Consider the following 144,179-nt stretch of genomic DNA (forward strand, 5'->3'; position numbering starts at 1 on the left):
AAAATGAACAAAGCTAGAGACATCACATATCCAACTTCAAACTATACTACAAGGTTACAGTAACCAAAACAGCATACTACTGGTACAAAAACAGACACATGGACCATTAGAACAGAATAGAGAGCCCAGAAATAATGTCATACACCTATAATTATTTGATCTTTGACAAAGCCAACCCCAAAACAAGCAATGGAGAAAGAACTTCCTATTCAATAAATGGTGCTGGGATAACTGGCTAGCCATATGCAGAATACTGAAACTGAACCACTTCCTTATACCATATCCAAAAATTAACTCAAGATGTATTAAAGACTTAAATGTAAAACTGTAAAAACCCTGGAAGATAACCTAGGATATATCATTCTGCACATAGGCCCTGGCAAAGATTTCATGATAAAGATGCCAAAAGCAATTGCAACACAAACAAAAATTGACAAATAGGACCTAATTAAACTAAAGAGCTTCTGCACAGCAGAAGAAATTATCAACAAAGCAAATGGACAACATATAAAATGGGAAAAAAATACTTGCAAACTATGCATCTAACAAAGGTCTAATATCCAGAATCTGTAAAGAACTTAAATTTACAAGCAAAAAATAAACAGCATCATTAAAAAGTAAGCAAAGGACATGAACACTTTTCAAAAGAAGACATACCCATGGCCAACAAGCATATGAAAAATTGCTCACCATCATTAATTATTAGAGAAATGCATATCAAAACTTCAATGAGATACCATCCCATATCAGTCAGAATTGCTATTATTAAAAAGTAAAAAATAACAGATGCTGGTAAGGTTTCAAAGAAAAGGGAACACTTGTATACTGCTGGTGGGAATGTAAATTAGTTCAGCCATTGTAGAAAGCAGTGTGGCAATTTCTCAAAGAACTTAAAACAGAATTACCATTTGACCCAGCAGTCTCATTATAGAGTATATACCCAAAGGGATACAAATTGTTCTACCATAAAGACACATGCACTGATATGTTTATTGCAGCAACTATTCACAATAGAAAAGACATGGACTCAACCTAAATGCCCATGAATGGTACACTGCATAAAGAAAATGTGGTATGTATTTGTATATATACCACATATATAAATGTGATATATATATATATATGTAAATGGAATACTACACAGCCATAAAAAAGAACAAGATCATGTACTTCGCAGCAACATGGATGGATCTGGAGGCCATTATTCTAAGCAAACTGAAGCAGGAACAGAAAACAAAATACTGCATATTCTCACTTATAAGTGAGAGCTAAACGCTGAGTGTGTATGGACACATAGAAAGGACAACAGACACTGGGGCCTACTTGTGGCTGGAGGGTGGGAGGAGGGTGAGGATCAAAAAACTACCTATCAGATACTATGTTTATTACCTGGGTGACAAAATAATCTGTCCACCAAACCCCTGTGACACACAATTTATCTATATAACAAACCTGCACATGTTACTCCTGAACCCAAAATAAAAGTTTTTTAAAAACCATGCTGGTGTCTGTGTACGTGCAAATATATGGGCAAATTGCAAATAATTCATGTTTTCGCTTTAAAAAGTAATATATGAAGTTGGTATAGACTCTTAGTTATTTGTATAAAATATAGTAAATAATTCAAAGAAACAAAACTTTATTTAAAACTTTTAAAAATAAACAAATATGAATAGAAACTCACAACATATATATGCATATGCATAGGAATATAAATATGATCTACTTCCCAGCAATTCCACTTTGACTCTACCCCCATAGAAAGAAAACACCAGGATGTAGAGAATGTTTATTGTTAATTGCCTTTAGTGACAAAAAGTCGAAAAAAAGTGAATTTTCATGAATAGGGAATCGAATGTATAAATTATGGTGTATCCATAACATAGAAATAATATTTAGCCACTGAAAAATGAGTTAAATCTATACCTGTTGACTCTGAAACAGTTGGGCAAAGTTTAAAGTGGGAAAAACAAAATACAGACAACAATGGAAGTCCTATATTTGCGTTTACATGTGTGAATATTATGTATGTTTGTATTTCCATCTAGATAGTATTAAAGAGTCTGGACAAATAAGGAAGGATTTATACTACATTGTTAACAGGGTTTACTTTAAGATGGGTGATCCTGTGTTGAGTGTCAAGGAAGATGTTCAGTGGAAAGAGGAACCAAGGGGGGAAAAGGATAAGAAAACAAGAATATCAGCTCTTGGAGGGAAATAGCATTTATAGAATTTTATCTATATATTTGTGCAAAGCTGTAGGGGGAAAATTCATTACTTTACAGATGGGTGATGCTAGATAAAGTGTCTCCTCATATCATGGGTATGAACCAAAAACTACTTCTGCTACTGTATAGCTGAGGCTTTTTTTTCCCTCAATTGTGAACCCATCATGAATATGCTTTTTTTTTTAAGAAGAGAAACTAACTTTAGCAAGTCATAAGGATTCCTAAGATATGGCTACCAGCCATGAAAATCCCGGAGTAGAAAGAAAAGCAACCCTAAGCCAGACTCATCAACACACCAGAGTTGAAGGCCAGGGTAAGGAATGTAGGTGTCCCGGTGCCTGGCACCAGTTCCACCATTTGAGGTGGCTTTGGACTGGCATAAGAAGCCTCAAAGTTAGCCGAGGGCTAGGCAGGATGGAGGCAGGGAGAGAAGGCGGGCTGACCTGCGCTCCAGTCCCTATGCAAACCTGGAAGGTGAGCAGGGAGAAGAACCCCTGATGCCACCCCGGGCCCGGCTCTGACCTGCAGGCTGATAGGTGGGCAGTCATTGTGAGACTTTAAGCAGAGTGACAAGGTTTGATTTATAAAACTTCAGCCTGAAATATTCGCCTTTTTTCCACCCTCAACCTCTTCCCATCCTAATTCATTCTTCAGGCTTCTTCATGGATGAGATTTTCTTCCATCTGTACGATACCCCTCATTGTTTAGGATAGGTGGCCTCCCTCTTCTCTCCTCACTCAGGGCTTAGTACCTTTGGTCATCATAATACCGCCCATTTTGTATAGTTAATTGCTTCTTGTTTCTCTTTCTCCATACTGTAAGTGCTTGTTCACCCCCAGCCCCAGTGCCCAGCACAGTACCTGCTTCAAAATATCAACTTGCTGTACTAATGGAGGATAAATGGATTAATGTTTACTTTTTAGCTATTTCATATTTATTTTATATTTAGCTCTTATTACATATTTAGATTTTATTCGATTAGCTTTCTTTTTCTCCCCTAACCACTGAGTAAAGTTCCTTTTGAAAACTTCAGTCTGGCTCCAATGGACAGGGAGAAAAAAGAAAAGATAACTTTAAACAGCTTGGAAGGAAAATTAAAGATAGAGAAGGTTCACCCCGCCCCCCACCCTCCGCATCCCCTTCCCTCTCCCTTTTCCTCCCTCTCTCTGTCAGCTCTTTGAGATGGTGGAAGCCTCAAGGAGAGATCCAAGGTGGAGGAGGCATTCCCTTCCACAAAGAAGACCTCCTGTGCAGCCGCTCTAAATAAAGGGACGCTGTTCTCTTCAAGGCATCTCTAGAGTTTTCTATGCAGTGTTTACGGGTGCCTAGGAGAACCTGGCAAAGCAATGTGCGGTTCCTATATACGCTAAAATCCCAGGATCCGAAAAAATACAGAGTGAAACAGCAGATTGTCCTCCCCGGCGTGGGATCCAATTTTTGCCCGGCGTAAGTGTGTAGTAAATTTCCCAGCCTGAAAGCACTTCCCGAGAGATGCTTTGAGCGCTCGCGGTATCAGTGCGTAAACGCCGCTCCCCGGCTGGCGCGGGTGTGCGCCAACTCCAACCTGCGCGCAAGTCTGCTGGTGCGCGCTCCAGTCCCACAGCTCCGAGTCCCCGCAGTGAAAGGAGGGGGCGGTGCACCGGGGTAGATGGGCCCCTGATGACTCCCGGGGTTCAGTTTTCCGCAGAACTCTGCCTGCAGCAGTCTGGCGGGAACGCGCTGCGGAGCTCATCCCATCTTGGCTTCTCCAAAAGGGTTCATACGGACTGGCGAGTCTTTCCCCTGCCTCCTCCAAGTGTCTGGCACCAGTTCTACCGTTTGAAATGGTCTTGGACTGGGATACGAGGCCTCAAAGTCAGAAGAGGGCAGGGCAGGATGGAGGTGGGGAGAGAAGGCTGGCTGACCTGTCCTCCAGCCCCTATGCAAACCTGGAAGGGGAACAGGGAGAGGGACCACCGATGCCACCCCGGGCCTGGCTCTGACCTGCAGGCTTGGCAGGCGCGGAGGCGGAGGCTGCCAGGTCCCCGGGAGGCAAACGCAGCGCCGCAGTGATTGCTGGCGGAGAGCCCAGAGCCGCGCGTCTGAGCGACAAGCTGCCTATGAGTGTGGCTCCTGCGCTCACCAAGATTCGCAGGGAGCTCAGCCCTGTCCCCAGTGATTGAGCAGAGGCTCATCCAGAGGGGTCAGGTGGAGGGCTCAAATGGAGCTTCTCCTGGAACGAGGGGCCAAGTCACCAGGGTGGCTGAGGAAAGTGTCCTCAAAGCTTAGAGTCTGTCACTTCCCAGGTGAATCAGCTAGCCAGGTAATGGAGCTAGATATTTTGTGAGGGTGTTTCCTAAACACAGCCTCAGGAAAGTTGTTTTCGGGACACCTGGACCAGGGAGTCGTCGCCTCTGGCTTCTCGGTAGCTGGAGAGCGGCCCGGAGCGCGGCGCTGGCACATCGCCCCCACACATGCCCGTTTCCCATTGCCACAGGCAGGCCGCCTCTGCAGAGCTGTCGCAGGGCTCTGGGCTTCATTCCCTGGAAGTTGATTGTCCTCCACTCCAGCTATTTCCCAAATCCTTCCTTCCTCCCAGCACCCCTAGTGCAACCACGATTCCGGTTGCGGACCGCATCTGTGTCAGTTACTTCCAAGCCACCTACTGCCCCCTCGCGGAGTGCGTGGGGCTCCCGGCTCGCAGACTCCCATGGCAAGTAGCAAGCAGCAAAAGGCGTGGTAGCTGCGGCGGTGGAATGAGACAGTTGTCAACAGCTGGCGCAGCTGCCGCGCTGCGCACCGGGACTGGCGAGTACACAGCCCAGGTACTGCCCCTTCCCAGTGACGTCTCTGCAGGGGGTTATAAAAGCCTCGTGCGCAGCTAACTCTCGAGCTAAGCAACCCGAACCCAGAGGTGCCCGCGAAACTGCAGGCGGCGGCGGCGGCGGCAGTGGCAGCAAAAGCGAAGGAAAAATCTCCAGCTGGATACGGAGCTCCAGAATCCTGGCCATAGGCTCAGAACTTTTACAGGTCGCGCTGCAATGGGCCTCCACTTCGCTCCTAAGTCCTCACGCAGCACAGGGCTTTGCCTTTCCCTGCGGAGGAAGGGGAAATAAGAGTTGCAGGCAGCAGCAGGTGCATAAAGGCGGGGGATCTCTTGCTTCCTAGAACTGTGACCAGTGGAATTTCTTACCCTTTTTCAGTTTAACGCGAGAGATGCTGTCTCCAGACTTCTGAACTCAAATGTCTCCTGAAGCTTGAAAGTGGAGGAATTCAGAGCCACCGCGGGCAGGCAGGCAGTGCATCCAGAAGCGTTTATATTCTGAGCGCCAGTTCAGCTTTCAAAAAGAGTGCTGCCCAGAAAGAGCCTTCCACCCTCCTGTCTGGCTTTAGAAGGACCCTGAGCCCCAGGCGCCAGCCACAGGACTCTGCTGCAGAGGGGGGTTGTGTACAGATAGTAGGGCTTTACCGCCTAGCTTCGAAATGGATAACGTCCTCCCGGTGGACTCAGACCTCTCCCCAAACATCTCCACTAACACCTCGGAACCCAATCAGTTCGTGCAACCAGCCTGGCAAATTGTCCTTTGGGCAGCTGCCTACACGGTCATTGTGGTGACCTCTGTGGTGGGCAACGTGGTAGTGATGTGGATCATCTTAGCCCACAAAAGAATGAGGACAGTGACCAACTATTTCCTGGTGAACCTGGCCTTCGCGGAGGCCTCCATGGCTGCATTCAATACAGTGGTGAACTTCACCTATGCTGTCCACAACGAATGGTACTACGGCCTGTTCTACTGCAAGTTCCACAACTTCTTCCCCATCGCTGCTGTCTTTGCCAGTATCTACTCCATGACGGCTGTGGCCTTTGATAGGTGAGATTAGCCTTTGTGAAAAGGCGAGAAAGTACTCATAGAGGACCATGGCATTGCTATGAGGTTTGGGGCTGGATGGGGTATGGGTCAAGGGGAAGATTTGTCACCCATGCTCTGAAGGTTTTTTTACTGATCAACTGAGTCATTTGTTGATGGGGAACTTCATCTTATCTATTTCAACTTTTTTCTCCTCTTTTTTACCCATCACTATCTCTCTTCCTTTCAACACACATCCCCCTTTTCTTCATTTAACTCCCCTTTCTTCAACTCTTCTCCACTCATCTTCCTGACACTTTCAACTTCTGCTTTGCTCCTTTCCATATATTCCTTCTCCCCTTTACCCTTTCAGGCTGCAAACAATACCTAGGGTTTGGTCAAAGGACTAGACCCTGGATGGGGCTTTGTAAATTCCTCCAGGCCTGTTTTTCTGTCAGACAGCCTCTTGTTGCCTTCCTGTTTTAAGTACACCTAGAGGATTCTGGGACTTTCTGCTCCCACTGCAACTCTTCAGTTTGTTGTTGTAGTTGTTGTTGTTGTTTGGTTGGTTCGTTGGTTTTTGTTTGTTTGTTTGTTTGTTTTGGATGTGAAAGAGCATTTCATCAGTATCATAAGGTACTCAGAATTCTAATGCAGTTTACTCTGTAATGCTAGGAATTCTCATTCAGGAATGAGAGACAGTTATGCTATCCTTAAGAAACTCCACGGATAGGGATCCAGGAAGCTTACCCAAGAGGTGTTCTAAATGTCTCCTGCAATGTAAAATGTATGTATTTAGCCTGTCTCTATCCACAGAGAAACATGCTTAGCAAAGGCATTTGAGAGCTCTTCCGTTCCTGCAACCAACAGGTTAGGGTTCCCAAAGCTGATTGAAAGTGAAAAGGTTGGCATTTCAAACACTGGGGCTGGTATTCTGGAATGAATGGCTCTTCAGGTAGCATGATGGAAAATTGATTATTGGAGCACAGCTCTATTGGTATTGTCTCCTTTGTGAGTATCCTAGGTCTCCAATGTGTATGTCTATGTGTGCACAGGTGTTAAATGTTTACCTGGGATGTGAAAGTATGCTTAAAACACCTACCACTGTGATTTTAAAATGGATTATTTTGATGTCCTTCCTGAGATAACTAAACGTGAGAAACCCAAAGAAGGAGCTAGGAGAAAACTTCAAAAAAAATTCCAAACTACTAACCCTCTTTGCATAAAGATTGTTTATAACTTGCAATTTATTAGAAGTCTTTTTTAGCTCCTGTAGTCAATGAACACTTTTAAAATCGGAGAAATCTTCATTTCCATCCTTTGCAGTGGTGTCCAAATACTGATTTGTTAGTTCCATGTACATCTCTCTATATGCAGCTCCTATGTGCTTACTATGTTTGATGTAAAACAAATTGTGGAAAATCAGTTTGTATTTTAAATGTAGATGGTAAACCAATTACTCAAAGTGGGAGTGAAATGAATTATTTTGCAAATTTATCTTTTGTACTACACTGGTTTTCAGATATTCAGTTTGCTGAAAGTGAGGTACACCTGTAAATCTTTCTGCATTGACATGCTCCTTTAATCTCATAACAGCTTCCTTAAACTTAAAAAAGTCAATAGCATGATATATAAGTGAATATCAGGGTAGTGAAACCTGATGCCATTTCAGCCTTACAAACACTCTCTTGATGCCCTCTAAATTAGAAGGGAAGTTTTTTGGGGGGTTTTGTTTGTTTGCTTTTTCTGCACTGGGGCTTTGCACAAGCTCTAGGAAGACCTGTCAGTCAGTGTGAGCTGGAGCATTCAGTAGCTGATGGAGCACCAGCAGACAGCTCTCTCTTTTGGCTTACACAGAAACATGTTCTGCAGCCCTGATCTTTCCTCTGGAACTTAGAAGATTAGGGGTGGGGATAAGAATCAGAGTCCACACAGTGGATTGAGCAGGGAGCCAGATTTCAGCTCCGTTGTTGTTTTTCTCTAGGTAAACCATCGCAGAGCCCTGACCCTCTGTGATACCTGCTCAGTGAGACCAAAAGGTCTCGGGTGCCAGAGCTTTAGGAAATGACAGCAACAGGGAATGTCACCAGGTTTCCAACATGCGGATACAGCCCAGGGAGGTTATCAATGGCATGCCTAAGATTAGAGTTCAACGTAGCATTAGGGATGAGACTTCAGGTCTCTGTCTCCATGTCTGCCAAGTGCTCCTTCTGTTTTTTCTTGCTCAGCCTGGTGAGCACACTATAAACTCACCCCCTCAGGCCTTCCAATGAATGTATTTCCTGCATGTGTGGTCATCCCTTCTCTCCCAAGAATGTATTGGAAAGAAAGGAGGCTTTAAGTCCTCTCCCTGTAAGTTATCTCCCTTTTCTCCAGCATGGAAATGCAGACTTAGAGGAAATATTAAATCAGCTGTTTGTATATTCCTTGAATTTTTAACAGACAACCTTTGAATCAAGTCTTTAAAAATAACAGCAATGTGGTTTTCCTGATTGTAAAATTAAACCTGTTCACTGCAGAAGACTTGGGAAATATGAAGAGCACAAAAATCCAATCCCCCTTACCTAACCGACCAGAAGCAACAGCTGCTAACATTTGAATTTCTCTTTTATGACTATTACACTACATAATTGAGGTTAGATTCTATATAATTTTGTAGCCTACATTTTTCCATTGGTATTAATGAAAGACATTAATAACACCTTCCTGTGTTATTCAAAAGTTTTCAGAAACATAATCTTAATGGCTTCATACTATTCTATTCTGTGAATATGCTATTATTATTTACGTAGTCATTTCTCTACTATTGTGTATTTAGGTGATTTCTAGATTTTTGCTATTATAATTAATAATCTAAGGAATATTTATATATGATAATTTTGTTTTGCCTTCTTGATTATTTTCTTAGGATAGATCCCAATAAGTAGAGTTACTACATCAAATAAAATGAATTTTTAAAAAGCTATATCTTCTCATTTTAAAGGATTTTTAAAGGAATTGCTGAGTCAAACTATCTTGGTAAACTTTGTCAAATTTCCTATTAGAACCAAGATATATGCAGAGAAAAAACTTCAGCTGCAGATTGCAGTACTAATTTAAATGTTTCCTGTAGTCTTTCTACAGGAAAGGTGGGGTGGGGTCAGGGAAGGAAAAAAAGGGAGCGGGGGAAAGGAAGGGAAGATAGGAGAGGGAGGGGAGAGGGAAGAAAAGTGGGAGGTGGGAAGGGGATAGGAGAGGAGGGGAGGGAAGAAATATCTCCATTAGAAAGAATTTTATTTTTTGAAGGCAGTGGTTACCTAGAATTTAAAAATGTTTTAGAGACAAATATAGCTAAATAAGATCAGGTTTACCTCTATCTAAACTCCAACAAATACCAGGGATTTTAGCTATTGAAACTCTATAATTTCTCTGACTTAGAATTTAAAAATTCTTTACAACTATAAAACTAAAATGTATGTACGATGTTTCATGAAATTTGAAGATGGGGGACACAGAGAGGTGATGACTCCCCCCTCAACACCCCCGTTCCCCTAACCCCCATTTTCAGGAGTTGGTGACAATTACTGGTTCTATTATGATGCTCTGGCAAGTACTGTGGAGCAGAATCTAAGAAAGGAGTAGAGGAAGGGAGGCAATCTCCAAGCCCTGCAGGGAGCTGGGGAATGGGCAACAGATAACCTGATTTGAAACCACGCACATAGCAACAGGAGCAACAGGGAGGTCCAGACAAGCACTGGCCTGGTATCACTGCTTCTCTACCTGGTAGGGGCAAGCATAATTTCAGCAAACTGAAAGGTAACAGTTGCTCACTCAGACTCCAAATAAAGATGGTCTCTCTGAGACCAAAAAATATAGTTGCCCAGAGAGAGTAATGGTTGAAGGCAAAAGAGGAATTGAGGTTTCTGAGGGAGCTGATAATGTAAAAGAGGAACCTAGAACAAAAACATGAATAAATCACAAAAACTTTGTCCACTGAACTCGTGTCTACACACTCTTTCCCAGCCATACTCAGCTACCAATTTAAATATCCTGCTTTCCAGGTCTCTATTAGACCTGCACTCTGTCCTTGAACTTTACCTTGTTGGTTGAACTGCAATCTCATTGTTTATCTCAGAGCAGTCTTTCCTCACCCCACCTGGAGGGGGAATTAAATTCCAGGATCCTTTGCACTAATTTGGATGGCCCTGGAAACCCATTACCATGCACTGCTGTGATGCTGTGAATGGCCATTCACTAGAAGCTCATTGGCCACAACTGGCCCTGTCTTTTCCAATGTCAGCATTGATGTGGATCAAAATGGAGTTTGTTAATTCTCAGATGGGTCATTTAGATTTCAGGGCCTTTCTTCAAGAGGTTCAATGCCCACCTCCTCTCTGGAGCTGCTCCGTTGCACTCACCACACTCTCTCCCTACTCCTGGGAGCCTGCAGTGTCCTGAATAGTCAAGGGTGTTACTTTTAAAAAACTGGAAGAAATCATAGTTTGAATTGGAGGCAAATAAGAATAATTCTCGACATAAAAGCACATAGTACAAGCACAAAACACTGTTACTATTATTGTTGCTGAATTAGAATGAGGATCATGAGACAGAAACACCATCACACTTAGATAAAGATATTCAGTCTATCAAGTGTTGATGCCATCAAGGTAAGGTGATGTTTCCTAACTCACAACCTTGTTTCTTCCCTCAAAGGGCTATATATGAAGGCAAATAAGACTGATTTAGAGGTAACTAAAATATAAGTTATTAAGTAAAATGTTTCATATGGGTTGTACAGATATATTCTATAGGAGACAAGAAGAGGGACATCCTGCCCAGCAGTGATGAATGATCAAGGAAGACCTCAAGATAGGGCAATTGAGTTGGGCCTTGAAGATTAAATAAGATTTTTAGAGAAGATGATAAAAAAAAAACAAGAAATGACCTTTCAGGTAGAAGAAGCTGTATGACAGAAGCATGGAAGTCAAGTGTTGCAAAGTGCCTCAGGTCAACGACAGACTGATTCAACTGAAGTGAATTCACAGGTGAATCAGGGAATGAATTGAGGAGTTGCCCGGAAGAAAATGAGAATACTCTATGTTGAATTTGACGTGAAAATATAATGATTAGTTAGACTGCCCGACAAGAAACTTGAGAAGTGAGGCTAGAGAATGACAAGCCAGGGATCAAAGAGACAGTATCAGCACAGAATGGTAAGAGGAAATAAAATTAGATGGCAATGAAGGAAATGGCCTCTTTCCTCATCCATCCATCCATCAAACCACTATTGAGCACTTACTGTGTGCCATATTCTGAGGCAGTAAGACATTGCCTTTGCCATTGTGTTCTCAGTCTTTGGATATTAACAAGGTCATGAACAGCATATAACCCAATGCAATCAATGCCATGCAGAGGGAGCAGAGTCAAAGCAAAGAACTACCCTTGGGGATATGGGAAAGACTTCCTGGTAAAAGGAGAAGGAGAAGGAGAGGGAGGGCAATAGAGGAGAGAGGAGGGAGGGGAGAGAAAAGAGAAGGAGGAGACAGAATGAAAGAGAATGAAGAGAAAGAAGAGGAGGAAAACGACAAAGAGGAAGAGGTGCAGCAAGGCACAGTGAAATGAATGTGGAGTTTTGTTTTTTAATTAGCTTCAAGAGCACTGGATTGAGAATACTCATAATAATTTATTAATATCCATCATTTGGAAACTAGAAAGGAAGTTTTGTGTTAATAAAATTGATAATGATATCTTTTATTTATGTTCCCTCCAGTCCATTGTCTCATTTAATCTTCATGATGCCAATGAGGATTCTGTTTCAACCTAGAAGAGCGATTAGAAACAATTTCTTTTAGCATTGTCCTCCCACTCTCCACCCCCTCACAGCTTGAAGACCCATGCAATTTGCTTTTATGTGCCTTAGACATCTGCCTACATGCTCCTGCACTTGGTGGCTTTTGGATGATACCTCATTTAAGGAAAACTGTCATTGGAGGCAGAAAAGCAATGTAAGAGTCCTATCACACAAGAGAAAATATGAGAGGCCTTTTTGACAATTTTCCACCCAAATAAAAGTTCAACTGCACAACTTTCCAAGCAGGGCCATTGTAAGAGTACCAAACTCTGCTTAAATATTCTACTCTATTTTTCCCATTTGCTAAATTCAATAAATTATTAAATCATCACAAAATTCTTCCTTTTCTTGAAATGAAATTTGCCTCTTTGGTTTTAGACTATTCCTACTTGTCTCAGGCCTCTTCCATGTAGCAGGCTTTCCAGTAAGTATAAGGATAAGGTATTAAGCTTCCATTTATCTTGAAGCATCCCCAGCTCTGGTTAACTGTCCCTGATTCCTCCAACTTTACATCATCGTCATTAGTCTCTATTGGTTATTTCCATTTGTTAACGGCCCTCTTAAAAGGAGATGACCAGAACGGAGTTACCTTACTACCATCACTCTGTCTAGCATCACCTAGACACCTAGGACTGGCATCCTCCCTAGTGACCTTGCTGTCGTCTTTGACTTAGCTCAGTGCTTATACTAAGATGCTGTCCTTGACCTGCAAGTCTAGCTGAGGTGTCCTTATATTTCCACAGCGTTTATCCCATGGTGTTGCAACTGTCTGTACCTTGTCTATCTCTCCCACACCTCCCTGCTTACTAGATTGCAAACTCCATGAAAACAGGGATCCCTTATTTTGTTTCCTGTTCCCAGCACCTATCCAAGTGCCTGGCACAGAGTAGGTACTCATTAAAATGTGTGCATCATGAGCAAACTGACCATGCTTCTCTTCTGCTCACATCAGCCAAAATCTGAAAACCAGACCCGATGCCTCAAGCAGACCGTACAGCACACTTACGATGCTATGCCTTGATGCAAAATAAAAACTTGGCCAAATTTCTGCCTACCATAAAGGTTTGTTACAAAACAGAATGCTTTTGATTCAGAACCCCCGTTCTATAATAACCATGGCTTCTAACTCACACTTACTTCTTCCACACTCCAGTTGACTGAGCCCCACAGGATACCTGACCCACACCTTGCCACCCTCAACAGGTATTGTGCCCCAGGAAAAGACTTCCGATTGGAGGAGGTGCTTATCATTTCCATCTTACCTGCTGTCTACCCAGGCATACCAGAAACTCAGAGAGATGAAAATGATAAGCACCTCCTCCATCTTATGGACACTTCTCTGGCCTAACTGCTGTAAACCCCCTGGATTTTTCTCTAACATCCCCCACTAGCAGCAGGTGCACTCTCCCCTCTACTTGTCCTTGCTGAGGTGAAACCAGGAGAAACCTACCCTCCACCCAGCCCTCCAACTTCTGCATCCACAGTAGTTATCTGATTGCTCACACCATATTAAAATACGATAGACACAGGAAAATTCCAGCATGAAGTGGTGCATGTGAAGTCCCATGTATGTGAGACTGACTGGGGAACTGGCTTACATTGCCCCAAACTTCTCTTTTGCCACCTTGAGAGACTTCAATTCCACCTCAGTGGAAGGGGAAATATGAAGCTCTCTGGATGAGGAGCACCAAAGATGAAGAGGTGCTTTATGATGACCTGGAGACATACTAATCGGCATGAGTTTTAATGCTACATATGAACTGCTCAAGGAAATTTGTCTAAGCAGCCCTGGGCCTGATCCCCTGCCCTTCTCTTGTATAGTTCTTAATCTACTTTCCAGTTCAGCTTTATCACTATGTTTAATATTTGAGATTCCCCGTTGAGTGCCTTTCATGTCTTTTGTATGAGCGCACCCTTTAATAAACTTACTCCTAGCCTTTGGCAGTAGAATGGTTAGGAAAGAGCCCAGGTGATGGGTTCCAGTGCTGGTTCTACCACTTACTAGCTATGTGTACATATGCAAGGTATTTAACCTATCTGGGCCCCCAGTTTCCTCAACTGATAAAATGGATATAATGAAACTTACCTTGTAGAAGGTAAGAAGAGAGGGAAAGATTTGAAAAGCCTGACATCCACTAAATACCACTAAAATACCAATTAATAGTAATTAATATTATGCTTTCTAGTAAACTCTGACACACAATCATATCCATTATACGTGTCCATTCTTGTCTCAGCCTCCTCCTGGATTCCTTCTACATCAAGTACAATAGCTACAGGGTAAAACATTTATGTTCTTCCCCCTAAAGATGGTAGTTTAAAACTGTCCTGACTGGGTCAGCAAATCTCTTGCTAAATGCTTTTCAACATTCTTTCCATCTTTGGAAATGTACACACAGTCTACCAGTAGTCCATCATTTGGATATTGTATATCATGGTCCAGAAAACCCAAATGTTTTCTTTTACACCATCCCCTAAGCATTCATTTCCAATCCTTTATGTCGCAAAGTCACCACCCTTATATGGAGTGAGCATCATTGTTTAATATCTGAATGAGAATGTGTTCATTGCTAAAAGCTCTTATAGCTGCATGAGTTTTAATTGATATTCAATTTGTTGAAGTTACAGTGCTTTTTAGCCTTTGAACATATTTTATAAACCATGGAAGTTTTCTTATAAATCTAGTTTGTGTGCATTAAAGTATGAAACATTCATTTGCCTTTGTTCTTTGACTAAAGCTCAATAAATCTTTAAACATGAGATAGAATACTTCCAACTAAATATTTGAATACCATTTTCAAACTTAATGAAATCAATCTTACATATTTTTATTAGTCACAATTTTTATAAGCTTAACAAATCAAATAATCTTTAAAAATGTAAACAGTATTTCTAAACTTGATTAATTAAATTCCTCTAAGCATTTCAAACTATACTCACAAATTTGATACATCTGGCTTTGTTAAAATCTTCAAATCCCTAACAGGAAGACTTACAAATAGAAGAAACAAAATCTTTCTCAGGACTTACTTAGTTCTTGTAAGACTAATAAATCAAAACTTCTAAATTTAGCATACAAATTCTCTTAAAGCATTTCAACCTCCTGAGAATTAAACTGATAAATTCAGGTTCTCCTGAGCATCCAAACATTGACTACAAAATTAATTCATTAAATCCTCCTAGGTGTTACAATTAAAATTGCAAATCTTGTAAGTCAAATTCTCTAATATATCAGATTATCATTTCCAACATCTTAAAAGCAAATCACATACAAAGCACTGTATATTGATCACAAAACTCACTACTACACATGCGCTACTTACATAGAAGTACCATTTCTTTATTGCCTACTTTTTTAAAATGCTGTCTTAGAGTTACAAAGTCATACAAACAAAAGTGGCAGAATCATCTTCTCTGTAAGAGGCAGCCGAGGTTCTGGAATCAGGGGTTGAGTTGGAGACCCAAATCTGGCTATGCCTCACAGGGGTCTTGCCCAGAGCTGCATCCCAATACCTGAGCCCCTCTCACGGTGGAGCTCTGCCTGCCTGGTGCCTACAGAGTCCACTCATGCTTTTCCACTGGAATCAAGTTTTGTAGTTCCAGTGTAAATCCTTGACTGATTTGCATAGATGGAATCACACACAGCCTCACCCCACCCCTAGTTTGCATCCTTTATCTACCTGATTAAAGTTAACTACATTCTACATTTTACCTTTTTATTGACATGAAAAAAATGACCAAAAAGAAAAAAGAATCACCACAAGACCTGGTCCTTAAGTTGCCTTTTTGAGATTCTGAGGTCATGAAAAATATGTGCCAGATTTTTTCTGGATGTATCCTATTTACCCACATAAATCATCAAAAATATTGTAGTATGTGTTGGGTTTAACAAAGCCAGGCTCTCAGTATGGTTCCAACCTGTACTCTTATAAAGAAGGTCTACAGAGCAGCTTTCTTTCCTCTTGGCATGAGGTCGTCAGTGGCAGGGACCTTCTTCCTGGAGCCTGAAAACCACCTAGTATCCTTGAATCCTCCAATTGGATGATTAGAGATTCCTTCTTTAAATTAACTGGGTTTCCCCTTGAGGCCAGAGCCTTATGGCTTTTTCATAGCCCTAGGAGTGCTGGGTTTCTTCACCTTCCCTTCCACTTTATTGCCATTATTTCAGATAATAAAAAATAATCTGCAATGATACTCTGCCTTTACAGCTCAGCCCAGTGCCCTTAGCCACAGATGGACTGATGAGCAGCCACCTTCACAAATCACACAGCTGCCTGAGCTCATGAGGGGAGAGTGCTGAGCAGTCATGCTAGCAACACCTCTGTTCTCTCTATCATAGAATATAATTGAGACACTAATTTTTAAAAACCTCATGTGCACATTGAGTGGCATGTGAGGAGATTAGGAGCATAAGCTTAAATACCCACTTTGTATGATTTATTAATTTTATTTTACTGTGGAGAAACATCCACTTGAATAGTTAATATGTTTTCATAAAAGAATTTGTCTGACTCTGAAAATGTTTAAACAAAAGAAAACCCTACAAACAACTGAGATACTCTTCTAAATAGTCCCAGGGAGCCAAGGGGAAATTTCAAATGCCTTTAGAATTCGTGATGGGAACCAAAATGAATGCAGCCCTGAGCTTGAAATACAACGAGTTAGCTCAACAACTTAGCTGGGCTCTTCAAACATGAGCTAGGAAGATAAAAGAGAAAACTTCATTGGAATTTTCGTGATTTAACAAATTTCATTTTTTAAATTTGTTCCTGAAGTTCTTTTCTCTTCCCAGCTGGAATGATGAGGGGGTCTGGAAGTTAATGTGTTAAAGATTCAGCTAGATTACCTGCCAAATCAAAGCCATCATAGGTTTTCAATGATCCAATTAGGACACTGTGATCCTAAGACTTTAGGCAGAATGCAAAGAAGGCGCGGACACTATTTCCTTCGTTTTTGTTGGTTTCCCTCCAGTAATGCTATAACCAGCTAGAGTCTGCATTGAGGCACTCCCCAATCCTGCTTCACAAATGCATGAACCCAAATTACTGCTCCATTCCCTTCACAGCCAATCCAATTTACTAAGTTGAGTTGAACCAAGAGAAGAGCAGCTAATTAAAATCACACTAAGGTAGGAACAATATGGACGTCTTTCTACCTCCAAGGTCCCATTTGTATCTTAAAATGGGAATGTGTTCATTCTAGTTACCTACTCCTTGAACAGGAAAGATTGTAGAGGATTAAAACTAACTTAGACCTCGGAACTGTGCCAATATGGAATGTAAGAGGTGCCGGAGTTTAGGTAATACAGAAGTATCCAGAATTTGGCTTTCAAAAAATAGTCCCAGGTATCCACCAAGGGGTCTGCTGGAGGATACTGGGGTGGGGATCTGTCACCACGAGCTGTCAAACTGCTGTTGAAAGATCTTTTCCTGTCACAGGCAGAATTATCTCTGCCCTGAGGTGCTAGTGCACTCTACATTTGTTTGCGTATTTGCTTCTGTCTTCTTCAGACTTCTTATAAGTCACTAATTGTCTTGATAAATATGTAACATCTTTACAACCTGGAAGGATGTTAAGAAGGGACTTGGAATATATTCCGAGTGGAATATATTCTCAGCCAGTCCAGTGGGTTGGGGTTAAGGGCAGCAGGGCAGTGCTACTGAGATGGCCAAAGCAGATTCTTCACCTCTCCTGCATCTTCATCAATGAATTTGTGCTGTTTACAAATCCTGGGGCGAGGGCCAGTTTTCCAAGAGCTGGGCTTTCTGCCAGGGTCTGTCTGGACCCACATGTCATCTGGAAGCTTTCATCCTTTTTCCTTTGTCTGCATCTTTCCTTTCTTTTTTTCTCTGTACACCTGGATAAAAATTCCTTGCTTCATTTCCTCCCAATCCTTCCTCAGCATTTTGAAAATAGCACAGCTTCAATAAATGTCCATGACTGAAAAATGGAGATGAAACAGATGAAAACAAAAACTGCTGTATATAAAACAGTTGATGAGTACAGCAATAGAAAAAAATGCAAATTACTAACATTCTGATTAAGCAGATGAGCCCAGAAGGATCCCGAAAAGATTCTTGAGGCTGTTCATTTAGGTAAGAACTTAAGCCACCTTTTTTTTTTTTTAAGAAAAATAACTTACTATTGAATATTACCTGCACAACTCCAATGTTTTTCTGATCACATTTTAGTTTAAATTTAGTTTAATATAGTTAAATTATAAATAAATCATAAAATATTACATACTTATTAAAGAGAATTAGCAACTTACAAAAAAATAGTTTGAAGAAAGATAAATGTAAAATCAATGCTCATCTCACTGCCCAAGCACCACTATTGTCAGTTCTTAGGAATTATTTCATGCCAAGACTTTCTTTCTTTCTTTCTTTTTTTTTTTTTTTTTTTTGAGACAGAGTCTTGCTCTGTTGCCCAGATTGGAGTAAAATGGCATGATCTCAGCTCACTGCAACCTCCACCTCCCAGGTTCAAGCATTTCTCCTGCCTCAGCCTCCTGAGTAGCTGGGATTACAGGCGCGAGCCACCAAACCCAGCTAATTTTTGTATTTTTAGTAGAGACGGAGTTTCACAATGTTAGCCAGGATGATGTTGATCTCTTGACCTCGTGATCCACCTGCCTCAGCCTCCCAAAGTGCTGGGATTACAGGCGTGAGCCACTGTGCCCGGCCCAAGACTTTCTTTCTATGCATAGAATCTTCATAATTATAGTCCTATAGCATATACAATTTTATTTTCGTTTTACATAATAAAGTAAGTATATTTTATGTAATAAACTTTATAAGATCATGCCAAGTGGTTACAAAGTATCGTAATTTAAATAAACCCTCATGCTTAAACGCTGGGGGGTGTTTTGAGATTTTGCTACAACATATAATTTGTCATCAATATGTTTTAGCAAAACTAGCACACATGGATGATTATTAGGATATATTCTTAGAAGAAAAGTTGTTTGTTCAGAGTGTTAGCCATCTTAAGCCTTTTGCTTCATTCTGTTAAGCCACTCTTCAGAAAACTTTAGTAATTTGCAGTGTGAAACAGAATATATAGATCCAACATATTGGAGTGTTCCTTTATCCATATTCCTAACAATTTTACAAAAATCTTTTCCAATTTAAAAGATTAAAATGTTAGTTATGTTTGCACTTCTTACTAGTGAGTATATTCTAATATATTTGTTATTCCTTTGTATTTGTGAATTAATAGAGTTTTAAATTTAAATCTTAATTTTTAAATTCCATATTGAATTGCAGAAACTAAATGTTAGGCTATATTAAAGGCTATAACCTTTTGATGGTCATGTGATGTAAAAATTTTTTATATTTCAGGTTAAAATGTTCATTTCTTTTTCGGTGATTATTTTATATTATTTTGTGTTGTTATGTCTATCTGCCTTTTCTTTTGTGCTTTCTCCCTTTGTTATTATGCTTAAAAAGATCTTCCTCAACTCAAAAGTAGGCAAATATGCATAAATAATTTCATTTACTGTACTTTTATAATTTAGTTGTTGTTTAATATTCCACTCCAATAATTTAATGTAATTAGTTACCTCTTTTTTAAATGCCATGTAAGTTTATCCTATTGTTCAAACACCATTTATTGATTGATCATTTCCCTACAGATTAGAAATATTACTTTGTCCTACCATGAATTTTATTTATATTTAGGCTTTCTCTGCTCTATCTACTTTGTTGACTATTTCTTTAATCGTATCAACATGCATATATGCTTCCTGATAAATTCTGGATTCATAATCTAAAACACCCTTATGGATAAGTCCTGTTGAAATTTTTACTGGAAATACAATAGATGCATTAAATTTAGAAATTAGCTTTGGAAAGAATTATTAGCATATCAAGTTTTTTTCAGTGTATGAACATGATGCATAGTCTATGTAGTCGAGCTTTTAATATCCTTTCTTTATAGTTTTTTACATTTTTCTTCTATAGATCCCACACATTTTTTAAAAAGTTTTATTATATATTGCATAATACATAATGTAGAACCTAATATATATCATATTACCACATATGTTGTATATAAATTATATATATAAATTTAACATTTTTGGTTGCTAACAAAAATACAATATTTCCCCTTGGTTTTTTTTCTAATGGATTATTATTGGTGTACTAGAAGGCTATTGATTTTTTAATACTTATTTTGAAAGCAGCTATCTTAATAAGCCCTGTAATTCAGTTGAAGTTCTAATGATTTTTCTGTTTTTTTTTCTCAGGTTTTCCTCAGATAATGGCATAGTCTATAAATCATTATCACCTTTAATCTTACATCTAGTGTCTGTGTCCTTTACTTTTTTTATTAGATCTTTTAGAACAAGTTAATTAAAATTCATGATCATAAGCACCTTTTTTTAACCTGTGATGGTAATGTTTCTCTTAATATAATTGTTAAATATGTTGCCCATTGGCTTAAGACAGACATTTTAAAATTACATCATTTAATTTCTAGTTTACTAAGAGATTTAATCAAATCTAGATACTTAATTTGCCAATTGTGTTTTTGGCATCTATTAATACATTTTTTCCTATTGCCTACTTTGCTAATCTTCAACTGTTCTAGAACTCCTAGAATAAACAATACCTGATCTTGTGCTTTGTCCTTTTAGCACACTACTAGATTTACTTGCTAACATTTCATTTACGTTTTTGCATCCTTGCTATAAAATACAACTCACATAAGCTTTAACTTTTTAATGCTGTCTTTTCAAGTTTAGGTTTAGGGCCATGAATAAGTGAAATAAGTATTTTCTAAAATTCTGTTGGCTGAAATAAGCGAACTTCAGTGAGAAGCTTTTCTTCCAACCAATTTCCTAAATAATATCAATTCCTTATTTTTCTCTGTTTACTCATCACGCAGTAGCACAGGACTTTTGCTGAGCCTTTCAGGTGAAGCAAAAGAATAAAAGAAATAACACAATACATTATTGACACAGAAAACTAATGGGAATGGAGTCTTCACAGTAGTTTGAGGATTTTACCACCTCAGCTTAAGGGCTCTGCCAGAAAATGATATAAACTCAGAGAAAGAAACCCAGCTGTGTACTCCTTTCTGGGGTGATCAAGGCAAAACCCAGCTTCAGACAGAGCAGGGGAGGGACTACTGCAGCGGTTCTCAGTGAGCAGAACTTCAGTGCTCCATCTTTTTCCTGCCGTAGTACACGGTTTTCCCAGGAGACACATCCTTATGGGCACAGATTTTGACAAATCCCAGGGAAACATAACAGATAAGCAAAGTATAGCAATGCAGATTTTTCACTTGGCTGTGCATTTTGTAAGACATTTGACAAGACTGTGATTAATATAGCTGTTGATTTAAGGATCTCAATAATTAACTTTTTTAGAGAAAAAACATAGATAAATGTTGCAATGTTTAAAAATTAAACTTTTCTTTTAAAACACTAAGTTTCATTTTTTCCAGGCTCTCTCTTCCCATAAACTATACAAGTAAGACAAGCAAGTAGATACTATTGAAGAAGAAATAGAAATAAATCTTACTTTGTGCCTCCAATGTGTTCTTATTGCATATAAGTTATTGGCTTCTAACGTTATTTTTAATACAAGTCAGGTTTGGCACATTTTCTTTTTATCACGACTTTGCTTTGTTGTTATCTTCTACTGACATTGAACACGCTCACGCTTGTAAATGTAGATCTAAATATTTATAGAGCTCCTACATCATATATACCTGAGCTTCAGGGATACAATAGCAAGAATCAGACATGATTTCTGCCCTCCAGGAGCTTACAGTCAATTGGGAGAAATAAGTATTAATAAGACATTAATCCAATGATTATTCACATCATTGTATAATTATAAACTGTCTTAAGAGCTAGTAAAGAACATTAATGCTATGAGAGTACAGAAATACGTCGCTTAACAAAGGGGATACGTTCTGAGAAATGTGTCATTGGGTGATTTTGTCATTGTGCAAACATCAAGAACAATATGTAAGAACTTACACAAATCTAGATGGTATAGCCTACGATACACTTAGGCTATATACGGAATACCCTGTTACTCCTTGACTACAAACCTGTACAGCATGTAATTGTACTAAATACTGTAGGCAATTTGGAACACAATGTTAAGTTTTTGTCTATCCAAACATACCATCCCATAGAAAAGGTAACGTGTTGTGCTACGACATCACTAGGCAATAACAATCTTTCAGCTCCATTATAAACTCATGGAACCACCATCATATACTTAGTCTGTTATTGACTGAAACATTGTTTTGTGGCGCATGGCTGTATATGAAAATTCACACTGTCAGTATGGTTCAGGGCTGAAATCTAAAGGAAGAGCGGGAGTTCAGGGTGAGAGTGTCAGGGGTGGGCATTGTGGCAGATGCTATAGATTGACCACATACAAGCCATTTACCATTGCCTCCCCTTTGCCGTCCCCTACTAGTGATGCTGTCCACATCCCAGGCTTCCTTGCAGGGAGCACAGGCCATGAGACAAATTTTGGGGCAATGGGAGTACAGGAGAAGTCCCTAGGTTGAGCGTCTCTTCCTGAATAAAAAGGCAACAGCCACAAGGAGAAATGCTTTTTCACTCTTAGCTTTCCCCCTTCTTGCTGTCTGAAACACAGGCGAGAGGCCTGGAGAAGAACACCAGGTTTCATCTATGAGAACAAGCCCTGTCTAATCCTTAGCCCAAGCTAAGGATTGTGGATCAGAAAGTTAGAAAGTACCTGGAATTCCCTTGAGTACATCACTGATCCACAGACCAGCTCTAAACTGACTAGCTCTGGGCTTCTTGTTAAGAAAAGCAATGAAACCTCTAGTTCTTTGAGTGCTTGATAAACAGATGTTCTGTTATTTGTAACCAAATACAGTCTCAGCTAATTAAGAGGAGTGAGATCAGGTTGGGAGGAAAGAATTGTAAACAAGTTAACTGCATTTATGAAAACCCTGGGCAGGAGGAAGCATGACTCCTTGGAGGATCAAATACTTTTTATTTATACTTTCCATCTCTTACATTAAAAATTTATCCATGAATAAAATTAAAACAAAAAGGGAAGAAACATAAAATCACAACTTATAAGCACTATGGTAATTCATTACCACACCAACTATTAATGGAGCCTCAGTAACAGAAACTCACTGCAGGCTGGAGTTCAACTAGATAGTCTGAGCATTATTGGAATTTGACACTATTAATTCATCGTTTATTTCATACTCAGAAAAGCAAATGAATGAGAGTGACATGACCATAGGGATAATGTTTAATCCACTATGGTTTTTAAAAATAATTCTAATATCTCACTTTATATGGGGAAAGATAAATTAATTTTAACATCAGACAGTTAAGAACCCATGGTCTGGAGTATGTTTTCTTTGTCATTTTTTTTTTCCCTTAATGAACTTGCTCAGATTATGTTCTCTTTTTTTCTTTTTGAATTATTTTCTAGATGTTTTTAAAGGAAATTTTGGAAAGAAGCTTTTCAAAATGACCACTCAATTTTTAAATTCATATTTGTTTTTGAGGCTAATAAAATTAAGAGGAGTGGGAGAATGTTGAAGAGTGGGGAAGAAACAATTGGTAGTGATTCCAAATAGGAAGTTATTATGATATTGAGGCAAAATATTATTCAAAACATAGGACTGGGGAAACAAGATTCCAGAGATTTGGGGGTGGAATTGGATGATTTAGTAGGCCATTAGATGTTTGCAAGGGAGTAAAGAGTTAGAAATGAGAATGTGAGAGAAGTTAAAGCTTCTCCCAGTTTACCAACTTGGCAGACTGCTGGACAGATGGTTAAATCAGGAACATGGAGCAGGTTGTAAAACAGCATCTACATATTCACTGTAAAATGTCTACAATATCCACTGTAGAAATTCAACAGTAATTTATTGAGCCTCTGCTGTATCAGTTATATATTGCCACAATAACGTTGTGTAACAAACAACCACATGACCTCAGCGGTATACAGTGAACTATTATTTAGTTCATTAGTTTGGAGCATTCAGTGAATTTGGGCTGTGCTTGTCTGAATCTTCTCTGGGCTCACTCACATGCCTGGGGCCAACCAGCTGCCAACTGATATTATCTGGGTCCTGGAGGGATGACTGGGGCCACTCGGCTCTGCTCCACATGCAATTCATGCTTCCACAGGCTAGCTAAGGTATGCTGTCATGGTTATCCTATCACAGCAGGATAATTTTGGATTTGAAAAGTGCAAAAGGCACACAGACACATGCAAACACCTTCTCAAGTCTATGCTTGTGTCATATCTAATACCTCCCACTGGCCAAAGCAAGTGCTACAACCAGACCAGATTTAATGTAGGGGAGCTATATTCTACCTCTTCAGCGACAAGAACTGCAAACACTCATAGAAAAGGGCAAGTATACAGAGAGGGATAAATAGTTGGGACCATTAATGTAATTAATACACACATCAACTGTATGCCAGTATTGTTCTAGATTCTAAGGATACAGCAAAGAACAATAAAAGCCCTTATTCTCCATTTAGAGTGACAGACACCAAGTAATAAACTATAAAATATGTAATTTTGAGTACTGACAAGGGTAAGAGGATAGAGAGTCATGGAAAGTAGAAGGAAGCTATTTAAAAGAGGGAGATTACAGAAGGCTTTTCTGAAGAGATGATACTTGAACAAAGACCTGGAACCTGCCATGTGATGATCTTAGTAAAGGACTTTCCAGGTAGAAGGGACAGCTAGAATAAAAGACGCCAAAGCAGGAATGATATTGGCAATAAAGCCTGAGTGGTTGGACTGGAGTGAGTCAGGGTAGAGGCTAGGGAAGAAGGTCATATAGACCACAATTATTAGTCAGGGCAGGCTATAATATGCTGGAGTAACTGGCAAACCCCAAATCTCAATGGCTTTATCATGCAGCTTATTCATCACTCAGTCTAAGTCTACTCTACTGTAGGCACAATTTCTGTCCTGAGAACGTCCCTGAAAACATTACTTGGTTGCAGGTTGTTTCTGTCATGTGGCTCAGCCATCTCATCCTGAGTCCTTGGCTGCTACATTAAAGGAGGAAAGAACTGAGAATTGCACAGGAGGTTTAACCTGTCCCAGTCCAGAAGCAATACACATTACTTCTCTTCATAGTCCATTACCAAGAGCTAGTCACAAGGCCAGGCCAACTTCAAGGGCTCTGGAAAATGTGGGCAAGCCTATGAATATTTAGTGAGCATTAAAAGTCTCTGCCACCACAAGATAAGCTTAGATTTCATTCTATGCATGATAAGAAGCAATTTGAGGATTATTAGCAGGGAAGGGACATGATCTTATCTACAGTTTTAAAAGATCATTTGGCTGATGTGTGGCAAATGGACAGTAAGGGGCCAAAAGTGGAAGCAGGAAGACCAGTTAGGAGTTCTCCTGTGGTGACCCCAGGAAAGAGATTATGGTAGCTAAAACCAGGGTCTGGTGGTAGACATGGTGAGAAGTGATCAGATTTGGGAGACATTTTGAAAGTAAAGTCAAAGGATTTGCTGATGGAATATATGTGAAATAGAAGAGAAAAAAGCAGTCAAGAATGACTCCTAGGTTTGATGCTGAGCAACTGGGAGAATGCTGATTTCATTTACAGAGATGGGAAAGACTGGAAAAGAAATAGGTTCAAGAACAGAAATGAGGAGTCATTTTGGTCCCAGGAAGTTTGAGATAGGCAGTAGATAGACAAGTAGAGATACTGCATGAATAAGCAGTTGATTTTTAAACCTGGAGTTCAGGGGAGCAATAATGTCTGGGATACAGATGTGAGACTTCTTGACATATAACTAAAACCATAGGACTGTATACAATCACCCAGGAGAAAGAGGGAGATAGAGACATTTTCCCTGCCTGAGCCCTGGCGAACTCTAAATTTAGAAAATCAGGATGATGAGATGGAACTAGCAAATATGACCAACAAGGAATAATAGCCAATGAGTTAAGAGAACTAATAGGTCAGGTATTCTAGAAGTTAAATAAGAAAGCATTTCAGGAAGAAGGAAGTACCTACGTGTCATAAACTGCTGAGAAGTTAAGTAAAATGAGGACCAAGACTGGACCACTAGATTTGACAAGACGAGATCATTACTCACTCAAGAGTGGCTTCATTAAAGTGGTGAGCTAACAGAAGAATGTGAGGGGAGAATTGGAGTTATAAGTGGGAGAAAAGAGAAAGTATATTAGGTAGAAAGGTCATTGATTTAAGGGAGTTTTTTGTTGTTGTTGTTGTTGTTGTTTTTAATGGGGAAAGGTATTGTAGCATGTTTGACTAGAAATAAGAATGGGGAAATTGTCAGGTGCAGTGGCTCACACCTGTAATCCCAGCACTTTGGGAAGCTGAGGCAGGCAGATCACCTGAGGTCAGGAGTTTGAGACCAGCCTGGCCAACATGGTGAAACCCTGTCTCTACTAAAAATACAAAAATTAGCCAGGTGTGGTGGCGGGTGCCTGCAATCCCAGCTACTTGGGAGGCTGAGACAGGAGGATCTCTTGAATCCAGGAGGCGGAGGTTGCAGTGAGCCGAGATGACACCACTGCACTCCAGCCTGGGCAACAAAAAGCGAACATCTGTCTCAAAAAAAAAAAATGAGAAATTGAAAGAAATGTATGATGCTAGTGAGGAATGAATGAATGCAGGAGCAAAGGTTTTAAGTGAGCATATAAGTCCAGGTTGTCCTTCAAAGTGAAGTAGATCTTCTGGATCTAGAGGGAAGGTGGACATATGGGTAAAGGTGAAAATAGACTGGTAGATTTTGTGATAAAACGACAGCTCATTTTTATTGCTTCTGTTTTCCCAAAGAAATAAAAAATAAGGTCATAGATGAAGGTGAGGAAGGAGGTGTTAGAGGTTGAGAGGAGAGGAAAAGTGAAATCGTCATGTTGTGGAGCTGGAGGGTGAGGTGACTAGAGAAATATTTGGGGATTATCAAGCAATGTTGAAGCGTCCCTTGAGATTTGTGAATTAATGGGAGAATTTAGAAATCAGTCAACATAATGTACGGCTTCCTATCATGTAGGCATAGAGCAGGCAGAGAATTATTAGCATAGGGGTTTTGTGAGAGGAGTAAAGTGGAGTCAAGGGCATATGTGAGGAGTGACTGTAGGGTGGTGGGTGGAATCTAAGTGAGGTAAACAGAGAAGCAAGGACATGGGTGGGAGATAGAAGATAAAAGTGGTGCAATCAATGGGCTAGAGATCCTGATGAGTATTAAGAATTGTTGGACTTCAACTGAAAAGTGCATGAACTGGAAAGATAGGAGGCAATGCTCAGACAGTGAGAGGCTTAAAATAGACAGTTTGAAAATGATGTAGTTATTGTTGATAACAAAGTCCAGATAATGATTTAACATGAAAGTGGAAGGCTAGAGGCAAGTGGAGAAAACTATATTGGAAGTGAGGACAACAAAAAACTGAGTCAGGGAGCTGAATTAATCATGTATGTGGATACTATCGTCACCAGACGTGAAGACAGGAACAGTGGTGGGGATGAAGACAATGAGCCAGGGGTGAAAAGGTCCAACGAACGAGAGGGAATGAACAATAAATGAGTCAAGAAATGGCTTCAACATGGTGCAGCAGGCAGATGGTGTAGTCATGTGCTTCAGAGGGGGTGGGGTCTGAAAGAGAAAGAGGGAGTAAAAGTCCGGAAGTGGTGGTGGGGGGCAGCAAGTACTCGTGGTCCCGGCTCTGTGGTGGGTGGACTGTGGAGGAGGAACAGCCACCATCTGAGATGACTGCAGTGTTGGAAGTGGTTTCCTGGAACAGCCAAGTTTGAAGTAGTGAAAAGGTGAAGGAAACCTTTGAAGAAGAGGATGAGGATTTTGCTGAAGACAGTGTTCCTTGGGGGTCAGGGAGGGCAGGAGACTACATCAGTGTAGGAAAATGTTTGGAGCCATATTGGAGATAAAAGCCTAGTCACCGTTAACTGGAGAAGCCCAGGCCTCTGATGGTGGTCAGGGAAGTAAGGAATGATGAGATTGGTCCTGGAGGTCATTAAGAGGAAGGCCCATAATCTTCCTAATTAGAGTTTCCTACTTGACATTAGACACTGGGACATCTTGTGATAAGGCAGGTGGTGCAGGGAGGACAAGGTAGAGGCCTTGCTGCGACTACTTGGGGCTCCATCAGAGTCCCCAAAGTCCTGCTGTGGAACAGCAGTCTAGATGAAGAGTCTCAGAGGGCTAGCGGCCTCCCCCAGAAATCTTCTGGGAAAGTTCATTTGGGGAGTGGAATGCCACCAGAACTATAGAATCTATTATGAGGGAATTGCTTGATGAGCTCAGCAAGGATAGGTTCAGAGGAGTTTTAAAGGAGATTGAAGTTTTAAAGGAGATTGAAGGGAGTGAAACACAATGCATAGTGTTGGCCTGGAGAAGACTCGCCAACCGAGAGAGGCACCTGGAATCTGAGATGCCCATAGCTGACTTAATGCTGTACTTTAAAAAAAAAAAAAAAAAAAAAGTATAATGTCTCCTTTACTATAATGAAAAAAATTTATAGATATTACAATCTACCTATATATGCAATTTCAAGGAAAAAAATCAATATAATGTCCTAACTGTATTATAAAAGAGAATGAGAAGAAAGCAGTTTATAATAAAATACTCTGCTTTTCAATATGGAAATTGAACATCAGACACACAACGTTAGGCTAGAGAATTAATCTGCTAGGCTTACACTGTTATTTAAAATAAAAAGAATGTAATAGCAATGGATGGCAGATACAAGAGTGGGGTTTCTTTTTCCTGTTTTCTTTTTTTTTGGACAGCTCAAATACAGTGAGCCATGCTACAGTCAGTAATGTGATTTCTGAAATGAGGATTAATTATCGGTAATAAAAGAAAAAATCTTCTTTGATGTGTATGGTAGTTAGCTTCTGAGAAAATCCAGGATATCTGTTTTCAAAGTTCAAAATGTATGTTTTCTATGACAGGCAGAATAATGCCTTCCCAAGGATGTCTACATTGTAATTCCTAGAATGTGTGACTATGTCACTTTACACAGCACAGAGGACTTTACAGATGTGATTAAGCTAAGGATATTGAGATAGGGAAGTTTCCCTGGGCATTCTGGGTGGGCTCAATGTAATCACAAGCAGCCTTGCAGTGAAAGTAGGAGCAGGAAGATCAAAGTCAGCAGGAGGGTCAAAGTCAGAGAGAGATTTGAAGATGCTATGCTGCTGGCTTTGAAAACGGAGGAAAAGGCCATGAGCAAAGAAATAAAGGCAGCCTCTAGAATCTGAAAAAAGAAAGGTCAAAGTTATTCTCCTAGAGTCTCTGAAAGGACATCTTTATTTTAAGCCAGCAAAACTCATTTTGGATTTCTGAACCCCAGAACTGTGTGAAGAAATTTGTGTTGTTTTGAGCAGCAATAGGAACTATTCACTTTATTTATATTAAAATCAGAGATAAGTTCTAGGTTTGGGTAATTATAAGATTTTTCAACTGCATGAATATCTGGAGGGACATTCAAAAATCATTTGGGGCATGGGACAATATTTCCTTGTGCAGGACCAATACCACTCACTGCAGGACATCTAGCATTCCTGGTTCCCACAACAAAATGCCAGCAGCTCCCCTGAGTCATTGTGACAAAACACACTTCCCACAAATATCCAATTTGCAAAAGGAAGTACTCACCATCTAGAAGCAAAGGGATTTGAGGGAATTCATATCTGAGGACTTTTGTGAGCTAGAAACAGTGTCAAAGATACTTTCATTAGCCTTTAGTTACTTGGAACTCAGTAGCCTCAAAAGAGACATTATTTCAGAGTAAAAATCAATAAACTACTGGGATTCTGATCAATCTATAAAGACTCCTGAATTGATTTCTTAAAAGCCTGTGCTCAGCCCCTCATCATCCTCTGCCCCTGAAATTGGGCCTGAGAACAGAATCTCTCTTTGGTAATAGAAGTCATCAAAATCCATAGCTATCTAGTTTCCTAGGGAGATATCTTTAATGAAATCCCCGACTATTATACAAATTCTCACCAGGGAGAATTAATACAATTGAAATGGAAATAGAAGTGATTCTCCTTTCGCTCTCCATTGCTATGGATTAAGAAGAGAGGAAAAAAAGAAACTTCTTTTACATCACACCTCTTCCTCTGTCAGCAACCATTTGTTATTACAATAGTCCCCCCTTATCCACGGTTTCAGTTTCTGCAGTTTCAGTTACCCATGGTCAACCAGGGTTTGAAAATATTAAATGGAAAATTTTACAAATAAACAATTCATGAGTTTTACTTTGTGCACCATTTTGAGTAGCCTGATGAAATTTCACACTGTCCCACTCCAGCCCACCCAGGATGTAAATCATCACTTTGTCCCAGTGTATCTACTGTCTATGCTACCTACTGTTAGTCACTTAATAGCCCTGTTGGTTATCAGATCAAAAAACATAATTTAGTCTATATATATAGGGTTCAGTACTATCCATGGTTTCAGGCATCTGCTGGGGGTCTTGGAACGCAACCCCTGCAGGTAAGAGGAGACTACTCTATCTGCAAAGCTGTTGTATACTTAGCAACTGCTTTCAGTAGAAAATAATAGAAAACAATACAGAATAGTCATCGGTGTTGCAGTGGATGTCATAACAATGATACTACTTGAGGGTTCAGTGGGGGATTTGGGGTATCATATCAAGAGAAAGGACCACAGAATTCGGAGATGGTAATGTGCAGATTGGGAGCCAAGTCAGGAATGTCCCTAGGTTTGGGAGTGAGGCAGGAGAGTGTGAGAGGAGTGAAGCAAAGAGAATGATTGTTTTGTTCCTGAGCTGCAGTGTTGTAATTAGCCCTCACCAGGGAGACTGGTGTTTAGCACATCAGGCTGTCTGTCCTCTGGGAAGGCCAAGTGGCTCAGAAAAAATGGAGCAGAGTAAGACACCTCATTACAGAACTGTTCTTTGCATAAGAACAGGAAGATCTCATTTCTGCCTTTCTCTTGACTTAAGAATATAGCTTGATCATTACCAAGTCAAAGGATGTTTTTCTGATGAGAGAAAAGTATGATGAATATTCTTTCAAGTTAAGAGTAGATAATTGTTGTGTAATTAGACAAAACTTCAATTTAGGATTGGTTGAAGGCTCACCCCTGCAGGAAGGTTAGGGAAGGAGCTGTTTCCTCCTTTTTCCCCAGCTTCATTGTAGAGATGGCAGCTGCTAAATTCCTCCAGTCGTTTCCATTCTTCCTTCATTTTTGATGTTTCTTCTTTAGTTTAACAAGACTTATTTGTCAAGTAGATCAAAAACCAACTTCCTTGATGGAAAATGACCCCTAATTATTATTCGTGATTTGATAAATAACCCCAAAAGTCATTAATACAATTGGCAGTGATGAGGTATAGTATAGTTACAGTAAAGCAGGCTCAAAAAAATCACTTATTTATAAACAAATATTTCATGACTGGAACTTCCAGATTAATCTGGCATTCAGGCTTTATTCTTGCAATGTAATACTCAGCAAAGTAGAAAAAATTATGGAAACCTACGACCACATTTGGTACTAAGGTTAACAGCTGAATTTATGCCAGTGAATGGGGGCAATTTTTACTGGATTGCAAGAAGTTTACCAAGCCTATCCATCTCCTGACCCCTTACCTGGAGTTGTACCTCCTCCAGGATTAAAGATGGAGGACTCATTTGCCAGCACTGTTATGGGTTGAATCATGTCCACTCCTCACTCCCCACCCCAAGATTCATAAGTTGAAGTTCTAATCCCCAGTGTCTTAGAATGTGGCCTTATTTGCTGATAGGATTTTTAGAAGTAATAAGTTAAAATGAGATCATTAGGGTAGGCACCAATTCAGTATGACCAGTATCCTGATTTAAAAAAAAAAAGGAAGTTTGGACACATAGAAGAAAGGCAATATGAAGAGATATGGGGAGAAGGTGGCCATCTGCAAGCCAAGGAAAAAGATCTGAACAAATCCTTCCCTGTATAACCCTCTGAAGGAACCAACCCTGCCAATTTCTGGATCTTGGACTTCTAGCCTCCAAAACTATAAATAAATTTCTATTTTTCAAAAAAATGCAAGTACTTTCTGCTGTTAATAGGGGGAAGCAAGTATTGCAGATTCTGGGGCAAGTCACAATTTTCTGATGTGACCAGAAGAATGTATTCGTTCCATTCTCTTTCCCACTTAAGAGCCTCTTGTCCTGGGGAGCTACAACTTCTAGGGTACCACAGAGCAAGGAGGAGACAGGGAGGGGACACATCTGAGATACCTGAGATGTGTGTTCACGCCCCTTAGGGAAGACGTGGAAGGGGGCTGCCTAGACGGGGGACAGCCCCGAAAGAAAAGTGTCTAAGGAACTTTTTTTTCTCATATTCCTTCTCAGATTAAAGAATTATGTGACTATTCTTTCTTACAGAGAAACAGGCATTTGGAAAAAGAGTAATTTCCACCTCAGTTCAGCAAAAGTACACAAAATTAACACTTTCTAGGTTCAAAAACTTGGGCTGGGGCTGTTCAGGGTGCCTTCCAGATTTAGATGCTAGAAAGGATTCTGCTAGTTATCAGATGTTCAATGGCCCCTGTTTGTCAAACCCAGGTTTGGCTGGTTCTCCATTCAAGAAAACAGTGGGGTTTATAAGGAAGATTCTATAGCACAAGATGAGGAGAGCATTCTTCTGATGAATTAGAAAAGGCATTCTTTTCAATAATCTAGCACAAGAAAGAGAAAACAATCAAAATATCTGCATGTATTAGTCCATTTTCATACTGCTATGAAAAAATACTGAATTCCACCCATGGTCCCTCTCATGTCCTCACATTTCCAAACCAATCATGCCTTCCCAATATTCCCCCAAAGTCTTCGCCCACTTCAACATTAGCTCAGAAAACCACAGTCCAAAGTCTCATCTGAGACAAGGCAAGTCCCTTCTGCCTATGAGCCTGTAAAATCAAAAGCAAGTTAGTTACTTCCTAGATACAACAGGGTAAAGGCATTGGGTAAATAAACCCATTCCAAGTGGGAGAAATTGGCCAAAACAAAAGGGCTACAGGCCACATGCAAGTCCAAAATCCAGCAGGGCAGTCAAATCTTAAAGTCCATGTCTCACATCCAGGTCACGCTGATGCAAGAGGAGGGCTCCCATGGTCTTGGGCAGCTCTGCTCCTGTGGCTTTGCAGGGTACAGCCCCCCTCCTGGCTGCTTTCAGGGGCTGGCATTGTCTGTGGCTTTTCCAGGCACATGGTGCAAGTGGTCAGTGGATCTACTCTGGGGTCTGAAGGATGGTGGCCCTCTTCTGACAGCTCCACTAGGCAGTGCCCCAGTGGGAACTCTGTGTAGGGGATCACCCCCACATTTCCCTCTGCACTGCCCTAGTAGAGGTTCTCTATGAGGGCTCACCCCTGCAGCACACCTTGGCCTGGACATCCAGGCATTTTCATACATCCTCTGAAATCTAGGCAGAGGTTCCCAAATATCAATTCTTGACTTTTGTGCACCCACAGACCCAATACCATGTGTAAGCTGCCAAGGCATGGGGCTTGCACCCTCTGAAGCAACAGCCCGAGTTATACATTGGCCCCTTTTAGCCACAGCTGGAACACAGGGCACCACCTCCAGAGACTGCACAAAGCAGCAAGCCCCTGGCCCAGCCCATGAAACCATTTTTTCCTCCTAGGTTTCCTGGCTTGTGATGGGAGGGGCTGCAGTGAAGACTTCTGACATGCCCTGGAGACATTTTCCCCATTGTCCAGGAGATTAACATTTGGCTCCTCATTACTTATGCAAATTTCTGCAGCTGGCTTGAATTTCTCCTCATAAAATGGGGTTTTCTTTTCTATTGCATCATCAGGCTGCAAATTTTCTGAATTTTTATGGTCTGCTTCTCTTTTAAACGTAAGTTCCAATTCCAAACCATATCTTTGTGAATACATAAAACTGAATCCTTTGAACAGTACCCAATTCACCTCTTGAACACTTTGCTGCTTAGAAATTTCTTCTGCCAGATGCTCTAAATCATCTCTCTCAAGTTCAAAGTTCCACAAGTCTCTAGGGCAGGGGCAAAATGCTGCCAGTCTCTTTGCTAAAACATAATAAGAGCCACTTTTGCTCCAGTTCCCAGCAAGTTCCTCATCTCCATCTGAGACCACCTCAGCCTGGACTTTATTGTCCATATCACCATCAGCATTTTGGGGTCAAAGCCATTCAACAAGTCTCTAGGAAGTTCCAAACTTTCCCACATCTTCCTGTCTTTTGAGCCCTCCAAACTGTTCCAACCTTTACCTGTTACCCAGTTCCAAAGTGGCTTCCACACTTTCAGGTATCTTTACAGCAGCACCCCACTCTACCAGTACCAATTTACTGTATTAGTCTGTTCTCATGCTGCTAATAAAGACATATTCAGGATTGGGTAATTTATAAAGGAAAGAGGTTTAATTGACTCACAGTTCCACATGGCTGGGGAGGCCTCACAATCTTGGCTGAAGACAAATGAGTAGCAAAGTCTTACATGGCAATAGGCAAGAGAGCTTAGGTAGGGGAATTCCTCTTTATAAAACCATCAGATCTCCTGAGACTTATTCACTATCACAAGAACAGCATGGGAAAGACCCACCCCCATGATTCAATTACCTCCCAACAGGTCCCTCCCATGACACATGGCAATTATGAAAGCTACAATTCAAAATGGGATTTGGGTGGGGACACAACCAAACCATATCACTGCATTAGGTTCTCTGAATATACAAGAAAATGTTTCCTCTCTCAAATGGAAAAGTCAGATGATAAGAAAATCAAAAGGGTCTGGCTAAGAGAAAGGAAAAAACAAAAGAAATCTAAAAATGCAATTTTGGAAATAAAATTGCATTGAAGGTAGTAACAGAAACAGAAAACCCAAATTTGTCATGTAGAAGAAAAATTCAAGCTCTAGAACAGAGAAGAAAGGGGAAGAAAAAATGAAAACTAGAGAGAAAAATCATTAGTTATGAAAAAGACAAGCCAGAAATCCAACTCCACATACTACTTATTCTTGAAAAAGAAGCCAGCATAAGTTGAATAGCTATCATAAAATTACAATAGAATAAAACTTTCCTGAGCAGAATCTACTTTCCAGAATCAATATAAAATGGGCTCACATATTCAAAGTAACATCAATGGAAAAAAATCTATACCCATTAATATTCCTTTCACTTTATGGTAAAATTTTGAATTCCAGGTTTAAATTGTAAAATGTCTTCATCTATCCCAGCAAGAAAAATAAAAGATAACTAAAAGGAAACAAAAATTATTCTGATCTCAGTCTTCTGATAGATGGCAATAAATGTCAGACAGTAATTGAGCAAAATCCATATAGAATTTTTAGCAGAAAATATTATGACCTTATATACTTAGCCACATTGTTACTCACTGTTATTCCTGCATGAAAGATATTCTCAGATATGCAAGGTTTTGAGAGTAGAACCATCACATCCTTTTCTTAGATTAAAAACTAAACCAATACAAAGACATACTATAACTAGTGAATAAATGAATCAAAATTGAGGACTCAAAGGAGGAAGAAATGATACAAAAGAAGTGATTATGAGAATTGTAATCTATCAAACATGATTTCCACTCAGTTGTTATATGTAATTAAATTGAAACCAAAAAATGAAATTTAAGAAAATAAGCCTTGAAAGAGATTTATATTTTATTAAAAACAACAATACTTTTCAGAAAGTATTAGATAAAGATTTAATTAGGGTTGGGAAGGTAGAAATAAGTATTTGCCTTAAGAAATAAAGCGATTGTAAATTAGGTTATTCTGATTTGATAATTAGAGAAATGTAGATTAAAGTGTATTTTACCTAATTTTTTTTCTATTTTTTTCTGATTACAAAGGGAAGATGTGTTTATTTTGGAAAATAGAAAATCAAGTAGGGGAAAAGGTCTCTGGTAATTACCACACCCAGAAATAATCATTGCTACTATATTCACATTTCGTCATTGGAACTAGGCTGCCGTACTTAAACAATTTTGTAATCTGCTTTTTACATGTAACTAAATAGGTTCTTAACCAAAATGATTTTTAATTACTGATAGCAAATCAGCCCATTTGTATCAGTTTTCCATTGCTACTGTAACAAATTACCATAAATTTAATGGCTTGAAACAACCCAAATGTATTATCTTACAGTTGGGGAGAAGTCTGCCACAGATCTCAGTGAGCTGAGATCAAGGCGTTGGCAGAGCTGTGTTCTTTCCTGACACTGTAGGGGTGAATGTTTCTTTGCCTTTTCTAGCTTCTAGAGGCCAAAGGCATTCCTTGGCTCACTGCCCCCTTCCTCCATCTTCAAAGCCAGTAACACAGCATCTTTGTGACCATTCAGCTGCTACCATGCCTCTCTAGGACCACAGCTAAGAAAGATTCTCTGCCTTTTAAGGCCCCACCTGATTAGATTGGGCAGACCTAATTAACCAGGATGATCCCCTTATCTCGAGGCCCTTAACTTAATCACATCTGCAAAGTCCTTTGTGCCATGCCAGGTAACATAATCACAGACTCCTGGGATTAGAGTTTAAACTTTTGGGAGTGGAGGGGCACTATTCTGCCTATCCCATTGTTATATGGTCATAGCTCATTTAACCAATTCTCCTATGTTTGACATTTGTTTCAAGATTTTTAAAATAATAAACAACAAATATTCTTCTATATAGTCTGTGAAAACTGAGTATTTCCACAGGGCAAACTTCTAAAATTGGAATTTCAAGTCAAAGATTATTTTTTTAAATACCAAAACTCTTGACATGTTGGTGAATTTACTTCTTGAAAGTTCTGAACTCATCTTTCTCCAGTGGTGTATGAAAATGCCCAATTTTGCTTCTTGGCAACTGGGGACCATGTATCTGCTTCAATTTTTTTTTATATATTTGACAATTTGATGAGTCAACAATGGTATCATTTTTCTATTTGAATTTATTGGCTTATTTCTTAAATTGGTTTGTAAGAGTTGTCGCTGTGTTAAGAATATTAACTCTTTACTATAAGATACAAATATACTTCAGGTTTGTTATTTTTTCTTAATTTTTCTGAGATCTTTTTGACATTCAGAGTTCTGCATAATATACCAAGCATTTATTTGTTCACTACTGATTTTTATTTTAAAAAGTTCTCTGTCACCCCAAGATATTTGCCTCTATTTCTTTGTAGTTTTTGTATGAGTGAGATAATGAAATTTTTTTCCAAATAGTTTACCAATTGTGCCGGAAGAATATCTTGGCAAATGTTTCTCTTTTCCATAAATTTATAACGTCATGATACTTTATATTAAATTCTTGTATGTAGTAGGGTTTGTTTCTGGGCATTTTATTACAGTTATTTGATCCATCTTTCAATCCTCGTGTTGATACCACAATGTTTTAATTATTAGGACTTTATTCTGATATCTGACAAGGCAAGCAGGTACCTTCTGTCACCCTCCTATATACACCATGCTACTCTCTGTTTCTGATCTATTGGGCCCATTGGCCAGTTTATTTTCCTAGGTGAACTTTAGAATCATTAAGTCATGGTCCAAGAAGAATTTCACTGTGATTTTATTGGAATTGCATTAAAATATAAAAACATTGGGGGATAATTAATTTCCTTTCAATTATAAGCCTTCCATTTTTAAGTTTTCCATTTTACCTCTGACAAGCACTGAATGTATTTCTCATACAAATGTCCTGCACATTTTAGTTTCATTGTTCCTGTCATTTATCTTTTTGTTGTTAAGTTTATCTTTTTGTTTATCATCATATGTAGTCTTATTTATTGCTATTGTGAGCATATTTTTTAAAAATCCAGTGTTTGCTATCTATTTAGTAACTAACTGCCTCTTGGTATTAGCTCAATTCAAACTACCATAAGCCAAAAGCACATTTTATTATAAGAACACTAAGGCATCTATAACTCAAATGCAGCACAGCAGCTGCATCTCAGAATGACCTAGAACTAGACTTTCCTATCTTTGCGCTTCTCTGTATGTCTGCTCCATCCTTCTCTCTTCCAACAAACAGTTTTCCTCAGATAACCTGAACCAAATAAAAGAGGATGTAACCTCTAATAGCATCCAAGTTTTACATTTTGCAACCCCAGCCGCCCACAATCTCTAGCCCACTCACTTGCTGTGCTCTCATTCTCTCACTCTTGCTCTCTTTGAAAATATCTTGAGACTATTGGCCAGATTGATTGCTATCTCTGGAGGAGTCAGTGAGAGCCCCAAGGCCAAAGACCATTAAAGGTGTGTGGGAGTGGGGTTTGGGGAGTGGTAAGAGAGAAGGAGCACTGATTGATTGGTCAACGACTAAGTTTTCATCACTATCCTCTGGAATGTTCAAGTCGGTTGATTATATTATTTTATTGAATTTCTTAAAGCAGCCTTAATATTAAGACACATTAAAATATGTTTAATATTTAAATAGTGAACCTTCCAAATATAATGGGAATGCTTTTACAATTTCATCATTCTATGTTTGTTGATTTGTGATACTTTTCATCCTGTAAAGAAAAGATTTGCCCTAGTTTCTGAGATTTTATCAAGAATGGATGTTGAATTTTACTGAATCAATTTCTAGTCTCTCTCCAAATGGCCACATGTTTTTCTCCCCTAACCTAATGATGTGACATTTTATTATTAATGAATGTTTTAATATTAAATCATTTTTGTTTTAATAGAGCAATGTGCCTATATGATTGCATGTTTTGGATTGTTCTAGAGTCTCATTCCTCTCTAATCACAGTGAGCGGAAAAGTATCCCTTTAGGAAATGTACATTTGCATGACTTTTTAAATAAGGTTAAGGACTTAAAGGATATTTGTGTGCTTCTTTAACAGATGTTAGTTGTTTGAATCAGCCCATTAAAATATGGGAGTTTTCTTGTTAAAAAGTCATTTCAAAAGGCTTGGCAAGAGTTTGCTATACAACGGAGGGACAGAGAAACATGAGCTGGGAAGTAGGCTCTGACAGAAGGTGGGCTGTCTTCCTGCCTCCACTCTTGGGTATTTGTCATATCAGAAGCAGAGGACAAAAAGAGTAGGGACCTGAAGCTAAAGGATTTGCCATGATGAGTACCAACGTTAGCCTGGGCACACCATATTTTATGAGAACTCACTTTTGGGGCAGAGAAGTCAGAGGCCCCTCCCAGACTACTCCAGTGGCCCAATGCTCTGACCTGAAGAATGGAAGATGGGGCCGGGCACGGTGGCTCACGCCTGTAATCCCAGCACTTTGGGAGGCTGAGGCAGGGGGATCATAAGGTCAGGAGATCGAGACCATCCTGCCTAACACAGTGAAACCCCATCTCTACTAAAAATACAAAAAATTAGCTGGGCGTGGTGGCGGCACCTGTAGTCCCAGCTACTCAGGAGGCTGAGGCAGGAGAATGGTGTGAACCCAGGAGGCGAGCTTGCAGTGAGCCTAGATCGCGCCACTGCACTCCAGCCTGGGTGACAGAGCAAGACTCTGTCTCAAAAAATAAAATAAAATAAAATAAAAAAGAATGGAAGATGGGACACCAGCCCCAAGTGGGTATCGTCCCTTGAGTATCCTTAATTTAAGGAGGTTGTAGTGAGCAGATAGATCCTCCTTCCTCTCATTCTTTCAGGATCTTTCGTTCAAAAAGGGATTAAGGCCAGAAGTGGGAGTTGTGACCAGTTATGCTGAGGTATTTTATCTTAGTGGTTTTCATTATAGGAATCTAATCCAAACCCTCGTCTAGCTTCTGACAAGCCCTTTGGGAAGATAGTAAGACTAACATGGGTGCTCAGGTGGTTGATCCAATGCTCCTGCTCATGCTGGGTCCCATGCATCCACACTTCCACACATCCTCTACAATATAGGATGAATCATAAAATTCAGGAGAAGGATTGGGACAAGTTCAGTGTCACATGGTCATGGATCCAACTTCATGCCTTGACTTTGCTCTATCTATGGCTTCTTATAACTAATTATTTTCATAAAGTGTTAATGGAACTTGGGACTGAGCATTGTTAGCACCATCTGCAGAGGCCAAGTTAAGGCTTGAGCTGGACCAATCAGCAGTGGGCATGGTGAGACAGAAGCCCAAATGACAGAGCCTTCTAGGAGCCCTCGGAGCCAGAGCAACTACAGTCATAAAAAATTAATTCTGCTTCATGAAATCAATTCAGTGGTTTTACCCATTTTTCTTTGTACAGGAATAGTTTATATATCACATAATTTATTTTTTTAAGTTTACCTTTCAAACTGCCTGAGCCCAAAGTCATTCAACAGATTATTTTTCATTTTCTTCCAAGACTATTGTTCTATTTAGATTATCAGTTTATGCTTCAGTTGGATTGGGTCATTTGCATTTTGCCAGAAAATTATCTATTTCACGTACTGCATTCAATTTTCATTATTGTTATACCTTTTTATATAATGTCTTTAATTCTTACAAGATAATTCATTTAGTCATAAGTATTTTTCTATTATTTTTATTTTGTACAATATAAATATTGTCACTCCTGCTTTTTTTATTTTAAGATAGAGTCTTGCTCTGTCGCTGGGGCCGAAGTGCAGTGGCATGATCTCGGCTCACTGCAAGCTCTGCCTCCTGGGTTCACGCCATTCTCCTGCCTCAGCCTCCCGATTAGCTGGGATCACAGGTGTCTGCCACCACTCCTGGCTAATTTTTTGTAGTTTTAGTAGAGACGGGGTTTCACCGTGTTAGGCAGGATGGTCTCAATCTCCTGACCTCGTGATCCATCCGCCTCGGCCTCCCAAAGTGCTGGGATTACAGACGTGAGCCACTGCGCCCGACCCACTCCTGCTTTTTTAGTTTGTATTTGCTTGATTGTTTTTGTACCTCCATTTGTTTACTTTTTTAGGAGATTTTTTTTTTCAAGACAAGGGTGATAATTTTATATCGCTTCATGAAATACTCCAAAGAAATAGAAGAATGACTTTGTGCAAAATATAGACTGGTTAACTAACATGAAGAAACTTAAATGAGTCATTTTAAATTTCATTGAATCGAATGACTAAATCCATGAAGAGTAATAATGCAATATTGGGATACAAATCATTCTCCCTCTCCTTTGCTCTCTTCCCTTACTACTAAGACATCTACATTTTTATATTGAATTGATTATTTTCTTCAAAATAAGTCATAAAATACTTCTAATGAAAACAAAGTTGAATATCATATTCTTAACACACCTGTGCACCAACTTTGTAGAATAAGTCATTAGGGAAGAAGTTCAGAGTTCACTGTTCCTATTTCAACTTTTATCTCATTTATCTGATAAAGATTTAATTTAAAAATTATAAGAAATCTGGCAACATTTACCTTTGCCCTGCCAAGCAATCAATTTAGAATTGCATTTAATAGAATATATGCCTATGAAACACAAAACTTGTTATTAAGACTTATGTAAATGCCTTTATTTTAGAGTTTGTACATTTTAGCTGCTGTGAACTGATTCGCATTTTCATTCAAGGCAAATAAATATTCTTAGGTCCTAAAGAACTTGAGCCCAAAAGTAAAGCACAAAAAAGCTTATGTAAGGGTAAATAATTGATAAAAGTTGCCATAGACAAACACTGACTTCTCTAGTTAGCACAACAGTTTGGTGCTTGCGCTCCCAAAGTCTCCTGTGAGTCAATGGGGGCTCTCCACCATCTGCTGACTCAGGGATCAAATTTCCCTCCATTCTGTGACACTGTCATTTCAACACATGACTTCCAAGACTGCCATGACTGAGTAAGAGGGAAGTGGAAGTGTCAGTCAGCTCTTAACTGCCTTAGCCAGGAAGTGGCACACATCACTTTCACTCACATTTTGTTGGTTAGACTTATTCATACAGCCTTGCCTAGTTGCAAAGGGACTGGGAAGTATAATCTCTTATGGGACCAGGACAGGGAAAATATGAGGTAGGCCCAGTAGTCTCTTCCATGCCTGATAAATGCATAGTTCTTCATACTCAAGTATAGCAGATTGTAACTGGGATTCTAGCATGGAATTTTAACAGCCTAGAAACATCAACAAAATTTTTGAGTCATCTATCTTTCAATGAAATGGTAATATACAATTAATGTGCAAAATGATTTTAAGCAGAAAAAAGTTGGAATCTTGAGTGTCTCTCAGACAAAAAATAATGCACAAAAAATTGCTAAAAATATAATCATATTGACCTTCAATTACAGGGAACTGTGTTCCTAACCAAGAAAGTCATGAAATATAATTAAGTATGTCTGAGATAAACAGAACTCAAATAGATCTATTTCCTTTGATATATTTTTCACTTCTAGCTGGAGCTTCTCAGTTTTCACTGGCATGTTTTATTCTAGTCCCAAGGTTCTCTTTCCTAAAATAGAAGACCTAAATATTGTAAACTTTCATATGAAGGCACTGGCACTCTTCCAGTACTATTTGGAGATCCAGAACCATTGGCCATTGGCTAGAATTAGTTAGGGAACAAAACACTGTGTGCCTCTAACACATTTTTTAAAGATTCTGTCATTTGGCTTAAAGAAATATTTAGGTGGGGTAATGAAAGCATGCAATACTTTAGGATGCCTTTGACTTTCATAAATCTGATTATGTAAACTTTTAATTGGATGGCTGTATTCTTTTGAATTTGTAAGTGTCACAAAGCAATAACATTTTGTTCTAAAATGCACTTTCAGAACATTCTTTGGCTTACCTTCTGCAAATGGATTTTCAATACACTCCTGAGTGATATTAATTGGAAGGTTTCCAACATTTCCCCCCAACACCACACACTCACTCCTTTTTTTTTTTTTTTTTTTTTTCTGGAAGAGTCAGTACTTGTTAGCATCTCAATTGGTCTTCTCCTTCAATTTTGACAAATTCATCTAATATTCCCTCTGGATTAGTGATTACCTGATACACTCACTGACCTAGACTCAATATTGCCCATCTGTTTCTCTCTACAGAACTGATGAGAAGATATAGCTCAATCTCCATAAGCCATATTTGTGCACAAGTTGTCCATCTTTTAGTTTGTAACTTTTCCTGAGTAATAGTTTTTTTAGGAAGTCCATATGGTTTTTCACATGCTTCTGACCTTTTAGAGTCATTTTCGTTTCATAAAAGTGTTTTAACCATTAATTTTTCATGTAATAGTGACTATGCCGTGTCTACTTCTGCTTCTATTTTAGGTGATTTGTTGTTCTCTTTACTGTTTTCATTTTTATACCTCCTTTACTAAATGGACTATTTTCTTTGACTTTGTTTTGTCTCATGACTTGAAAGTTGCGCATTCTGTTGTTATTTTCCTAGTAGTTTACATTAAAAATAACTTACTTGAAACTATTCTTTTCTTCGTATCAATGCCAAAAATAAAACTGTATTTATTGTACCTCTGTGAAAGATTAACATTTTAGTATGTATTTCTAATTCCCTTTTCTTTTCTCTCACTGTCCCAGTTTTTTATGGAATGTTAACTCATATTCTTACTATTAAATATTATGCTGTATATTTTCTCCTTAAAGAGCTATTTTTGACATTTATAATAAGCCTCATAACAATATTATAACTACTATTAAGCTTTAATTTTCAATTTAAATGTTTGCAAGATTTGCCATAATTCTTTTAGTAAACAGTTTTCCTTTTTTAACATTCTTCTGAACCATTTTCCCTAATGTCTTTGAGTAGTGTTGTTTTTGTTTGTTTTGGGGGGTTTGGTTTTTGTTTATTTTTCCAGGGGGGTATTGTGAATATACTTCCTGATCTCTTATATCCATGAGAAGTTCTTTCTGTTACCTTAGCACAACTTAGGTAGACAATTATCACTCTATAAGATTTCTCATGTCATAATTTTGTAAATGTGGCTCCGTTATTTTCTGGCATTATAATAGGAGAAGATTAGAGCCCAGCCTGATATTTTTCCTTTATAGGCAAAATGTTTACCTTCTTGGATGGCTGGTAGAATTCTTTCTTTACCATTGAAATAAGAAAATACATCAGAATATCTCTGGATATGTATCCCCTCTCTCACATATATTGATTTTGCTTAGTGTAAGCAGATCCCAACTTTTATTCAATTAAGGAACTTTTTTTTCTGTTATGTCTTAAATCATTACTTCTGTTCAAATTGTTTAGTTCTCCTGTCCAGGAATCCCTATTTCCTCAATATTTTTTATCTTATTGTTCTTTTCCTTTTCATTCTGGAGCAACTTCTAAAGCTGGTTCTTTCATTTCTAATTTGCTTTTTTGCAATTTACCTGTTCTGATGCTGAATCCGATTTTGTAACTGCATTTTTAACTCTTTCAGAATTGTTTCTCATCTCAATCATTCTTTATTCCCGCCTTTTTGTCCCCAGCAAGTTCCTTTTTATTTCAGCTTCTATTCCTTTGATTTCCAATCAGAACTCTTCCACAGTGTCCATGTTATGAATAGTTTTTAAAGTCCAAAACTACCATATTTTCTAATTTATTTTGGAAAACTGTTCTAAATCTTCTTTCAAAACTGTTTTTTTTCTGCCTTTTGAGCATTATGTTCCCCTCTTTTTATAATACGTACTCATAATTCATTGTCATCAAGTTCATTTTTTTTTTCTATTTACTCATTCTTTAAAGTGCAAAGGTCTGCTCAGGAGAGATTTTCCTGTAAACTCCCAAAACTCCCAATGTATGTTTTTAATTTTGTTCCCCTGGCTATCCACATAACTGCTGGTATGATTCTTTTCTCAGATTTTATGAACAAGTATTGTTTGATATTCTTACTTTCCAGCCCATCTTTTGCTGTCTTAAAGTCTTATATGTAGTGTGAATGTATTGCCATGGGGAGATATCGAGTCCCACTGCCTATCTTTTCATGAGTGGTATTGATTCCTGTAGAGTCAGACCTTGTTCCCGATTCTTTATGTGCCTGATCCAGTGAATGGTACCTCTATTGACACGTAGTAAATGCTCGGTAAATAGTTTCTCCAGGATTCAATATAACTCCCAGAATGCACTACGACTCTGTCAGACTCAGCTCTTTCTAGCTGCCACCCAGACCCTCTAGGTATAAGCACTCCTAGTCACACAGCATTTTATGGGTAATTGTAGTCTCAAGCCAGTGCAAGAAAACAGAAACTAATATTAGGGAAAGTGTGGTGAAAATGGCTCTATTATTCTAGAAGTCAAATTGGGGCTAGCTTTCCTTTCTCTGCTGGGAAAACTCCATGTTTCTAAGGAAAGTATCTAGAGTGGGCATAGCTTTATTGAGTAAAAAAAAGATGGTAACCTTATCTTTTTTCCTGCCTGTAACTTCCTCAGAACTTTGGCTAGTGGAAATTCTTCCTGTTTCCTGGCATATCACTGAGGAATTCTTGGAGTTTCCAGTTTTACAGCAACTAGTTTCTCTTTGTTTTTTCTTAGTTATTTCACAGGAAGTTGGGGACAGAAAAATCAGAATTTATTAGATTTTTAAATAAAAAGATAATACAATTAATTCATAATTATTTATATTTAACTGAGTTCTATACTTACCAGTAGCCTCCTTTTCACATGTCTTTCTTATCTAAATTATTTACTTTGGTTTGTGTTTCAGTTGGCTTGAGTATTTAACACTTTAAATAATGTAACTGAGGAGGGCTTGTGCTCAGGATATGCTTTCTGAACCTTTACAGACCTAAAATTAGTTGCCAGCCAAGCTGGACTAAAAATCAGGTTCCCTACAAAATTAGCTACTTTGGCCTTTCCTACAAAATTAGCTACATTGTTTACCTCTCTAAAACATTTAAAAAAAAAAAAGGTACCAATAAAAAATTATTTTACCAGGTAGTGGTTGTGGTAAGAATTAAATGAGATAATACTTCTAAAGCACTTAACACAACAGTCTTCCCAAGTTGGTACAATTACTAGCTCCATTTACAGATAAAGAAGCAGATGCTTGAGGTTGAGATAACTTGCTGGAAGCTGCACAGCTGGTTGGTGGCAGAGCCAGGCCTGGGACATGGGACCGTCTGAGTTCGGAACAGAGGCCCAACTCCAGCTAAATCACCACACTGCAAGCATCTCACCCAACCACCCATTCCTCTCTTTTCAGCTCTGCTTCCTTTGCGACACTGGGCATATTGATTTGAGGAATACTCAGCTTTCAGGTCCCAGCTGCCAAATTAGATTATGTTGCAAACATTCAACTGTCTCCCTACACAACATCACATACTCAGCAGGCATTTCAACAAAAATTAATTGATTAAAATATATGGCAATCACCCAGAGCTGATAAAAACTTTTAACCCTGCTGCTAAATACTAACAGATTCTAAGGTTAGAACTTTGCCTGAGGCCTGCGATAGAGCACTCTTCCCCCAGGACCAATTTAATTTTTGCTATTTATCAAAATAAATACATTTTTTTGATATTTTAGAAAATAGATGTCCTATTGCTGCCTTTTATAATAATCCCTCTTATTAAGCCAGACACTGGGAATACATAATATGCATTTTCTGCCTGGGAAAAAGGCAGAGAGCAAAGGAAAGTTAATAAGCCGTGGAAATCTCTCCATGTCCACTTGGTCAAATTAAAATTCTACTGATTACGTAGTTGCCTAGAGTAATGCTTTTCCCATAAATGCTCGATCTTCATCCATAGGAAGATCTCAGGAGACATTTACCCGAAGTGAATCAGATCCAAAGATAGTAAAAAGTGTTGGAGGACCCAGTGGGTCATAGTTGGATTCTTGTATTCTCTCTGCCCTTAACCATCTCTATGATCTTTGATGTATTCTTTACACAGCTAGGTTTCCATTTTCTTAGTCTTAAAATAAGGTTTAGACCTAACCTATGAGGTAACAATGAGAATTGCCCAAACTCATGTGTGCATATGCAAGTTTCTTGAGAAACAGGCTCTAAACTAAAGCTCTTTTTGGTGGGGACTTGGACTCAGATTCTCTTACTTCCCTGTCTCTAGGTAGAAACACTGCAAATTGTTTTGCTGTTGTAAATTCTCTTTCAATAATCAGAAGATTTTCTTTCAGTCTATTTCCCACATCTTCCTGATAATGGCCAGTAGGCAGAACTGAAAGAACAGAATGAAATATTTGAATTGCTTAAAATCTACATCTCCCTGAATAAGATTAATACATGTATTGGGTTTTATTTCTTCTTCTTTTTTATAGACGAACAGTTCCATCTAGTGTAAGGACAGGGCACTCCTCTTCCTGACTTCAGCCCTTAGGTGGGGGATGCTCCCAGTGAGCATTTGTCACAGTCCTGGCCCCAGGCTATTTCAGGGCTGCCTGGCCACTTACCTGCCCCTTCTTTGACACATTGTTTGTGAACAGGTGGAGGAACAAGGTGGGTACAATCCCCCTTCTTAACTCTTAACAATGCCACCTCTGATTTTCCTATGTCAAATCCTGTCTTCGTAGGTCGTTATGATGCTTATTTGTCAGGACCTGAGTCCTCTCTTTTGGGAGAGTAGGAGGGAGAAGTGTGAGTACCTACCCAAGTCACTGGGTAAGCCTTGCTTCCATAGGTGGGTGAGGAGGACTACAGTGGGCAGATGGTAGGAAGGAAAATGAAAGGAAAGGGAATTTGTTTAGACTTGGAGGAGAGGGGTCTAGCTTTCCTCCAAGTCTCAGTTACCAGTTTGCTCCAAGGTGGTGCCTTTCCTTCTTCATCCTCCTCCTTATGAATCCCCCAACTCCTGCCCTGCCACTACCACAGACCCGAATACAAGCTGAGGAGATAATCCCATCCAGCCTCTGTTTCTGAAAACCATTGATCCAGGTCAGCAGCTGGAATGCATGGGAGGTGTGAATCCTTTGGAGAAACGGATGGAGCACTCAGCCCCGACTCCCATCTCCATCATGGGAGGAGAAGAGCTGTCAGCTTCATAGTGCTGAGCGTTCTTTCTCATTCTCTTAGTCATTTTAATGGAAATGCAGTGTATCCCTACATTTCACTACCTCTTTACTTCATTTAGAAGAAAACTAGACACTAATGAGCATACCCAAATCCAATGTAGAAAGACAGATTGAAACAGGGTTTGGTAAACTTTGTATGAAAGACCAGTATATTCATTTCCTAGGGCTGCTGTAACAAATTACCACAAACTGGGTGGCTTGAAACAAAAGAAAATTATTTTCTCACTGTTATGTAGACCAGAAGTCCAAAATCAAGGTGTTGGCAGGGCTGTGCTGCCTCCAGACACTCTTGGGTAGAATTCTTTTTTTTTTTTTTTTTTTGAGACAGAGTCTCGCTCTGTCACCCAGGCTGGAGTGCAGTGGCATGATCTCCACTCACTGCAAGCTCTGCCTCCCAGGTTCACGCCATTCTCCTGCCTCAGCCTCCCGAGTAGCTGGGACCACAGGCGCCCGCCACCATGCCCAGCTAATTTTTGTGTGTGTGTGTATTTTTGGTAAGGATGGTCTCGATCTCCCAACCTTGTGATTTGCCCACCCCGGCCTCCCAAAGTGCTGGGATTACAGGCATGAGCCACCGCGCCTGGCCTCTTGGGTAAAATTCTTCCCTGCCATTTCCAGCTTCTGGTGGTTCCAGAGGTTCCTTGGCTTGTGGCTGCATAATTACAGTCTCCACTTGTTGTGACATGGCCTTGTCCTCTGTGTGTTTCTTCTCCTCTTCTATCGCTTACAAGAATACTTGTTATCATATCGAGGACCCACCACAATAATTTGTATGCACAATATGATATTTGTCACACTATTCAACTCTGTGTTATAGCACAAAAGCAGCCATAGACAATATGTAAACAAATAGTGTGACTGTGTTCCAGGATATCTTAACTTATGGACACTGAAATTTGGATTTCATAGAATTTTTACTTGTGAAATATTCTTCTTTTTTTTTTCAATCATTTAAAAATGTAAAAATTGTTCTTCACTCAGAAGCCATATAAAAAAATAGGCAGCAGGCCAGCTTTGGCCTATGGGCCATAATTTACCAATCCTGAGTTAGAATAATAGAATATATCCTAAACCATCTTGATTCCTTTTTGATGGTCTCCAATAACCTTCTAATGACTCCAGCTATCTGTTCTGTCTACATTATTCTAAGTGTTTCTATGTCTCTTGACATACATTTGACCACTCTCCTTTTTAAAACTCTCTCTCTTGTTATGTGGATATGATAAAATTTAAATGTAGCTTCACAAGAAATGTAATAATGGAGGGTAATTGGTGATTTTCCAAGGCAGGAGGGTGGTTGTCCTGACCTTGTTTGTCTGTATCTGAGCTACATGACCCTTAGAACAGGAGATGGTGGCCTCTCTGGACGGAATAGAGATTTTACAGGTGAGCTGGACCAGAAGAGCTGGTGATACACAGGTGGGGGTTGAATGGGGCAGTTGTGAGGCACTTGTGGACATTAGAGAGGTAGAGATAGAGAGAGGAGAGAAAGGGGGAAGAAGGGCACATAAGCAAAGGGAGGGGGAGACAGGAAAAAGAGGAGAGGAGAAGAGAGGCAGAAAGATGAGCCAAGGTTGCTCACGGCAAGAGAGGAAATTAAATCCAGATGATGCTAAGTGAGCTTGAGGCTCATTAAGCCATACCAGGCAAGAGGACAGTTAGAATTGTCGTTGAGCTGAAGAGGAGAACTACGTTAGAAGCTGCAATCCCAAGAATGGAGAGAGGGTCCCGGAAGGCTTGAGGATGGGCAAAGACGCTGGGGCTTGGGAACAGTCCCTCAACGTTTTGGGGTTTTTAGGTTTTTTTGTTTGTTTTTTAAATGGAGGTCAAAGTGTAACAGCCTTCCAAAATAAACTAAGTTGTCCTTATGCAGCCCTTTCCTTTGGTTTGAAAAGGTGAGGTCAGAGATGTTTATGCCCAGTGTGAATTTGGAGACACAAAGGAGAGAGGCAGAGCACAGACTCATCTGGAGGAGAAAGGCAGCTTCCTGCAACACTGCCCAGGACTAAGGTAGGGAGCAGGCCAAATGCGAACTTGGAAGCCAGTGGCAGAGGCTGGGCTGAAAGGAGGGATAAGGGAGTACCAGGAGCTAAGCAGTGCTGTGGAGAAGGTCTTTAGGGGACTCCTCCAACAGCAGCAGGAATGCAGGGTAGATAGACGGGGAGACACCTGGGGCCAGAAAACCCAGAGGAGAAGACAAGACAGTTAGGAGACTCCAGCCACAGTCCAGGCAACATGCACGAGGGCCTAACTTACAGTGGCGATGAAAGGGAATGATAGCTGGGAAACCCTCTTCGGAGGGAATCACCATGGTTCATTGGCTGACAGGTTGTCATTTCTCACTCACCTGTGCTGGGTTAGTGCTGAATCTCCACTGGGTTTCTTCAGAGTGTGTGTGTGTGTGTGTGTGTGTGTGTGTGTGTGTGTGTGTGTGTGTGTGCGCGCGCGCGCACGCTTGGCTGATTATCTCCCTGAGCCAAACTTCCAATTATAAATCTCCCAGAGTGAGTGGCTTCAGCAAAGCAGTCCTTCCTTGTGACATGCTCAGTCTGGAGGTTCTGACTACTCCCCCATGAGCCCTGTAGGGGAGCTGTTTGTTGTTTGGGATTTTCAGAAACAGGATTTTCCTGCTTGGGCAGCAACAGCATGACCCTGAGTGTTCAGATCCTGAGGGAGCCAGGAGCCGGGAGGAAGGCAGCAGCAGGCTCAGCTTCCTGTGGATCAAGCATTGCTTTGGGCAGTGAGAAGGGGCATCCAAGTGAACTTTAGTTGTGCACAGCAAGCCCCACACCTCCGCCCTTCAATTAATCAGTGAGCCAGCAAGCTGGGCCTTTACTGAACTCCTACAGTGAGGCCAGTTTCCTTATCAAAAGTGAATGGCCTCATGGAGAGACCTCAGTCCCACACCCTGAATAAAGCTCAATAGTGCTGCCCACAATCAGTGATTCCAGGAAAAAAAAATTAATGAATCTGATTAGAATACTTAGAGTACACTGATGACCTGGAATTAGCTTGAATAGGAAGAGAGGATACTTGAGGAATTAAATCCTTGCACATAGGAGTTAAAACCACCTCCTCCTTTTTGCATCCCTGGTTGGTCCACCTGGATCCTCTGTCTTCACAAGTTAAAAGGGTTAGCAGCCAAATGGAAGGAAATAGAGAATGTGCCAGGTGAATTTCAGAAGTTTTGCCATTGCTTCTCTCCAAGTTGTACACAATTTCAATAATACTCTAAGAATTAAGAGATATATTTTAATGGTTTTTTTTCTGATCCTAAAAACAAATCTTAGGTCATTAGATCTGGAAGAGACATCAGACCTTATGCTCTGCTTCCCTTGTAAAACTGAATGCGTTTAACAGCACAGCTCAGAGTGCAGTCAGTCAATATTGACATTTCACAAGAGAGGTCAGTAATTCTCAGCAAGTGAATAGCTGGTTCTAGCTCAGTCACCCCACTTAGGTGTCAGGACTATCTTCTGAGAAGCAGTCTTTCTGCTTCTCACTGAGGCTTGGATGCCTTCAGAAAAGATTTCTGACAATTCCTGTGCTTTCTTGCCATAGCATCTTGTTAGACTCAGTCAAGGTGATTGTGTATTGTTCCTATCCTGCCCTCTGCTGAGCTTTTGCCTAAAAGAACTCTTATAAGAAATCTTAGGCTGGTGCGGTGGCTCACGCCTGTAATCCCAGCACTTTGGGAGGCCAAGGTGGGCAGATCACAAAGTCAGGAGTTCAAGACCAGCCTGGCCAATATGGTGAAACCCCATCTCTACTAAAAAATACAAAAATTAGCCAGGCGTGGTGGTGCACGCCTGTAGTCCCAGCTACTCGGGAGGCTGAAACAGGAGAATCACTGGAACCCAGGAGGCAGAGGTTGCAGTGAGCCGAGATCGCGCTACTGCACTCCAGCCTGGTGACAGAGTGAGACTCTGCCTCACAAAATACCAGACAAATAAACAAAAAAGAAATCTTGGCCCCATCTTTCTTTGGAATTAATAGCTTTTGATCCACCCACTAGAAATGGTAGAGTGAGGTGTACAGTCTATTCTCCTAAGGAACAACCCCTTAGGAGTGAATTTCTCTAATGGGAATGCATTGGGGTGACTAAGAGAGCTGTGATCTATACATCTGTTTAGTGATATTTATCAATCATTTATTAAGCATTAATTGAGCATCTACTATGTACCAACTGCTAAGCTTCCTGTTTTCAGATTTAGAAGGAATCAGACATCTGACACTTTAACTCTCAGCCTTGGAGCATGTATTAGTCCATTTTCACACGCTGATAAAGACATAACTGAGACTGGGAAGAAAAAGAAGTTTAACTGGACTTACAGTTCCACATGGCTAGGAGACCTCAGGATCATGGGGGGAGGCGAAAGACACTTCTTACTTGGCAGCAGCAAAAGAAAATGAGGAAGAAGCAAAAGCAGAAACCCCTGATAAACCCATCAGATCTCATGAGACTTATTCACTATCATGAGAATAGCATGGGAAACACTGGCCCCCATGATTCAATTACCTCCCCCTGGGTTCCTCCCACAACACGTGGGAATTATGGGAGATACAAATCAAGTTGAGATTTGGGTGGGGAAACAGCCAAACCATATCATTCAGCCCCTGGGCCCTACAAATCTCATGTTCTCACATTTCAAAACCAATCATGCATTTCCAACAGTCCCCCAAAGTCTTAACTCATTTCATCATTAACCCATTAACCCACAGTCCAAAGTCTCATCTGAGGCAAGACAAGTCCCTTCTACCTATGATCCTGTAAAATCAAAAGCAAGCTAGTTACTTCCTAGATACAATGGGGGTACAGGTATTGGGTAAATACAGCCATTCCAAATGCGAGAAATTGGCCAAAACAATACAGGGCTCATGCAAGTCTGAAATCCAATGGACAGTCAAATTTTAAAGTTCCAGAATGATCTCCTTTGACTCCAGGTCTCACATCGAGGTCACAGTGATGCAAGAGGTAGGTTCCCATGGTCTTGGGCAGCTCCACCCCTGTGGCTTTGCAGGGTACAGCCTCCCTCCCAGCTGCTTTCACAGGCTGGTGTTGAGTGTCTACAGCCTTTTCCAGGTGCATGGTGCAAGCTGTTGGTGCATCTACTATTCTGGGGTCTGGAGGATGGTGGCCCTCTTCTCACAGCTCCACCAGGCAGTGTCCCAGTAGGAACTCTGTGTGGGGGCTCCAACCCCACATTTCCCTTCCACACTGCCCTAGCAGAGTTTCTTCATGAGGGCCCCACCCCTGCAGCAAACTTTTGACTGGGCATCCAGGTACTTCCATACATCTTCCTAAATCTAGGCAAAGGTTCCCAAATCTCAATTCTTGACTTCTGTGCACCTGCAGGCTCAACAGCATGTGGAAGCTGCCAAGGCTTGGGGCTTGCATCCTCTGAAGTCACAGCCCAAGCTGTACATTGGCCCCTTTCAGCCACAGCTGGAGCAGCTGGGACACAGGGCACCAAGTCCCTAGGCTACACACAGCACAGGGACCCTGGGCCAGATCCACAAAAACACTTTTTCCTTCTGGGCCCCTGGGCCTGTGATCGGAGGGGCTGCCACGAAGGTCTCTGACATGACCTGGGCACATTTTCCCCATGGTCTTGGGGATTAACATTAGGCTCTTTGCTACTTATGCAAACTTCTGCAGCCAGCTTGAATTTCTCCCCGGAAAATGAGTTTTTCTTTTCTATCACATAGTCAGACTACGAATTTTCCAAACATTTATGCTCTGCTTCCCTTATAAAACTGAATGCCTTTAACAGCATCCAAGTCACCTCTTGATTACTTTGCTGCTTAGAAATTTCTTCTGCCAGATACCCTAAATCAGCTCTTTCAAGTTCAAAGTTCCACAAATCTCTAGGGCAGGGGCAAAATGCCACCAATCTGTTTGCTAAAACATAACAAGAGTCACCTTTGCTCCAGTTCCCAAGAAGTTCCTCATCTCCATCTGAGACCACCTTAGCCTGGATTTTATTGTCCATATTGCTATCAACATTTTGGGAAAAACCATTCAACAAGTCTCTAGGAAGTTCCAAACTTTCCCACATTTTTCTGTCTTCTTCTGAGCCCTCCCAAACTATTCCAATCTCTACCTGTTACCCAGTTCCAAAGTCGCTTCCACATTTTCAGGTATCTTTTCAGCAATGCCCCACTCTACTGGTACCAATTTATTGTATTAGTTCATTTTCACACTGCTTATAAAAAACATACCCAAGACTGGGAAGAAAAAGCAGTTTAATTGGACTTACAGTTCTACATGGCTGGGGAGGCCTCACAATCATGGCAGGAGATTCACTGGTACCACTTCATATATGGTGTCAGCAAAAGAAAATGAGGAAGAAGCAAAAGCAGAAACCCCTGATAAACTCATCAGATCTCATGAGACTCATTCACTATCACAAGAAAAGCATGGGAAAGAAAGGCCCCTATGATTCAATTACCTCCCCCGGGTCCCTCCCACAACATATGGAAATTATGGGAGATACAATTCAAGTTGAGATTTGCATGGGGACACAGCCAAACCGTATTAGAGCATATGCTTATTAAAGTTCCTACCTCACCAAATTGTAATTAAATTATAGCATGTTTCTCTTTTTCACTAAATTCTGAGCTTTTCAAGGGCAATTCAATGTCATTCACCTTTTTAAGCCTTATTCCTGGCAGTGTCTGGTGTGTCATAATGCTTAACAAATAGAGTTCGTAATGAATTCACCAGCACATCAAAAAGCTTATCCATCATTATCAAGTCTGCTTCATCTCTGGGATGCAAGGCTGGTTCAATATATGCAAATCAATAAAAGCATAATCCATCACATAAACAGAACCAGTGACAAAAACTTATGATTAACTCAATAGATGCAGAAAAGGCCTTCGATAAAATTCAACACCACTTCATGCTTAAAAACTCTCAGTAAACTAGGTATTGATGGAACATATCTCGAAATAATAACAGCTATTTATGGCACACCCACAGCTAATATCATACTGAATGGGCAAAAGCTGGAAACATTCCCTTTGAAAACCGGCGCAAGACAAGGATGCCCTCTCTCACCACTCCTATTCAACATAGTATTGAAAGTTCTGGCCAGGGCAATCAGGCAAGAGAAAGAAATAAAGGGTATTCAAACAGGAGAAGAGGAAGTCAAATTGTCTCTGTTTGCAGATGACATGATTGTATATTTAGAAAACCCCAACATCTCAGCCCAAAAACTGCTTAAGCTGACAAGCTACTTCAGCAAAGTCCCAGGATAAAAAATCAATGTGCAAAAATCACAAGTGTTCCTATACACCAACAACAGACAAGCAGAGAGCCAAATCATGAGTGAACTCCCATTCACAATTGCTACAAAGAGAATCAAATACCCAGGAATACAGCTAACAAGGGACATGAAAGATCTCTTCAAGGAGAACTACAAACCACTGCTCAAGGAAATAAGAGAGGACACAAACAAATGAAAAAACATCCCATCCTCATGGGTAGGAAGAATCAATATTGTGAAAATGGTCATACTGCCCAAAGTAATTTATAGATTCTATGCTATTCCCATCAAACTACCATTGACATTCTTCACAGAATTAGAAAAAAATACTTTAAATTTCATATGGAACCAAAAAAGAGCCCGTATAGCTAAGGGCTGGAGGCATCATGCTACCTGACTTCAAACTATACTACAAGGCTGGAGGCATCATGCTACCTGACTTCATACTATACTACAAGGCTACAGTAACCAAAACAGCATGGTACTGGTAACAAATCAAACACATAGACCAATGGAACAGAACAGGGACCTCAGAAATAACACTACACATCTAAAACTATCTGATCTTTGACAAACTTGACAAGAACAAGCAATGGAGAAAGGATTCCCTATCTAATAAATGGTGCTGGGAAAATGGGCTAGCCATATGCAGAAAATTGAAACTGGACCCCTTCTTTACACCTTATACAAAAAATAACTCAAGATGGATTAAAGACTTAAATGTAAAACCCAAAACCATAAAAACCCTAGAAGAAAACCTAGGCAGTATCATTCAGGACATAGGCATGGGCAAAGATTTCATGATGAAAATACCAAAAGCAATTGCAACTAAAGCTGCAATTGACAAATGGGAGCTAATTAAAATAAAGAGCTTCTGCACAGCAAAAGAAACTATCATCAGAATGAACAGGCAACCTACAGAATGGGAGAAAATTTTTGCAATCTACCCATAGACAAAGATCTAATATCCAGAATTTACAAGGAACTTAAACAGATTTACAATAAAAAAACAACAACTCCATCAAAAAGTGGGCAAAGGATATAAACATACACTTCTCAAAAGAGGACATTTATGCAGTCAGCAAACATATGAAAAACAGCTTAACATCATTGATCATTAGAGAAATGCAAATCAAAAACCACAATGAGGTACCATCTCAGGTCAGTCAGAATGGTGATTATTATAAAATCAAGAAACAACAGATGCTGGAGAGGCTGTGGAGAAATAGGAATGCTTTTACATTGTTGGTGGGAATGTAAATTGATTCAACCATTGTGGAAGACAGTGTGGTGACTCCTCAAGGATCTAGAACCAGAAAAACCATTTGACCCAGCAATCCCATTACTGGGTATATACCCAAAGGAATATAAATCATTCTACTATAAAGATACATGCATATGTATGTTTATTGCAGCACTATTTACAGTAGCAAAGACATGGAACCAACCCAAATGCCCATCAATGATAACTGGATTAAAAAAAGGTGGTATATATACACCATGGAATACTATGCAGCCATTAAAAGGAATGAGATCGGCCAGGTGTGGTGGCTCACACCTGTAATCGCAGCACTTTGGGAGGCCGAGACGGGTGGATCACGAGGTCAGGAGATCAAGACCATCCTGGCTAACACGTTGAAACCCCATCTCTACTAAAAAAAATACAAAAAATTAGCCGGGTGTGGTGGCACATGCCTGTACTCCCAGCTACTCCTGAGGCTGAGGCAGGAGAATCGCTTGAACCTGGGGAGGCAGAGGTTGCAGTGAGCCAAGATTGTGCCACTGCACTCCAGCCTGGCCCACAGAGCGAGACTCTGTCTCAAAAAAAAAATAATAAATAAAGGAATGAGATCATGTCCTTTGCAGGGACTTGGATGAAGCTGAAAGCCGTCATCCTCAACAAACTAACACAGGAACAGAAAACCAAACACCACATTTTCTCACTCATAAGTGGGAGTTGAACAATGAAAACACATGGACACAGGGAGGGGAACAACACACGCTGGGGCCTGTGGAGCAGGAGGGGAGCAAGAGCATTAAAACGAATAGCTGATGCGTGCGGGTCTTAAAACCTAGATGGCAGGTTGATAGGTGCAGCAAACCACCATGGCACGCATATACGAACCAGCACATTCTGCACATGTATCCCAGAACTTAAAGTACAATAAAAATTTTAAAAAATTCACTTTATAGGGATGGATAAAGGATGAAAGGAATGTGGGGATAAACCCATTATGTTATGACCACTTGATAGTTGTCACTGGAATGTTCCCACTGAGGTTCTGGGGAAATATCAGCCCTATGGCCACACAATAGGAGTAAAGGAAAATTGAAATGTCAGCTAGTTTTGGCCATGTGCCAAGTATCTCACGGTTCTCTTTGGTGGGGGCATTTTCCAGCTAAATTCTGGGAAGGAACATGGTGTTTATTTAAGTGCTGGCATCTGCTTAGACAAACAGGAAAATATTCTGCCACCTAACTTGACTGGAACTGGAATGCTACTCACCATCTGATGGCTGAAACAATGCACAGTATTGCAAAACATTTCAGATCAGTTGACTTCCCCCAGCAGCTTAGTTTGCGTCAGTGTAAATGCACACAGCAGATTGTGTTTCTGTGTTAAAAGGGTTACAGAACCCATCCTGGAATGAAACTCTGGGACCACAGAAGAGGTGATGGGGAAATTGTTCAAGGCCATTATTTCAGTGCCATCATCATTAGCACACTTCATGTTAAAATATTGCCTGGAAGATCACCAGAACCAAAAATAATGCCATCTGTTTGTATAGTGGTTTATAGTTTAAAAAGCATTTTACAATCATTATCACACTTTTTTACTGCAACTGCAACTCTATTTTATAGATGAGGAAATTGAGACTCATTAGGGTTTGGTGACTTCACTCAGTGACTAGTAGATTCCACATGTACTGGCTCCTCTGTGGTTATTAGCATCACAAGTAACACAATAATCCTCATCTCCACTTTGGCACCCCCACAGCTGCAATGAATTAAAGCTATTCTTGCCATTGTGACCAGTAATCTCCTAGAAGACAAATACAGTGGACTCTTCTTCATCCTTATCTTGCCTGATTCCTCTGTAACAGATGACCACATGGGCTACTCCCTACCTTTTGAGGCTGTCTTCTTTGGTTTCTAAGATGCTGCTGGCAGGGCATGGTGGCTCATGCCTGTAATTCCAGCACTTTCGGAGGCCAAGGCCGGCAGATCGCCTGAGGTCAGGAGTTCGAGACCAGCCTGGCCAACATGGTGAAACGCTGTGTATACTAAAAATACAAAAATTAGCCAGGCATAGTGGCACATGCCTGTAATCCCAGCTACTCGAGAGGCTGAGATGGGAGAATTGCTTGAACCTGGGATGTGGAGGTTGCAGTGAGCCAAGATTTCGCCACTGCACTCCAGATTGGGCGACAGAGAGAGACACCATCTCAAAAAATTTTTTAAAAAATTTAAAAAGCTGCTTCTCTCTCCTGGTTTTATGCCTTCCTCCTATGTCTTATACCACCCCTCCTTTACTGCCCGCTCTGTCCCAGCATTCCTTGTGAATGTTAATATTCTCTAGGATTTGATCTTTGGCCACTTTCTCTTTGCATTCCCCACAGTGTTCTGGGGGATCTTATGGTTCCAACCACTCACTCTACAATAGTAACTCCCACATCTCTGTCACTGGATCTGTAATTCAGATCTCCCTACTGAATTCAAAATATATATCCCATCTACTTTCTGTACCTCTCCACCTGGATCTGCAATAAGAACCTCAAGTTCCACACACCTAAAAGTGACTATACTAGAGTATTCCAACAGTGCAGTATTAGGTCTGCCCATTCAGCAGCATGTAATGCTTCTTTGCTTACTCAAATTTCTAAAATTTCTTTTAGTAAAGGAATATTTGACAGTTTTATTCATAAAAGTCCCACATATTTCAGTATGTGTTTATGTCTAGACATTATATATTCTCATGACCATTGTGATCTTATTTCCATTATATTTTGTAAACGGCTATGCTGTTATATAGAAAAGTTATTGATCTTTAACACATTTGTTTTGAAACCAGCAGCATTCTGAAATAGAATTTGTCTTGTTTTTCAGTTGATTTTCTTTGGTTTTTTAGATAAGCTATCATCTACAATAATTATACTTATCTCCTACTTTACACTATTTATATCTTATTCCTTTTTCTTGTCTTAGTTGCATTGACTCGGGTTCCTAGAACAATGTTACTACTAATAATAATGGTCATTACTGTAGTTTCTGACTCACAGACAGACCACTTCTATTTTTCATCATTGCATTTAAGATATTTTCACCATTAAATAAAATATATACACTTTATTTAATTAAAGACATATTATTCTATTTCTATCTTAAATTAGAAGTGATGATACATTTTTATTAAATGTCTTTTAGTCATCCAAAGAAATGATTATAATTTTTTTCTCTTTTGATCTAATCATATGATAAATGATATTAACAGTGAATCATCTTTATGGTAATGCTTTTTCTAGAAAGGATCCATTTAACTTAAAATCTTATTCAGCTCAGGCTGTGTTAATACATTCCAAATGTATTGATTATTGTATTTCTTTCTAAAATTCCTACTATACTCTATTTTATCTCCTAAACCTACCCCTCATATCTCCTATATTTTACATATTATATTCATCTCTATCTTTTGCTTCTTGGTCTTTGGGGAACTCCTCAAAGTGGACTTTCAAATCATCAATGTCATTTTCTGTGCTATCCAATCTGTTATTCATTGCTACCACTTCCAGTTAAAAATTTGAAATTTAAAATTTGAATTTACAAATTTATAAGATAAATTCACATTTAATTTTTAAAATGTTTAACAGTAATATTTCTGATATCAGTTTGTTAGTTGTGGATAGAATGAGTGCTTGAATCTCAAGTCTCACTGATAATATGAATCAGTTTTCTTTTTGGTTGTGTCTCACTTTTTGGAATAAGCTTCTTTTAGTAGAAAACATTTGCCTGATTCTTCGGATGAGTTTCTTCAAACTGCTAAATCATTTCATAGACCCGGGGATTTTTCTGTTTATCCATCTTTCCTGAGAAAGCACTGTATGTCTATGGTTCCAAGTTAGGATCATTTCTCTTGGAGGCTGTGGGGATGCTTATTCAAATCTTACATCCAAGAAAAAGAAAAAGATAAATTTGCAGCTTCAGTTTGTGGCGACATAGTTGGCTGTGAGGAGCAGGAAGAGGCCACAGTGAGAGGCATCTGCACCAAAGAGAACTCACGTTGTGCTGAAGGATTCCTTCCAGTCTATCGTGAAGTCCACTTTATCTCAGAAGCCCACAGGCTGTGCCCACGCTTTAATTATCACACTTCTCCAGTCCAGGGAGCTCCATCGATCATCTCCCACTGTACTTCTGTATACTTACGTAAGACCAAACTTATTGTCCCAGTAGTGGCCCCATGGAGTCTGGACCCTACTACTGAAAGTTAGGAACATTTGTGCTAAGTTAAAGTTCCCCATGATCGTGGAAACTAGGAAAATAATTACCAAGGAAAACAGTCCTGTGGCAGGGAGCTTCACTGCTAAGCAGGTGAGGGATTGATCCTCTTCTCTTGTTCTATGTACCAGCATTAGAATATTCCCTCTACACGCTTGGAAGTTAGGGAGGTTACACTATGTACCCTGTTCACCCACTGCCTGAATCAGCTTTTCCTTCATATGCACAGAATTGGAGGCAGTGGGCTCATCAGTCAATCCAGGCCACTAGCACCACATTTCACAATATATCAGGCAATGCAATGCTGTGAGTAAGCGTCCAGTCTCCAGAGCCAGTCTCCTTGGGTCCAAGGTTAGTGCAAAAGTAATTGCGGTTTTTGCCAATTTGCATTTATTTTGCACCAACCTAATATCACTAGCCATGAGACCATTGGAGTTAGTAATCTTCCCTGTGCCATAGTTTCTTCATCTGTAACAGGAGGACAATAATAGCTCATCAGTGCGGCTAGTGACAGCACCTCCTTCATGGAATACCATGAAAACTCAATTAGCTAATAGATGCTGAACATTTCAGACAGTGCCTACACACAGTAATGCTCGATCAATGTTAACCAATGCAAAACAGTGCCAATACTTCTGGTTCAAAGAAGGCATCCTTCCCTGATGTTTTCTTTTTTAATACATTTCTTTGGACACTTCAATGGGCTCTTAGGAAGACAAGAGTTAAAGCTGGAAGAGTCATATTTCCATCTTGTTCCAGAAGTTCTAAAGTAATGTTTTTGAAAAGAAAACATTGTCAAAAATGTTTGAAATGAAAATATGTCAAGAAAAAGTAAAATTCAAACTTGTTGGCAGTATCAGCAAGGCCAATCAGGATCCAGCCTGCTTTCTACCTTTTCTCTAACCCTGTCCTCGCTTGCACCTCAGACTATAGCCCAACCAAACCTCCTGGGTTCATTGTGGCAGCTCACACCACAGGGCCTCTGCTCAGGTGAGGCCTTCCAAGTGGAAAGTCCTTCCTCCCTCCCTTGTTAGCACCCCATGCACCTAACTTGCTTGTCTGTAATTCTGAGGGCTCACTTCAGATATTGCCCCCTCTACAAAGTCCAGAATCACATCAGTTGACCTCTCCTTGGCATCCACCCTGCACCCAGAGCAAAGTTCTCTATACTGTGTCTGTGAGGCTTTACTCCACAACTATCATGATTGTTTCAATCAATAAGGGAGCTTATTAAAAGTATAGACAATGGCTCTGGAAGATTCCAATTCATTAGGCCATGGGTAGAGCCCAGGAATCCATATATTTATAAAACAACTGGGATGATTTTGAGAATCAACCGAACTTGAGTTAGTAACACACACCCTCTGATTTGATTGCCCTCTCCTCTGGTAACCTTCCCTCCCAGCTGGTTAATCTGACCTCTCCTCTGGTAACCGGCACTCCCCTCTTGTTAGCACATCCTACTCTCTAACCGGCTGTAAATTCCTTATTTGTCTTATCTGTCTTATGTCTCCAGCACCTTGCACAGTTCCTGGCACTCAAAAATGTGTTCATAAACGCATGAATAACTGAATCACCTCTTCCCTCCAGTGGATTAGGTGTTTCTATCATTATTATTCATTGCTTTTATCCACCACATTTGATTTTCAGAGACTTAACTGAAGAGCTTGTAAGAGAGACAGGAATAATTGTTTCTGGTTTGGCAACATACACTAGACTTGTTTGCCAAACTTACTGTGAACCTTCTGCCTTCTTGAGAAAGGAGGCCCAGGGGATAAGAGAGGCTATTGTGTAACAACCTTCTCCTGAGACTTAAATATTTGGCAACTTTAATCCTGGCACGAGAATTGGCACAAGGAATGAGAAAATGGAACACTCAGAAAGTGTGAGCCAACACCTTAAATGGACTTAGTGGCAAGCTAGCCAGAAGGTGGAAGCAGAGGCTGGAGGTTCTAGGATTGAGCCTCATCTCCTCTCCACTCACTGCCTCCCCTCCAGTTGGTTTACTTTAGGCAAGGCATTAACTACCCTGAACTCTGTGTCTTCCTCCATAAAAGAGGGCTGAAAGCAGATTGTCACAGAATCGTTTGAAATAGTGTACATGAAAGATCAAGTAGAGTGCAATAAATGTTTCCTTTCTCCTTTCTGTCACATCTCAAGCTGTGGCCTAGAAAATTGTAGAACAGTTGAGAGAAGCCAGCTAGAGCCCTGGGGTTGGACTCTCACAGTAGGGGAGATGTGGGGTATGCAGCTTCAGGAAACCAGAGAGAGTCTACTAAAGCCCAGTCCCAGGTATGAAAAACAGAGCAATGAAATTTGACCCTCTTGGAATATCAAAGAATCCTCATGGGATTTCTGTAATACATTTTGAGCACATATAAGTTCTTTTTGGGGAAAGAGCCATGCTTCATTCATCTGTGTATTTATTCCTAGTGCCCAATAGAGCGCCTGATATAGGACCAAGAAATATTTGTAAATTGAATAGTGGGTGGACAAAGGCATAGCTTGGTACCTTCTCTCCCTAGTTTCCTAGTTCTTTTCTAGTGCCATCCTCCAAACAAATCTTTGAGTTTCTTTTTTTTTTCCTTGCCTCCATGACTGGATGTGGTTAAGCCAACCAGACAGAACTGTAATTCCTATGCTCCTAAGCTTCAAGGCTTCCAGAGTCTACATAGCTTCCCTCTGCATGGCAACTTTGAGCTTTCTGTTGTTAAATAAAGTTATAAGTGTTGTAAAGCGCTTTCATTAGGGAGGGTTTTATCTTGGAGATGCAGGAAGTTCTGTTCAATCGAGTAGGGAAAAGTTAACATTTAAAACTCCAGCTATTTTCTGAGGATGGTGGGTCCTGTTATGAGTTGGCTTTGTTCTGCTGAGACCATATAAATGTGGATTTGCAAACTGGAAGAGCTAGAAGATCTTAAATACTAAAGGAAGAATGGCTTCTAGCTTCTGAGGTAATACTAGAGGGAGATAAAAGAGGAAGAGAGAGAGCTGAAAAGATTATATGAGTTTCCCAATGAGACCCTCCTGAGGTCTCTAAATTCCCAGTTCTTACTAGACTCACCAGCTTTTATGGAAGTCTATAAAAGAGAGAGTTTTGTAACCATGTTAATGAGAAGGAAAAAAGACATAGTCTACGGTATTTTGAACTAGTCACAATGGGAGCCATCAAAAGAAAGACAATAAGAATTCTCACATATCATGGATAGGGCTTCGGGCTTCATCAAGATTATTAAACTGGGAGTTTGAGTCAAATTTATTCAGACCATTGGAGGGGCCAGAAAGAGACATCTCAAGTGATAACCTGAGTCTTCTGAACTTGATGTTATTCAAGACACCACAAGGAATGCATAATTCACACACAACCTGGTGCTTTTCCTCAAGGAGCTTACAATCTCATTGTGCAGACAAGATATAAAGCCACTGGGCAGCATGCCTTCAGGATACATTTTAATTTCAACAGAGAATGATGATGGAGAAGATTAGAGAAAGGCCTCAAGGAGGGCTTCTTAAGGGGCCACCCTGAGTTGAGTCTTCAGAGGGAGATGACAGTATTTGGTTTGGCAGAATCCCAGGAACAGCCTTTTCAAGAACTCCCTGACAGCACCTCTTGAAACAGACAAACCAGGAACTACCCAAGACAAAAGCAACTCCATTCGCTGCTCATTTTAAGCACATGCCTCACATGATCTGCTTGTGTAAACTTTGCAGGCAAATTTGATTTCCTTTTTCCTCATACTGACCTTAAAAACCATTTTTCCAAATGTACATTTACCTGCCTTTGCTTTTTTTTCAAAAAGTAAAACAAAACTTTTCTGCCACTTCCAGCATTCCACCCTCATTTTCATTTGCCCATTGCCTTTCTGAATTAACTTGAGTGGGAAGGAGGTGTGCACTTACATCCACCCAGCCTGCTGCCCCTAAAAATACTGTCTACATTCAATGCTAAGGAAAGGAGGCTACTTCGAGAATTTCAGAGTTATAACTTCCAAAGGCTAATGGATGAATGTGAGTATTTCCATTCTCATTGTGGCCAGGAAAGATAGAGATAATCATATAGTACCCAGAAAATGACTGCTTCATATGATGAGGCTTTGATTTCCATTTTAACAGAAACATGTTCATTTAAAAGAAAGAAAAGCAGATTTCTGAACTATGTCTCCTCTCTCCGTTAACAACCTGGATGTGCATCTAGAATTAATGAGCTACGTTTTTATTTCTATTTTGCTAAAGAGGCTGACCAGGGCTGTTGCATTACCTGATGTCTAATCTTTCCAGTGTTCCCCTCACGCCTCCCCTCACTGTTTTCCCCCTTCTGAATGAGATGTTAGTATTTTGGCTTTGTCTCAAATAAACTTACAAGTCGGATTTTTATTTCTCCCCAACAGAGCCTCTCAAATCCCTTATCTTCAGCTCAACAGGAAGGAGATTACTTTATTACCAGAATATTGAACACTGATGATTTACATGTTTATATGTTGGGAAAATAAAGCTCTGACATATTCTATTCCCTATACAACAGTTCCTAATTCTCTATGGAGAGACCTAGTGGCTTAAGGGCATAGAAAGATGCCACTGTCTCCTGAGCAGCAAAGAAAGGACAGCTAAGCCAGTGTTCCAACGGAGCTGACCATGTGCATAGCTATACATTCATGGCTACAGTGGGGAAACCGGCCAGCATAGATTCTCCTCTGCTGCTCTCATTTTAGTCAAAAAATTGCAGATGCTATAGTCAGATAGCCTGGACTCAAATCCTGTCTGATCTCTGATCCTAGCCTGAGAGGCCTGTTCAGATTCCTCCTCTGCCCAAATTCCTTGCTAGCAGTGTGACCTTAGGCAAATGACTTAATTGCTTTGTGCCTCCGTTTTCTTAGGGGTGAAATATGGATGCTAATACCTGACCGATGGAGCAGTTCATAAGAAATGATAGCTATGAAGAGTCTACATGATGCCTGGACAGCCCTATTGGTTAAATATCCTATATTGAATGCTTAAACAAATGTTAATTTCATTTCCCTTTCCTTTAGAAGCCTTAATTAATACCTTAACTATTTAGTACAGAGCTCAGTAAACTATGGCCAGCAGATCAAATCCATCCATCCTTTATTTATTTAATTTATTTTATAATAAATAAAATAGATCCCCTTGTTGCATGTTCTCATGACCGTTCTTTTTCATAAGACTTACCACAGTGTAATTGCACATGTATTTGTAGGTTTAGTTAATTGCTATCCATCACTCTCATAAAACTGGAGCTTCCTGAGAGGAGGGGTGGTATTTATGATCTCTTCCTCTGTGTCCCAGCTCCTGCCATAGTGCCTGGCTCTGATAGGTACTCAGTTAGTATTTGAATGAATGAATGAATGAATGAGTAGATGAGTCTCCAGGCTACCACCCAGCCATGGGTCAAGACTACAGATGTGACCAATGAGGACAGAGCCAGGAGAGGCAGATCCCCCAGTCCTTGACATGACGACCGCCCAGCAGAAGTTTGTTTACCATGGTATGTAATGACTTACCACAGTCCAAGCCTTCATCAGAACACAACCACATCAACTGGGTGACACTCCCACCTGGATGGGCCTGTTCAAACATTTCCTCAGTTTTGAGTCAAGAAAATGGAACTTCTTCATGGAAAGAACCAATTCAGCCCTGTAGTGTATTTCTACAATACTTGAGTAGCCACTACCTTCCTTGGGAAGAAGGCAAGAGTCCAGGCTAGGTAGTTTTATTCATGGGTCAAAAGCAAAGTTTCAATGAGTTTATTCAAGCATTAATCTGCCCAAAGTGGAACCATCTCATGGTACACAGCACCTGGCACATAGGAGGTGGTGAAGATAAATAATTGCCAGCAGCAATGCTAAAATCTGTGACTGAGCCATTCCCAGTCCCCTGTCTTCCTGCTGGGCCTCTGCGCTATGGAACACTCACATACCCTCTTCAAAGTGGGGAATTCAAATCAGGCAGAACTGATGGGTGGGGGTCCCATCTCTACTATGTAACCGCTGCATATCCACGAACCACAGTTTCCTCACCTGTTGTCAAGGGACAATGTGATGGTAAATGTTTATCTTTCCCAGTACACCTCACTACTGGCATTCGGACTCAGTGCCGTTTTATCCATTGAAGCTATTAAGCTGTCTTGGATGTAAAAAGGTCCTGGGTAGCACTGATGAAGCCTGCCACTATATGCTTAATACTCTAGAATGTCTTATGCCAAAGATCCCATCATAAAGAAACACAATAAAGATCTAAGAGTATAGAGAAAGTAGATGAGTATAGGAACGACAAAGACTTTCTAAATATCTCAAGCACTGGAAGATCCTAGGGGCCAAAGAGTCTTCCTGGGCAGCTGGATTTCTTTTCTTTTTTTTTTTTCGAGACAAAGTCTCTCTCTGTCGCCCAGGCTGGAGGGCAGTGGTGTGATCTTGGCTCACTGCAAGCTCCGCCTCCCAGGTTCATGCCATTCTCCTGTCTCAGCCTTCCGAGTAGCTGGGACAACAGTCACCCGCCACCATGCCCGGCTAAGTTTGATTTTGTATTTTTAGTAGAGATGGGTTTTCACTGTGTTAGCCAGGATGGTCTCGATCTCCTGACCACGTGATCTGCCCACCTTGGCCTCCCAAAGTGCTGGGACTACAGGCATGAGCCACCATGCCCTGCCGACAGCTGGATTTCTAAGGAATATTTTCTCTTGGACCTAGAAGATTCAGGGGATTGGAGGGCGCACCATGTGTGACCACTCTACCTATATGTCTAGGATTCTGTTTATAAAAACTCTATTTCATAAATACTAATTTTAAATAACTTGTAGAAGTGAAATAAAATAAGCTGTTCTTTTTATTAGAAAATATGGCCTTTTTATTATGCTCTGTAAAGACCTGGAATGTGTTGTTTGAAATCCTAAGGAAGTCGGAAACATGCAAATTCTGGGTTTGCCTGAAGTCCAGTGGCCGCAGGGAGATTCAGTGTCCCCTAAAACACCAGAGGTGTTTGGAGGTTGGTATGCAGGCCAAAACTTGAGCTCACTACCTTAGTAGGACAGGACTGCAATCTTAGCTCCTTCTAAGGGTGCAGGTGTACAGCCACTGTTTATATTACTTTATTACTTCTTTTTTGGTACAAGAACAATTTTCAAAATTTATCTGATTCAAATTAGGGTCTCATTACTGAGAAAGAGGAGAGAACAAAAGTTGAGTTGGGCCACCAGCTGGCTGTGCTCTAGACAGTGATTAGATAGCCTTTCTGAGAATGGTGAATGCACATCTGATATAAAAAGCATCAGAGAATTTGAGGGAGGCATTGCTTTCTGGATGGGGGTGGGTGGATGGTCACTGACCCCACCGGATACTCAGAAGTACATGAAAGCAGGTGAATCAGACTTGACAGAAAATGCATGCTGATGCAGCTGGAAGTTGAACCTCTGCTATTCCGGGTGATTCACTAGACTCCTCCATCCCCTTCCTGGGCCCCATCCCATCTCCCATCCCACTTCATTCCCAATCATTTCTTAAGGATGGACCTTAGTGAAGTAAGAGTAACAAAGAGGAAAGTCTGAAGGATGGAGAAGTAATTTTCTGCACATTACTGGAAATCAGAAAATTATTTCTTTCTTTTTTTTTTTTTTTTTGAGACAGAGTCTCACTTTGTCGCCCAGGCTGGAGTGCAGTGGCGCAATCTCTGCTCACTGCAAGCTCTGCCTCCCGGGTTCACGCCATTCTCCTGCCTCAGCCTCCCAAGTAGCTGGGACTACAGGTGCCTGCCACCACGCCCGGCTAATTTTTTGTATTTTTAGTAGAGACGGGGTTTCACCGTGTTAGCCGGGATGGTCTCGATCTCCTGACCTCGTGATCTGCCTGCCTCGGCCTCCCAAAGTGCTGGGATTACAGGCGTGAGACATGTTGACCCCACTCAGTTAAAAAAGGCCATATCAAATCTGTTGAATCAAACCATCCTGCTTCATGTCAGGCGAGGTATCCGACTCAGTGGCAGGGCCAGGTGAAATTTCAGGAGCCACTGGAATATGAACTATCCAGCTCCTTTTAAGACAATAGCTCCTGAAATGGCCCACAGCCACCTCTGTCAGTTGGCCTAGTCACCTAGGAAGCCTGCAACCACTTGGAGCAAATAGTCAAAAAGAAAGAAAGAAACTGTTGGGAGGCCTCAAAGCCTCTGGGTAGCCATGAAACAGAAACAAAGCCACTGAAGCTGTTCAAACAAATGTCTTTAATCTGTGACACCTGTCACCAAGGCACAGAAAGGGCACTGCAATGTCAGAGGCCTTCATGACACAGTAGGAGAGGGTGTCCTTTCATGATCCCCTCAGAGGGCATTTTAAAGCTGGGCATAAATAATGATCTTTTCTGTGTGTAGTTATTCTTATAAGTAGAATCCGATTTTAATAAATTCCATCAGCCCTCCAAATTGTTTTTTGTGGGAATAGAGGTTGGTGTTAATCAGTTTGTTGCTAGAAATCACTTTCCTGAGCTTCTAAGTCTGTGTGTGAGATGGAGGTGCAGGCAGGTGCCTCTCTGTAGTGAAGGAACATTCACGGCCCAGGCAGGCCCCAGCACTGCTCCTCCCTTCTGCTTCCACAGGAGCCTGGCAGAGGCAAGGTTGGGGCTGCCTAAGGCCAGATGGTGGGCTCGTTGCTGTGTGGACCAAGGAGGACTTGCTCTCCTTCCCCTTTACCTAAAAGTGTTCAGATGGTCAAACCTAGTGGGGAAGAGCAGGAGAGTCCCAGGGCCTCAAGCTGCGTTGGTACCAAACGTAGCTTTAGTTCTCTCCCATCTGCCTCAGCTCTTTCCTCCTATTTTCTGACATGGACAGTTGACACTTCTGCAGTTTTATGTAAAGTGTTATGCAAAAGCAGCTTCAAGACAACGTTCCCCCATTCCTTCAGCTTGATTTCTTCCCCAGCCCTTCTAATATAGAAATTCTGGAGCCACTCCCAACTTCAAGCACAGCCTGGCCTCAGATTCCATCTTAAGCATCCATACTGCCTCTCTGGGCCCCACTGTCTTCATATGTCTAGTGAGGGGACTGAAACAAACAGCCTTCAATCCCCCTCCCCATCCTAACAGCCTACATACTCACTGAGGTCCCATGCGCCGTGAGTATACAAGGAACACTCATGCTAACCCCAATCCCTGACTCAAGCTGCTTCTGGCCTGGTGAGATACCATTGACCTAACAATTTCTCCTTGAAGTCCAGGCCAAGAGACCATACAAACTGATAATTAGAATATCCTCATCTGATTGAGACCCCGGCCTAAGCCAGTTGTAGGCATCACAGATCTCCTAGGTAGTCTACCAGGCATTCTGCTCTGCCATCATCCACCCCCAGCTGTCTATGATCTTCCTGGAGATCTGAATGTGGCCTGATACACCATCAGGAGTTGCCTTTCTTCCTATCTTTCCTGTGCCTAAATGTCTGTTTGGTGAGACTCCTAACAATGCCTCAGATAACAATTACAATTTCTTAACTTTTGTCTTATTTGATCTTCACAATAATCAGGTGCGATGGAAAAGTTAAAGCGCCTGTTATGACTTTGACCATTTCTGATGAGAGTAAAGGGACTTTGAGAGATGCTGGCTCAAGGATGCTGTAAGATGAGGCAGGAATCACAGAGGGGATAGGCTTTGCTGGAGCAGGGGGAAGGCAGCCCAGTTCCACCTTCATTCAGGCCCTAGACTCATTCACGGACCTTACAGAACATCTGCAGAAACTGTTCACCAAGAAGAAAACTAAGACTCAATGAAGAGGTGATTTGCCAAAAGTGCATACCTGTCAGTGGCAGAAAAACGAAAAACTAGAACTCTGTTCTTTCTGACTCAGGTGGCTTTGCAGATGAGTTTTTGTTTTTGTTAATACACTGCACTAATAAGCACGTCTTTAGCATGCCCTCTGCTGTGAGCTGATAAGGATGAAGAAGTGAGGGCCAAGCCCCTTGGACTTCTTACTCATGTCTCCCAAGGAAGCAGCCACAGCACAGAGCAGGAAGGAAGGCTGGAGTGAGGGCTGTACAGAGGGTTCTGGAAATGAAGAGGCTGGGCTGTGCCCTGTGAGATGATGTGCCTGGGTTTCTTTCTACAAGGCCCAAGTTCCACCAACCCCTGCCCACCCCCATGTGCTTCCTTCTTGCTTGGGGAGGTGCTTTTCTCTGTCTGCGCAATCCTGACATTCACAATCTGTGCTGCTTCATCCTCTGGCAATGACACACTAGTTCCTGGTGTCCCTAGTGAGCCTCTAACAACCATTCTCAGAAGTGAGATTTGCAAAAGATGGTGAAACAGAATGTGAAATGGAGAGGGGAGAATATAGGGGAGGTGAGAGAGGGTGAATCAGGCTCCTCCTCCACAGGAAAGCTAGGTCTTAAGGTCCCCCTGCAAGGAAGCAATTCATTCCAGCAAACTCTGGAGGAGGTCCAATATGCAGCTGCTGGGTGTTAGTGCCCCCTTTACCAGTCTGCAGTTTCAGCAATCATCATGCTTAAGTGTCTCTGTGGAATTAGCATGTGGGGACTACAGGGATGAATAATTCTACTCCAATTTACTTTCTCCCATGAAATACTATTTAAGTTACAAATTGAGTATTTCCATCCTTGACAGCAGCTATTAAGCTGACGCCACTGCCTCATTGGCCTTTTGCTGTTTTGAGTATCTTTGGGCGCCTGGCCCTGGATCCAGCCAGTAGCATGGATAGTTCAAGTGTCTGGTGTCCTGGGTACCCTGGGTTTCAGCTAGGCACTGAATCTCTGGAAAGAGACCACATGGCCTCTGGAAGTTACAAAGATAGGAAAGGGAATGTGAACAAGTGTTGGGTGCCTACTACACACCAGACTTTGTCTATTCCCTTCATGCATATTATCTTATCCAGCATCACTGCCCAGTAAATACTAGCAATCCTTATTTCAGAATGACAAACTGAGATTCTAAGAAATCACTTTAAGAAATATTAAGTAGCTGAAAAAGCAATAAGTAAGAGCAATGGGGAGAGGGAAAGAGATATGTCCTGTGCTGGGGGCCGCATGGGAAGAGGAAAGTCATAATTCAGGCAGCAGGGGTTCCACTGCCAGATAATCCAAACTAAGGAAGTCCTATATCACCAGTAAGACAGGCCACAGGGTGGTCTGTAAACACATATCTAGGAAGTGTTTACTTTCTGGAGAGCCTATTTCTCTCTTGCTCTGTGTTTGGCAGCCCTGGTCCCAGCAACTTTCACGTATTCCTTTGAAAGCTAGAATTCTCTCTGAGCACTTCACCAGCAGAGGTCTGCGAGACCTTCTCCTTCCTCACTCAATCCTCTATCCTTGTTTCTTCATCAACATCTGAGAGTCAACATCTCTGCCTGCTTAATAGAAAGAAGAAGGGGATCGTTAAGTTAATCAGCTGGTAGTTACTAAGGAGCTTTCTTGTGCCTGGTCAGGTGCCATGGGGATTCAATGAAATAGAAGATGCAATACTGACTCCTGATAAGCATCTAATGAAATGTTGAAACATTATAAATAGCCATTTATTTTTGCTTCTCTGGGCCTCTGTATATGCTGTGGCCTTCTCCTAGAAAGTAGGTTGCACACAGCTTTCCATAGATTGTGCATGCCAGCTCAACCTTTCAGGTCAAATTCAAATGTCACCTCCACTGAGAAACTCCCCCAACCTCCCTGCCCAGGCGTAAATGTCCTCCTGTCTGCTCATGCTTCTAATGCATTGTAAGTCCTCTGGAGCACACAGCAAATTGCGTCTTCATTATCATGTGTGTCCTTCTCCAGAGACAACCACTCCTTCAGAACGTGAATATACTGAGCCCTTCTCTGACATATAGAAAGGGCGTTAAATAAGGCTTATTGAATGAGTGAGTTAAAAAGCAGGAAAGGAAAAAGTATGGATATGTTACCATAAAGGCATCCCGATCCAGGCCCCAAGAGAGGGTTCTTGGATCTCATGCAAGAAAGAATTCAGGGCAAGTCCATAAAGTGAAAGCAAGTTTATTTAGAAAGTAAAGGAATAAAGAATGGCTACTCCATAGGCAGAGCAGCCCCAAGGGCTGCTGGTTGCTTATTTTTATGATTATTTCTAGTTACATGCTAAACAAGGGGTGGATTATTCATGCCTCCCCTTTTTAGACCATGCAGGGTAACTTCCTGATGTTGCCATGGCATTTGTAAACTGTCATGGCACTGGTGGGAGTGTAACAGTGAGACCAGAAGTCACTCTCTTCGCCATCTTGGTTTTGGTGGGGTTTGGCCAGCTTCTTTACTGCAAACTGTTTTATCAGCAAGGTCTTAATGAACTGTATCTTGTATCTTGTGCCTACCTCTTATCTCACCCTGTGATTTAGAATGCCTAACCATCTGGGAAGGCAGCCCAGTAGGTTTCAGCCTCATTTTACACAGCTCCTATTCAAGATGGAGTTACTCTGGTTCAGATGTCCCTGACAAATATATATGTTTATATGTTCAGAGAAAAGAAGATTGCACTCATTGTTGACAGTGAGTGTGAGGATCCTGAATAGTGCCTTGATAAAAAGCAAACCAAAGGCGCCGAAGCCAGACTGCCAAGTTTAAACCCAGGCCCAACACTTGGTGGATGAGTTACTTAACTTCTCTGTGCCTCAATTTTCTCATCTGGAAAATGGAGGTCATAACATTAGCCTGCCTCAAAGAGTTAGTGAAAGATGAAATGAATTAATGCAAAGAAAGCACATAGAATGGAGTGTCCTTGGTATGTTAACTATGTGTTACTCCTAAGGACTGCAGTCAAAGAGAAGCGTTCCTTTTATATCTTCTTGTATTCTTTAAATTTTTACTTGGAACAATTAGACAAAAGAAAAATGAAAAATAAGATAGCAGCAAAGTGACAGACTAGATATCCTGATTGCTGCTCTTGAAATTAAATCAAAAATGCTGAATAAGATACCACACAAAAAAAATTTCTTCTTAAATCATTCATTGTCTTGCAAGAAAGTAAAAAATGCTCAAGTCAAAATTTAAATAATGGCAGGAATTCTACATATTGACAGCAATGAAGCTGGCTTTTGTCTTAAGGGCTTTTGACCTTGACCTTGACTCACAGAGTATGGGGACAAGAAACAAAGCCTAGGACCTGCCCAAGGTGGGTTGTCTAATAGGCCACCTTCCCTTAAAGTTGGAAACCAAAAAGCCATATCCTCAGCGTAAAAGAGAACTAGAAATGAATGCCTAGCCTGCCAACAGCTGCAGGAAACTTGCCCATCTCCAACCTTGGTGCTATAGACAGAAAACAAAAAAAAAAAATCTCTTCTGAGAGTTCGTAGCAGAAAAAGTATCCTCACATGGGGATGCAGACCAAATTCATTTAAGTTGGTTGGTCTAAAACAAACCTCACTCTGAAATCCAGTTTACAGTAGTCCCAGTCTGGAAGTATTCCCAGGTTTCTGGCAAAAACAATTGTATATCATCTCTGAAGGAACCCACCTTCAACACAGGCATCAACAAATTCTCAAAAATAAAGTTCCAAAGAAAATAAGCAGTATGCAGTGAGCATAAAACAGATAATGGAAGAGGTCACCATGAGTGAGAACCTGCAGAAGCAAACCCAGAGAGTTAAGCTATTAGAGTTAACAGAGACACTAAATATAAATTATGTTTATTATGTATAATGAAATAAAAAGAAGCCTGACAATATGAGGAGTGAGTAAAAATTATAAAGAATGACTAACATTTTTTAAAATATGCAATCAAAATTCTAAAAATGAACAATAATAACAGTTGAAATGTAAAACTCAGTGGACGAATCTAATAGCAGATTAGACTTGCTGAAGAGAGTCAGTGAACTGGAAGATCCAAAAAAATTAGCCAGAATGCAGCACAGAGGTACAGAAGGTTAAATTTAAGAGATAAAACTAAGAAGACAAAACTAAGTTGTCTTAGTTGACAGCTTGTTTCATTTTAGTGTTTTGCCAAATTTAATCACTATAATTGTGAGAAACAAAATTTTCTCAATTTTATATTTTATTTTGATAAAGAATATTAACAATTTACTAAAAAAACAAGAAATCCATCAAAAGATTCTTTCCTCTAATCAAAATATTCCTAAGAGCCAATCAAGAATTTCAAAATTCAATTGTGCACCGCATAGGAGCTTTCAGTTTTTATTTCATGCAGTTTGTCTCTGGCTTTTATAGAAACCAATTTCAATGTCTTTTTGTTTGCCAGATTTGTATTGAGAAATTGCAACTTGCCAAAAGCTTCTGAAGTTAAAAATGTAGGAGTACTCCGTTGAAAATATTTTGATTTACAAGTTTCAACTAATTTTAAACAAAATATAACCAAAACTTTGAGAACTCATTTACAAAAAGTTTGGTACTGTTACTTAGGTTAATTCATAAAACAGTCAAAGGCTCAAACACTTTTAAAATACTATGTAGTATACTTTTGTATTCATCATACAAAAACACACCCAAAATAAATTAGTTCAGTTACTGTATACCTACAAAACTTTTTATAAATTTCAACTACTGCTTCTATTTCAATTAGTAAGATATCACAGTTTATTTGTGCATAGTTGCAAATTATGTGTATCACAACCTATTACAAGTACATTTCTGTTCCATGGGTTTCTTAATTTAGTAAGTGCATTATTTTTACCATAGTATATTTGTATTAGTACTAAAACAAATTAATTTATCTTCACTGCTGAACTTTGAAATGGACTCATGATAACATTCACAACATTGTCCATTCTTTCACCTTCCAAAAATTTTGAATCTATGAATTGAATTTTTTTTTAAATTGGCTCATTATTGGCAGGGCGCGGGGGCTCACGCCTGTAATCCCAGCACTTTGGGATGCCAAGGCGGGCAGATCACGAGGTCAGGAGATCGAGACCATCCTGGCTAACACAGTGAAACCTGGTCTCTGCTAAAAATACAAAAAATTAGCCAAGCATGGTGGCGGGTGCCTGTAGTCCCAGCTACTTGGGAGGCTGAGGCAGGAGAATGACGTGACCCAGGAGGTGGAGCTTGCAGTGAGCCAAGATAGCGCCACTGCACTCCAGCCTGGGTGACAGAGAGAGACTCTGTCTCAAAAAAAAAAAAAAAAATTGGCTCATTATTGATATTAACTGATTTTCTATTTGAAAACTCTGATGACACTGATAGAAAATTAGAATCGTTTAGCTATTTGCCAAATTCTTCTGATAACTGAGCCAACATATTAATAGCTATTACTCAACCTTTTGTACATGCACAAGAAACACTGGAATTGAAAAAGAGTGAAGTTAATTTAGAAGAACGGTCATTTAATCTAAGCGAGAAGCCATGCTTCACAGAATGATGAGCAAATGCACCATTTTCCCTGCATAGGTTAAATAATTGTCTTTGAGCACGGTTGTCTTAAAATAACTACTAACTTTTGGTGTAGATGCTGCTGCTGCTTCAGCAGATGTGTGTCTTTTGGTTTTCACAGGTTCAGTGATTAACGCTTTGGTGTGATAAGAGGTAAATGTCTAAAATCATTTTGTGCAAGTTACACATTCATCATCAAGTTTTATGAAAAGCAGAAATCCGGCACTAAACTTTTCATTTGATGTGTGCTTCTTTGAAATTATAACTTATTGCTGTCAAAGATTTTTTTAACTAAGAAAGCACTATCAAAAATAAATAAACAGTTGTGGATTTACACTGTATAAGAAAAAGCAAAATCACTGTAGCAAGGGTGCCCAAATAATCTTCATACTCTCCAGAGAAGGATTACTCAGCATCTTTCCTGTTCATGTTACTTAAACTGTTAGGGGCTTCCTGCTGAGCCTGCCACCCCATCTGGTGGCTGCAGGCACAGGACACAGCACAACAGACTGGTACATCAGGTGCCTGGCAGGGGCAGCAGCACTGAATAATGCTGAGCACCTGAGTCTGAGGACACTTCATTTGATTAGTGATTGTCTTACCTGCTATACTTCAGTAGGAGACATTTTCAAGGCTGGGATTAGGGTGAGGCAAGTGTAGCATTTGCCTGGGGTGCAAAATTTAAGGGGACCCCAAAAATTCAGTAATCAAGACAAATGATATTTTAATGCAATACATTAAGATATCAAACTTAATGCACAAAAATCTATGATTAACAAAATATCAAAATTTTAAATAAAGACAGGATTTAATTCTTCACTTGCACTGTGAGTGCCTTACTCACCTCACTCCAATCCCAGCCCACAGATTCTGCCTTTGTGGGTCGAATAAAAGAGATCTGTGGGAGAAGAGAGGCTACCCTGAGTGAGGAGGAGGCAAGGAAATATCATTCTCCCTCCTAGCCCTTCCTTTGGCCCCAAGTGTCTCTGCTTTAAGTTTTCTGCTGCCAAAATTAAAAGTCAAGCCTATGGTCACCCAGAAAACATGCTTACCACTTGGGGAAAGAGGATGCTAGAGAATCAGGGAAACTCTAAATATACTTGTGAGTGACTGCAGCAGTTTTTACATAGCCTGCCAGGCCCAATGGAATGGATGATTCAGCCCTCCAAAAAATGCATCATTTTCTTAAGATTTCAAAAAATTGTTTATTTGTTTTAATTGACAAGTAATAATTGTACATAGTTGTGAGGTGCAGTGTGATATTTTGATACATCTGTACAATGTGTAATGGTCATATCAGGGTAATTAGCATATCCATCACCTCAAACATTTAGTATTTTGGGGGGTTGGGAACATTCAAAATCCATTCAACAACAATTTATTTTGTATTTTCAAATAGCTAAAAGAAATGCATCTTTGATGTTGTTCACAAAAACCTCAAAATTGGTCAGAAGAGAGCATTAATTATTTAATAACTTAATATCAAGGCCACACTGCATAAGATGAAAATACAATTCTAAGATTATGGCCAACTACATTTTCCTACCTAGCTTACCAGAGAGGACTACTCAATACTGCAGTGACAGCAGAGGCCAAAAAGCACAGTGTCAACAATTTTAAAGATGCCCTAAATTTGAACTTCTTTCCATTATTGAGTTTCCACTAAAATCATGAAGTTCAATCAGTGCAATTCCCCTTTCCCTTACAGTAATTAAAATCTCAAAGACATTACAATCCAAACTATTCTCTTCTTTCTTTTTTTCTTACTCTGCTGCTGGAGCTAATGTGGTCCTATTATCACCTCCCCAGTCAAATTTCTATAAACCTGAGTCTGCCCTATGTCACCACACACCTCCTACCCAAGTTTTAGCTCTAAATCGCAAACAGGTCAATGTCGCAAAGGATCTAGTTTGTCCCAGTAGCATCAGCCTTTTGCCCAGAGGATAGCTATTGCTGTGTGTGTCTGTCTTACACATGTCAGCACAGCCTCAGGGGTGGAGTCCCAAATGCAAGCATGAGATTCCATATAGGAAGAAAACGGTAGTTACAAATGTTGTGAGCTAGCTAGCAAGTAGCTTCTGCCAATCCTTGACAGGAGCCCTCAAGCTGGAAATGAAATGGTACATTACTTTACTCACCTTCCATTGTGTTACAAACTTGCTACCATTTCTCTTTTCAGGGAGAAAAAAATGCGCGCTCTGTCTTCCTGCTTCACCCCAGCCACTCCCACACCCAGTCCCACCCCTGAGGAGTAGCATTTTATTGTGAATGGCAGGATCCCAGTGATTAGCTGACTGATACTCCTAGTGTTGCTCATTCCCAATGCTTACTGTCTGGCCCACCTGCTGGCAGAAACACTCAGAATATTATACATAACTTGGACCTTCACTGTCTTTTCCCCTTAGTTCACATCAGACCTTAGTGATACGTATTTTTATGGTAGCCCTGGCTCTGCAAAAATCAAAGGGCTTAACCTGGGCTGCTTAGGGGACACCTTCTATCTATGCCCAACTAGGGTGCTTTATCAATCCTGGCTTAGTGCCTAACATTCCAAAATAGCATTAAGGAGTTCACTGTGGAAAGAATACTCCAGAATTGTATCTGTCCCTTCGTAAGCTTGTCTTTTAAGACTAGTCTGAATGCCCTAAGTGGAGCCGCCAGCTTGCAACTGCTGAATGAAGATGGAGTTCTTTGGTCAAACATCAGCTGGCACATCTAGGCAAACTTTTTCCAGTTGTGTAAGGCTCTTTGGTAAGTTTCCCAAAAGATAAAAATATATGTGAACACAACCCCTGCCCTCAGGAAGCTTACTGTCCAGTGATGGGATAGAACACGAGCACAGATTGTTCTGCTATAAAATAAAATGAGATGGTTCCATAAGGGAGGACAGCTAACAGGAGTATGGGAGAGTATTCAATAGAATGTGGTTATGATTATCTCCATGAGATTTTTGAACGATCGAAAAAGTTTTCCTGAAAGAGATGAGTTCTGATCCACATTTAAAGGATAAATAAAATTTCTACAGATGATAGTGAGATAGGAAGTAGAATCTAGACAAAACTGGAAGGCTCCCAGGGTCTGGAATCACCTCCTCTCATGAGCTCCTACATCAGGTACTTTGTTTCCTAATAGCCCAAGGACTCAATTTCTGAATCTTCTTTGAACAATACGGATCATTATTTGATCACACACGAGACAGGACAGCTCAAACAACAGTCAGCTGCATCCCCTCCTTCGCTTCACCCTAAACTGTTGTAGGCCTTCAAATCCATCTGACTTTGCACCCATTTTTTACGGTCTTGTTGATGGCGCCCTTGCTGTCAGCTGGCACCTTTTGAAGTGGGTCCACTGATGATGCTGTGAATCTGCACTGGGCATGGAGATCAAAACTTCGTGCTTTTTAGAATTGTGCACAACATAGTAGTGAGGACACAAAGGACTCTGCTGCTAAGATTAATAAACTATAATTAATTAATAATAAAAATGATTTAGTGGTGTGTGAACTTTGTGTCATCTCTGCAGGCTGCTAAAGGCCTCTTTGGTTGTAGCTTTGTGAGCTTGAGTGAATAGATAAGGATGCTGGTCGAGTGATATGCTTAAATAACATCCCAGAATTTCGATGATAAAAAAATATCCTGGAAGAAAATCTCAACTGATGGAATGTTAGTGATGTCAGGTAAAAAGACTGTGTGCTCCCTGAAATGGAGGGAGGATGGAAGGAGAATGGATGGAGCAATTTGTTCAGGAGAAGAGCCAGAGGGTGATGCCATATAGAAAGAGAGAATCCCAATTTACTTCTGTCAACAGTATATAAATGTTCCCTTTTCTCCACAACCTTACCAGCATCTGTTATCTTTTGACTTTTCAAAATAGCCATTCTGACTGGTATGAGATGTTATCTCATTGAGGTTTTGATTTGCATTTCTCTAAGGATCAATGATATTGAGATTTTTTTCATATGCTTGTGGCCACAGGTAGGTCTTCTTTGAAAAAGTGTCTGTTCATGTCTTTTGCCCACTTTTTAATGGGGTTATTTGTTTTTCTCTTATAAATTAGTTTAAGTCTCTTACAGATGCTGGATATTAGACCGTTGTCAGATGGATAGTTTACAAATATTTCCTCCCATTCTGTAGGCTGTCTGTATGCTCTGTTGATAGTTTCTTTTGCTGTGCAGAAGCCCTTAAGTTTAATTAGATCCCATTTGTCAACTTTTGCTTTTGTTGCAATTGCTTTTGGTGTCCTTGTTATGAAATCTTTGCCCCTTCCTTTGTCCAGGAGGGTGTTGCCTAGGTTGTCTTCCAGGGCTTTTATAGCTTTGGGTTTCACATTCAAGTCTTTATTCTTTAAAGAGCTAAAATCAGAACTACCATTTGACCCAGCAATCCCATTACTGGGGATATACCCAGAGGAATATAAATCATTTTATTATGAGGATACATGCATGCATATGTTCATTGCAGTACTATTCACAATAGCAAAGACATGGAATCAGCCTAAATGCCCATCAATGACAGATTGGATTTTTAAATGTGGTACATATACACCGTGGAATACTATATATAAAATTCTTTCATAAAAAAGAATGAAATCATGTATTTTACGGGAACATGAATGGAATTGGAGGCTATTATCCTTAGCAAACTAACACAGGAACACAAAATCAAATACCACATGTTCCCACTTATAATAGGGAACTAAATGATGAGAACTGACAAACACAAAGAAGGAAACAACAGACACTGGGCTCTACTTCAGGGTGGAGAGTGGGAGGAGGGAGAGAAGCAGAAAAAATAACTATTGGGTACTAGGCTTAACATGGGTCATGAAATAATCTGTGCAACAAACCCCTGTAACATGAGTTTATCTATAGAACAAACCTGGCACATGTACCCCTGAACCTAAAATCAAAGCTATAAAAAACTAAAAAAGACTGAATCCTGCACAGTTCCCAACATACAGTCAACACAAAAGTTAGTCAACAAGTAGGTATTGAGGCTTTATTTAAGGGCTTAATGTCAAGAGATAAAAAATTCTGAAGAGCCAGTTCCAGTGAGGTCACTCCTGCAGGATGATCCTGGGTGTCTATAGGACAGAAAAAAATTTGAGCAATAATTATTCTCACATAACAGTCTTACATGTGTTGAGACTGGGAGGAATAAAGGTATAACATGTATGTTTTTCTCCTTTTACATTTATTTTCTCTCAACAAGCATTTATGGAGCCACTGCTATGTGCCAAGATATCATTTATGCAACCAAACTTTCATCGAGTATTTACTACATCCTCGGCACCTGGGCAGGCCAAGGACCTGTAGAGGGTGAAAAGAGAAAAGAAGGATATGCAAATAGAAAAATAAAGGCCTGGCGCGGTAGCTCATGCCTGTAATCCCAGCACTTTGGGAGGCCGAGGAGAGCGAATCACTTAAGTTAGGAGTTCAAGACCAGCCTGGCAAACATGGTGAAACCCTTTCTGTACTAAAAATGCAAAAAAATTAGCTAGGCATGGTGGCGGCTGCCTGTAATCCCAGCTACTTGGGACACTGAGGCATGAGAATCGCTGGAACCTGGGAGGCAGAGGCTGCAGTGAGCCGAGATCACACCACTGCACTCCAGTCTGGGCGACAGAGTGAGACTCCATCTCAAATCAAAAAAAAGAAAGAAAGAAAGGAAAATAGAAAATAAAGTGAAGCATGGTCAGCACAAGGTTTAGAGATCTTCACAGCAGTAAAGGCAGGCACCAAACACAGCCACAAGGACGTGATGACTGGGCCAAGTTGTGAAAATAAACAGGGCAGTCAGGAAGGGATTGAGGAGGAAAAACATCCCAGATTGACCACTGTGCTCACATAAGAACCAGGGTCTTATCTGATTCTGGGTCATGACTGGCTGTAGACCACCTTACTGACTGCTTGCGGGACACAGGAGTTATCTATCCAATGAGTTCCCATCTGCCAAAGGTAAAGAGTGTTTCTGAATATTACACCATCTTCTCCTATGGTTCTAATTCCTCCTGCTCTTCGCTTCCCGTAAACTAGACCAGGGGACGGCAAGCTATGGGCCAGGGACCAAAGGCAGCCTACCTCTGTTTTTGTAAATAAAATGTTATTATCATACAGTCATGCCCAGTAGTTTCTTTGCTGTCTGTGGCTGTTTTCACACTACAAAGATAGAGTTTGATAATTACAACTGAAACTATATGGACCACAAAACTCAAAATATGTAATATCTGTCTTTCCCAGAAAAGAACTGCCAACCCTTGAGCTATACTATAGCAGCCATACTCTCAGCTATTACCACCCTGGTTATCTGAACTCAGGAAGATATGGTCCCTTAAAGGAAACCTGTAACACCCCAGGAGTGAGTGGGAGAAGCGAGGGCAGAAACTGGAATTGGATGAGAAAGACTGTGGAAGAAGGGCCCCACTGGACAAATCTCGTAGTAGAGGAAAGACATTCTCTCTGCTGAGTGATTTGGGACTGGTGTAGGAGGAAGTTATGAAGATACTGCCATTTGTCAGAGGATTGAAATTCTTTTTCACAATAAGATTGTTTCACTCTGCCTACAAGAAAAAACAAACGTGCAGCAGAGAGTTCTTTTTATAAAGCGTCATCATGCAAGAGGAAGGCTACATCTCGAGTTTTTCAGCTGGGAGGACACATACAATTCAAATCAGAGCTGATGGCCCTCAGTGGGACTGGAACCACCTGAAGTAGAGAACATAATCCATATCCCACACGCCTCCAGATCCCTGTATCTGGCAGCCTGATGATTAATGCTTACACCAGAAAGACGTTTCATTGACTGCCTTAGAGTCCCGTGAGCACGGTGCAGTCAATAAATATTTATTGAATGTATTTTCCTTGGGCTTGCAGCACTTGCTCAGTAATATCTTATAACCAAATAAGCAAGAATTGCTCAGGCTGGTTCCAGATAAATATATAAATGTATGTTAGTGGATCCAAGCTAGAAGTAGAGAGTAGGAAAGAAAATATTCATCCATCTGTGTACAGGTTATTCAAATGGTACTAGCTTTTGGGTAAATAAGAAAAAAACATGTTAAATGAGCCCCAGAAATGAGGATTGCAAGAGAGGGCTAGAAGAAAGGAGGAAAGAGGAAAGGAGGGAAGGAAGGAGGGAAGGAGATTTATAAATACCTTTGTTTTGAACAAATCAACATATATACATTTTTTAAAGCCAATCTTTTTTATTCTCTCTGGCTTTACGTGGGTAATACTTTCATCTGTCACTAAAATGGCTCCTACACTAAAGAACGGTAGAGAGTTAACTGAAATGGGTTCCCAAATTGCAATTTTTGCAATAAGGATAAATATGGCTTTCTGCCACCCATTTGGAGTTACAGTGCCAATACGCTGGTGCAATCCCCCATAAGCCCAGTCACGTTAGATTCTGAATGATGTATCGCCAATTCGAGCATGGGGAGTGGTGTTAGGATTTGTTTATTTAAGACTGAGCATTTATCCTGAATGAGAAACAAATTAAAATCTTGCATTTGAGGTAATATTAAAAGAGGGCAATGTAATTACCACATTCTCTCCTGAGCATCCTCCTCAAACTCCTGTGAAGCTTGAGAATGCACAGCTGCCAGTGAGGGTAGGAACTATGCAGTGCTGGAGGTGAGATAAGGCATCTTCACGGCTGTATTTCCAGCTTTGTAGGGGGAAAACAATTTGCGTTTGGGAAATAATCCAACAAGCAATCCTATGGTTTTAATACAAACACTCAAAGAGGTTCTGGCCATGACCAACTGGGTCCAGCCCTTCACTGAATTGGAAAGACAGCAACGATAATGGTTGAACAGGCCCACATATGTTGGCTCTGATTCTGAGTTTCCCCTACCCACCACACCCCGTGATTGAAGAGGATACAGGGCTCCACCACTGTCAGGCATCAAGGAAGACAGAGGTCTAGGGGAGAAATCAACACTTCTCAGGGTCCTTTTCAGGGGACTACCCCAGAGATGGAAGGTCATCTAGTCTATGGTGTCCTGGACCTGCCTTGGCAGTAGTCGTGGCCTTTTTGGGGTAACCTAAAGAAAACAGACAATGTTTGATTTGTAACATATTGAGAGTTGTTTTTGCCCTTTTGATGACCTTCAGACAGCATTTGAGTGATAGGTTTTACAGTATCAACAGAACCAGGGAAACTTGCCCAGAGATTTATAGATTAGTACACACCCCCAACATCATATCTTTTCCAAGTCCATTCCTATAATTCCACTCTCTCCTGACTTTAAGACCACCTACCCACTTTCTAAAAGAGGCAGAAGGAAGAGTTTCTAGGAGTTGCCTTCCTGGGAGTCGTCATGACTTCTGATATAAAGGTTGGCATGAAGTGTCCTCCTAGTAGACAGACTCTATACACTAAACACCTTCAGTGGCCCTTACAGACCAGAGAGGGAAATCCCAGGTCCCTAGCACAAAAATGCAGAGAAAAGTTTCTAAAGTTTACAGTGATAAGAGGATGCTCAAGGAAGCCTTCATGCAAACAGAGCCTAATCCTAACATGGAGAAAGAAGAAAGCTCCAAACACTTCCTCCTGTTGGAGCAGGATGCTCAGCAGGCTCACCCCAAATCCAGCACACCTCTCGAAGCCCCTCTGGTAGATCACCTGCCATTCCAGGGCTTGAGTGTCTCCGCAGCTCCCCTAAGACTCTAAGGTATTGATCCAATTACCACTTGAGGTCACTTATCCTACTGCTGTGTTTTGAGCTGCTTATTGATGCACCTTTTCTCCCTGGAGAAATTACAAGCTTATAGCCCAGAAGGAAATGCTGTGCTCTACGTGTGGCAGGTGTCCAGAGGGAATTTATTGAGCGCATACTGAATAAAATTGCTTTACTTGTAACCCTGGTCCTAATTCTGGTCTAGAGATCCTAGGAGTCCAAAGAATACAGTAAAAGAATTATGTGGAATGATGTGGAGCCAGCTGACAGCTCTGCTGCTCTTTGCAGATTTTTGAAGTCTCCGTTGACCATTCTGTCCCATGGACGTCAGAAACACCTGACTGTCAGAGAATCAACGTGTGATTCTGAGGTTTTGTCAGATAATATTTAAACGCCAAAGGCCCTATAAGATATCATTCCTTCTCTTTTAAAAAATGCATATTTTAAGGTATACAGCTATAAACTTTGCAAGAAAAATATGCATAGAGAGATGTCTTTTAAAATGAAAGAGGCAGAATTGATGTGCTTATCGCTGATATGAAAGGCTGATATGAAATACTTATCCTTCAAATCTCTGCAACATCTCAGGGGCTGTGCACAAACTCAAACATGTGGACACATTCATTCAGATGACACTGTTTAGTGCCAGAGCCCAGGAATGAGGAGATGGAGGAATGGCTCCAGACATGAAGTCATCATTTGCTGTGCTCCCCTCTTCCTGCAATGAAGTGTCATCATCCGCACTGGTCCTTTGTGCACTCTAGTCTGTCTGCCTCAGCAGGTGGAGACCGTCTTTCTCTTCATGAAGTATGTATAGTTAGCCATACACTGACTCCTAGATGCTCAAAGAATTGATGAAGATTTCTCCAGGAGCTGTTGTTTTGTCACAGAGACCAATGCTTTGTCACAGAGACATGTTTACTTCCCCTCAAATCGTATGGACCGAGGTAGGACTGCTAATCTTTTATAATATCACATAAGGACTGAAAAAAGTACTATTCTGATCACCATTATCCCTTAATCTAGAAAGAATGAAAGTCAGTCTTTACATTGAATAAATGTACAACATTGTTCTTATTTTTCTAATTTCACTTACCTGTACTTGGCTGTCCTGTCCCCAGCACGAGCATTTCAATGACGAAAATGTCTCTCCTTGAATGTTGCTAGATGGGTTCTGAAATACTGAAAAATCTAGCTGGCTTTTCTTATGCGTGTTGGCATTGTATGGCATGTCATAAAGCTTAAGGATAGAATATGGAAAAGGAATCGGAAAATAATTGTACAAATCATCAGGAATCAAAGGGTTTCCATGAATTTTCTTTTTTTTTATTATACTTTAAGTTTTAGGGTACATGTGCACAATGTGCAGGTTAGTTACATACATATACATGTGCCATGCTGGTGTGCTGCACCCATTAACTCGTCATTTAGCATTAGGTATATCTCCTAATGCTATCCCTCCCCCCTCCCCCCACCCCACAACAGTCCCCAGTTTCCATGAATTTTCTTATTGGCAGGAAAAATATGGACTCTCTGATGCAGATTTTGGTGACCAAATCAGAACTTTGTTCTTTCTTCTCTGTTCCAGGTACATGGCCATCATCCATCCCCTCCAGCCCCGGCTGTCAGCCACAGCCACCAAAGTGGTCATCTGTGTCATCTGGGTCCTGGCTCTCCTGCTGGCCTTCCCCCAGGGCTACTACTCAACCACAGAGACCATGCCCAGCAGAGTCGTGTGCATGATCGAATGGCCAGAGCATCCTAACAAGATTTATGAGAAAGTGTGAGTAGAGATGACTCCCCATGCCAAAGAAACGATGGTGCAGGGTGCCTTCCTGGCCCCTTCTTGTTCTTTCTTTCTTTCCATATTCTTTTGTTGGTACAGATTTAATGTGTATCTGCAAGCATTTCTCACATATACCTTCATATCAGGTTGATGTGTCCACAGTTATCAGGGGACTACACTATCCCAAATACTATTCTGAGCATTGAAAGATAATTTTTGAAGTGTAAGATCTAGATCCTATTATAGCAGAGCCATATCCCTCGGGTCTTTTACCAGAGACATTACCCTGCCGGGATCTGCCTTTCTTTGCATAGGAACTTTTTCCTAAGCTATAGAATGCCACTCTTCTCTCCCGCACAGGATGTGGGAAGGTGGGGAATTACCTCCCACTCCCAGTAGCTCTCAACAATGACTGAAGGGCTGCTCTGTCTAGGGAGTAGCCATCCTTTTATACCTTTACCTTCTTTATAAACTTGCTTTCACTTTGCACTGCAAAAACAAAAGAACAATGCCTGAGGGGAGCTGGCATCTGAACACCCATCTCTCACCCCTCAGGGGAGTGTGTCTCTGTGGTTTGTGTTTTACATCATGTCCGAGCTTTCCCTGTGGGATTAATCTCCACGGGTAGCTGCCTGGGTAATGTACTCTTTATTGGCGACTGCGTCTTCCCTATACCACTGCTCCCTTTTCCTACTGGTGTTTCTTCTCCCAAATAAGGTACTTGCACTTGAAAATCTTGAGATAAGGATTCCCCTTTGCGGAAGACCAAAACAATACACCTACACCCAGGATTTTACAGCTGGAGAAATAGAATATATGCAGGTGAAACATATGGGAAGGTCAGGCCAGGCATTGAGACCTTATGAGTTACAGGTCCCTTGCAGGGCAGACATACTTATCTTCTAGGGGCCTGCCTGATCACATTTAGGGTTTGTCGAAGTATCCCAGCAATTTTCTCCAAGACTTCTTATCCTTGAAGCAACACTGACATGGCATATTCTTTGTTTTGTTCTGCTCAAGTGAGCCACAATGTGACATTTATATTACAGTTAGTTTTCTGGACTCAGAGCACATGGATAATGTGGATCTTTTTGAAAGCCCTCTATAATTCTGCAATCTCAGGTTTTTTATGTGAATCATAAAAGAACACTGGTGTTAGAATCAAAAGATCTGAATTTTAATTACAAGATTGCCAGTTACTGGCCATGTGACCCTGGGCAAGGGTCACAGCCTCTCCTCGTTATTAAAATGAGAGATAATAGAGCTCTATTTCCTATAAACAATTCTTGTGAGGATCAAAAGAGATAATGTATTCTCACCTTATAAGCTGTTAAATGCCATACAAAAGGTGTGAACCAAATTCATCAGATAGCAGTATAATTATGAGACCTTTAAACTTAAGTTAAAATGAGACACCATACCTGTCATTTCCCCCAAGCTTTGAGGGCTGAAAGCCTGTTGCACACAGTTACCCTGCTGCATCTGTTCCATGAGCATGGAAATGCAGCTTGCCAGAAAGCAATACATAAAGCTCAGACATCGCCTTCCAGACACAGACAGTGGGATTTAATCGATCAAGCAATGGAGGGATTAATGCTCAGCCTAGGAAATATCGAAAATTATTCTTTCAAATGAAACTACAAGCCTGAGCAAGTTCCCAGAGGGAGAAAGAACACAGCTTTACAAGCCATACATAACCTGTGAACATGTTCAAGCCAGAAGGTTTCCTCAAAAGGGAAAAAAAAAAGATCTCCAAATTAAAGCTCGTTATATAAACTTTCAGAAATATCTCCCATCGTTTCCGTGGGCTGTAGCTCAGCTCTTAGTTTTCATGGTCTTTTCAAAATCTGATCACTTTCTACAACTTTTGTTTCAAAATACTCACAGTTCTTTAATCTTACAACAAATTCAAAGTTTAACTTGGAAATAAAGACTAATTTTCCTACAGATCTCTGGGATCTTTTCCAAAAAAGAATAATATTTTGGGGGGGTCTTAATTTTGAACATTTTGGTGTTTTATGCTTATGAATGACTAGAAAATCTCTTTGAGACTCAACATGATGTGTTGGATTTTCTTATTTCCTTGCTTTGAGAATTTAGGGTAGCTGCTACTGGATGTACAGTTATGTTTGTCATTGTTGTTTATTTCATCATTTTAACCTAAAAAATAAGCTTGGCTTAAGAGCATCTAACGTTATCTATTCATGAAGTGTAACATGTTTATTGATACAATAGTAAATCAAAATAGTATATTTGTCATTCACTTAATGACAGTGATGGAAACATAAGTGCATAGCATAGCTTTATTCAAACCTATTTTCTTTTTGTCAGTATCCTTCATAATACATTATAATATTTTTCTAGACAATTTCAATTTTACCATGTCTAACAAACTAATTAATTATATTATCTTCTTTTAGAAGAAATGATTGCCACTTTCACAGTACACAACAATCCCAAATTTGAATCTAGATGGAAACTTGTTTTGAGGCAGTATAATAATTAGAAGAGTGTGTGCTCTGGAGTTAGATGAGCAATCAGCTCCCAGTCCCATCACTCTCTAGCTGAGTCATAATGGTCAAGTAATTTAAGGCTCTGAGCCTAATAGTACAGACATCCCCCATTTGCGAAGGTTCAACTTGCAATTTTTCAACTTTATAATGGTGGGAAAGTGATACGCATTCGGTATAAACTGTAATTTGAGTATTCATACAACCACTCTGTTTTTCATTTTCAGTATAATTTTCAATAAATAAAGTGAGATAGTCAACACTTTATTATAAAATAGGCTCTGTGTTAGATGATTTTGCCCAACTGTAGGCTAATGTAAGTGTTCTGAGCACATGTAAGGTAGGCTGGGCTAAACTATGATGTTTGGTAGGTTAGGTGTGGTAAGTGCATTTTCAACTTAAAATATTTTCAATTTATGATGGGTTTATCTGGATCTAACCCTATTGTAAGTCGAGGAGCAGCTGTACATTCCACAAAGAAACATTGAGAGATGTAAGTAAAAATAACCTACGTGAAGTCCTCAGCCTAGTGCCCTGCATAGGGGTAAGGGTCTAGTGAATGTTAACTACCAACGTTAGCATCATTCATTAATCTGGGTTCACTGGAAGATGACTGGCAGCAGACAGTGTGATGGGCAGATGCTTAGACCCAATTTAATTGATGAATAATTTGTGTAAGCTAATTACATAAAATGTTTTGTGAAAAATCTCAGGTTGCTGCATCTGCCTTCTGGCTATATGGAGGACCTTCAACCATGATCATTCATTCGAACTCTTTACTAACATTTGTGAATACAGTTAAACTAACGTTTACTAAAACATCAATTAAATTAAGCACTGTTAAAGACAGGAAATCCAATAAAAGAATGGGGAAAGGTTTTGAACATGGGCTTCACACACACACACACACACACAATCCACAAAGCCAATAAATATTATGAGGAGGCACACAACTTCATTTGTTACCAGTGAAATGCAAATTAAAGCGATAATGAGATCTTACTACACAGCCATCAAACTAGAAAATATTAAGAAATCTGACAAAACTAAGTGTTTCAAACTGAGCAATAAGAACATTTGTCAACTGCTAGAAGAAGTATAAATTGATAATTACATTGGAAAATACTTTTTTTTTTTTTTTGAGACGGAGTTTTACTCTTGTTTCCCAGGCTGGAGTGCAATGGCACTATCTCAGCTCAGTGGAACCTCCACCTCCTGGGTTCAAGCGATTCTCCTGCCTCAGCCTCCAGAGTAGCAGGGATTACAGGCGCCCATCACCACGCCCAGCTAATTTTTTGTATTTTTAGTAGAGACAGGGTTTCACCACGTTGGCCAGGTTGGTCTTGAACTCCTGACCTCAGGTAATCCGACGGCCTCGGCCTCCCAAAGTGCTGGGATTACAGGCATAAGCCACCGTGCCCAGCCCAGAAAATACTGTTATAGTGTCTAGAAAAGAAGAAGCGATGCATACCCTATAACTCAGAAATTTCACTTGCAGGTAATTACCCTAAAAAAAAACCCATGCACATATGCACTCAATTACATCAAACATAATGTTCCCATCAGCATTGCTCTTAATACCCCCCAAACTGGAGATGTTTCAAATATCCATCATCACTAGAATGGAAAAAAAAAATTGTGCAGCCCACTGCAGTGGCTCATGCCTGTTATGCCAGCACTTTGGGAGGCCCAGGCAGGTGGATCGCTTAAGCTCAGGAGTTTAAGACCAGCCTGGGCAACATGGTGAAACCCCGTCTCTACAAATAAATTAGCTCTGCGTGGTGGCAAGTTCACCCGTGGTCCCAGATACTTGGGAGGCTGAGGTGGGAGGATCACTTGAGCCTGGAAGGCAGAGGTTGCAGGGAGCTGAGGTCACTCCACTGCACTCCAGCCTGGGTGACTGAGTGAAACCCTGTCTCAAAGAAGAAGAAAAAAAATGTGGTGTCTTATAAAAATTTAAAGTGCCTTATATAAGTACAAGTCAACACAAATATAGATTGTTTCCCTCTTTATCACACAAAACATAGCCTATTATGCACACTGTTAAGCACCTTGTTTTTTTAAACTCAGTATGTCTTAGAGATATTTCCATATTTTTCATAAAGAGCTTCTCTTTTTTTTTCTTTTTTTTTGGGCGGGGGGACGGAGTCTCGCTCTGTCACCCAGGCTGGAGTGCAGTGGCGCCATCTCGGCTCACTGCAAGCTCCACCTCCTGGGTTCACGCCATTCTCCTGCCTCAGCCTCCTGATTAGCTGGGACTACAGGCACCCGCCACCACGCCCGGCTAATTTTTTTGTATTTTTAGCAGAGACGGGGTTTCACCGTGTTAGCCAGGATGGTCTTGATCTCCTGACCTTGTGATCTGCCCACCTCAGCCTCCCAAAGTGCTGGGATTACAGGCGTGAGCCACGGCGCCCGACCCCTTCTCTATTCTTTTCTTAGTATTCCACTTTTTTAATGTATGCTATTATTTAACCAATCATTTATTGGTGGACTTTAGATTGTCTTCAACGGTTTGCTATTACAGAGTGCCACCATGAATAACATTTATATATATCATGCAAGAACACCTACAGCATAAAATCTCAAAAATAGACTATATCATCTTAATTTTGATATTTGCCCTCCATACAAGATTGTACTAATTTACATTCTCACCTGCAACGTGTGAGAGTTCCTGTTTCTCCACAGCCTCACCAGCAAAGTATATCATCAAGCTTTTAGATTTTTACCCATCTGATGGGGGAAAAAAAATGAGAATGGGATCTCATAGTTAAAATGCTCATTTCCCTTTTAGGAGTGGGGACGAACATCTTTTTATAATTTAATAGTCATTTGTATATATATATTTTATAATCTGCTTATTTCATTTACCATATCATAAACAATTTCTATGTTATTAAAATTGTTTCTATGACATGATGTGAAGACACACACACACGCATATGTTAACAAATCCCCTCCTTTGAAAATTTATTACTTCAGTGGTTTCTCTTAACTAACTAGTAAGATAAACCACCAGCTTCAAAGTTAGCTGCTTCTAGCTATATTCCTAGATCTCTGGGGGAACTGGTTCAGTTTTATCTGCCATTCCCTGTCTGTGTTTACAATTCACAGTTATAGATAATTATGCTAACATTATAACATTCAAGAAAATGGGGAGTTAGGCTCATCATTAATATAATATTATCATAATTTGTAATTAAGTCCTGCAATAATTAACAACCCAGCAGTTTAGCATGGCTGCTCTGGCAAAACTATGACACTACACAGGAAGTTCTAGAAAGGTGGAGATGACTGACAGGTGATAAAGATTTTACATGTAATCAAAGGTGACTCTTCCCATTGGAGAAGAAAGCACAGAGAAAGAAAGGTGAATGTATAAAGAAGAAAAATTTGGCTTTGCAAAATGCATTGACCCTTTCTTTTTTTCTATAAAAACTATGAGGAGCATGCAGTAGGTTTCAAAGTTAATCAGAACTAAGCCCACTCTTGTAGTTGTTATGTGAGCTGTAGGGTGGCAATGGTCTCAGAAGGTATTAGGGCAATGCCCCCTGAGGACAAGGAAGATGAATGAGCCAACATTTCTTCATCAGAGAACCCACAACCAAGGCCAAGAAAAAAATCTGTAATGAGGATGAAAAATGAAAAAGACATCCAAAAAAATGAGATTTAGACAAGCTGGGAATTTCTGCTTCCCTGAGTCATTTATTAATATTGGTCATATGTCATTTTCTGATAATTAAATTTCTATGTACATAATTTTATGGTAGAGTTTTAGCAAGAAGTAAGACATTCCTATTCTGAATTCTAAATATTACCAATAACAGTGGGAGAGGAGGCTATGTTAGAAAACAGAATCGTTCATTTAATAAACTGGATATTTTGTGGAAATGTGAGTGAATATGAATATGTTAGCTCTAATATAATTCTCTACAGGTACCAACTGTAACAGCAGACTACAAAAATATGTCATTGTCATTATTTACAGCACTTCATCTTTTGTATGTTATGATTCATTATCAAAAATCAGCCTAAATTTTTATATCTATATGTATTCTTTACTTTCGTTCACAATAATAAAAATTGAAAATCACCTCATTAACAGGGAGTAAGAGAGGAATATTTAAAAATATACCTACAGCACTACTTCTCAAATTTTCCATCTTCTTGATTATTTTACAAATTAAAAAAAAATGTGGATCCTTTGGCAAGCTGCTCTAGGCCTTGGCCAAAGGGGTGTCAACATATTTGTGTTTCCAGGATTGATTGTTTGTGCTAGCTGTTGTGATTAATCTATTCCCCTGACACCCACTACACTTATAAATACAACCCAGAGCCCCTAGTATTATCGCTTTGGTTGATGAAAAGCAATTAAACTGAGAGGGAAAAGTGCATTGACACTGCAGGGGAACATGCTAGCATAAAAACATGCCCTTAACCTTGACTCCCAGACAGAAATCAGAGTGAACAAAGCAAAAAAAAAAAAAAAAAAGAGGAAGAAGAAGAAAGGAGGAAAGCCAACGTTACTGCAGAAACTAGGAAGGTTGCCACACAAATGCCAGAAATTTTACTACATTTCTGGTTGACATTGTGCAGATAGAGCCAAACAGGAGGCAGCCACCAAGGGCTATTACGGCCTCTACATACCGGTAGCTTCTAATTAGGAGGTGAAAGTGTGAGCCTTGAAGCCTTGAGAAAGATGGGTCCACCCAATTTAGGACTCCTTTGGGGTGCTGCCATCAACTTCTGGAGGCAGCTGCCCTCAGATGGAGAAAGAGAAAGCACAGAGGCCAGAGAGCATAATTCACAATAAGATTAAATGGATGATTTTCCACAAAACCATAAATTATCAAATTGATACAGCTTGGAGGTAAAGGGGAATGAAACTACTGTTCAAAAATTACATTTACAAAAGGCCCTGGGATCAAAATCTGTGCAGGGAAAAATCTTTCAAATGCTCTTATAAGCTCTTCAAGAGTACAGAACAATATGGAAATCTTGCTCAGTTATTATGGAGATTTGGTAAAACCTAAATATAGAAAGCTAACAAAGACAACTCCAAAAACAAACCTTCAGACCAACTCCATTTACAAATATAGATGCAAACATCCCAATTAAAACATTCACCAAAAAAATAAAAATTATATTGAAACAGCAATGTTATGTTTTTGAGCATGACTTTTTCCAGCAAATAATACCAGCAAATAAATTATCAGGAAATCTGTTATTATATTTCTTCAAATTAATTTGTTAAAGGCGAGCATCATATATTTGTCTCAAGAAATGCCAAAATTAAATTTGTTAAAATGTAGTAAGTGTTGAAGAAAAAAGTAGCTCATTTCAGCAATAATTATTCAGCAATAATCCTTGACAAAATAAAATGAAAAATGGATTTCCTTTTCAAAACAAAAGTGAAAACCCTTAGAATAATTAAGAAATAGCCAGAATTTATGTGAGGAAAATGAATAATATCATGCTAATTTAGACTTTACTGGATGGTATACGAAAATATTTAAGAACTACATTCCACATGATTCAAAACACAGAAAGTGTTTAAGGATATATAGAAAACAGTTTCCCTTCTATTCTTTATATAATTCCTAAGGATATCAGCTCTTCTCAAACTATTCCTAAGAGTATGTTTAGGCAGTTTGATAAAGTGAATCATCTTAAAGAGTTAATGGACAAAACTCATTCAAGAAAATAATAAACAAGAAGAATTAATTTTGATATCAGCAAAATAACTTTTAAGAGAATGATAATAAATGACTTGCCATTTGAGATATCAAAATACTCAGTACTAGGGGTAGAATCATTTAATAGAAGCAGACTAGAAATTACACATGCACACACAAAAACTCAAACGTATAAAATGTTGTGTTTAGTATATGCTAAAGATAGCATGTCAAATTTGTAAGGATTATTCCATTACTATTTTTGGAAACCTGAATAACCTAAAATTCTAGGATTTTCTACTTGAATGAGTTTGTAGATTACTCTCTATTCTACCGCTGCCCACAACTTGGAGAGTCACAATATATAATAGCATATTGGAGCCTTTGAGAGGGTTTCCTTTTTAAATTTTTTTTAAAAAATGTATACATACTATATTTGTGTGGTTTAAAAATCAGGAAGTGTAAAAATGTAATTAGGAAAAGCTTTCTCTCTCTCTCTCTCACATACTCGCCCTCTTTCTACCCCTACCACTTTATGGATAATCACCATTCCTGGTTTCTAATGAACCTTCTAACATTTCTTTATGCCATCTAAGAAAGTGTAAGCACATATTCTTACTGTCTCCTTTCTTAATGGACAATATAATATACAGTATACCCTATTCTGACTTTTTCTGTTAACAATCTTGGATATCCTTTCCCATCAGTATTGCAAGCATTCTCACATCTTTTCTTTACAGCTGCATAGTATTCTTTATATGGAGAAACCATAATTTACTTATCCAGTATGATATTGACATATATTTGCATTGTGTCTAATGTTTTGCCACTTCAAATTCTATTACAAAGACTAGTCTCCATCCTAGTAAGTATTGCAGTGAAGAAATCCAGTGGTTTTGCTTAAACCTTGTGCTTCTCAAACTTATTTGATTGTGGAATCCTTCTTTTGATTAATCCTGTAAACATCACACAGAAGTATTATCCATAAAACATATTCTGGAGAAACTCTGGACTAACCATAAAACTGGATTCCTTTCTCACAACTTAAAACCAATATAAATTCCAAATAAATTGGGATGGAGTAGAGGCTTTCAAAGCATAACCCTCAAGGCAGAAGCCAAAATGAAAGATTGCTGGTTTGCATATTTAAGTAGATAAACATATACTGATATAGTTATAGATGTGTTTGTTAAATTCTATATATCAGGAAACTCCATGAAGAACTTCTGCATGTGACAAAAAGAGAAAAAAATTATAATATATGAGAAAAACTAACATAGAGGACTCCAGCTTATCAACAAGAGTAAAGCAACCCTCAAAAAACTACAGCTCATAAAAGAATATGAAAAATTATATTCCAAATAATGTATACAATTTTTCCTTTATTTCAGTGGCACATGTTAAACTTAATGAAAATGTTAAGTATCAATGAGGTTATGGGGAAGGTGGGAGCTGTTTTCAGGAGCATAGTTTGACAATATCTGTCAAAGTTTTCAAATGTATAGTTGATTTGAATCAGCAATTACATTCTTAGAAAGTCTTAACAGCAATTATATTATGTAAGATTTTATGTCAGCATTGTTTATAGAGCTGTAAAATTAGAAACAAATATCAAATCGTAAAGATTGATTAAAGAAATGATGGATCATTCATACAAAAAACTATACAGCTGTTAAAATGGCATTATACAAGCACATTAATTAATGTGAAAATATTAATACTGATCATATATTGTGATCATATTATTTATCATAATATTATAATCAGTAAATAAAGCAGGCTTCAAGCTAATATGTGCAGTTAGTGCCCCTTGTATGTTTTATAAAGTGTATTCATGCACTTATGGATTATAGGTAAAAAGTCTGGAAAATTATGCAGCAAAATTTAATATGCAATGTTTTTGCCTTTGATGTGGAATTATAGGTCATCTAAAATTTTTACTTTAGCTTTTCTGCAATTTAAAATAATTCATCTATACTGAAAATAAATTATTGCCTTGACGGCATTTTTAAATTAAGTAATGTGAAATTTTTGAGACATCTACTTCTAGAATAAAAATATTATCACTTGAAAAAAATCACCAAGAAATAAAAAGATGAAATAAAATGAATGTATGAAAAATAGACCACAATCATTTTCTCTCTGAATTCTTAAGACACTGTTCCATGGTCTTCCAATATTTACTTAAGTGAAGAAATCTGATACCATCTGATTTTTTTCCCATTTTACATAATTTGTGATTTCTGCCTGCATACATTTAAGATTTTTCATTTCGTATTGTATTTTCAAAAGCCACACCAGAAGACGTGTATATGTAGAGGATTTTGTCATTTTCTGTCATTGCTGAGATCTTTTAATCTAAAGTCAGATCTCTAGTTCAGGGAAATTCTCCTTTAAAAACACGTTTTTTAATGGCCTGCCCTCTTTTCTGCTCTCCTTTCAGAGTTACTGCTACACATAAATTGTGTACTTTCCATGTCCCTTACTATTTTACTAACTTGATTATTTCTTTCATCATTTTATAGTTTCTGGGTGAATTCTTAGGCATTTCTGATGAAACTGTAAGATGAAGAGATTATCTGCTCTTCACGGCTTCCTCTGCATTTTTAATGTTGTAATCCTGTTTTTATTTGAAAGCAGTATTTTCTGCCCTTTTCATAAGTGCAACAGCATTTTTAATTCTGTAATCATGTTTTCATTTGAAAGAAGTATTTTCTGCCCTTCTCATAGGTGCAACAGCCTCTCAAATCTCATTTAAAAACAAATATGGAATTACTTTGAATTTCCACCTGTTTCTTGAAGTAAGATATCTCACAAAGAGACATTTACTTTTCTTCCCACATTAGCTTCAGCAAACATCCAACCATTTTCTCTTTTTGTTCATTCTAATAACTGTAGTCCGGTATGGAGAGTTAAAATAGATTCCAAATTAAAGCAGTCTCTACTCAAGTCTTTCAATTCCAGATTTAAAAAGGAGTACATGTGGCTTTGCTGTGGTTCTGCCCTTCCCAGCTGCTTCAACACTGTACAGGAGCAGCCTGAGGATATTCAGAGCCCTGCCCTCTCCCTCATTAGTCATTACAGTTCGTGTCTCCAGATGTTCAAGCCAATGGGAAGTGCACATTGGCCTGCGAGCTGTCAGTTTCTTACCCCGATGCCGACTGCACATCCCAAAGATGACAGAAGGTTCAAGGTTTGACCTCACCGCTTCTCTCAAGCCCTTCCTCAGCTCCACCTTGCAGCCTTCAGCACTGCAGCAAGTTCCTTACAATTGTTTTCCCAAACAGGTTGTTCTTCCTGCAGCTGCCCAGATCCTCCTTCAATTTGGTCTCAGCTGCTCAGTAACTGAAGAAATTTACTCTAGCCAGTGGGTGACCTCCTGCACTTGTTTCCAGAGCTGAGACGAATTTTTACATTCCTTTGATAATCTCAGGAACCATTTCAGAGGGAAAAGGAATTAACTACATGGAGCTTAAATTTGAGTATTATGTACAAATTTTGAAATGATTTATTTTATATTTTCCAACTGGTGATATATCAAAGTAACTTAGTTTTGTGAGCTTATCTTTTATCTAGCCAATTTATTGATTCTAATAATGATTAAGCTGTTTTTTTCTAGGAATACAATCATATCTATAAATAATGATTTTGTCTCCATCTTTCTAGTGGTTATGCCTCTTATTTCTGCTTCATGTTGTATTGTAATGACGGTAACTCTCACAGTATTAAGTAATAACAATTTTGTTAACTTTCTTACTTTTCTGGAAACACCTACAATACTTTACCATTAAGTAGGTTTTGGGTTACTGGTTTCACAATTAAGTTCAATGTTCAATGAACTGCTGAGAAGACTGTTTATCAATAGTCACACATTTTATTATTTTAACAAGCATTATACTATTCCTAGTATGACAGTTTTGTAAAAATATATCAGCATCTTTTGAGAAAAGCATATTTTCAATGTACCCCATGTATGCAAATCATTTTAATTCTATTCCCTATGTCTCTTATTAGTTGGTCATGGTAAGTTATGCTTTTGATATACTGACTAGTTTTGTTACATAGGATTTTTATATCAACATCAAAAAGTAATATTTGTTTGGTTTTCTGTGTGCTGTCTTCATCAGATTTTGGCATCAAGGTTAGGGATGCTTTTAAAAACTGTCTTTGTTTTCCAAAATAGCATTGGAATTAGCAAAGGAACTTACCCGTAAAACCAGCTCACCCTTGAGCCCTTTATGAAAGAAACTCTATATTACATTTTATTTCATCACTGCCACTTTTAGTTTTTCTGCTTTTTCAATTTGTTAATTTATGTTTTTAAGAAAAAAATCTATTTCATAGTGACTTTTTAATTCAATAACATACAATTATACATCATCTTTTCACATTTTTAATTTCTACTTCCTCTATTTTTATTCCAAAATACTTGCCAAAATAGTTTATTTACCAGTTCTATTGCCTTTCATTCTTTAATGTATCTTTTATTTTTATTTTTCTCCCCCACCTACGTTCATTTAAATGCACATTTTCTGGATTTTTTATTTTAATACTCAGTTTATTTATTTTCACTTGTCAAATAGTGAAAACATCTACCAATAAAATTCATTTTGTCTCCATTCCATAAACACTGATATATAGTGCTCTCGTATTCTTTGCTTTTTAAACAATCTACCACTACATAAATTTTTTTATTGACTCGATAGATATTTAGAAAAATTTTAAGTCCAAGGTATTTCAAGTTTTCTTTCTTTCTTTTCTGCTTCCTTTCTTCCTTCCTTTCTTCTTTCCTTGCTTCCTCCCTTCCCCCTTCCTTCTTTGATCCTTGCCTCCATTCCCTCTTTCCTTCCCTTCTTATGCGAAACAGACTATGGCATATACCAAAGGTTACCTTTTGGGACTTATTAGAATGCTTCTTATGGCCTGAAATATGGAGACAGATGAGGATTCAAAGTTGCTTAGTGAATCATCTTATTGTTTTATTCAAATTGTTGCTGTTATGAATTTTTGATAACTTATCCAATCATAGAGTGAGAGTGATACCTTAAAATCTTTCATTGTAATTGTTCTTCTGCTAAATTCTCTTTATATTTTTAAAAGCTTTGCCTTACATGTGCTGAAGATATGTTTGTTTTCACTACAGATTATACTTTTAGTAACAGAAAGTATATTTATATCTCTATTTAGCGCTTTTTTGCCATTAACACTACTTCCTGTAGTATTAATAGCAACACCTCTGATTTGTTTACTTATACTTTTTCATCATTTTGTTTTAGTTTTTTCCACATATTTAGTTTTCCTCTATCATTTTGTTGTGAGAATTCCTCTTACATACAGTATATTTTGATATTGGTTCATAACTTAAGATTCTTTTTTCTTTTAATAGGCTAGTTGAACATTTCCACACTCATTGTCTTTATCTGTATATATTATTATAGTTGGTCTTCTTTCATCATTTGGTTTAATACTTTCTGGTTTTTGTTTCCTCTTTTTTCTATTTTTCCTTTATAGATGGTTTTGTTGACTATAATTTTTGGTAATTCAAAGATACATATGTTTTATTTCATTATATAAATAGTTTTCTTAAAGTTTTTTTTAAAATGTTCCTTACTTCCACAGCTATTAACATTTATAATATTTATAATGTCACTTGGCATTATATTGACAACTATTGACATAATTTTAATAACAGTATTCATTTTTTACTTCCATTTATAGGAAAAGGAAATTTGTCACTTTCTATTCTCATATTCCCTTGCCAGTTTTTCTGTTAATATCCTGGGGTTTATAACCTGTGTGTTCTATAATATAAGTCAGCATTCTCAAAGTGTAGTGACAAAACTCCTGCGATACATTTAAGAGGTATATGAGGTTAAAATTACTTATATAAAGACAGGAAGACATTATTTACCTTCTTCATACTCATTCTTTCATGAGTCTACAGTAGAGTTTTTCAGAGGTTCCATGATTTCTGATATCACAACACACTGAATATAGAAGCAGACATAAGAATCCAGATGTCTATCAACCTAGATATTAAAGGGATTTGCAAAAATGCAAAACAATGCCCCTCTCTTTAATAATTTTTTTGAAATAAATAGAATAATTTTTAATTCATGTATTATTTATGTTAACTTTCAATGAGTTTATCATTGCCATTTTTAATAAAGTTATATTTTAGAACAGTTTTAGATTTACAGAAAAGTTGCAAAGATAGTACAAAAAATTTCCAGATACTCCACACACAGTTTTTCTCAGTATTAACATCTGATTATTATAGTACATTTTTCACAATTAATAAACTTAATATTTATAAATAATTCATAACTAAAATCCACACTTCATTCAGATTTTCCCAGTTTTTCTTTAGTGTCTTTTTCCTGTTCCAGCATCCCATCCAGGACGCCACATTACATTCATGTCTCTTTAGGCTTCTCTTGGTTGTGACAGTTTCTCAGACTTTCCTTGTTTGTGATGTCTTTGATAGTTTCAAGGCATAGTAATCAGGTTTTTTGTGGCAGATCCCTCAGCTGGAATTTTTTGACATTTTTTTCATGATTACACAGGGGTAATATGTTTTAGGAAAACAAAACATAGAGGTAGAGTTCCATTCTTGTCACCTCATTAGAGGATATATGCTATCAATATGACTGATTACTATTGATGTTAATCTTTTTTCAGCTTTATTGAAGTATATTTGACTCATAAAAAGTATGTGCATTTGTGGTATACAATATGATGTTTTCATACATTGGGAAATGATTAAACCAAGCTGATTAAAATATTTATAACTTCAGTACTTATCATTTCTTTCATGGTGAGAACATTTAAGACCTACTCTCTTAGCAATTTTCAAGTGTACGGTGCATTATTATTAACTATAGTCACTATGTTGTACAATAGATCACTGCAACTTATTCATCCTAACTGACACTTTGTGTCCTTTGACCAACATCTCCATTCCCCTCCACCTCCAGCCCCTAGAAACTACCATTCTACTCCCTGTTTTTATGAATTCAACTGTTTTAGAGTCCACATGTCAATGAGATCATGCAGTATTTGTCTTTCTGTGCTTAGCTTATTTTACTTAGCATAATGTCCTCCAGGTTCATCCATGTTGTCACACATGACAGCATCCTCTTCTTTTTTAAAGCTGAATCATATTCCATTGTGTATATTTATCACATTTTCTTTATCTATTCATCCATTGATAAACACAGGTTGATTCTATATCTTGGTTGTGTGAATAATGCTGCAATAAACATGGAAGTGCAAATATCTTGTCAACATACTGATTTCATTTCTTTCAGATATATACCCACAAGTAGGTTTGCTGAACCATATGATATTTCTATTTTTAATTTTTTTAGGAACTTCCATATGGTTTTCCACAATGGCTGTAATATTCTACATTCCCATCAACCATGCACAAGTATTCCCTTTTCTCTACACCCTCTCCAACACTTGTTATCTCTTGTCTTTTTAGTAATATCCATCGTAACAGGTCTGAGGTGATAGCTCATTGTGGTTTTAACTTGTATTTCCCTGATGATTAGTGCTGCTGAGCGTTTTTCTCATATACCTGAAAGCCATTTGTATGTCGTATTTTGAGAATTTTTCCTCCTGTTATTGATTTCTAGTTTCATATCATTGTGGTCAAAAAAGATACTTGATATGATTTCGGTCTTCTTAAATTTGATAAGACTTGTTTTACATGCTAATATGTTATCTGTTTTGGAGAGTATTCTGTGTGTGCTTGAAAGGAATGTGTATTCTTCTGCTATTGGATGGAATGTGCATATATGTCTGTCAGGTACATTTGGTCTAAAGTATATTTCAAGTCCTATGTTTCCTTACTAATTTTCTGTCTAGATGATTTATCCATTGTTGAAGTGGCTTATTAAAGTCACCTACTATTATTACGTTGCTATCTCTCCCTTAAGACCCATTAAATTAATATTTGTTTTATATAGTTGGGTGCATATATATTTACAATTGTTATATCCTCTTGATGAATTGACCCCTTTATCATTGTATAATTATATTAGTTGTCTCTTTTTACAGTTTTGACTTAAAGTCTGATACAAGTACTTCTACATCTGCTCATTTTTCGTTTGGATGGCATATCTTTTCCTACCCCTTCACTTTCAGTCTTTGTGTGTCCTTAAAGCCAAAATGAGTCTCTTACAGGCAGAATATACTTTAGTCTTAATTTTTCAACCCATTAAGCGCTCTGTGTCCTTTGATTTGAGAATTTAATTCACTTATTTTCTGTTTTCAAGGTAATTATGGATAGGTACATACTACTGCCATTTGGACAATTATTTTCTGGTTGTTTTGTAGATTCTTTGTTCCTTTCTTCCTCTCTTGCTTTCCTCCTTTGTGATTTGACTATTTTCTGTAATGGTATGCTTTGATTCCTTTCTCTTTATCTTTTATGTATCTACTATATGTTTCTGCTTTGTGGTTACCATGAGGCTTATGTAAAATATCTGACAGTTATAACAGTCTATTTAAACTGATAACAACTTAGGCTTGTATCCCCTACTCCACCATCTTTGTCAGATTTCTCCACAAATACTAAAATTATTATTTTTCCCCTCTTTCCCATACTCTAGTCTTTGGAAGGAAGTTACTGTGTGAAGGCTATCCTTAAGGAGTGGAGAGGAACGTTCCTACTGCTTTACTGCAGAGTAGCTACATAAATTCTTTGCAATTTTTATGCACTGAAGATTTGTCCCTTCTCCACCATTTACATATTTATTTATTTATTTATTCAATCATTTATTTATATTAGTATGGACTCATGGGTATTTATTTTGGTCTCAGGGTATAATTTCTTTTAGTTACTCAATTTATTTTATTGCTCAAATTGTTCCAGTTTTGGCCATTGGGGCCACTTTCAGATTGCCCCTGTATCTCTTTGAAATACTCCATTATGATATATTCCATACTTACAGGGATTTGAGGGTTTTGTTTTGTTTTTAGTTTCTAGTTTTGTGCTTTTTGTGTTGTGTTGTGTGTTTTGAGGACTTTCTTACTTTGTGCTACTACAGGATGCTCCAGGCTCATCTTGTATATTTCCTGCCCCAGTTCTACAATCAACCACTTCTCTAAGAAGCCCTGGTTTCTTTTATTAGGGAATTATATTAGAAACCAACACCTGGGCTCTAGGTATATTATTATTATTTTTAAACAACTTAACAAACACTGTCAAATGGTTCTCCGCTTTTGTTTCTAATGTAGTAAGTATTGATAGATATGATGCATATGAACAAAAGTTATTTCAGAGTCCTCAATTATTTTTGTTAGTGTAAAGAAATACCAAGACCAAATAAGTTGGGAACAAGTGATAGAGATCTGCTCTCTTAAAAATGTTTTCTATTCCATTTCATAATTATGGTCCACAAACAATGATTTACTGTCATCTCTATATATTTTTATTTTACTAATAATCACCAGTTTATTAGTTCTATGGCCTCATTATTTTGAATTTTCAGTTTTGGTCCATCATCCATCATTCTGAATCATGTCTTTTGGTAGTTTCTCTGCAGAAAATAGTACTTTCTTACATATTTGATAATACCTTTATTTGGCATATACTTACCAATGGCTGCTTGATTGGGTATAAATTGTGGGAATATCACGATTTATAAATATATAAATAAATTTATTTTTTTTCTTTTAAGCTCAGGAGAGATTGCTCCTTTGTTGTTTGAAGGCAAAGTGATATCTTCTTTTGTGGATAACCTAAAATGTACCCCCAAGATACTTGTATGATTATATGTTAATCTAGAAAATCCAAACAGGATTTAAATAGTAAGTCTTCCCACAACCTAACACTTACTGTCAATGTTCAGACCAAGATATATTTTAGATCTGAAAAAAAAAAATTTTACTCTATTACAGTTAGAACCTTTGGCTTCAAATAATAGAAATAAGATCGTGTATCAGTTAGTTCCTGCTGCGTAACAAACCATTCCGAAACTTAGTGGTTTAAAGTAACAACTGTCCATTTAGGTCATGATTTTGTGGATTGCTGGCTGCTCTGGTTTGTGCCAGCTCAACTGAATTCTGTGGCAGTGTCTCATATGTCTGCAGTCACCTATGGGTCATGTGGCTGCTGGATAACCTAGGAAGCCTTATTCACTTATCTTGTACTTGGAAGATTGTCAACCAGGATGACAGAGGTAACTGAACCATGTGTTTCTCATTATCCAACAGGCAATTTTAAGCTTCTTTATGGTGGCCTGAGTTTAAAAGCAGGAAGAGAGGACAAACCCCATTGCACTAATGCTTTTTGAGGCTCTGCTTGTCTCACATATGCCAGCATGCCACTAGTCAAGTAACCCATATGGCATGTCTTTATTTTATTTTTATTTTTATTTATTTATTTATTTATTTATTTACTATTTATTTTTTTGGAGAGACAGAGTCTCACTCCATCACCCAGCCTGGAGTGCAGTGACACGATCTCGGTTCACTGCAACCTCCACCTCCAGGGTTCAAGCAATGTGGCTCAGCCTCCTAAGTAGTTGGAACTACAGGCCTGTGCTACCTTTTTTTTTTTTTTTGTATTTTTTTGTATTTTCAGTAGAGCTAATTTTTGTATTTTCAGTAGAGATGAAGTTTCACCATATTGGTCAGGCTGGTCTTGAACTCCTGACCCCAAATGATCCACCTGCCTTGGCCTCCCAAAGTGCTGGGATTACAGGTGTGAGCCACTGTGCCCGGCCTTTATTTTCAATTGCCAAAAAGAACCTAGCATTTATTTCTCAGGTGCAGTTCCAGAATCATGATGATGATTTGCCCAATGTGAGTCAAGAGCTCACTCCCAAAGTAATCTACAGTGGGGCTATCACTCATGAGCTATGTGACTTTGGCAAGTTACTTTTTACTCCTCTGAGCCTCAGTTTCCTCAATCTGAAAATTAGGAAGAATAATAGTACCTACATCATGAGTTATTGTGAGGATTAGATAAAATATTGTATATAAAACCCTTAGCACAGTGTCTGGTACACAGTGATCATTCATCTACCTTTAAGATGCTTTACTTATTAGTACTACTAACATGGAAAGTCTTGAAGTATCATTAATGAGAGGACTTATTAAAAAGATGCTTACATCATTTTTATTTTTTGCTTCATCTCTATTATTTTTATCTCTTTCAGAAAATCTTCTTATTAGAAGCTAGGATTGCTGAGAATCTCACTTCTATTTCTATTATATTCTTATCTTTATTTTCACCTTGTTTTCCTTTTTCTAAAATATTCTCAGTGAATAATCAACTTGTCCTCTGCCTGACTAATTCAATTTTCTGCCGTGTCCAACATATTATTCATCATTCTTTTTCTTTTTTTAAATACAGCAACCACATTTTTCATCATGGTTGTCTGGGTATAGACATTGGAACTCATTTCATGGAAGTCTCCTTTTGTTTCTTGAAGACAGATGTTATTAAGTACATAAATTATCTATTTCAACAGTATTTTTTTCTTATAGTAATTTATTTCAGGGGACACGTTTATGTTACCAACAATATTCAGTGAATTGAAGTTTGCATTCTTCTGAACCACAAAATTTCCTTATAGTTACCAAGAACATTATTTTTTGACTTATTCTCACAATGAGAGAGCTATGGCTCTGCAATGTGATTTATCATTTTATTCATTCACTTGCAACTATTTATGAACCCTTACTTTATAGTATGTACTATGCTAGAGATAAAACAATGACCTAACACATCCCTCACCTTAAAGCTCTTAGAGTCTACTGGACACTCAGACAGGTAGGCAAGCATGTGGATACAGTAGCTAGTGCTGCAATAAATCCACAGTGCCGTTCATTACCACAGAGTCATGAAATGCTCAACAGACCAAGACAGTAATCAGCTGAGTCCTGGAGTTTAGATATGAATTAGTCATATGGCATTTGAGGGATAAGGGGAAGCAAATCAGTAGGCAGAGTTTGTTGGATAAAAGAATTCCAAATTGAGACAACCACATGCACAGAGATTTGAAAGAGAGGTTATAATTTATGCCAAAGAAACTAAATTTAAAAATAATAATTGCTAAGATTCATTATGCACCTATGATGTTCCAGGCACTCTGCCAAGAACTTTGCATGCATCATCTAATTTCATCTCCTCAGCAGCTCAATGTGGTAGGCAAATTGTCCAAGATGCTCCAGCGAGTATGTGGCAAAACCAGAATCTGAACTAAGGGAGTCTGTCTTTGGAGCTCACTCATTAGCTACTACGTCATCCTGCCTCTCTGGAAAAACTCAGCATGGTTATGTGGAGTGTGTGATGTGTGTGGGGGTGTGAGTGGCATGGTAGGTAAGGAAGAATGGGAATAAGGGAAGAGATCCCAGGCTGGAAATCATAAAGAGTATTGTAGGATCATTGAGTTTATGCTTTATTCTAACAATAATGGGGAATAAATGCTGGAAGAAGAGGGTGGTCATGAAACGCCCGTGAAATGCATCCCAGTGGACATATGTGTTCTGTGAGGTCTGAGGTATGGATATGAAAACGTGAGTCATAAGCTCATAAATGGATTTACAACCTTGGGGACAGATTAATCATCTGGGGAGATCTGGCTGAAGAAGGTCTAGAAAAAGCCCTGAGGAAGTCAATAGAAAAGGAGGACTTGATAAAGGGGGCTGTGAGCCAGTGGCCAGCAGGGTAGGAGGGAAACTAGAGGTGTGGTGTCTGAGAATGCAAGGAAAGGGGCCCAAGAATCTACAGTCACATCAGTCAACCTGGCTGCGCAAACTTCTCGCTGGGTTCAGCCTCTGGGGCAGCTGTGGGCAAGAATGTGGGTGGCTGGATTCATCTCAGCCTGAGATTTTTATCAGATGAGTATCATAGAAGGAGGAAAGAGTAAGGGAATTAGAGGTGACTTGTATAGGAGTGATTAGATTGATGGACAAGGAAGGAAAGAGAACATGAAGAGGCTGAGGAATAGGAAGAAAGTGTCAGGTTCAGTGAATGTGAGTTTCCTCAGAGAGAATTGTAACAGCAGAGGTATTCAGGCGAGTGACTTGGGAGGATGGACATGGTATTTATGGACAGGATGTTTTAAAAAGTCATGCATATCCCAGGTGTGGCCAGGATGCAGATAACTGAGGCAAAAGAGAGAGGGAGCTCACTGGAGATGAGGAGTCTCAGCACTGAGATGCCAGAGTGCTGGGTGGTCCTCCTCAGGGAGGATGAAGTCACTGGGGTGAGACAGAGGCTGGGATAGTGAGGGAGGCTCCGAAACAGAGCTGAGGTCCTCAGTGATCAGGGAAGAGTGACCAGGAGGCTGGAGAGTGACAGCAGCAAGTGAAAAAGAAGATGTGGCAGGATATGTCCTCCTCAGAGGGGTGGCATCTGACAGGACACAAGGGGAAGTGGTCTGGAAGTGGTATGGAGGAACAGGAGAACCCTCACTCCACCTGCTGGTTCTGAGGGGAATAAATATGAGAGCAAGAAAAGAAGAAGAAAAAAGCCTTAATTTGCAAGAACTACAGAGAACACATATTCTGAGGAAGCAGCCAGAGTCCTATTAAGGCTGGAATTAAAAAGAACATTCCTAAAATTTCAAGTATTGACAGGAGATTGCCTGCCACAAAGCAGGAGCCTAAAGGCAGAGCAGGAGAGTTTGAGAGGAAAGTGGGAGAGGCTGGGTTAGCTAATGGGACCAACCCAGAAGTTGGGGGATGAGAATCCACTCCTAGAGCAAGCTGGATGTGGTGGTGAGCAAGGCTGGTAGGGATGTGGGTTTCAGGGACTGAAGCCTGGAAGTCTCTTAACAGATGAGAGTCGCTCACTTCAAGGCTTTGTGGTCCTCAAGAATTGGCCAATATTGAGGCAGCTATTCCCAGAGGTCTCTCTTCATCTTTCTCATCAGACAGCTGCTCCCTCAGGCATCTCCAAGAAATATTTCTGGGATATTTGAGAATGAATTTTAAGGTAAAAAAAGATCATTTTCTATGAAAAACTAGAAACAAACCCAATGTGCCATGATATGGTCTGGTTTGATTATGCATTAGAATATTCTATATTCTAAAATGAAAATGTTTAGGACAAATTTGTGATAACATGAGAAAATGCTCATGTTATGTTTGGGTAAAAAAAGGAAACAGAACTGCAGTATAGTAATGACAATGATGTAAAAACTAAGCACTAAAAGCAATCTATGCATAGAATTGTCTTTCTTTCTTGAGAATGGAATATATCAAATTATTAAGTCTTTTTGGAGAATGAATCTGTCTCCTAGTACTTTTTTTCTCTCTGCATCTGCCCTGCACTTCTATGATCTTCAGATTTGCTATGGTATGTGTATTATTTTTAACAGAATGTGTGGCATATTCAGAATGTGTGCCAGAGCCAGCTGGCAAAAGCCAACTGTGCACATCTCTTCCCAACTCCATGTTCAGTGACATCACATTGTATTTGGAAATTGTAATTAGCTGTAGCAGAAGTATTGACACCAAGAATGCTACAAGCTGGGGATGTTTTTCTTTTCAAAGAGCCAAGTGTTACCAGCATACCACTGGCCTTGTACTACCACCAGGAACAGGCAAGGATTGGAGAGACCAAATGCCCCGTTTGTCCTTACCTTAATGCAGATCCCTAGGGAGGAGAGAAATCACTTGTTCACATTTCAGCTGAGCAAGAGAAAAAAACAAAATCTCTCTTGGATTTAAAGAGTAAATAATAGTTGCCTCAGGTTTGGGTGACGCTGGGCATGGACAGTGGTCAGATGCTCACCCCAAGACTGAGAATAGGAAGGGTGCCTGAGACTGGCTTAGCCTCCCACAGTCCTGACTCTTCTGTGATGATCTGTCACTGTCATTACTTTTAATATGTTGAGCCCCATGATTTTGCCATCTATTTAAAAAGATCCAGGTTGTCTCTAATCCTGAATGTGCCATTTATTAGGTAAGAGAATGTTTAGGTCAAGTCTCCAAATACTTATGTACTTCACAGAACAGAAACAGTTTCACCACCTACAGTAGGAAAAAAAAAATTAATGAAGCAATGGTGTTGCTGAAAACAGAGTGGGAAAGGATCAAAGAAATGTTAGCAAGTTATTTCACCTAGTTCCTTTGTTGTAGAACATTTTTTAAGTACTGTGTACTACTCAGAACAAAAGACTGAAAAAAACACTTCCCTATCTTTATTTGCCCATATTTATCACTCCCATGAAAAATTAATTGACTGTTTAATTGTGGTCAGAAGGCACCTACATCTATTCTTCCCACCAAATGCACAAGGAAATGGGGAACTTGGGCTATTCTTTCAGAAGTGCATGTGGTAAAGAGGAGAGAAAAATAACACTTAACTTTATGAGGCAACATGCTAAAGTAATGTCATTTTCCAGGATACAAGAGACTTGAACACATTACCTGACTGAAGTACTGGAAGATACAAGAGAGATAGGGGTTGACTGTTGGAGCAAAGTCCTGAAAGAGGTGTAATAGAATGGGGTGTGAGCCCACATGGAGGGTTTGGCCCTGGGTCTGAGGAGGATCTCGTCTTCCACTGAAGCAAGAGAGAAGAATGAGTGGATGTGCAGAGGTAAAGAGAGAAGTTGAGATACCTATGTTGGAAGCTCTCGATATTCTCAGTGAAGTGGGAGGCAAGGTCACTGACAGAAAGAAGTGAGAAGGTTCTGGAATGTACACCATAAACAACATGAGAGGGTGTAGTAAGGCCCCAGCTGAACCAGTTTTGCAGCTATGCATTCATGATAACAAACAAAATCCAGATATTTGCAAAGTTCTAAATATGTACCAAAGCATCATTTACACATCTGCTCTCTATTTGCACAATAGCCCTGTACAATATAAAGTGCAATTATCATATCCAATCTTATATTAAGAATACAACACAAAGTGATCAAGAAATTTGCCCCAATTCACGCAATTAAATTTATCCGTCACACAACTGGTGATGCCAGGATTTAAATCCAGATCTTCCAAATCCAAATCTGGCACCCTTTCATGCTACCAGGGCATTTTCAAACTGGACTCTGAGTTGCATGGGGAGTTCTGAGGAGCCTCCACTGGGACTGGCTGATGTTTAGGGAGAGCAGAGGGGCCCTGCTTCCACTTGAGTATAGCTCTTCTTTTCAAGCATGTTAACCCAACCACTCCAAGATGTTCAAAGAGCAGCACAGGCCAAAGGCTGGTGTCCAGAGGAAAGGAGAGGGATTTCATGAGTTTTACAATCAACTGCTCTCCCCAGTGCCCAGAAGAGCACTGCATAATCTGATTGCTTCACAGATGAAGAGGACTTGACTTTGTACATGTCCCCTTTTGTACAAAGTTGCCCCTCACTGCCTCCACTATTTCTCACCTTGACCCTAAGCCGTAGAGGCTGTCAAGATAGCTGCTCTAACAAAATAATCCAAAACCCCAGATCCTTATCACAACAAAACTTTATTTCTCACTCACAGTGTAAGTCCCACCCAGGACAGGAGAATCTTTCTCCTTAGGAACTTGGGTGATGGAGGCTCTGCCATCTTGTAGCTGTACCACCTGGAGCATCTAGAAGGGCACACAGAAGGAACAGGGGGATGGACGAGGCATCCTAAGAGGACTTGACTGGAAGTGATGCCTCACTTCTGCTCACATACCCACTTGCCAGAGTCAGTCAACTAACTACAATGAAGACCAGTCATGAGGGAGAGCTCCTGGATATTAGGCGAGCGCTAATTCTACTGACCCAAAAGCCCCTGTCCTGAGGGTAAGCCCAGCTACTTTACCTAAGCATTTAAGGCCTTTCCTACTTTGACAGAATGAGTCCATCCAACAGTGCCCACTTTTGCCAAACTGATCCATTCGTGCCAGTGCTTAAACCTCAGCCCCTGCTTTCTTCCCTCTCAAAACGCCCTCCCTCCCTGCTGATCCAACCCTACCCTTCTCCAAGATTTAGATCAATATCACCTCTTCTGTGAGGTTGTCCAGACTCCTTACCCTTCAGTGAATTCCCTCCTCTGATGGAGGCTGTGGAAAGAAAGCAGTATACAATGCTAGCATCTCTGGCTGATTACCTGAAGCCTGACCAAAATATGAACTGGGTGACAGCCACGAAAATTAAAATCATGTGCGGGTGTGCCACCACCCAAGTGTGCACCCTCAGGGAGAGTGAAGGAACAAGAAAAGGGTGAAATCCAGCCACATGTCCAGTTCCTCAGCTAGGGTGACTCAGAGCAGTTAAACAGACACCAGACATTTTCAGAAAGCTTACCATGTACTAAACACAGGAACAGACCCTATGGAAGAACCAAGGGACACAATTCCCCGCCCTTGCCCTCATGGAGAGGATCACAGAGCATGACTCTCACTCCATCCTCACTCCCAGTCAGTGGTCAAGTTCTGTTGATCCTTAGAGGACTCTCATACTTACTGTAGCTTCTCTATCCTAAAGGCTACTGCTGTGAGTGAATTCCTGATCATTGCTAATTTGAATGATTCCAGTCATATTCTAGCTGTTCTCTTTGCCATCTTGGGCAAAAAAAAAAAAAAAAAAAAAAAAAATCCTTAGCTTGGAATTTCCATTCCCACAAACTCTGCATATTGAAATTCTTGCCCATCCTTGAATGCTGAATGCAAATGGCACATCTTTCATCACTACCACTGCCACTACCTTCACTGCTACCACCACCATCACTACCACCATTTCCACCACTTCCTCACCTCCACCTCTGTCACCACCATCATCATCACCACCACCATCACGTGCATCTCCACCACTACCACCATCACTACCACCAATGCAACTACTGCCATCATCACCACAAGCACCACAACTCACTGTCTTGGAGAACCCTCACTACAGAAGGGTTTGGGAATCACAAACTATGTAGACTTGACGTTCTGTAAATGTTGTTTGCTTTAAGAGGCCAGCTACCATGCAGGGAGACTTCAAAGACCACTGTAGTCCCTGGACTACAGTGAATACCCCTCCTAGTGATAAACAATTTCATGGTTCCCGGAAAAATCAAGGAAATGAAGCTTTGGTTCTGTTTTCTTAATACCTTACTCGACGAAATTGCATAGCCTACCTACTTCTCTTTATTTTAATTCAAAGAGTATAAATGGAACATTTAATCTGGACCTGGAACAATGCTTTAGCTCTCTTCTTTATTCAACTTTATCGCTTCCATTAAGAAAATTGTAGAGCTTTTTTCCCCATAGCATCCTATAATTAAATCAGCCCTAACAGCATTGTCATCATCCACTCACAAATATGTTTTCAAGAGCTATTTGCATGTGGTGCTATCTGCACATGGGACAGAGTATCTTAAACAAAACTATGAAAACATGGTGTCAGGTGAGAGCACTAAACTGTTCAGAGTTCAAAGACTCAGCTTCTAGTCCTGGCTTTGCCTCTAACATGCTGTGTGACCTGAGTACATCTGTGCTTCTCTGTGGGCATGTTTCCTCACATGTAGAAAGAGAGAGCCTCTTAAACGACATCAATTCTAATACCCCAGGATTCTAAGGAAAAAACACTCAGTTTTGTCTTGTTATCCCACAGGTAAATCCAGTTATCAAATGGAATAGCCATGAAACTTTTCCGTTTAAAATGCCTAACAGCATTCTTATGCTTAATAAGAATAATATATATTATTCTTATTTATAAATGACTATCTGCCAAACAGCCTATATGGTTGGTTGCTGAAGTGTTACAAATCAAACAGAATGTGCTAGTTATAACCCCACAAAGACTTAGAACAGCACCCAACCAAATACAAGGCAGAGAGCTCCTGCAGTCTACGCAGATGGGTGGGCTCAGGGGCTGCAGACTCCTGTCTACTTCACAGATGTTAAAGCCTTTGTCCTCAATGCCCACCCATAACGTTTCATTGTGTCTATAACCTGTGCAGCCTGGAGTTTGTTGAGAATTCCACACGGGAGATTAGCAGTAGATCAGACTCATTCTGCTCCAAGTTGACTGATGGAGAAAATCTAGCTAAGAGAGCAAGGCTTACAGCTGTCACTGACAAGCCTTCTGCTTCCTTTCATTGCCCAGCCTCTAATTCCTGAGATCTGTGAAACTTTTGCTGAATAGATGCTATGCAAAGATGGAAAATTTTAAATCTTTAGTGTTCAGGTATAGTCATTTTCTGCTCTGTGGAAAGTCATACAGGAGAATTGATTTGTGAAGAAGAAGAAAATCAGGATTAAACATGTGTAGGCTGTTGTAAATTGTAATAATGAAACTGCAACATATTGTCACCTTCTCTCCTCTCCGCTTCTCCTTTGCACTCTTCAGGGGTCCCACTCTCAGATACACAGCCTGTTTCTCCTGTTGCCTGCCTCCCATTGGTGGATGATTAACAGCTCATGAAGACATTGTAAATGAATTTAGTTTACTACACATAAAATAACATTTCCTGTAGATAAGTAGTTGAAAACTTTTGATCAGGAATTTTCTTATTTTGGTAAGAAATTTCTTATTTTGATAAGAAATTCCATTTCTCCATATCTTTGCAGCTCTCACTGAATGGTGATCAGTGAGATTGGTCTAATGAACCAGATTATAGAGGATCCCATGTATCTGCCCAGAAAGTAGGGTTCTGATCTTCTGGGTAAGGCAATTCCAAGTGGTCTTTGGAGGCTGCCTTACCCCTCTCCCTCTCCCAAGAGCTTTCACAGATGGAGTAGCTGTGAGAATCCAGTGGGGCTCTGGGTCTCAGTCTACACTCAACCAGTGTAGAGTGACAGGTGAGCTTTGGTGGCTGGACACAGTTGGTTCAGTTATTCTGACCATAGGAGACTCATTCCAGAGCTACTTTATCCAGTGCTGGATTTTCTTGATCCATCTATAAATCTTTTGAAAATTGTGCTACAATGTCCCCATTTTCCATTTTCTAGCATCTCTCTGAATCATTCTAAGTTACCAAGTAAAGTTTTTGTTGATGAAAATGATGATGATAATGTACAAGGAAAAAAATCTTTTTTTATAACCCCAATGACTGCCCAAAGAGAGTAAGTCCTATTAACTGGCAGGGACTTGGTTTTCTGAGCACCACAATGCATTAAGGGTCATGAGTTCGGAAATTAAAGCTGGTGGTGTTGCATTCTGCATAATCAAGCAGGGAAGTTTTTAAAATTGGGGGAGGGATGGAACCAGTGAGGCTTAGCACCGTGTGAGGAAAGGCAACTCAGAATGTGAATATTAAGTTGTTTGCTACAGTGTATGTGATATAAACCCTCTCTTCTGTCACCCTACAAGATCATCACCCTCTGCTGCTCACTAGTGTGTTTGTGTGCTTTTGAGAGAACTGAAAAGCATGCTGAGTTCTGCATTCAGATTTGTTTGAAACGAAAACAAACACCTCACACTGATGTTATGTTCATTTCCTCATATAAAGTTCTCCTCACAATCTTTGGAGATAGATATCATTGTCCTTATTTAATAGATGAAGATAGTTTGTAAACTGAGGCTTACAGAACTTACATAACCTGTCCACAGCCATGAATTAGTGAGTGGAAGAACTGCTTCTTCCCCATGTGGGCTGCCTTTTGCCCAACTTCCAGCATCAAGGAGCCCCAAGAGTGCATGGTGCAGCCCACACAGCAGATAAGTCACAGAGCCAACCAAGAGAATGTGAGTGAATCCCTCTTCTTAAGTTTTGGAACCCACTTCTAGAGTTCACGTCAGGTCATTTGTTGTGCCTAGGTCTGTCGGTCATGGCTAAGAGTGATATGAAAAAGTATAAGACACAGGACAGATCAGAAAGGAGAAAGGAACACAGGCTGTGACTCAGGGTAGAATCCCAGCCCTGTTGTACTAACAGACTCACTTAAGCAAGTTGGGCTTTATAACAGTTATGAACGTTAGTGTTTCTCATCTTTAAAATGGGTATTATAGTACCTCCCTTATAGGATTATGGAAAAGATTGGAAATGACACAGTTGAAGGGTCTACCAGGCCCCTGTGAATGAGAACAGTCATGTTATTATTAGTCGTGAACCATGCTGTTAAACTGCCTGTAATCTCCTAGAATGTGAAATCTGAGGAGGGCTTGAGCATCATCCAATTCAACTCCTTATCTATAAAATGGAGTAAATGAGATCCAGAGTGGTTGAGTAATTTCCCAAGTTCACCATGAGTTATGGTAGAGTTAGGACTGGAAATTCAGGGGAGATCTTTTTTTTTTGGACCTACGAGCCCATAAGAAATTGAAGACTACAGGAAGAAGTTCTGTGAAGCACTAAAATGTGTGAGATTAAAAAAAATTTACTCCATAAGCAATCAGGAAGAGGTAAAATTGACGCAAACCAAAGCCAAGAATGAAGGTTATATCTTGATTGGAACTTGAAGGAAGAGTAGAATGCTAATGGACAGAGAGTGGCTGCCTTTTCAGATAAGGTGAGAAGTGCTGGAAGCTTAGCTAGGTGGCCCCATTTCCACAATGTGACTAAGAACAGACCAGTCTGAGACATAACAGAAGCAGGGAGACCTGTATGGTCCAAGTTCAGAAGTGTCCTGAGTTATAAGCACAAGTTACTTGGGAACACTTCTGAACCTGGACCACACACTCTACTCTTCAGAGAGGATGATTTTGGGATCATGAAGGACACATACTTGGTGACACCATGGGTCTGATGGGGAATGGTCACCACTCTTCCTTGGGAAATTTTTGTCCTAATTCTCAAAAGGTTTAAGAGAGCATAGAGATTAAGAGAGCGGTGATTGGGGATGGGATAACAACTACTTGCTGACATTTGTTGCTTATTATGTGAGAAACTTGCACTTAGTTTCTTACCTACAGTTTCCAGGCTATAGGTAAATTTAAACATTTTTTGGTTGACAATTGGTTGAGTCTGTCTAAAGACTTGGGATCAATAGAAAGGAATGTTTGGTGCAATAAGAGGTTATGGAGACCAAAGTTTTGTCATGCAGGTGCAGCTTTTAGCTAGCAGGCTTCAGAGAGAACAGGCTGTGAAATGTTTAAAGTCCGTCTTGATGTTAATGCCCCATAGAGGTATGATGAGGCCGGTTTGACCCCACTTCCCTTCATGGCCTGAACCAGTCTTTCAGATTAAATTTTAAGAGCCCTGGCTGAGGAGGAAGTCTGTTTAGATGGTTGGGGGGGCCTTCGAATTTTATTTTTGGTTTACAAAGTAAATTATATCATATGTTAGAAAGTGAAAAGTGCTATGGAAAGAAAAGAAAAAGCAGAACAGGATAGGAGGATGGACATTCGGGGGAGGGCACAGCAGGGAACTGCACACCCCAGCAAGATGGTCATGTCATTGAGAAGTGACCTTTGAGCAGACTTGAAGGAGGTGGGGAGTATATTTGTTTTAGCAAATGTATGTGGTAAGTCCTAACACTCTTCTTATTGGCAAAACAATGAAATACAGGCAGTTAGTTGAATGGTGATGATGATGATTTTAATGAAGATTAAGTTGGTAATGAGCTGCTGGTGCATTTATTTCAGTCCAGGTGGTGCTTTCCAGAAATTTGTTTGTTTGAGATTTGTAAAATCTTTGTAATGTACTATGGTTTGGCTGGGTTAAGAGGACATAGGGTGGTAGTGGTGACAAAGCCAAGACCTTCAAACCCAGGTTCCCCTTCACTGCTCCCAGTATCTACATTAAGAATTTAAACTCTCTCGGCCTCACTTTCCTCACCTCTCATCTAAGGTACTTACAGCCTCTGCCAGCAGCGCACCATGTGACTCAGCAATGTGTCCACATGGCCAAACATCTCATTTCTCTAAAACATGCAGAAGTAAAGTCTTCTACATATGACTTCATTTAATGAAAGGGCTCCACTTATTTTTTTTTCAAGTTTGAAACCATTGCCTTAGTCTCTAAGGTCTCTTTTAAGTCATCAGATTCTTTCAAGCAAGAGTGATGAGTCCCTAAAGGGTGCTCTTAACCTGCTCATGTTTAACTGTAATCTCAATGGTTTGTCTTTCTGTTTTCAGAGTAAAACCCAGGAGGAGTCCAGTGAAAAGTTAGGAGAAAGACATTAGGTCCACACATTTAGCAGATCAAGTTTGAGCAGAGTCCTGGAGGAGGTGAGGGCAGGGGCTGCCAGTGGAGGTGGTGAGAAGTGCTATTCTTCTTGGTATATCTTTGAAGGGAGAGCTAGAAGATTTTACCAGTGAAAGAAAGCTCTCATTTATGCAAAAGGCAAGTCATTCTGTAGCTACTATATAAGGTCATGGCAGCTGTGATCTCCAGGAGATGAAGAATTCTCTACCAGTGGACTCATTTAGAGCTCTGTACCTGCCTTGCAGCCCTGAGTTCTAGGCCAAGGGGCAGCACATGTGGTGAAGTTAATTGAACCTGTGTGATTCACTTAGGGTGCGTTAAAACTAGAAATCACTATAATCAGATGGAAAAGTGCCTACATGCATCCCAAGAGAGCTTGATGCTCTCTGTGGGAAACTGCCAAACTCACAGGAGGGTGGGGGCAGCATGTGGAAAGGGAAGGAAGAGAACCACAGGCAGCTAAAGCAGATGAGCTATGGGGAAGAGGGAGAAGATGTGAAATTAGAGAGAAGGAAATTGCAGGGAGTGAGGAGAATCAACCCAAGCCAAGGGAATAAAGAAGGGAAGAATGATTCAAGATTCAGGGGTGAAGGGGATGCCATAACTCATATCTTTACCATATGCCCATGCTGGACTTCCTTGTCACCGATCCACCTAAACCCCCATCACCGCACACATGGTGATTATGGCCTAAAGCACAGGGGTCTCCTCCACCTGCTAGAAGGAGGAGAGGACAGAGGAGTGCCCCCTGCCATGCAGACAGCACCTGCAGGAGGCCTCCAGCAGTCTGCAGGAGGAACAAAACAAACACATTTATACACTCATTCAGTGAATATTTATTGAGTCTCTAACCCTGGGATACAACAGTGAACAAAACAAACATTATCCTTCTAGCTACTTAAAACCAAGTAGTAAACACAGACTTTATATAATTATATAACCATGTTGACTATATATCATTAGCTGTGATAAGCACTTTGATAGAAAAGTTCAGGCCCTCATGACAGCAAATAAAAAGGCTGGAGATTTCAGGAGCTAAGCTTTGAAGAGTCAGCTGCGTGGAGGGAAGGAAGGAGGGTGTATTCCAGGCAAAGAGCACTGCAGGGCCAGGACATAAGTGTGGACAGCAGGACCTGATCAAGGACAAGAGCCAGGGCTAGCCAAGGTGGCTGGAGCAGGGTGCAGAGGAGAGTGGGCTGAGTGTGGCCACAGAAGGAGCAGGAGCAGGTCAGGCAAAGCATCACTGGCTACATGGATGGTTTGAGTCTTTAACTCAAAAGAAGTAGGTTGGAGTTTTCAGCTAACAAGATCCAACTGCAAGGTAGACATCAGCTAGAGAAATGAGGACCGAGACGTGGGGGGACTACAGATGAGGGAAGTTCATTCCACCACAAAGGAGAGCTTTCCTTAGAAGGATTCCAAAAACAATCCCTGCATGCCTGCCACTGGAGGTTGAGTTCGTCATCAGTGAGTAGTTCTTTATGTAACGCTATGTAGCACTTTGCCAAATACCACTAACAGCAAAGAGGCAATGAGACTCCTGAACCTGCTGCAGCTGTGACAGATGTTTAAGTCTCAGTATCAAAAACATTTCAATTTTTCCAAGGGGATAGACTAGTTATGTCTAAATGACTGGACTTCAGCAGGGGAAAAGTGATTAAGAATGGCAAGGAAGTGAACAGAAATCCAATTATTTACTGTTTCAAATGGCAAGAGGTGAGGGGAGTCACTGACAATGTGGAGATACAGCTGGGGAAATGTTAACTAGCACAAAATTAACAAAAATAATTAACAAAAAATCTGTTAATCACAGATTTCTGCTTAAAGTTGCTTGGGATTGGTGGGGCTTCCTTAGGCAAGGGTTTTAATTAGTTTCAAGTTTACACTTCTACAGCCTTTCTTAACAGTAAGTTCTGTCAAATGTGCATGGTGAATGATGATTGTTCTTTGCAACTACCTATTAATTGTGTCTTCCAAACACTCCAGAGAGAAAAGCACTTTTTGCAAAGGGAGGTTTGCAGAAGCTTATCACTGGTAGTCTTTGGGGAAGAACTACTGGGATATCTTCTCCTGGATCTGTTACCAGGTCATCTTACTTCAACATTCTAGACCAGCACTGTCAATATAAATAACATGCAAACTACAAATGCAAGATGCAAATGGAATTTTAAATTTTCTAGTAGCCACATTACTTAACATACAAACAAATAAGTGAAACAAATTTTAAGAGTATATATTGTTGAGCCTATATATCCATAGTAGTATCATTTCAACATGTTACCCATACAAAAAGTATGAATGACATATTCTCTATTCTTTGGGTATAGGTGTGAGTGTGGGTGTGTACTGTCTTCAACATTCAATGTGTATTTTATAATTACAGCACAGGTCAATTGGTCCAGCCACATTTCAAGGCTCATTGGCCACATGTGGCTACCATATTGGGCAAGATGGATCTAAACAGTGATGATTTCTCTTACCAGATTGAAGATTTAACATTTTATTGAAAGGTGAAAGTCATTGTCACATTGACAATGACTCTCAAAATCCCCACTGCTAGGAAAGATGACCTAAGAGTACCTGAATCTGCCACTGTCATCACAAACTCAGAGGCCAAAGTTGAATTAAACATTCTCTCTCTTTTGAAACTTCCCCATTTCTGATTATCATCCTTATTTTTGGATTCCATTTGCAATAATTTAGTCCCTTTTATTATTCCTTTGAAGTGTCTCTCATATCCATCCTTCCCCTACACTGCCAAAACCTTGACCAGGCCCTTTTCCTCACATATGGACCACTGAAATAGCATCATAATCCCCCATTTCGCAAAATCAGGCTTGCTTCCTCCTGGAGATATAGTACAATGGACTGGGTGTATGAGACTCCCCAACCTGGTTCATTCATTCAGTCAGTCAGTCAGTAAATATTTATTGAGTGTCCACTGTGTGCCAAGTGCTGCACTTGGACCTGAGAATAATTTGCACTTTATAAAACAGCATGATAAATCTTACAAGAGAGTTGTTTTATCTCAGTGATAAGTAATTTAAAATTCTATTTTAAGAAATGCAAAAACGTATCATGGACTAGAATATAAAATCTGCATGAAGTTTTTAGATAAAACAAGAGATTTTATATAAATGTCTAGACTTGACATGCATAGCCTAGGGCTATGCTGTCAGTCTCCCCAGAGGATATACATTCCCAGTTCCTCTGCTGTGAGGAGCAACTTTCCTGGAAAAGTTTGAGAAGACCAATAACTGTTCCTCCTCTTCCATTTTCTCTCTCCTCAACCCAAACATCACAGAACTGTTAAGATGAACTTGTTACAGCCCAGTTTCATAGTCACTTTGGGTTTAACTGAAGAGCTCTTGATCTCTGGGAACTTCTAAGAACATGAAATTAATACTCCAGAAATTATTACTTTCATAATTAAATTCTATACTGGGTAATGCCAACTAATCAACGGTGTCACATACAATAGCTTCTCTGAAAATGCTGGTGCATACTAGTGGTGTAGATAAAGAATTCCAGAGGTGATCAGAGAAAGAGGATGAGTTTATGGAATGAAGAAATCTGAAAATGTTCCAACAAGTGAGTAGAGTTTCAATAAGATATGAAAAAAGGGTGGGAATTTAACCCCAGGGAAGAGTAGGGAGAGTGGTTGGGACTGGAAGGAATCAAAAGTGACTGACTCCAGCCAGGTCACCATTATTACCCTCATTATCTCCTAGACATTGCTCAGTCATTCACATGCCTTGGAATTCCTTCCCAACCTAACAGCTAGCTCAAGGCAAAAGTCAGATCCCACCTCCTCAAATCCTCCATGATATTTGCAGTTAATTTCAGTAAGAATTAACTTTCTCCCAATCTTAATATTCTGAAGTATAAGTAATAAATATGCAACAATCTTTTGCAAGATTGGAGAGTAACTACTTCCTCCAGTGCGATTGTGCTAGGACCAATGGGTTTATATGCCCATTGTGCAGTAACAGACCAATTCCACTGAGACAGAAGTGGCAGAGAAAGAGAAATGATTGCAGGACACCAAGTGAGGAAATGGGAGAAGACCCTCAAATTTATCTCCCCAAGGATTTCTGGGCTGGGTTTTTTAGGAGATCATGGAGGGTAAGGGGCTGGAAAATTGGGGGTATTGATTGGTTGGAGTAAGGGGGATAAAATCAGCTTCCAACAGACAACCTTCTTTGGACCTTGTGATGCAGCAACTGCTCAAGGTGATGCCTCGGCTTGAGAAATGTTGGTTTCTCCCAACGAGAACAAAGACACAACACACCAGAATCTCTGGGACACATTTAAAGCAGTGTGTAGAGGGAAATTTATAGCACTAAATGCCCACAAGAGAAAGCAGGAAAGATCTAAAATTGACACCATAACATCACAATTAAAAGAACTAGAGAAGCAGGAGCAAACACATTCAAAAGCTAGCAGAAGGCAAGAAACAACTAAGATCAGAGCAGAACTGAAGGAGATAGAGACACAAAAAACCCTTCAAAAAATCAATGAATCCAGGAGCTGGTTTTCTGAAAAGATCGACAAAATTGATAGACCACTAGCAAAACTAATAAAGAAGAAAAGAGAGAAGAATCAAATAGACCCAATAAAAAAATGATAAAGGGGATATCACCACCGATCCCACAGAAATACAAACTACCATCAGAGAATACTATAAATACCTCTACGCAAATAAACTAGAAAATCTAGAAGAAATGGATAAATTCCTCAACACATACAACCTCCCAAGACTAAACCAGGAAGAAGTTGAATCTTTTAATAGACCAATAACAGGCTCTGAAATTAAGGCAATAATTAATAGCTTACCAACCAAAAAAACTCCAGGACCAGACGGATTCACAGCCGAATTCTACCAGAGGTAGAAGGAGGAGCTGATACCATTCCTTCTGAAACTATTCCAAACAATAGAAAAAGAGGGAATCCTCCCTAACTCATTTTATGAGGCCAGCATCATCCTGATACCAAAGCCTGGCAGAGACACAACAAAAAAAGAGAATTTTAGACCAATATCCCTGATGAACATTCATGCGAAAATCCTCAACAAAATACTGGCAAACAGAATCCAGCAGCACATCAAAAAGCTTATCCACCATGATCAAGTGGGCTTCATCCCTGGGATGCAAGGCTGGTTCAATATACACAAATCAATAAATGTAATCCAACATATAAACGGAACCAACGACAAAAACCACATGATTATCTCAATAGATGCAGAAAAGGCCTTTGACAAAATTCAACAGCCCTTCATGCTAAAAACTCTCAATAAATTAGGTATTGATGGGACGTATCTCAAAATAATAACAGCTATTTATGACAAACCCACAGCCAATATCATACTGAATGGGCAAAAACTAGAAGCATTCCCTTTGAAAACTGGCACAAGACAGGGATGCCCTCTCTCACCACTCCTATTCAACATAGTGTTGGAAGTTCTGGCCGGGGCAATCAGGCAGGAGAAAGAAATAAAGGGTATTCAATTAGGAAAAGAGGAAGTCAAATTGTCCCTGTTTGCAGATGACATGATTGTATATCTGGAAAACCCCATGGTCTCAGCCCAAAATCTCCTTAAGCTGATAAGCAACTTCAGCAAAGTCTCAGGATGCAAAATCAATGTGCAAAAATCACAAGCATTCTTATACACCAATAACAGACAAACAGAGAGCCAAATCATGAGTAAACTCCCATTCACAATTGCTTCAAAGAGAATAAAATACCTAGGAATCTAACTTACAGGAATGTGAAGGACCTCTTCAAGGAGAACTACAAACCACTGCTCAACAAAATAAAAGAGGACACAAACAAATGAAAGAACGTTCCATGCTCATGGATAGAAAGAATCAATATCATGAAAATGGCCATACTGCCCAAGGTAATTTACAGATTCAATGCCATTCCCATCAAGCTACCAATGACTTTCTTCACAGAATTGGAAAAAAACTACTTTAAAGTTCATATGGAACCAAAAAAGAGCCCGCGTTGCCAAGTCAATCCTAAGCCAAAAGAACAAAGCTGGAGGCATCATGCTACCTGACTTCAAACTATACTACAAGGCTACAGTAACCAAAACAGCATGGTACTGGTACCAAAACAGAGATATAGATCAATGGAACAGAACAGAGCCCTCAGAAATAATACCACACATCTACAACCCTCTGATCTTTGACAAACCTGACAAAAACATGAAATGAGAAAAGGATTCCCTATTTAACAAATGGTGCTGGGAAAACTGGCTAGCCATATGTAGAAAGCTGAAACTGGATCCCTTCCTTACACCTTATACAAAAATTAATTCAAGATGGATTAAAGACTTAAATGTTAGACCTAAAACCATAAAAACCCTAGAAGAAAACCTAGGCAATACCATTCAGGACATAGGCATGGGCAAGGACTTCATGACTAAAACACCAAAAGCAATGGCAACAAAAGCCAAAATTGACAAATGGGAACTCATTAAACTAAAGAGTTTCTGCACAGCAAAAGAAACTACCATCAGAGTGAACAGGCAACCTAAAGAATGGGAGAAAATTTTTGCAATCTACTCATCTGACAAAGGGCTAATATCCAGAATCTACAATGAACTCAAACAAATTTACAAGAAAAAAACAAACAACCCCATCAAAAAGTGCATGAAGGATATGAACAGACACTTCTCAAAAGAAGACATTTATGCAGCCAAAAGACAGATGAAAAAATGCTCATCATCACTGGCCATCAGAGAAATGCAAATCAAAACCACAATGAGATATCATCTCACAACAGTTAGAATGGCAATCATTAAAAAGTCAGGAAACAACAGTTGCTGGAGAGGATGTGGAGAAATAGCAACACTTTTACACTGTTGGTGGGACTACTGTAAACTAGTTCAACCATTGTGGAAGACAATGTGGTGATTCCTCAGGGATCTAGAACTAGAAATACCATTTGACCCAGCCATCCCATTACTAGGTATATACCCAAAGGAATATAAATCATGCTGCTATAAAGACACATGCACACGTATGTTTATTGTGGCACTACTCACAATAGCAAAGACTTGGAACCAACCCAAATGTCCAACAATGATAGACTGGATTAAGAAAATGTGGCACATATACACCATGGAATACTATGCAGCCATAAAAAATGATGAGTTCATGTCCTTTGTAAGGACATGGATGAAGCTGGAAACCATCACTCTCAGCAAACTATCGCAAGGACAAAAAACCAAACACTGCATGTTCTCACTCATAGATGGGAATTGAACAATGAGAACACTTGGACACAGGAAGGGAAACATCACACACTGGAGCATGTTGTGGGGTGGGGGGATGGGGGAGGGATAACATTAGGAGATATACCTAATGTAAATGACGAGTTAATGGGTGCAGCACACCAACATGGCACATGTATACATATGTAACAAACCTGCACGTTGTGCACATGTACCCTAGAATTTAAAGTATAATAAAATATATATATATTAAAAAAAAGAAATGTTGGTTTCTCCCCTCTCCAAGCTACTGTAGCACTCAGACCTATAACTAACATTTGCAAGGCAGAAACAAGAGCACAGTCTGCATATCATCTCTAAATATTTAAGTTATAGATCATGCTAATAAATGATGAATTAAAATCTCTATCCCTTACCTTGAAAAATATGCGTTAATGTGGACCTGGAGGCCAGATTTGAACCCCTGGACTCCTTGGAATTATTTGTGGAAACTTGTCCTTGCAGGACAATGCAGCCCATAGCTCTCATCCTGGCCCACTTTCTTTTCCACCCCTCCCTGACTCTGCCCCCAACCTAGAGGGGTCTTATACATGTGACACCCCAATCTCTACATCCAGGTTATTTTCACCCTTTGGCTACCCCTAAGGCAAAAAGAGCAGGATAGTCCACCCTTAGAGAGACCAATCCAATGGAAGAGGCTCACACAGGCCCTAGAAGAGGCTCCAGGGAATTTCAGCATCCCCTGTCCAACAGCATAATGAGGGTAGAGGGTTCTTGGTCTTGCAGATTTTTCGCCATATGGTGGTGGGCTGGTCATGAACGAGCCTTCGTGGGACCCCTGTATCACAGGACCAAGGACAGGAACCCCTCTTGCCTTCATATAAAGGTAGGCCTGGCAGCACTAATACATGCCCATTACACAATTTTTTGTTAATTATTATACAGTCTTGTTTTGTTTACTAATTTACATTGTGTTTCTATATTCAAAGTGATTTCCCCTAGGGCAGGCCTGGCTCTTCTTTTGTATTCCTCCTAGCACCTCTGGTGTGGTGAATTGAGAGGCTGATGCATTGATTGGCATGCCCATTGTTCTCTCGAGCAATCTGCCATATGGCCTGGAATTATAGCAATTTCCCAGTTGGTTTTATAAAGATAATCCTTCCCTCACTCTTCCTGACTCGTTCATCCATTCTCATTCTGTCTTTTCTATTTCCTTATCTGGTTTCTACCCATGGCTTCCTTCCTTCCAATTATCCCCATCCCAGGTGGAGATGGTTTAAGAACTATTTCTTTTGTGTGTGCTAATCTATCAGCTAATAGGGTAATAATTGAGTAATAATTACATCAACAACAATAATATTTGGGTGCATTTTTTAACTTTCCTAAGTATTTTCACACCAGTTATTTCTATATATCCTCATAACAGGCCTGGGAAGTAGGGAATGGATCTGCTAACGCTGTCTGGAAATAGGAAAGGATAAAAGACTTATTCAAGCTCATGAGATTGGTGAATAGAAGAGCTTGAATGAAGGCTCTGATCTTCTGTCCTCTGTAGTTAGGTGATTTCCCCCTAAACCAAGTGATGGCTCTAGACATCAGGTTCCTAAGCCAGCCAATAATGCTCTTATATAGTGGGCAATTCAATATGTTTCCAAAGTTCTAATCTAGGAAGACTATAAAATCTAACTATAACTGACCCAATGGGACAGTGATTGTGGGAATAAAAAATCCAGATAAATAGTTATTTTTGAGCATACCAATGGTGATAGATGCTCAAGTGAAGAGAAAATAGTTGTGTGTGTATGCCTGCAGGTGTGTGTGCATGTGTGTTGTCATGCATGTGCTCTGCGTGAGTTCAGCCTCTTGAAGAGCCAACCTTTTTTCAGGACAGAGTGACTGAGCACTACATTTCTCTTCCTCAGCACATTTCAAAGGGACATTTAGCATTCAGCCCTTTGAAATGTGCATTATACTCTTTTAAATATTTATACCAACTTAATTAGAAAGTTCTAATTGCATTTAGATTTCTAATTTCAGTAACAATTAACCTTATCTCAATCTTACTATCTTGAAGTATAAGTAATAGATATATAATAACCTTTTGCAAGATTGGAGCAAGAATAACTGCTTCTAGTGCTATGATCTGTGGACAGAACAACTTAATTATTTCAAAATTAGTTTCTGCCAACATTCTCTGTACCTTGTGATGCAGCAACCTGCCCAGGGTGACACAGCTGCTGATGCAGTATGGTGATTTCTCCACCTGCAGTCTTTCTTTCTTCCCCAGATAACTCCAAAGACCAACATGGGATCAATACTCCAGAACATTGTTACAACTGGGTTAACCCCCTGCAGAGCAATCTCTCAGAGGATGAATGGAAATGACTCATTCCAGAATGAGAAAAAAAAAAAAAAAAAGCGTTAGGTTTAGATGCACAGTTTGGACTTTTCCTGAGATGTAAATGAATCGAGTTTGAACACAGAGGGTGAAGTGGGGGAACCTTCCAGAGAAAGAATAAATATGGAACAAGTGAAATCAAGGAGGCAGAAAATCACACGGTATTTTTGGCAACAAATTGTCCGTGGTGCCTGGAGATAGCACTGGGTACCACTGGTGTAGGGGTACATTAGGAAGGGAATCAAGAAAGACAGACTGGGCATGGTGGGGCTACCAGTGGACAGCAGGGAGGACACCACAGGCAGCAGCACTGGCCCAAGTGCCAAATTTAACACTTTAACCAGTAGAAAGTAACTGGGTTTGGGGAATAGAAATCTGGCACGAATAGGGAAGATAGGTTGGAAGGGAGAAAGACTACACACAGAGAGACATGCTCAGGAAACTTATTACAGTAGCCCATTCAAAATGATAGCAACCCTACAGCAGCGGCCTTGTGTTGGACAGGAAGGGAAGTATATGAAAGAGAGTGAAAAGCTGTCACATGGAAGAGGCATGGGACATACTTTGGGTTGCTCCAGAGAGCAAAATTAGGACAAACGAATGGAAGGGATGTGAAGGCGTATCATGTGGCTTCTATGTAAAGGCAACTTCAGGAATAATTACTCCTGGACATTAATGGTATAGGCTGGCTGGTGAGGTGGTGAGCTCCCCAGCACTGCTAGGACCTCAAGTACAGTCAGGATTTTGATGTTTCGATGTGTTTGCCAGAGTGTATGTTTACTTTACCTGAACTTGAGAATATTTTGTCACATTTTTCCCTTAAAATACTGAGACTCTTCAGGATTTGTGACTAGATGGAGAGTGAGTAGGAAAAGGGGGTCTAAAGCAACGAAATCTCTCTTCACCCAGAACCTACAAAAGATGGATCATGGTGCTCAGCATTTTGCATACAGAATGATTATCAGAAAAGGAATAAATAAACCTGGAATATCCATCGTTTGAAAACCACTAAGAATTACTATTTGCTCTTCTGATGCAAAGAAAATCCTTAGTTTCCCTGAATACACTCCTACAAGGGCACAGTTTCATGTTTATGCTACCCCCATGATGTTGGAAATGGCACAAATGATGTGACTGGAGCAGGTTGAGGTGGAACATGGGAAAGCAAACAAAGATGCCATTGGATATACTGGCTAGAAGAAGAGTATCTTCATACAAAGAAAAAAATAATAAAATAGAGACAAGGTAGAGACTAATAGAAATTAAACTCTTATTATTTTAAATAATTTTAAGTTTTTATCTAGCTCCTACCATGAGGCAGGTACGGTGCTAGGCACTTTAAATGAATCATCTCATTTGATCCTCACAACCTCCTGTAAGGAGAGCTATAATCTCTTCTCTACAGATACATAAATTGAGATTCAGAGAGTTTAGAAATCACTCAAGGTCATGCAACTTAAAAAAAAACATGCAAAACTCCAAGTTCAAAAGAGACAAGAGCCCAAATAGAATCTGAATGGGGGCACTGAACTGGGCTCATAATTCAGCTAACAAGATTGTAGTCAAAATCATCACACTTCACAGCTCCTTCAGGTAAGCTCTGTGCCACTGTTCTAGACCTCCATGATGGTAGTAGAGACCTACCTCGGTGATCTGGGGAACACCCCCTCACTCTTGATTTGAAACATTGTCCTGCTGTATTAATAGCAGTTACACCAGTAGAGAAGTGGCTAATTCAATCTCAGGAGTCCTAGGTTAAAATGCAGATTCTCCAGAAGAGGTAATGCAATAGATATGAATGAGCTTTCCAACTTGAGCTCACTGATTCAAGTTTGATTGTGGGAAGAAAATGAGATGAACACAGAGCTTGGACTGACTAAAATTGGGAAATTGGAGGACAAAGGGAAGAGGAAAAGATCATTAATGGGTTATGTTCCTGGGGGCCTTCCCTTATACCTCTTATCTGGGGAGGGGTACAGCTCCATACTCCCAAGGATGCCCCTAAATTCTCAGTAGATTTGAAGTACAAGACAGGAGGGCTGGTCTGTGTTGTTCATCACTGTTACCCCAGCATCTCAGGCCTGATCCACAGTAAACACCAAAAAAATTCAATAAATGGACACAGGAATTAATGAATGCAGACACTGACCTGTTACCTGCAGGGTTCTGCCTCAGGATAGCCTGCTAAGCATCGTTTACCAGGATGTTTGTGTATTTGTGTTCTTCCCACATCAATTATCAGATACTTGTGGATTTTACCAACAACCTCTCCTCTCAGCTTCTTCTGGAAGAGTCTACCTTACAGGAAAGAAAATTCACAGTAGGTCCATCTAACTTCTTACTGAAGGTGTCCCAACCGCTGGAGAAGGTGGTTATAGTACAAACAGTGCAGTCCTTAGTTTCAAAAGACCTGAGTTCAAATCACCGCTATCCAAAGTATTTTCTGTCTGAACCTCCGTTCTCATCAGTAAAATTAAAATAATAGGCCGGGTGCGGTGGCTCACACCTGTAATCCCAGCACTTTGGGAGGCCAAGGTGGGTGGATCACCTGAGGTCAGGAGTTCGAGACCAGCCTGACCAACATGGAGAAACCCCATCTCTACTAAAAATACAAAAATTAGCCGGGCATGGTGGCACATGCCTGTAATCCAAGCTACTCAGGAGGCTGAAGCAGGAGATTCACTTGAACCCAGAAGGTGGAAGTTACGGTGAGCCAAGATTGCGCCATTGCACTCCAGCCTGGGCAACAAGAGTGAAACTCTGTCTCAAATAATAATAATAATAATAATAATAATAATAATAGACGTGTGGTGAAAATTATATGAAATTACCTGGGTAAAGCAGAAGCTAGTAGGCACCTGGTAAATTTTAGTTCACTTCCTCCTTCCTACTGAATAAAAAAGTCAATTAACAAAAGAGATATCCTACCAAAACTTAGAGTTCTCAGGCCCTACCAAAGATGCGAAGGCCTCAGAAGTTAGAACACAATCCCATCACTTCAGAAATGAGGAAGAGATGTAGAGATAAGTAGCACCTTGGCTAATGTTGCCCCAGTGATTGTCAGGTCCAGAAAACCAGCCCCAGGCTCCTGACTCCTGGTCTTGGGCTCATATTACCAAACTAGCATTTCCCAGTTCATCTTTTTATGCTGCATTTGAAATTACCATTTAGGGAAGCTGTACTCCAAGCTTTCACAGATGGCCCCTTCCGTGTTTCCAAGCATGCATGTCCTGTTAGTGTCAGCCTGCCAGTGGAATCAGTCTATACTGACTTCCTCTCTCACCTCCTAATTGACTTTGAGAGACAAACCAAACATGTAGCTCCAAGAAGCTGGGTCTATGAGTTTTCACTCTGTTAGCCCTTGAGCTGTCAAAGAGGTTTATAAGCTTCTGTGTGTGCAAAGCTGCCTGCGGTCGGTAAGGAGGATTTGAGAGTGGCGTTTTCAGGAAAGACAACAGGTGATGGATTCTCCTGGGACATGCTGAGTAAAGAGCACCAGCTGCCACTGGTCTCAGAAGCATCCATCATGTGACAAGCCTTTTTCCAGGCACTGACTGGCATGGGAGTACGGTTATTTCATGGAGTCCTCACCCACCTGGTCCAATTCCCTCTTTTCGGGTATGAGAAACTAAAGTCTAACCAAAGGAAGAGACTTGCTTAAAGTCCAGTAGAAAATAAGGAAAGACAGAACAGGCAGCAAAGGCAGATCAAAGCACAAACCTGCCATTCATATGCTGTGTTTAAATCTCCCACTATGGTTGTGAATTTGTCCAATTCTTCTTTTAATTCTGTTTGGATTTGCTTTATACACACTGAACACATGTTATGTAGATTCAAACAAGTTATAGCTTTACAGTGATTTTGTAAAAACTATGAATTCCTAATGTTGGACATTAAGATATTATATATTCCTATTTTTGCTTTAACATCATTTGTCTGATGTTAACATATTTACTTCTAGCTTAAAATATCTTCTTCTGTCCTTTTACTTTTAATCTGAGTCTTTACATTTCACATATGTCTCTAATAAACAGCAATTAGCTGAATTTGTTCTTCTTGTTGTTGTTGCTGTTTAAACACATTCTTACCATCCTTGTCCTTTAACGGATGAATTTAGAGTTTTTACATTTATTGTGAACATTGACATATTTTGATATATTCTGCCTTATTTTCCTAAAATAGTTATCATATATTTTTATTTTTACGAATGAATGTATATAGCATATATGTAAGTATAGGACATAGTAATAATTTGAAACATGTAATCCTAACACACATCTTGTGAACTAAAGCATTATTAGGTCATAGAATCCCTCTCTTCATGTGATTCCTGAGGCCCAAGTACAAGAGCTTCTCTCCAACATATGTTTTAAAGTGAAATTCATTTGGGTTTGCACATGTTCAACTTTATAAGATAATTGTTTTCCAAAGTAGGTGCACCAATTTACACATCCACCAGCAGTAAATAAGAGTTCCTGTTGTAGCATGTCCTTACCAACACCTGGTATTGTCAGACTTTTTATTTCTTCCCTAGCTAGTAAATGTAAAATGCTATCCTATTGTGGTCTTAATTTGTATATCCCTGAGGAAAGAGACAGTTAAGCAGGAGGGAATAATCAGCTGTGTAGAATGCCGCTTCTCAGCTTTAATGGTTTAACAGGTCACCCTTCTTAAAGCTGCCTGCATTTTAATATGGGACAACTCCTGGACTCAAAAGAATAGATCTTAAATAGTGGATGATAAGCCCTGTCACATGCCAGTGAGGGAAAACGACATCAGGTTCTCAGTGCTTCCACATCTAAAGTGACCAACCATCCTGGTTTGCCTGGAACAGAGGGGTTTCCCTAGAAGTAGGGCTTTTAGTTTTGAAACTAGGAAAACCCCAGGTAAATCAAGACCAGTTGGTTACCAACTCACGCTACACACATAGATGTTCCTGACCCTGTTAGTACTAAAATGCTTTATTCCATGCACGGAGCCTAATCCTCATGCACACACACAACCCAAACACAACTGCCTTCTCCATGGCAGAAGGCAGCCTATAGACTATGATCTGAAGCCACCTTCTTGCCGGAAAAAAAAAAAAAATCCCTGCCTTCAGGGGCCATTCCTTAATGGCTAAGATGAGTGAAAGAATTTTCTCACTTTAAAAGAAAAATCTGGGTCATATTACTTTTTATTATAGTGTATTCCTCACTAGCTGCTCTTCTTAAAGTTTCTATTTCGCCAGTCTGGGGAAATGTGACATCTTAACAAGACATTTCAAAGCTGACACAACAAGCTCTAGGGCCAATCTTCCTGGGAGAATGAGCCACATGCTGTAGGTCCATGTTATACGCACATGAAATCTGAGCTCTGCCTTCCCTACAAGACCCAGGGGCTCTGGATAGATGCCTATTTCTAAAAGCAGGTTTAACAGAGCTCTTGCTAGAGGCTGAAGTTTCAGGGAATTAAAGTGACAGGAACCCCTGTTGTCAATTACTCTCCTTTGCAACAAGTCACAACTGCACAGCCAACACTTGCCACTTGCCTCAGTTTCTCACCCTGCTAATGAGCTTGGTGCTCCTGGTGAGTAGAGCTGGCATCCAGGAGCACAGGTTACAGCTTGCCCCGCTTGTGAAAATATTTTGATTTTTCATTTCCATTTGGTAAATAGTATTACATAACAAGTATTTTTTAAAAATAAGTAGAAACATAAATTCTGGTATGTATGCTTTATCTCAGGCACTAACCATACTATATAATATCAAGACACATTTTTTATTTGGGCAATGCACAGAATGAGAGGGGTGGGTACCACCACAGATCTACTTCAGGGGTTGAGGAGTTGCCTTCAGGTTCACAGCCCTTGAGTAGGAAAGGACCTCGCAGCTATGCCGAGGAGAACATATTCTGTAAATGTCTAAAAGTAATGCCTCACCCTATCCAGCAGAAATAGCCCTTCTGGTGAGAAGTGGCCATTCCTATGTGAGGCTATAGGAAGGAGAATCTGCCCAGGGCCTCATCACAGGCCAGAAGAGTGAGTGAGTTTCCCGGCAAATGGCAGGAGGATTTTCTTCTCTGTGCCTGGTCTCCAGACAGAGGAGCCTCATGTCAGCTCCCACCTCCCCCCAGACCCACTGCCCCCTCCTGCCAGACCAGCCTCAGTGGGTGCCCACCTGACACCAGCCAGGAAAAGCCTGACCTTCACCTGTGAGCACACACCATCTTCTCTTCCTTTATTTCCTCTTGTTTTCTTTCCCTCTTTGGCCTTGGTGCCACTTAGTTACAGGGCTCAAACCAGTTGCTGCCTTGCCTTACCTTACCAGCCAATTCCAACCTCATGTATGGTCCCCTTGCCACACACACTTACTCCCTTGAAGGGGGATGTCAGTCCAAAGAAGTTGGCTCTAAGCCCTGGTCACCAGGTAGTCACCATCTACTACTCCACTCTTCTCCTCTTAGAAATAAAGTGACTGTGTGAGAATTCCACTGAGAGTGTCCACACACAAAGGATGTGGGAGCTGTCTTTAAAATGGAGCTTCTCTGTAAAAATTAGACTGCTGGGTTTAGGAACACCTAAAGCTCCAGTCAAGGTGATTGTGAGTAGGTGGAAATGAAGTCAGCTGTGCTGTAGCTCTTCTGGAAGGTGACTATAGATTCTCAGGGGTTTCCAAACACCCGGTCTCTATTCCTGTGAGTAGTGAGTTTTTCCTCTTAATATAGAGAGGTTTCTATATTTAAAAATCTGCCTTTTTTGCTGAGATTATTTGTTTTCTGGTGTTGAGATAGCATTTAATGAATGTGGTGATGATGACAATAGTTGTTTAGTCTAGTTTAGTTTAGCTTAGCTTAGCTTAGTTTTTTAATGTTTTTATTTGGCAGAATAAGAGACTGAAAAAAATCTACATCAATCCTCAAATTTTGTTTAAACATTTTCCATAAAATGCAGAAAACTTGGAACCATAGACCTTGATGATTTGAGGAAAAAAGTCCTGAAGTTGGTCTCATCCTCCTAAGTCACCTCCAGGACACCAGCTGTGTGCCAGGCGCTGTGCAAGGGCAGCAGAGCTAGGTGCCCTCAGGGCAAGCATAGCCATCCTCCTGACACTCAGATCCTCACTGTGGAGTGGAGTGCACATGCCCTTCAGGCTATCAGAGTCTGATGCCAGGAAGCCCTGGAATCAACCAAAGAACCCTCCAGGTGCCATATCTGATTGTGATCTGCAACGCTACTACTCTGGCCAATGCCAATGCCCAGTTTGGGTTAGGCTTAGGGTTAGGGTTAGGGTTAGGGTTAGGGTTAGGGTTAGAGTTGGGCTTTTCATGTTCTCATGGACAATCCCCAACCTCAACTTTTCTGCCCTATATTTTCCCTATATTTTCTTCCCTCTCGCACCTGGGTCTCCAAGGAATGCCAGCAAAAGACGGGAAACCAAGCCAATTGTGGCCATATTGATTCATGATACTTGGCGATCTTTCAGCACTTCTCTTACTGATGCCATCAGCTGCCTTCCTGTGGCTGGTCTCAGATCACTAATCCTGTCCTGAATCCTTGACCTGGCAGACGACTCACATCAGCCTCACTGAGAAGACAGAAACTGGATCCTTTCTTTCTTTCCTTCCCTTCTCTCCCTCTGTGCCCTGGATCCCTCTTCCTGCTCCTCCTGAGCTGACCCTGACTAACTCCCACTTCACGGTGCCATTGACTCCTTGTCTTTCACCCACAAATCCACTCTGTGCTCCCCCTAGACTAAACACTGGCCTCCTGGCTGCCACTCCTCCAGTCCCTCCTTAGCACAAACATACATCTATGCTATGCTTGCTGCAGTTATTTTTTTCATGACGTACGTACTCCTTCAGTTCCTGCTATCTGGCTTTTGTCTCCATCCTGACATTGAAATTGCTCATGAGTGACCTGATAATTGTCAAACCCAGTGGTTTGTTCTCAGTTCTCTCTTCCAGTTTGGCAAGGGCGTGAGAGATAGCAAAGAGAGGGAGAGCAGGAGGGAGCATTGATGGAGCAGGCACTCTATGCCAAGCATTAATCTGTGCACTAAGTAGTAAGAATTAAGGTTGGGAATTACATTATGGAAAGTTTTAACTGTCGTGCTAAGGAGTTTGTGCTTAATTTCATAGGCAATTGGAAGCCTGGACAGGAAGGTCATTTGTATCAATGATCAGAGCAGGGTTTTAGAAAACTTAATCTGTGGTTGATAACATAGGGAGTGGAGAAGAAAGATATGTGAGCTCTGGTTTGTAGGAGCCTGCAGAGCACTTGGAAGTAAAGCTAATGTGCACGAAATGAAGAACTGCACAAGGCATCAGTTAATCAAAACATACATCGATGTTGAATGCTCTGGGAGATGAGAGCGGGGAGGGATTAGGAAGACCATACTGGTCCAGAGAAGTTTCCAGCAGCACAAGATGGACCTTGGAGAAGGATAAGATTTGGATTGGTGCCAGAGAAGGGAGGGCATCTCAATAGCTGAAATAAGGCCAGTGAAAGCACAGCGTTGGCCAGAGTTGGGCCCGGCCTAGGCTGCTTTCCTCTATAATGGTTGTAATTCAGCCCCTTCCCTTTACAGTTTTAAGTGGATGACTTTAGATTTTTCCCTTACAGCAGTGATCAACACATTTTTCTAAGAGGCCAAGTAGTAACTATTTGATGCTTGGCAGGTCCTACAGTCTCTTCCACAGCTACTCCACTCAGCCACCAGAGCATGAAAACAGCCACAGACAATACTTAGTGTGAACGGGCATGACTGTGTTCCAAGGACATTTTATTTACAAATATTAACATTTGAATTTTATAATTTTTACATTCCATAAAACAATATTCCTCTTTGGGTTTTTTTCCCTGGTTACTTAAAAATATAAAAACCATTCTTAATTTGCAAGCCATATAAAAACATATAAAAAAGGATATCTGAGTAAAGTGTGGACTTTTAGTTAATACTATGCCAATATTAATTCATAAATTGTGACAAATGTACTACACTAATAACATGTTAGTAAAAGGGGGCACTGGCTGTGGAATAGCCACTGTGAAACTCTGTTTTATCTTTGCAACTTTTCTGTAAATCTAAATTATTCTAAAATAAAATTGTTATTTTTTAAAACTCACTATATTAATAAATATAAAATATAAAAACAGATGGTGACTTGCTTTGAACTGGGGCCATAGTTTGCAGCCCCTGCCATAGAGGACTAGGGCATGGAGCCCGTGGAATTGGAGGGTCTGGGTCCGTGTCTGACCTCTGCCACTCACCAGATGCATGGCTATGCATAGCCTCCTTACCTATCTGTACCTCAGCTTCCTCACCTGCAAAGTAGAGCTAAGGATATAGCAGTACATGTCTTCTCTGGTTGTTATGAGAATTAAATGAGTAAAAATTCTTGAACCCATGAAATTTACCCAGAGACACATAGGAGAAACAATGCAGAAAATAAAACCGTGGCTGGAAGAAACTTGAGGCTTGTTGCCATGAGGCTTAGAGTCTGGTTCAAGGTCTGCTGTGTGACCTTTGGAGGCCATTTCCTTAGTTTCGTCTTATGTAAAATAGGATAACTTTACTCACTGTGAAGGATACATGTGGGAAGAAATGGCATAATCAACATGATTTCATTTGGAAAAGTTAACAAGGCTCTGTACCACCCAGCATCTAGATGGTGGTTTTTATTCTCCAATAAAAGGAACCAGGGCTCCTTAGAATAATGGCTGATTCTATGACAGAAGCAGTGCACTTACATGAGCCTGAAGTACCTTGTATTTCCAGAAAAGAAGTGCTCAAAACACACACACACACACACACACACACACACACACAATGTTGGGGATAGGTCAATTGAATGAGCTCCTAATGTCCAAAGTTGAAGCAATTAGAGCAAAATAAATGAGATAATATTGAATTATAATGCCAAATATATAATAAATTTCATGAGTCCATACTGATATAAAGGATTGAATAAATAAATAATAAATGAGATAGAATAGACAAATCTCCCACACAGGGTAATTCCAAAAAGTTCATACAGATATCTGTCTTCAAGGGAGGAGAATGACTCCTCATCCTGTGAATGTGGGCAGCACATGGTGTCTTGCTTCCAAAGATTAGAGTATGGAAAGAAAGAAAAAAGACTGTCTTCACAGTGGAGAAACCTGACAATGCTGTCTCAGCCTGGAAATCAAGCAACAGTGATAAATAATAATAGCATGTACCCTTGATATGATGTGATAAGAATGGCACTTCCTCCCAAAAAGCCATAACCCCATTCTAATCATGAGAAAAACATCAGACAAATTCCAGATAAGGGACTCTCTACAAAATATCTGACCAATACTCCTCAAAACAATCAATGTTGTCAAAAACAAGGAAAGTCTGAGAAACTGTCACAGCCCAGAGGGGTTTAAGGAGACATGGCAAGTAAATGTAATGTGAGATCTTGGAGCAGAAAAACAATTAGAGAAAAACTAAGGATATCTGAGTAAAGTGTGGACTTTTAGTTAATACTATGCCAATATTAATTCATAAATTGTGACAAATGTACTACACTAATAACATGTTAGTAAAAGGGGGCACTGGCTGTGGAATAGCCACTGTGAAACTCTGTTTTATCTTTGCACCTTTTCTGTAAATCTAAATTATTCTAAAATAAAATTGTTATTTTTTAAAACTCACTATATTAATAAATAAATATATACATATGTAGATATACATATATATATATATTTACTGTATTAGTCTGTTCTCACACTGCTATTAAAGACATACCCAAGACTGGGTAATTTATAGAGGAAAGATGTTTAATGGACTTACAGTTCCACATGCCTGAGGAGTCCTCACAATCATGGCAGAAAGCAAAGGAGTAGCAAAGTCACATCTTACATGGTGGTAGACAAGAGAGCTGGTGCAGGAGAACTCCCTCTTATAAAACCATCACATCTCATGAGACTTATTCACTTTCATGAGAACAGCACAGGAAAGACTCACCCCCATGATTCAATTATCTTCCACCAGGTACCCTCCATGACAAGTGGGAATTATGGGAGCTACAATTCAAAATGAGACTTGGGTAGGGACACAGCCAAACTGTATCATATACATACAATTAAAAAAAGTATGTATACCGTACTGATGGCATTCCTTCCCATATAGTTTTATAATTCTTTCCATCCTGGACAACACTAATCTCTACAATGGAGAATTCTTGGGCCAGTTACTTAAACTGTCTCTCAGGGTCAACTGGGTTGCACAACTCAAGGGGGTGCTATTTACCCAGTAGTCTCTGTGAATGGTGTCCTGAGTTATGCTATGTGAAGTCTGTAAGCACTTTGCAATCTTTGTACCTAAGTTTTACCATCTGTAAAACAGAGATTGCTGTTGGGAGAACTGAATGAGGTTATATATGTAAAGCATTTAAAAGAGAGCCTGGCATATAGGAAACACTGTATCAGTGTCAGCTATTAATATGTTTATGGTGGTAGTAGTGGCAGTTATTATTATTGTTACTAGAATGCTTCCAAATCATGCCCTGAGTTTTCCCAGCTCTTTCCATCCAGCTGTGCCCTTATGATGGTTAATTTTACATGTCACCTTGGCAAGGCTACTTGTTAAACACCAATCCATATGTTGCTGTGAAGGTATTTGTAAATGCGATTAACATTTACGATGAGTTGGTTTTAACTAAGGCAGCTTACCCTCCATGGTGTGAGGGATCCTCATTCAATCAGTTGAAGGCTTTAAGGGCAAATGCTGAGATTTTCTAGAAAGAAAGGAATTCTGCCTCAAGGCCACATCAACTCTTACCTGAGTTCCCAGCCTGCCAGCCTGCCTTGCAAATGTTAAACTTGCCAACCCCCACAGTTGTGTAAGCCAATTTCTTAAAACAAATAAATCTCAATAGTTAGATAAATAGCTACTTAGAGACATAGACATAGATATCTCCCATTGGCTCTGTTTCTGCAGAGAACCCTGACTGATACACCCTTCCAGTCCCAGTCTTCATCATATCTTGCCCAGATGAAAGTGCAGCCTCTCACCAGGGCCCAGGCTTGCATGTCTAACCAAATCAAAGCCAGATCATATCCCACCCTGCCTAACCCCTTCAGTGACTTGACTTGGCACTTTGCAGGCCCAGCTCCTGACAGCATGGCCTATAGGACCCTAGAGGCTGTGGCCCCCACCACATCGCATGGCCCTCACCCCTGAACCCCTCCACTCAAGCCACAGAGGCATTCTGTTAGCTTCTCCAATGTGCCCAGCACATTTGGACCTTAGGGCCTCTGTGCCTGCTCTTGTCTCTGCATGGGGCACCCACCATTGCACCCTTCACGTCGCAGCTTTGACCTTCAGGTCTCTGTTAAACATTACCTTATCAGAGTCCTTTGTGTGGACACCCCTAATACTCTCTACCACTCCCCTTGTTTGGCTCCTCTACTCAGCAACATTTAGGATTTTATATTTATTTGCTGATATATCTGTTTATTATCTGTCTCCCCCGCTATACTTTAAGCATCTCAAAGGCAGGGACCATGTCATTTCTATTCACCATTATATCCTCAGCACCTAGTACAAAATAGAGGGTTCATGAACAATCGGGTGGCTGAACCCACGGCGCCTAGCAGCAACTATGCAGCCTCCTCTTCCCATGTTCCTCGCCCATAACTGAAGATGCTACCTCAACACACGGTTGGCCCCAAACCTGAACAGGTGACTTTGCTAACAATATATATGAAGCCTTTATAAAGCCTAAATCTGCATGATTCAGCATCTAAGAACTGTCAAGTTGAGGAAGCCTGGCTTAATTAGCAAAAGTGATAAAATAGAAATTCCATTAAAAAGTGCCCCAAACAACTGTCCACCACAGTACCTATTAAAAAAAAGTCCCTGTCTTAGCTAACCTCCTGTTCTCATAATCACCCACTGCTCCCCTCGGACCCTCTCCAATCAAAACCTCCTCTCCCTCATGCAATCTGCTAGACTTTCTGTCTCAATTGCATAGATTAGCTTAGCTTCTCTTCCAGCAATAAAGACCTTTTTTTGGTAAGAGGAGGAGGTTGCATAAAAGATAGTCCAGAAATTATTAGATTCTCTTTGGCTGCCTTGGGGAGGTAGAAAAATCTGTCAACACTCCCACATTAAATGTTTGTCCTCTCACATACAATTCACAACAGACTTCAAATTGATTAATGTAGTATCCTTGATAATTTCTTGTGAGACACATAAATTGCATTGCCCAATGTGTTAATGGAAACTGTAGACTGGCACCCTATGTTCCTCATGGCATAATGGTCTATTGTCTATGCTGAGAAACTTTTGGCTAAGAAAAGAAAGTAGGGTGTTTGTCTTTCCCACATATTTCAGTCAACTGAGAGTCTCTCTGAGCTCAGGGTTCAAGACAGGAACAGGCTGTGGAAATACAAGAATGAATCCAGACATGAAATGGAATCGAAGACTTGGCCGCATTCCAGTCACCCGTCTAGATGAATTTCAATCCTGGGCCTGCTTTTTTAAGCTACACAATTTTTCAATAAATTATCTGCCATTATAAAATGCTGCAGATAATTTTTGTGCTTGATGTATTTGTTCATTCTTGAAAAACTGTGGTTTCCCCGCTCTGAGTGAAATTTATCCATTCGTCTTCTTAGCTCATCCGAGCAGAAAGAGAAAGAAATGCACAGGGTTGAAATGAGACAAGGACTGATCTGTTTTCTATTCCCATTTCAACCCTGAGTGACTTGAACAAGGCAATTACCTTCCCTATACCTTAATTTTTCCTTTTAAAATGGGGTTAGCAGTATCTGTCTTTTACCCAAAGTCCCAGAGGTAATGAGATGAAGTGGAATCCACTCTCCAGAAACACCTTTACAATGAAACTACTGCAGGTAGAAAATATGAAATTTCTACATCTTCTACAAGCCGATAGCTATTTATATTGTATTGCACTTGATAATAAATTTCCTCAGAAGAAAAGGTTCCTGGCCAATTGTTAGTAGTGGCGGTATTAAGATTTGTCTTGTTGAGAGTACATATTTTCAGGGCACAGCAAAGAGAATGGGCACTTAGCATCAGGGCTATGAGTCTGGACACTTAGTCCAGACTTAGAGACATGGATGGCTATTAGTCACAGGCTATTGGGACTAAAACTGTTTTGATTATTTTAAGTGCTTTTTCAAACTCCAGAGAGATGAGAGGAAGTGTAAAATACCAACCAACACCCACATTTATGGTGTAACTTCCCTATATCAAGAAATGTTTACTCATATCCGTTGGCACCAATTGAAGCAGTTTCTAAACAATGTCCCACCAAAAATAAGCTTATTTGGAGTGCTTGACAGAATGATAAAGTACAAGCTTCACTTCTTCTGCATGTATCCAATCCGTCTCCCACAACCCCTACCCCCAGCTCAGTGTTCATTCCAGCTGCTGCCGTGAGAGAAGCTCATCCCAGATCTGTCCCTGCCTACCCACCCAGCAAAAAGGCTTCCATTGCAGTGATGCGATAGTCAGCTAACTCAACCTCAGGCAGAGCACAACACAATAGAGTTAAGACCCATCTAGAGGGTTTGAAAGTGGGTGGATTATATCAGCAAAACATGTATCAGAGCAAATGTCACATATAAAATGCAGTCTTGTCCTCAATAGGGTTGCAATATTCCAAGAGGATTTGCAAAACTCATGCTACAGTGGTTTAAAACAAAACACCCCACATACTGGAAAACTGCACCATGACACGGTAAGGAATGTAGGGGTTGGGAGGTGGGCACTGTGTGGCGTGTAATGAACTCGACCTCATAAAATGCATGCTGCTTTCTTGCTGAGTTACTGAAATGCCTAATGAATACTGGTTGGTCCAGGTGCCGGCTGCAGATTGGCGCCACCTGGTGGCAGTTACCTGCCTCACATTTCTGTATCTGGGGCTGGGGGACTTGCAGAACATCCTCAGAGATTCCAGGACTTTTCAGATGACTGATATCATCTTGCCAGGCTGGGAAGGCTGACCAGGGAGCATAATACAGATTCAGGAGGTCCCCTTCTGTCTCCCTGCTGCCTGAGGCAGGTTCTCCCTCTCCACCACATCCTCTTCTCCACCCTAAGTAAGAACCTTAACTTACCACTAGGAGCTTTGTGGTCGCCACCAGCCCTGGCCTGCCCATTTGGCTCCACTCTGGGAAACAGTCACTCTCCTTTATTTCCTCAAAGCCCCACTACCATGGAATTTTTGGATGAGGCACATTTTACTAAAGATTTGAGGAGTTGAATCGGGGAATTACAGCCTAGAACAAAATTGTGTTTTCTTGAATTCGCACTCAGATACCACTGTTCTTTGCAATGCATTGAGCAGCCATCCCTGCAGGAAATGTCTTGCTGGCTGTGTCCTTTTGCAAGTCCCTCTTCCAACCATGGGGCTCAGGTGCACTCACACTCTTTCTCGCCCCTCTTTCTGTCATGCTTAATATGGTAGCTTTCTCCCTTTTTCTTGTTACCTGTACTCTTGATATTTTTTTTTCCCACAGAGATCAATTTAGCATTTTCACTCTCCCCCTAAATTAGGCTTCTGCCCTATTTTTTCCTATCCCAAAATACAATAAGGTCCCCAGCCAACCCAAAGACCATCTAACTTGTTCTCTCTCAGCAATTCAAAGCCTGCAGAAGCTTTAGAATTCAAGTTTTGTTTGTTTTTCTTAACATATCCCACCAGTTGAAATTTCAGGCAGGACTATCAGCCACTTGCCTCCTCAAACACCATTACTGCCCTCCCTCCTCTCCCTAAGCAGACTGGAGGGAGGAGGAGTGTGGGTGAGGGAGCTCAGCTTCTTCCTGCATGAGTCTGTGTTTCAATACCTCTCGTTAGAGCATTCCCAGACTCTTGAGCCATTCCTAGCAACACACCCTTTTCAGAACCTTTTTTTTTTTTCCTAAGACTGCTGCCCAAGAAAGAATCTGTAATGGGGCCATGAGGTCCAAGGCAGACCAACAACATTCACCACTACACTTCATCATGCATGTCATGCTGGGAAGGGCCAGTGGATTTACAACCTGGTCTCTTCTGAGAAGCTGCCAACCTAGCTGTAAATAACTGAGACCATTCTCTAACCTTCTTCATAAGAAATGTGCAGGTATGAAGATATTTTATTTTAAAAACTAAGTAAAATTCAGGACATTCTAATGGTGTAGCCACTATTAAGGGTTCATTTGTTCAACGATTAAAGTCCTTCGTGTTCTGAGTTCAGACCAGAGTAATCCAGGTCGGTTTCTATCCCAGAAATAAGAGGAGATTTGTACTGCCATAGATAAAGGATGTATTACAAAGTCATAAAAGTTGAGATGTTGCAGAGCTGACACCAGTAAGGAGGGATAGATGAAGGAAACAGAACAAAAACCCAGAAACAGAGCCAAGAATATAGTGAGTGGTATGTGATCCAAGTGCAAATTCAAATCATCAGGAAAATGATAGAGTATCCAATAAGTGGTCCTGGGAAAAGTGTAAGCAATGTTGGAGAAAAAAATATTTGGAGTTTCTTCTCATAATACTCAACAAAATAAATCCTTAATGGGCTGAATAGTTATAATGCAAATAAACAAATAAATAAATATCGGTAAATGTTTTTGTGATTTTGGAATGGAGAAGGTCCTTCTAAGTATAATACAATAGAAGCCATAAAGAGTTCTTTCCAAATTAGGAAAGACAATATGAGCACCCCAATATACAATTGAGTAAATTATACAAGTGGTCAGTTCACAAAAGAAGAAATGAAAATGATTAAAAAGCATAATTATTGATATGGTTTGGCTGTGTCCCCACTCAAATCTCATCTTGAATTCCCATGTATTGTGAAAAGGACCCAGTGAGAGGTAATTGAGTCATGGGAGCAGGTCTTTCCCGTGCTGTTCTCGTGATAGTGAATAAGTCTCACAAGATCTGATAGTTTTAAAAAGAGGAGTTTCCCTGCACAAGTTTTTCTCTTGTCTGCCACCATGTGAGATGTGCCTTTCACCTTCTGCCATGATTATGAGGCCTCCCCACCCATGTGGAACTGTAAGTCCAATAAAACTCTTTCTTTTGGAAATTGCCTAGTCTTAGGTATGT

The 144,179-nt window shown here is 40.0% G+C and overlaps 1 protein-coding gene across 1 annotated transcript; it reads left to right on the forward strand.

Moving 5' to 3' along the window:
* Positions 1-4,982: 4,982 nt before the first annotated feature.
* On the forward strand, positions 4,983-100,956 carry TACR1 (tachykinin receptor 1). Its single transcript, XM_054546711.2, has 4 exons — positions 4,983-6,079; positions 86,071-86,265; positions 97,469-97,649; positions 100,846-100,956. The coding sequence occupies exons 1-4, from the start codon at positions 5,691-5,693 to the stop codon at positions 100,954-100,956; spliced, it is 876 nt and encodes a 291-aa protein (XP_054402686.1). The 5' UTR covers positions 4,983-5,690.
* The last annotated feature ends 43,223 nt before the right edge of the window (positions 100,957-144,179 follow it).

The sequence above is a fragment of the Pongo abelii genome, chromosome 12 (genome assembly GCF_028885655.2).
Source record: "Pongo abelii isolate AG06213 chromosome 12, NHGRI_mPonAbe1-v2.0_pri, whole genome shotgun sequence".
NCBI lineage: Eukaryota > Metazoa > Chordata > Mammalia > Primates > Hominidae > Pongo > Pongo abelii.

What these genes read in the sequence shown, in the direction of transcription:
- TACR1 (XM_054546711.2), top strand. Translation starts at nt 5,691, where the DNA reads ATGGATAACGTCCTCCCGGTGGACTCAGACCTCTCCCCAAACATCTCC. An exon ending in ACGGCTGTGGCCTTTGATAG is followed by an intron (nt 6,080 to 86,070) that starts GTGAGATTAGCC and finishes TCTCTGTTCCAG; the next exon opens with GTACATGGCCATCATCCATC. An exon ending in AAGATGACAGAAGGTTCAAG is followed by an intron (nt 97,650 to 100,845) that starts GTTTGACCTCAC and finishes TTCCTGTTCCAG; the next exon opens with CATCCCATCCAGGACGCCAC.